This window comes from Pygocentrus nattereri, chromosome 17 (genome assembly GCF_015220715.1).
Source record: "Pygocentrus nattereri isolate fPygNat1 chromosome 17, fPygNat1.pri, whole genome shotgun sequence".
In the NCBI taxonomy this organism is placed as follows: domain Eukaryota; kingdom Metazoa; phylum Chordata; class Actinopteri; order Characiformes; family Serrasalmidae; genus Pygocentrus; species Pygocentrus nattereri.
In genome coordinates this window covers 18,666,345-18,786,426 of record NC_051227.1, presented here as the reverse complement: position 1 = coordinate 18,786,426, position 120,082 = coordinate 18,666,345, and the positions used below count along the sequence as shown (strand labels likewise).

The 120,082-nt window shown below is 38.8% G+C and overlaps 3 protein-coding genes and 1 long non-coding RNA gene across 27 annotated transcripts; 1 reads left to right on the top strand and 3 right to left on the bottom strand.

Moving 5' to 3' along the window:
• Nucleotides 1-11,710: 11,710 nt before the first annotated feature.
• Nucleotides 11,711-13,376, bottom strand: LOC108441371. The gene is made up of 3 exons (XR_001858931.2): nt 13,289-13,376; nt 12,284-12,634; nt 11,711-12,148 (listed from the first exon to the last, which is right to left on the bottom strand). It is a non-coding gene; the product is annotated as an uncharacterized LOC108441371 (long non-coding RNA).
• Nucleotides 13,377-22,966: 9,590 nt separating this feature from the next.
• On the bottom strand, nt 22,967-52,163 carry LOC108441370 (probable serine/threonine-protein kinase tsuA). 13 transcript variants are annotated; one of them, XM_037546484.1, is made up of 22 exons: nt 52,073-52,163; nt 51,688-51,792; nt 51,353-51,481; nt 50,240-50,389; nt 48,201-48,272; nt 47,290-47,322; nt 46,155-46,187; nt 44,956-44,988; nt 44,174-44,206; nt 43,343-43,375; nt 41,752-41,784; nt 40,649-40,681; nt 39,973-40,005; nt 38,582-38,614; nt 37,164-37,196; nt 36,064-36,096; nt 34,646-34,678; nt 34,002-34,087; nt 28,251-28,289; nt 25,912-25,950; nt 25,673-25,699; nt 22,967-24,551 (listed from the first exon to the last, which is right to left on the bottom strand). In XM_037546484.1, exons 1-21 carry the CDS (start codon nt 52,131-52,133, stop codon nt 25,691-25,693), a joined length of 1,086 nt encoding a protein of 361 aa, XP_037402381.1. In that variant the 5' UTR covers nt 52,134-52,163; the 3' UTR covers nt 22,967-24,551; nt 25,673-25,690. The 13 variants fall into 13 exon arrangements, with proteins under 13 accessions (XP_037402381.1, XP_037402380.1, XP_037402383.1 ...); XM_037546483.1 differs by lacking the exon at nt 25,673-25,699; XM_037546486.1 differs by lacking the exon at nt 25,912-25,950.
• An 18,569-nt stretch (nt 52,164-70,732) lies between these two features.
• On the bottom strand, nt 70,733-99,860 carry LOC108442581. Of its 2 annotated transcripts, none has more exons than XM_017722698.1 (11): nt 99,795-99,860; nt 81,861-81,915; nt 79,935-80,030; nt 79,470-79,595; nt 78,452-78,571; nt 78,304-78,360; nt 77,676-77,723; nt 75,597-75,647; nt 72,597-72,632; nt 72,171-72,205; nt 70,733-70,812 (listed from the first exon to the last, which is right to left on the bottom strand). In XM_017722698.1, the coding sequence occupies exons 1-11, from the start codon at nt 99,822-99,824 to the stop codon at nt 70,777-70,779; spliced, it is 690 nt and encodes a 229-aa protein (XP_017578187.1). In that variant the 5' UTR covers nt 99,825-99,860; the 3' UTR covers nt 70,733-70,776. The 2 variants fall into 2 exon arrangements, 1 of the variants encoding a protein (XP_017578187.1); XR_001859057.1 differs by having other exon boundaries at nt 70,796-70,812; nt 72,597-72,654.
• LOC108442580 lies at nt 88,412-94,498 on the top strand. Of its 11 annotated transcripts, XR_005131711.1 has the most exons (6): nt 88,413-88,439; nt 91,134-91,197; nt 91,290-91,345; nt 92,206-92,556; nt 93,451-93,792; nt 93,887-94,498. XR_005131711.1 is itself a non-coding variant. In XM_017722690.2 (5 exons), the coding sequence occupies exons 3-5, from the start codon at nt 91,382-91,384 to the stop codon at nt 94,014-94,016; spliced, it is 954 nt and encodes a 317-aa protein (XP_017578179.2). In that variant the 5' UTR covers nt 88,413-88,439; nt 91,134-91,197; nt 91,290-91,381; the 3' UTR covers nt 94,017-94,498. The 11 variants fall into 11 exon arrangements, 9 of the variants coding, with proteins under 9 accessions (XP_017578183.2, XP_017578179.2, XP_017578182.2 ...); XR_001859055.2 differs by lacking the exon at nt 91,134-91,197; XM_017722690.2 differs by having other exon boundaries at nt 91,290-91,418; nt 93,451-94,498.
• Nucleotides 99,861-120,082: the final 20,222 nt, after the last annotated feature.

The following is a 120,082-nucleotide window of genomic DNA, read 5'->3' as shown; positions in this document are numbered from 1 at the left end:
AACACTCTCTGTTCACTCACTAGTACATTTCCCTCTCTATCCTTTATCAGCCTAACCTGCTGTACATCCTTTCCAGCTCTCTCTCTGTTTAGCCAAATGATACAAGTCCTTTACTCCTTCTTTACTGTCCAGCCTCTCATACAGCTCATCATAGGCCTGAGCCTTTGCCTTTGTCACCATTCTATTTGCTATGTGACTAGCCTCACAGTACTCCTGCCTACATCCTTCATCTCTGGTTATCCCACTTTTTCTTAGCTGCCTTCTTCTGAATACTCTCCTGGACTTCCTCATTCCACCACCAACTTTCCTTGTCTTCTTTCCTCTGACCAGACGAAACACCCAACATATTCTTGCCAGTTTCTCTCACCACCTTACCTGTGGTTTCCCAGTCCTCAGGTAGCTCCTCACTGCCCCCAAGGGCCTGTTGCAATTTTACCCTGAACTGCCTGCAACCATCCTCCTCCTTCAGCTTCCACCATCTAATCTTTGGTTCTGTCTTCACTCTTTTCCTCTTCTTTGTTTCTAATCTCATTCTACAGACAACCACCCTATGCTGCCTTGCTACACTTTCCCCTGGTACCACTTTACAATCTCCAATCTCCTTTAGGTGGCATGTCCTGCTAAGGATATAATCCACCTGTGTGCACCTCCCTCCACTCTTGTATGTCACCCTGTGTTCTTCCCTCTTCTGAAAATACTTGTTCACCACAGCCATTTCCATTCTCTTTGCAAAATCTACAACCATCTGACCTGCATTTCTGTCTTTCACACCATACATACCCAGCACCGCTTCATCCCCTCTGTTCCCTTCACCAACATGTCCATTGAAGTCTGCACCAATCACTAATCTCTCCTCTCTAGGGACACCATCTACCACTTCATCCATCTTACTCCAAAATTCCTCTTTCTCCTCTAACTGACAACCAACCTGTGGTGCATATGAACTGACCACATTCAAAATGACACCATCAACCTCCAACTTTCATGATCCTGGCTGACACTCTCTTTACATCCAGAACACTTTTCACAAGCTGTTCCTTTAGGATTATCCCTACTCCATTTCTCTTCCTCTCTACACCATGATAGAACAGTTTGAATCCACCTCCAATGTTCCTGGCCTTGCTTCCTTTGCATCTGGTCTCCTGGACACACAGAATATCTACCTTCCTTCTCTCCATCATGTCTGCAAGCTCTCTGCCTTTACCAGTCATTGTCCCTATGTTCAGAGTCCCTACTCTAACCTCCACACTCCTGCCTTTCCTTCTCTCTCGCTGCCGTCTAACCCACCTTCCTCCTCTCCTCTTTGATGGTCTTCGACCTACAGTAGTTCAATTTCCACCGGGCACCCTGCTGGTCAACAGCACCGGAGGCGGTCGTTGTTAACCCGGGCCTCGACCGATCCGGTATGGCAATCATATTTGTGATCCGCATGATAGTTTTGGCACAAGTTTTACGCCGGATGCCCTTCCTGACGCAACCTTCACCATTTATCTGGGCTTGGGACCGGCACCAGAAGTACACAAAGTACACCCCTAATGGCTGGTATAGTTTACTACTTTTTCCTAAGTTTTCAAAATACTTTATTGCCAGAATACAAGAACATACACTTATCAGTACAACACGGACAACAGTATTGAGACACCTACACATTATAACAACAGGACCTTTTATCACATCCCATTATTTCCCTAGACATTAATAGGGAGTTGATCCTCCCTTTGCAGCTACACCATCTTCCACTCTTCTGGAAGGTTTCTACAAGATTTGGGAGTGTGGAGGGATTTTTTCCCATTCATCCAGAAGAGCATTTGTGAGGTCAGATACTTATGTGGGATGAATCGGGACAGAATCGCAGACAGACAGGCCAGTCTAGCACCTGTACTCTCTGATCATGGAGCGATGGTGTTGTAGTCATGTGGGATTAAGTGTGGATGTCCCTGAAAAAGCAGCATATGTTGCTCCAAAATGTGGTTAGCCCATGTGGTAATATCCATCAAAGAATCATGCCGGGTTTTAATGCAGTACTGTCTGAGGGATCAAAGGTCACAGGCATTCAGTTGTGGTTTTTGGCCTTGACTTTTACACACTGGAGATTCCTCCAGATTCTGTGGATCTTTCAATGACATTATGTGCTGTAGAGGGTGAAATACCTAAAATCATTGCAACTGCTCACTGAGGAATCTTTTTTCACACTGCTGGATTTTTTGCTGATGCATGTTTGGAAAAACTTGGCCTTTCCTGGAAGCTCCTTTTATATCTAAGCATTATGGCGTCATCTTTGTAAGAAGTGTTTCTAGTCTAATAGAGTCTAATTCTAGTCTAAGTTGCTAAAATACAACATTAAAGGCTTTTGTGCTAATTTTGTTTAAATAGAGGCATCACATCTAAGCACATATTTTGGGTTTTTTGTTTGTGTGCCTCCCCAGTCTCTCCCTTCACAGGTGTACCTGCTCTACAGTTATGAGGAGGACTTCTAACCAATCCGAGGCCTGGCTGGTTCAGTTGGGGGAGGAGCCTACATTTTAAAAGAGGCCTTCAAGATGGCTGAAGGGAGAGAAGACTGGTTGTCCATGCTGGGTTTTTGTTTATGCTTTTAGTCTCTTGTGTTTTTTGTCTCATGCTTTTGTTTTAGCTATTGCACCAGCACTTCTTTCAACTTAGTTTATGAGAGTTTCTCTCCTGTGTTAGGAAATGTGCTTTAGTACATGTGGAGGACACCTGCATTATTTATTTGTTTGCTGTGTGTTTACTCTTTACATGCCTAAGCTTTTTATTTTCCATGAATATACTGATGGGAGCATTTAGATGTTTTCTGACTACCACCACTGTTCACTGAACTGTTCTGCAAAAATTTCTAAGAACATTTGAAGCACTCAAGTTACTCAGAAGGCAAATAGCAGACCGAAAATATAAAGTGAACTCAGTTTGAATTTCTAAAACTGATCATGCTCACACATAACTAGATTCCTGCTAGGGTAGAGGGGTGATCTTAATAATGACCTGGGTGACCTGGGAGAGTGAGAGGGAGTGTAAGAGGTCAGCAGTTCTCTGAGGTAGGGGGGAGCAAGGTTACGCAAGGCTTTGAAAGTAAAATTTGAATCTTTATACGGGACCGGTAGCCAGTGTAGCTGAGAGATAATGGGGATGATGTGAGCTGAACGCTTGGTGTGGGTGAGACCTCTAGCTACAGAGTTCTGGATGTGCTGTAGCTTTTGTATAGACTTCACAGGGAGACCAACAAAGAGGGAGTTACAGTAGTGAATACAGGACATAATGAAGGCATGTACCAAAGTTTTTACATCATTATCAGTCAGGAACGGGTGAAGACGAGCAATGGTACAAAAGTGGAGGAATGCTGTCTCAGTGAGGAACTTGATATGAAGATCAAAATGAAGTGATGGGTTGAGAAAAACACCAAGATTTCTAACAACAGGTGCAAAAAAGGACTGAATTGGTATGAAATGAAGTGAATACTGTATATCAGGGGTAGTTACTGCATTCTGCTTATCAGATGCATATGAAGGAGGTTTCGCTTCATACTGTTAATATACCATGCCTCATGAATATTAATCAAACTCAGTCATTATCAGTCTTGTATCAGTCATTATATTGCATTATCATCTATAATCAGTCATTATTATGACAGTCTCTTATTTGTAACCAAAAAAAGCAATATCAGTGATTTGACTTCTAAGGTTTGTGCTTAAATGATTTGAGTGTCCTTTACTAACTGTCACTGAGGCCTGTACGATCTTAGTTAGTCTTGCGCTTGAGTTAGTTTTACTTTTACCGATGCGGTTTACTTCGTGGTTGTAGTGAGTTATTTGTTTGTATCTTCTCAGTGCTTAGCTGCCAGCAATGGGGTTTGTAGCACTGCTTCATGGTGTAAAATGCTGAGTGGATGATGTTACTGTGGCGCAGGTTGGCTCACTGTTCATTTTGCACCTGCAGACTTTTTGACTGACTGATTTGTTCCCTCATATTGATGCTGCAGCCTTTATCATTACAAATGAAGAATGTTCAGTCATCTGCCTTGAGAGTGACCCAAATCTATAATATAATAACACAGAAGCATCTATAACATTTATTTATTCATTAAGTAATATTTATTTAATTCATAAAAAGGTACTGTATACATTCACTTTGTTCGCCAAGGTGGAAAAGGTAGCTACAGTAGTGGTCTTAAGGCCCAGTTGTATACCTTTTTAAATAGTTTTGAAGGTTAACTACATTTACTTTACCTGGGGAAAGATATGAGGCAGAAGTATATACTTTGTCATTGTTGGTATTCAATGAAGTTTTGTTTGATGATTCTAAGAGGCTAGCAGCAAAAGAAAACAATAAAAAAAAATCAAACAATGTAAGTAAGCAAAATAGATAAATATATAAGATAAATATGATGAGGTAGCTTCCTCTATCTATATCATAAATAAAGGCACTTAGATGAGGCAGATACACAGTGATGCTGCAAATAGTGCAGTGTAAAGAGATATTGCCCAAAAAAAATATTTAAAAAAAAAGATTAGTTAAAAAACAATACCCTAGCCATCATGTCCTCACCGGTCCCACATCGGTTAACAATGTGCTGCCATTTGGACCCTGCTTGGGCAGCCCAGTTGGGGTCTATAACCTAATTGTGGCCCACATACAGCCCATCAAAAAGCCTATTAACAACCCATGCCAAAGTAAAACCCATGCAACTCTAGTAAAACCAACATGGGACCCCATGGATAGGTTAGCTGGCACAGTCTTCAGTTCTTAGTCCTCAACACCTATTGGAGGACGTGGAGTAATGGAGGCTGGAGCTCTGGGGAAGAAGCTGTTGTTTAGTCAATTAATTCAAGCTTTGATGGTTCTACATTTGTTTGTCTACTGCAAGGGGATGAAAAGACTGAGAAATGGGAGAGTTGGGCCTTTACTGAAATGACTCTCATGCTTACAGCAGCTCTCGTGCTGCTATTCTGGCTGAACTCATCAGAGAGAGCAGCATCATGGCTGGAATGTGAGGTGCTTCTCTTGTAGTCTGTTATGGTTTTAATGTCTCTTCACATGCTGTGAGGGTTGTTGTTTTAAAAATGGTCAACAATGTGCAGCTTGTATCTGAGCTTAGCTTCTCAAATGTTCTTCAATTCTTTCTGGGCATTCCTGTAGGCCAGCCTGCCACCTCTCTTGAAGGAAGTATCTCGTACTCTGAGGAAAGACCATACACTTCTGTCCAACCATGCTCTTTGGTTTGGAAACACTTTGATGGTTTTGGTAGTTAGTATTGTCTCAGTACAGAAGCCTATGTAGGCCAAAGTAGGAAAAAGTCTGCCTCCTGTGTGAACAAATCTCAGTATCTGTTTTCAAAACTGTCCTGCAGTAGTGAGGTAGCTTCCTCACTCCAGACTTGGACAATTTTAACTGCTGGTCTTGTTCTACAGCTTAAAGGTTTGTAACCTTTTAAGAGTCCAGTGGTGGCGCTTTACACCACTACATTCCATGCTTTGTGTTGTGTTTAGTGACATAAGACTTATATTCAGCTGTTCGGCCATGGAAACCCATTCCATGAAGTCTACGCTGTTCTTGTGCTAATCTCAAGGCCACATGAAGTTTGGAGGTCTGTAACGATGGACTCTGCAGAAAGTTGGCAACCTCTGCTCAGCATCCACTGACTCTGTCATTTTACATGGCCTACCACTTCATGGCTGAGCTGCTGTCGCTCCCAATCAGTTCCCCTTTGTTCCAGTACCCCTGATGGTTGACTGTGGAATATTTAGTAACAAGGAAATTTTATGACTGGGCTTGTTCCACAGGTGGCATCCTATCATGGTACCACGCTGGAATTCACTGAACTCAGTTCTTCACTGACCTGCTCTAAAATGAAATTAAATAATTAAATTTACAAAAAAACCTTGACCTCAACCAAAAACCTAACCAAATGTTTTTGACATGTTACTGAGAGTCTGAGTGTTTGTTTCATGTAAAAATGATCACTTGAAAAAAGTGTCATCAAAGCTTTGACTTCTCTAGTTATGGTACAACGAGGGAAGTTCTTTAAAACATCACTGCCATCTAGTGGTTCATCACATGGAAGTACAGCTCTGCACATCAACCAGGGTTATTAAACAGATGAAGTGAAAATGTAAGCAGCTTTATACAACAACAATTTCCCAGGATTTATTTTTACTCAAAATGTTGTAGGTATAATGTTTAACTCATGTGTAATGTTTATTTTATGCTCAGTGTCTGGGAGATCTCTTGCTATACATATGAGGATGTCCATAGGTTTCTGTTAGAAAAATCAGTATTATACTCTATGTTAATAATCAGTATTATATCAATGTTGTAAACCAGCCATTAGGGGTGTACTTTGTGTACTTCTGATGCCGGTCCCAAGCCCAGATAAATGGTGAGGGTTGCGTCAGGAAGGGCATCCGGCGTAAAACTTGTGCCAAAACTATCATGCGGATCACAAATATGATTGCCATACCGGATCGGTCGAGGCCCGGGTTAACAACGACCGCCTCCGGTGCTGTTGACCAGCAGGGTGCCTGGTGGAAATTGGACTACTGTAGGTTGAAGACCATCAAAGAGGAGAGGAGTACTTTGAAGAACTAATGAATGAGGAAAACGAGAGAGAGAGAGAGGAGGACAACGGTGGGAGAGATAGTGGATCAGGAAGTGCAGAGAATTAGTAAGGTGGAAGTGAGGGCAGCTTTAAAAAAGATGAAGAATGGAAAGGCAGTTGGTCAAGATGACATACCCGTGGAGGTATGGAGATGTTTAGGAGAGAAGGCAGTGGACTTTTTAACCAGGTTGTTTAACAAAATCCTGGAGAGTGAGAGGATGCCTGATGAGTGGAGAAGCAGTGTACTGGTCCCCATTTTTAAGAACAAGGGTGATGTGCAGAGCTGCAGTAACTACAGAGGTATAAAGTTGATGAGCCACACCATGAAGGTATGGGAAAGAGTTGTTGAAGCAAGGCTAAGGTGAGAGGTTCAGATCAGTGAGCAGCAGTTTGGTTTCATGCCCAGAAAGAGTACCACAGATGCAATTTTTGCATTGAGAGTGTTGATAGAGAAGAACAGAGAAGGTCAGAAGGAGCTACATTGTGTCTTTGTGGATCTAGAGAAGGCATATAATAGGGTGCCAAGGGAGGAACTGTGGTACTGTATGAGGAAGTCAGTTGTAACTGAAAAGTATGTTAGGGTGGTGCAGGACATGTATGAGGATAGTGAGACAGTGGTGAGGTGTGCAGTTGGAGTGACAAATGGTTTCAAGTTGAAGGTAGGGTTACAGCAGGGATCAGCTTTAAGCCCCTTCTAGTTTGCAATGGTGATGGAAAGGTTGACAGATGAGGTCAGGCAGGAGGCTCCATGGACCATGATGTTTGCAGATGACATTGTAATCTGTGGTAATAGTAGAGAGCAGGTGGAAGAGAATCTGGGGAGGTGGAGGTTTGCACTGGACAGGAGAGGAATGAAGGTCAGTAGAGACAAGACGGAATACATGTGTGTGAATGAGAGGGAGGCAGGTGGAAAGGTGAAGATGCAAGGAGTAGAGGTCGTAAAGGTGGATGACTTCAAATATCTTGGGTCAACCATCCAGAGCAATGGACAGTGCAAAAAAGAGGTGAGGAAGAGGGTGCAGGCAGGATGGAGTGGGTGGAGACGGGTGTCAGGGCTGATGTGTGACAGAAGGATAGCAGCAAGAGTGAAAGGGAAGGTTTACAAGACAGTTGTGCGTCTTGCTATGATGTATGGTTTGGAGACTGTGGCTCTGTCTAAAAGACAGGAGGCTGAGGTGGAGGTGGTGGAGATGAAGATGCTGAGATTTTCGTTGGGAGTGACAAGGATGGACAAGATAAGAAATGAGCAGATCAGAGGGACAGTGAAGGTAGAGCAGTTTGGAGATAAAGCCAGAGAGGCCAGGTTGAGATGGTTTGAACATGTGTTGAGGAGGAATAGTGGATATATTGGTCAAAGAATGTTGGAGATGGAGCTGCCAGGTAGAAGGAGAAGAGGTAGACCTCAGAGAAGGTTTATGGATGTAGTGAAGGTGGACATGGAGATGGTTGGTGTAAAAGTAGAGGAGGCAGTGGATAGGGCAAGATGGAGGCAGATGATCTGCTGTGGCAACAACTAAAGGGAGCAGCCGAAAGAAGAAGAATTATATAAATGTTGTAACCACTTACTAACAATAGTATAATGCTCTTTGTATGCCCCTATCCTTGTCATACATTGTGTCCCACCCCTGGCCTACCAGTGCACTTCTCCTTCTCTGCCGTATTAAGACAAGATTACCAAAGAGACACTGCGCTGTTCTTATCAACAGGAAGAGGGAGAACTGAGAGGGGCCCTAAGGGAAGCAGGATAAATGCACTGGCTTATCACAAGATAATGCGAGGTGTCGGCTCTTCTGGCTACTGGAAGGGGGTGTAAATCTAAAGGCGTGTAAATTTAAGGTACATAAGCAAGATGCGCCAAGTATACGTTGAGCACTTGCATCTAGACTATGTTCTGTGTGTAAGTGCTCCCCTGCTGCAAGAATGAAGACTTCAAAGACATCAGTGATCTCAGGCTGATTATTTAAAAAGAATTTTCCTGTCAGTTTCTGTTGATTTTTGTGTCACTGATGTGTCACCTAAGCCTAACCTTAACCTCAGTAACCAAAAGGCAATTGTTCTGCAATTTTAGTTTTAAAAAAATAAATAAAAAAAAAATTGTCGTGAAAACAACACGTGCTTAAGAGAAGACCAGCAAAATGCCCTCACTTGAGAAAAAAGGAGGGAGAGGGAGAGGGAGAGAGAGAGAGAGAGAGAGAGAGAGAGAGAGAGAGAGAGAGAGAGAGAGAGAGAGAGAGAGAGAGAGAGAGAGAGAGAGAGAGAGAGAGAGAGAGAGAGAGAGAGAGAGAGAGAGAGAGAGAGAGAGAGAGAGAGAGAGAGAGTGAGAGAGAGAGAGAGAGAGAGAGAGAGAGAGAGAGAGAGAGAGAGAGAGAGAGAGAGAGAGAGAGAGAGAGAGAGAGAGAGAGAGAGAGAGAGAGAGAGAGAGAGAGAGAGAGAGAGAGAGAGAGAGAGAGAGAGAGAGAGAGAGAGAGAGAGAGAGAGAGAGAGAGAGAGAGAGAGAGAGAGAGAGAGAGAGAGAGAGAGAGAGAGAGAGAGAATAAACTGAAACTAAAAAGAACTTAGGAACTAAATGTGAAGAACTAAAGTTGAACAACATTTGAACTTTTACAGTTGTATGCATTTTGAGCACGTCCATTCAATTTCCATATTTTGTTCATGTTCAAAGTGAAAAGTTACAAAAATAAAAGGACATATTGAAAAACTAATGGTTTTTTCACCCAATATATTGGGTGATTTAGAAGAGCAGAGAAAATTGTATAAATGTACGAAAATACCCATCAACACCCATACATAATTTCTTTACATACAATATACTGCCAAAACTGAAAACGAGGCTACACATTGAATTTCAAAAGCAAAATAGATTATAAAATTTAATAAGATGTTAATAAAATGTTTTTTTTTCAGAATTGTAGGAACATGAAAAAGGAAATATTATGAATGATATGCATTCAAATATAGAAACATAATCTTAGTAGGTCATTACTTTCACATCAACATACAGAACCTCATACAAAAAAGCTTAACCAAGACAAAAGCTTAAAGACAATCAGCAGGCTAAAACTTAAATATCATCAAACAGGCATTTAGCTATTAGAGTCCTCAGAAATGGGTGATTCTAGTCTTTTATAAGCCAATTATTTGTTACTGTATAAAAACAGATCATTTAAGATGATGCCGTTTAATTGATGTCAATACTTGCACAGGGAAGAATATTCAATAATCATTCAGAATAATGATTCACATTAACCTAACTAACTCAAGCGTGGGCAGGACTTAAAAAGTAGAGTATAGCCAGCTGTATGTCTGACTGAAGTGGGGCATAAATGAGCCCTTATATCATATCAAAGCATTCTTCTCAAGGAACATGTTACAAGCCTCACAGACAGGCCAAAAGCCAAAGCGCTGTATTTTTACATTCAAGAAATATTTATTCAAGATAAGCAGTCTATATTAAACAGATTCAAGATTTGGTTATGGGAGATAATGTATATCCTTTCAAATATGGGGAGTAGGGTCAGAACACAGAGACAAGAATGTGGGTCATTTAAATTTTTACATGAAGTCATAGCGCAGATATAGCAAAATCAATTATATAAAGAAATTCACATGTTTCTATATGAATGTATAAAGTTCTCAATAATCAAGCAGAATAATATTATTTAGCTCATTTCAAGTTACATTCAAGTGTTACCACCCCTGGTCGCATGTAACATCAAGTTTTACTGAACAAGTAAGTGGTAAGTGATAGACAGGAAAAGGTCAATTTAGGCTATTTGGCTAACTTAAAAAAAAAAAAAAAACCCTGTCAATTTATTTGAATGAAAATTCCTATTGTTTTGACTTACTACAACCCCAATTCCAATGAAGTTGGGACGTTGTGTAAAATATAAATAAAAACAGAATACGATGATTTGCAAATCCTTTTCAACCTATATTCAATTGAATACACTACAAAGACAAGATATTTAATGTTCAAACAGATAAACTTTATTGTTTTTTGCAAATATTCACTCATTTTGAACGTTCCAAAGAAGTTGGGACAGGGGCAATAAAAGACTGGGAAAGTTGAGGAATGCTCAAAAAGACCTGTTTTGAACATTCCACAGGTGAACAGGTTAATTGGAAACAGGTGAGTGTCAAGATTGGGTATAAAGGGAGCATCCCTGAAAGGCTCGGTCATTCACAAGCAAAGGATGACGTGAGGTTCATCACTTTGTGAACAACTGCATGAGCAAATAGTCCAACAGATTAAGAACAATGTTTCTCAATGTGCAATTGCAAGGAATTTAGGGATTTCATCATCTACAGTCCAGCTCATCTGAGATGGACTGACGCAAAGTGTAAAAGTGTCCTGTGGTCTGATGAGTCCACATTTCAAATTGTTTTAGGAAATCATGGACGTCGTGTCCTCTGGGCCAAAGAGGAAAAGCACTGTCCTGATTGTTATCAGCACAAAGTTCAAAAGCCAGCATCTCTGATGGTGTGGGGGTGTGTCAGTGCCCATGGCATGAGTAACTTGCACATCTGTGAAGGCACCATTAATGCTGAAAGGTACATACAGGTTTTGGAGCAACATATGCTGCCATCCAAGCAGCGTCTTTTTCAGAGACATCCTGCTTATTTCAGCAAGACGATGCCAAGCCACATTCTGCACGTGTTACAACAACGTGGCTTCGTAGTAAAAGAGTGCGGGTACTAGACTGGCCTGCCTGCAGTCCAGACCTGTCTCCCATTGAAAATGTGTGGCGCATTATGAAGCACAAAATACAACAACGAAGCCCCCGGACTGTTGAGCAACTGAAGTTGTACATCAAGCAAGAATGTGAAAGAATTCCACCTACAAAGCTTCAACAATGGGTGTCCTCAGTTCCCAAACGCTTATTGAGTGTTGTTAAAAGGAAAGGTGATGTAACACTGAGGTAAACATGCCCCTGTCCCAACTTCTTTGGAACATGTTGCAGGCATCAAATTCAAAATGAGTGAATATTTGCAAAAAACAAAGTTCATCCGTTTGAACATTAAATATCTTGTCTTTGTAGGGTATTCAATTGAATATAGGTTGTAAAGGATTTGCAAATCATCGTTTTCTGTTTTTATTTATGTTTTACACAACGTCTGAACTTCATTGGAATTGGGGTTGTATAATGAGTCAGAGTTCACTTCAGTAGTTGATGGAATTCATAAGATGTGCAGGAGTTATGACAATTACCCATCTATTAAAACAATAACAATCTTTTAAAGAAGAGAAGCAATTACACCAGTTTTCCAGGATTTTACTGCACCAGTCATTGTCATTACTAATGATATTACAATATTACAGTAATGTTTTCTCCTCAGCAATATGAATTCATAATTATAGTACTGAAGGTTGTAAAAAGCAGAGAATAATGCACAAGGTAGAAAGTAGGTTGTTTTGGTCTCATTGTTTCCTCTTTCGAATTATTAATGCACAGATTAAAGTGGCTATTAAAAGGACTAGCAGATTAACAGAGAAGAGAAGATATTTCAGCCATGGATGTGCAGGCTCTGGTTTTCGTTCTGAAATGAGAAACATTTTAGACCAAATCTGTATTACACAGCTACACTTTAGCTGAAGTGTTAGGGTCTTGTTAATTATATATGCAAACATGTGTAACCAGTAATTTACCAGAACTACACAATGAAGTAACCCACCCGTTATAATCAGCGTAGTCCCATTGCCAGTAAGCTTTCTCAGTGTTCCATCAATGACGCAGGATGCCGTGCAGAGCAACTCTTCTGTGTCCTTTACTGAAATGTTGTGGAGAGTAATTTCACTAAAAGTAGCTTTTGAATGAATTTTGGTTCTGTTTTGAAATTTCTCTGTCCTTAAAATGTCTATTATCCTATTTTTGTTGCTCTGGTTGTGAATGGCCCAGGATATTTTGCATGCACGAAGTGTTTCTTGATGAGAACTGATGTTGCACTGAAGGACTGCCAAATCTCCAACTTCATATTTCTCTCTGGTCGACCACTGCACGATCCAAACACTGCTAAACGCAACAACTTGGAAAAAAGAAGTATTCACATTAAGAACAGAACATGTTTTGACTGTAATCATGCTGTGATTACAATTTCAGAATCAGAATTAAGCTTTAGTGGCCAGGTATGCTACACTTGCAAGGAATTTGGTTTTGGTTACAGGAACTCACAGAGAAAGTATCAGACAGACATTCACATGTAGGGTAATAAGATAGGAAAAAAAATACAATATAACAAGCATTAGTACCATCACTCACTCAAACATACACACACACACAGTCATACCTGTAAACCCTACATCGTGCAAAGTATGGTTAACTAAAGTTAAAGTGCTCAGCGCAGCAGCAGTTAAAGGGGGTATAGTGGCAGAGAAAGGGATCAATGAGGTAACGGTCAAATAAGTGGGGTAATATGGCAGGTAAGTAAGATACTAGAACAAACACTGGTTTGCGATGGCAGTTCCAGAGGATGGAGATGAACTTGATACTATATACCAGTACATGTAGAAGTGCAGTTTGAAGCTGGAATATTGTTGTTGTGTAATATTTAATTGAATATTTTAATATTAATTTCATAATTTAAGTTAAAGCTCAAAAAAATTTGGCTGTTAGAACCACTTTCAACAAGTTACAACAATTAAATAAAAGTGATAATTATACAGAATAAGAGCATTCTTACCCCACAGAGACACAAAAAATAAAGACATCAGAAGCCTCATCCTGTTGCTCTCCAAGTTCTTTTAGTTCTCCTTCTTGGCAGTGGTGATCTTGTATAGCCAGTTAAAAAAAGGAACACAAACTGCTGACTAAGGAAGCAACGCCAAAATGATACATGGTCAAGTGTAATCAAGCACGTGGTTGGTTAGTGTAGTGGGTAACACCTCTGCCTTCTATGCTGTAGACTGGGGTTCATTCCCCACCTGGGTAAGCTCCCTACACTATACCAATAAGAATCCTTGGGCAAGACTCCTAAAACCACCTCCGCCTGTGTATAAATGATCAAACTAAGTCGCTCTGGATAAGAGCGTCTGCCAAATGCCATAAATGTAAATGTTTGGGTCAAACATGTTTATTTCTATCAAGCTTTCCTTCTGTGCTAAGTATTTGGACAAATTATAAAAGTTATCATTTCTAATAAGGGTTACCAGAACTAGTCACTGGTGGTTGAGGTCTTACAAAGATATAGTTTCACTTTGTAACCAATATAGTCTTGTCAAATTGACTTAGTCTTATTATTTGAACTAGCCTGACAACGTTTACACAGCAAAATCAGTGGTGTGAATTCACGTTAATTGTCCAGTAAAAATGAATTTGTGTAGATGGGTGTTGATTTGGGTTTCTAATTGAACACCTGAATTGCTGTGCTCTTTAAGCAAAATAAATATGCACACTCCTGTTAGTTAACTCTGCATCTGATTTTAATGCATATAAACTCAAGGTGAAGGTTGAGAATATACCAGATATGGTAAGAACCTGATACATTTACTTACACAGGCCAGTAATCGTTATATAAAACTACCCTTATTGCAGTGACAGAGAAGCTCCAGGCAACAAGATCAGCCAAACTGTCATCTGTTCTGGTTCTTCTTGACCTCTCAGCTGGTTTTGACACAGTCAACCATACAATCTTGCTTGATGTCCTCATCAACCTTGGACTCACTGGATCTGTGTGGAAGAGGTTCAAGTCTTATCAGGAGGGTTGCTCTTATCAGGTAACGTGCAGAGGGTCCATATCCACCCCATGCAGGCTCTCCACTGGTGTGCCACAAGGCTCAGTGCTGGGTCCTCTTCTTTTTTCAGTTTACACTTGTTCTCTTGGTGATGTAATTTCCCCTCATGGTTTCTCTTACCACTGCTATGCTGATGACATTCAACTAATGCTTTCCTTTCCACCTTCTGACACCCAGGTTTCCAGTCACATCTCAGCATGTCTGAGTGACATCTGTTCATGGACGGCAGCTCACCACCTGAAGCTCAATCCTAGCAAGAGAACTATGTAATCATTCTGTCTGTAGATGCAAGAAGTTGGGGTATTCTGGATGGCCAGTTATCGGTCTAGGCTCATATTACAAACCTGACTCAGTCATGCAGATTTTTCCTGTACAACATCCAGAGGATTCAACCCTTTCTCACTTGATTGGCCACCCAGGTGCTGGTTCAGTCTCTTGTCATCACAAGACTTGACTAGTACAACTTGCTCTTGGCTGGTCTTCCTATGCAGTCCACCTAGGCCCTGCAACTCATCCAGGATGCAGCAGTACAGCTCATCTTCAATCTTCAGTCATGTCACTCCACTGCTACTCTCCCTTCACTGGCTTCCTGTAGCTGCATGCATCAGATTTAAACCCCTAATGCTTGCCTACAAAGCCAAAAATAGACAAGCCCACTACCTACCCAATGGCAATGGTCAAAACCTGAACTGTACCAGGAGTACTTTGAGCTTCAAGTACAGCTTGGTTTGACCCGCCATCCTTCAAAATGCGTGGAAGACAAGCATCACGGCTTTTCTCTGCCCTGGATGGACTCCCACTAGCTGTCCAAACAGCAGATTGTCTTGCAATTTTCAAATGCACATTGAAGACACATCTCTTTTTAGAGCTTTTAAGTGAGCACTGAGTTAAGTATATATTTTTTGTGTAGGCTGGTGTGCATTGGCGTCAACAGTGACCTAACTGGTGCTGGTTCAACGCTGCCTACATATTTATTAGGTATGTGTTAATTTCCGTTGCCTTTCATTAGTGTATGTTTATTCTGCGTTTTTAATGGGTTTTGTGCACATCCTAGCTGGTGCCTAATGATAACTTTAGGTGTGGTTACAGCTATGGAGCAAGTATGAGGAGCAAGTAATTGTATTGACGTCAGCAGTGTCTGTTACCTGGGTAGGTCATTTAATGTAGGGATACCACTATGACATATGGGTTAATGTGCATGAGTGTGCATATGTATGTGGTGCTCATTATTATTATTATTATTATTATTATTATTATTATTATTATTATTATTATTATTATTATTATGGATTATATAGGATATGAATAGTGATATTATGTATTATATTTTAGGATTTATTATAATTGAGCACAGTCACATTAAGCACTTTATGTATGTGTAGACCGTATGCTTAAGGCAACCTATTGACACCCTGTTTTGGCTATACTTGTGACTTTATATGTATGTGATTATACCGAATTCTATTTTAATGTGATTTTGGTTCATTTCTTTTTAGAGTGGGGTCACAGCTGGTGTACTTGCGGGTCACTGTTTTTCCCCTCCACTGTTCTAATTTTATTGTGTGCCATTGTGAATGGTATAGCTTGAGTCACCTGTGAATGAATTTTTAACCGATGAATAAGTTGTTCTATTAAGGATGCTGTGTTGGGGTTTAGGTTTTACATATTACAGTTGTTATCGGTAAGACATTGTAATAGCATATCCCAGGTCGTTTATGTTCAGTTGCACCCTAGAAGGTGCTTTTGATATTTGTATTTCTTTCTTTGTTTTGTGGTAAAGGAGTGAGCTGCCCGGGTGCTCTGGTTGTGCTATTTTGGAGTGTCTTAGTTTTGGTTGTGTAGTCTTGCTGTGGGTGATTTTAGTTGGTGAGGTTGGTTTTGGGTGGCTATTGGCATTGTTGATTTAGTAGTAAAGTTTTTTGTGTGTGTGGAAGGGCTCTGTGGGTTTGGGCACTTCCTTGGCCACACTTTTTTTTTTGGGCCTGTGCTATGTTAATTAGCCTCTGTATAATTAGCCTGAATCCCACACAGTTATTAATAGTATTTATAAAGGTTCCTTGTTCTTAATGCTATTTTTTTAAATGATAATGACATGAAATAAGATGTGTATTGTGAATTAATATTCTGATTGATAAACGTGCATTATTGGCTGGCTCTTACACTCTTTAAGTTGAGTGACCTGTGAAGGGGCCTCCCCATAACATAGGGGTGGCGTAGTCAATGCTCTATATACTTTGGGTGTATACATAGGCGCAGACCTTGGGCACTTCATTGTACAAATATTACACCGAATACCAGTGAACATCACCACATTTGGCGTAGTCGGCAGGATAAGTTTAGTTGAGCCATATTCCAATTATACTGTGTATCTAATTGGATGTAATTTGTAGTTTTATTGTGGTGGCTCAGTGCTTATGGTATAGGAGTGGAGCGAAGACATAGGCACAAACCTTGGGTACTATATTATACAAATATTACACCTAGTACCAGTGAACTTCCCAACAAGCTGTTCAACATTAGAAAATTATTTTAACTCTGAACAAAAAGTTGCTAGAGGAATAAAAGCCAGGGAAGACTGTTAGTTGGTTTTTCAAATTAGTCATTAGTATGTTTCTTTGTCTTTTGTGTGGCGTAACTTAACATTTTTATATGTTTACCTGTTCATTAGTCTATCTTTAGATAGCTTTGTCTGGTCACTTTTTTTCTGCTGGCAGAATGAGGCCAGATCTAGCATTGGGTCTAGCATTACCATTTCACCTATTTGGAATTCATCAATGAAGGTGAGTAGCACAAACTTTTATGTGGCCTAGTTATTTCAAAATAGTTTTATTCTGTGCTGTACATAGTTTATTGGAAAGTTATAAATATCATAAGGCATTAATATTTTTTTACTAGTAGGGCTTTCCTTCGCATGGCAGTTAATATGGGCATTACCAGCTTTATTCACTAGAGGACAGTATGCTTCTTGCTGCAGACCTATTTGGTTTTAGATTAGATTAGTTTAGATTAGATTCAACTTTATTGTATCTTTTATTATAAAAGATAAGTATGCAGAGGGAATCAGCAGGTTTAGGTTGGTGGCTGGTGTGGGTTTAGCCTTAGCTTAGCATGCAAACCTCTATGCTTACCATGCCTTTGTTTATGGTCTCAATGCTGGTGCATTTGGATGTTTAAAATACAGTGAAGCACTGAAAATGAATATTTGTATACTGCCTCTCGCTGTTCCTGTGTGAAAGTTTCCAAATTCCTCCATCTGGACTCTCTTGCTCTCCTCGGATGCTTGGATTGAAATTAAAATGTTTCCACACTTCAATTTCCAAGTTCAATTTCATTTGAAACCAGTGTGCCTGCCATTGCAGCAAGAGACATAAGCAGTTAAATTGACGACCGGATTGTCTTGTATACTCTAATGCTGGGAATGGCCAACATGTAATATAACAATACTTCTCTTAACAAGTGACAGCAAAGTGCATTTAAAGCTCATTTTTCAGAGAAAAATTGGTTGATCAAATTGTATTTGAACTCATCATATCACATCTCTATTCGTGGTTTTGCCGCCCCTGAATAACCCTAGTACTAGATATATTTTCAGAATTATATTTTTCTTCTTTTTAAAGATTTTTCTTTTCATGTCACTTTCTTCAAGTGACCAGGAATTCTCCATTCGAAGAAAATGGGGAATCCCCACCAGGAGAAATGTATCCAGCTCAAGTCATGAATTGAGTTTTCCGAGTAGAGGACTACAAAAGAGGAACATGATCATCAATAAAGTTTTAAACTATAGTGAGATTTAGAATGGTAAACGCCAGATTGAGTAAGTAAGGAAACTTTATTTAGTGGGGAAGTACAGATGAACCCATGATTTGGCTGTTGTGTTGCTCTGTATTGTGTAACTTTTCTTTCCATACACATTTATTATTTCATTCACATATATCGAATTGTCACTTCTCTTCTGCAAGGCCAGTAGTGTAAATGTTTGACAGGTGGTCAATAGTTGTCTGCTTTACTTGACCTTTTTCTTTTGCAGTAGACCTTTTTCTTCTGCTGTTTTTGACCTTCCTCTGATGCAGTGAATTTTATTTAAATTTGACGTACTTCATTGATATCGCTGTGAAAATATTACTTTTACCATTACTTTTAAGTTTTAGTACAGTGGGGTTCAGATGATTTTATCCTGGTAAACTGAACTGTACACTGATTTATTTATTGATTTATTACTCTTTTTTTTTCTCATGTGAGTAGATAGTAGAAAATGCCTTGCTTAGGAAACGTGGAGTTGACGATGCCCTTAAAGAGTACAAATCAGAAAATTCGCTGGAGCACTACACCCGGAGACAGTTTGTCAACATACTGGCTAGCCATATGACTGAGATGCGTGGAAATGTGTTTCTTAAACCAACCGTTTAAACCATTTTCAACCATTTCAGACTGAAAAGGTTTATATTAAGAAGAGAATTACTTAAGGGGAAATACTTCTCCTAAGCAGAAGGAGAAGTATGCCCTGGGAATTATTTACACTCTTTTTTCAGAATCCTTTTCTTTGCAGGGCTATGTAAGTTTTAAAAAGGCTTACTTCTAGAAATCAAGCCAGTTTTACAGACTAAAGCTTTGGGATTTTTTAGTTTACGTGACTGACTGCACCACAGTTACGTATAAATGTGGCAACATTTCAGTGTTCTTACGTATGGTTTTCTTTTTTTTTTTGATACTGACCTAACAAACGACATGCTGTAGTACCACTGAAGAACTGAAACTGTTCGAATGGGCCATAAAGACTGTCATGAAGATGAAAAATAACAACCATTAAATCAACCATCACATTAATGCAAAAGCTCCCCAGAGACAATCCCAAAGAATTTGGTTAATGGGATTTTACACATAAATTAAAAAAATTACGAACCTAAAGTCACTGTCCTTTCACACTGCTGCTGTAGCTGCTCTTCCTGTAAGATCAATGCGTGATGGACCTCTGTAATGATTTTTTTTAAACACTTCTATGATGGAAAGGAAAAAGCACATGATACTAAGCATGGTGCCTCAAGACTATGGCTGTGTTCAGACTGCAGGCAAACTGGATTTGTTTTTCAAATCAGATCTTTTGGATCCAATTTGCACTTTTATTGGAAGTGATCAGATAGGTTGGTGATGTCTGGATACATAAATCCTATCTGCATGGGTTGCTGCGGTAACGACGTAGAGATCAGTAACTATGTAGCTATGCTGGAGATGCATATTTCTAAATGCTTATGCAGGGCAGATGGAGATAATGAGTATTCTGAGTATTTCAGAAACTGCTGATCTACTGGGATTTTCACACAGAACCATCTCTAAGGTTTACAGAGAACGGTCCAAAAAAGAGAAAATATCCGGTGTGGACGAAAATGCCTTTTTGATGTGAGAGATAGACAATACATGTAATGCTAAAAGTAAAAAATAAAGTTTTAGAATGTGTTTTAATTTTTATTGGCAGTGTTTTCCTGAAGATATCTGAGGTCAAGTATTTAACCTGGTTTACCAATTCACCTGGTTCTATAGCATCAAACTGAGCGCCATCTGGTATCCTGCTGAAGGCCAGAAAACTGCCTAACAGCTGGGGGGCCTCTGGATTCTATAGGTGAGGCCTGTAAAGTTGCCCAACACTTTCAGCAATGACACTACTTCTTTCACCTTGTTTCCTTGACTTGGGCCCAGCCACCAGACCTTGCCTCACCTTTGACTCTGGGAGCTGCGTTCTAAGGGAAGGGAAATGTGGCGGTGAAGAGACGGAGCCACCACCTAGCCCTGATCCTTCTGGGAACGTAAATCTAAAAATGCAACAGCTTAAAAATGAAATGTTTTGCACCCATGCAACAGAATAAAATTAAACTCAAAAAAGGAACTAGAAACTAAAGGAAGGACTGAAGTGGAACTGAGTAAAATGTAGATCCCTTTCCTTACAAATAAGTAAGTGACAGGTTTATCACCTCAAAACATCGAGTAAATGTAAATGGCTAACTATCACGGTTGTGTTTCTAATTATTGTAATGTTGAAAGCTTTCACTTCTTTAGTTATATTATGGCGAGGGAAGTTCTTTAGAGCATCACAGCCATCTAGAAGCACAGCTCTACGCTTCACCCAGGGTTTGATTTAACCTGGCATGTAAAGTGTAAAAGTCTTCAAAAAAACAATAATAACAATAATAAACACAGGGCATTGCACATGCAACACCCTACATGTCTGACATGTGAACTGAAATAAATAAAACCGCCAATGATTTTTTTTTCTCTCCAGTTAGTTACTTTGGTATATATATATATATATATATATAAACATCTTGTCTATTTATTAATGTTTTATTTCAATGTGAGTTTTAAAAAATTAAAAAAGTTCACAATAGATTGTAACGTTTTAATATAAAATAATGACACCGAATAAATTGTGATCCAGTTTGATTTTTCTTATTATTGTTCATTTTTTAATTTCCTCAATAAAAGTCAGTGGAAAACTAGGAAACATGTCCAAAGTTTGACTGATTCAGAAATCTTACTTGGTTTCCATTTGATGTTTCCATTTGTGGTTTGGTTTAAATTCAAAGCTCTGTTTTTTCTTTGTTAGTATTTCTGTATTTTTTTTATTTATTGTTTGAAATCACAGCCTTTTAACATTGGGCCAACCATCCCGATAACACATGCCAATCAACCCCATAATGTGTGGTACCCCATAATGGGGTAAAAGTCAGAGTAAAAAATGTTGCAACCAACCGCGCCATGTCCTACTCTAGTTTACTATATGACACTACGCTACAAGTCATACATGAATGTTACACAGAGGAAAATCTAATCGATTAAGTAAAACTCATGGACCGTCACAGAGCAGGTACTATTTGGGTGGTGGATCATTCTCAGCACTGCAGTGACACTGACGTGGTGGTAGTGTGTTAGCGTGTGTTGCGCTGGTACAAGTGGATGAGACAGCAGTGCTTACACACCACCATACAGTGTCACTGCAGCACTGAGAATGAGCCACCACCCAAATAGAACCTGCTCTGTGGGGAAATGTGGTAGAAGGGGGCTAACAGAGTATGCAGAGAAACAGATCGACTGCAGTCTGGAATCACAGAAACATAAAATGGCTTAGTATTCTGAAAACTGTAAAATGGCCAGTGATGGACCTGAATTGCAAGCTATAGGCTTTTTGTGCAACTTTATGACAAGAAAACAAATAAAATACCGCAGAAAATCAGAATAACTTACAATGGAAGATGACTTCACAGCTTGCTGCACCATTTCTGCCCACCATCTTCAAGCATCGCATCGTTGCATCGCAGGATTGCCTTACTGGCTGAGGAAACAATTGCTGCTCTCTTGATATTCGATAAAAATAAGATTCCTCAGTAGGTAGCATATGTGAGGTATCTAAATATTGAGAAAGCCTGCTTGTTTGGAGCGTTCATGTTATGATATTATGCATATTATGATATTTAATGAAATTTTATTATTAAAATGCTGTTTTAGACACACCCAACATTTCAGTATGAAGTAGGGATGAGTAAAAAGTAGTGTTTTCTTCACACATATAAGCTACTTAAGTAATTGTAAATTAATTTACTCAAAGAACTGCAAACCCTTTCTTTTTTAGTTACATGCAGCAAAATAGATATAAATAACACCTATAGATAACCAGCTAAACTATGAACAGCTAACTAAATCAGAAAGCTAGAAGCATAGGTAGAGAGAGAAAATTCTAATTCAGACTGACTGACATTCATAAATTGGCAGTTTTAGAAGCAGCACTTGCAAAACAAATCACAGGGCCTCAAGTTTAAAGTTTTATCAACATTAAAAAATATGTGGATTAGACAGTCAGTACAGAGTTACATTAAGCTGTACTTCATTTAAAAAATTTCCTGAGCCCAGTGTGTTTTTTTATTGTGTTATACATACTATTTAATTAGTATTAATTATTAATTGAGTCAACACAAATGCACTGAAATTCCTTAGCAATACAGAAATGATTATTGTGATGAGCTGAATCTGGTGTGTTGGTAGCAGAGAGAACACTATAATGTGTAGGGCAGGGGGTTCTCCAGGGCCAGAATTGGGAACCACTGAGTTAATCCAATCCTGTTATTAAAATAGGCATTAACATGCATCTAATGTGCACTGTATTACAGTGTATGCTACATTGATATGCTAAACATATTTGGATACATTGTGCAGTATTTGTAAATATACTAATTATATACTCAAGCTATATACATTGATATACTAATGATGTGCTTAAAGAGCACATGGGTTCAGAAATATTTTAGAGCATGATGTATTTTTACAATTCAGTTTGGCAGCACAGACATAAATTATACCTTATATATCATATTTCATAATATATATCAAGTACACAATATTAGTGATTTAGTACAAAATACTGGCTGCAGAATAGGTTTAGTTGTAATTTGATAATTCTTCAGGTAGTGTAAAAATCTATTACCTTGAACAACACATTACAGAGGAATTCTTTTTCATGGAAGTACCCTGACATCCTTTTTTCCCACGGTTAGATCTACATTTGATATCAAAATTCTATCATACAATTCACATCAAATTAATACAAGGAAGATCATCTGTTTTGAAGAAAACTTGTACTTTTATTTACTTATTCAGCATGGCCAGACATCACATTTAACACTAATAATTACAACACTGCCAATAAGATCATGATAATACAGAACATTTCATTGGGAGTATCGTTTCAATCACACTTCATCGAGGTTCAGGTTTAACACTTACAGTATATTAAGTATAGTTTTAATATAAACTAAGCAAAGTTCACTAAAGGCTCATTTTCAACACAAAATGAATCGTTTTGAAGTATATTCACTTCAGGGGTGGCACCACACCTCCAAAAGTGGTGGTGCAAAATTGATTGTTTCAAAAGTAATTACAACTGCCTTAATCACCCCACAATACCAGGGACTTACTTAAGCTGCACAGAACTCTGCATTTTCTTCAGGAAATTCACTTTTCCAGTAACTTTACAATTAAATCTGTCACTAAGATAAATACAAATAATGAAGCTAATGGCTATGTACAAAATTATTTACAAAATGACATTTTAACTCTGAATTAAAAAAATGTAAAACATAGAATTTTGTTAAAATACCCCCACAGGTGGTTTTCAGCAACAGAATTTCTCCTCTTTATCTTTATTTATTTTTTGTTTTTACCTCTGTATTTATTCTGTATTTTCTTTAGTTGGCAACAAAGCCACTTGAAGCAGCTTCAGAGAAAGAGCGAGTGGGCATCAAGGCAAAAGGGGGCTAAATTCTGAAATAAACTAAAACAGAATATATTTTGTTAATATATTCTGTTAATTTTGTTATTTCATAGTTTTGTTGTCTTCACTGTGATTCCAAAATGTGGAAAATAGTAAAAAAGAAGAAAAGTCATCTATGTGCAGCTCTGCTCCAAACTTGTGCTGTGAGTTTATTTTAAAAGAGAACCAGAAAAATGGCTTTAATATTGGAGCATATCCTGGACTACAGGAAGTCCTACAGCCTACAGTCCCCTAAATTTTTTCAGAGTCCTCAACACATATTTGGTCTCCGCAGATGTTCAAAATTCATTGTAAATCAAAATCTGAGATTACTGAACCTGTAAAGTACTTACAGCCCCAAATCTGAAAAAGTTGGGACGTTATGAAAAAGACAGAAGCAGTGATTTTAGAAATTTTACTCTGACTTGTATTTCAGTATAAACAAGATAAGTTCTGTTTTGTCTGGCCGGGTTCATTTCATTTGTAAATATACATCCATTTCTGCCATTCAGGCCTGCAACACATTTTAAAAAACAGAGGAACTTAGGGCTAATTATGAGGTAAAATAGTTAAGTAATGGTGTGATTTAAAACAGGTGATGCCACCAGGTGAAAAATAAGTAAGTAAAATAATATAATTAAACGAAGAACAGGTAAAGATTTTATTAGGACCTATTAATGAAACAAATAATACTTGGATTCTGTCAGTTTAAAAAAAAAAATGCAGCATTCCAATGTTGTGGGATCTGCTTCACAGAAGTGAGGTTTATTGCTGTAGCTTGCTTTTTTGGTAGCACATGGGATCCTTGAAGACTGTAACTATTGGCACATCTATTTTTAATGCTGTGATATTGCTGACATTGGGATGGCCCCAGTTGTATTCCACATCTTGATGTGATGATTTAGTCACATGGCCCTGGTCTGGAAGAACAATTTTGTAATGTTATTACTCCAAAATGTCATGGTCTGATTCATTACCCTCTTCTGACGCTGTCCTAGGGGGCTTCACAATCCATATAGCACGTGAGATTTGAAGGCAAACATTATTATTACCCCGTGACCCTGAGGGAGAAGCGACTTAGAAAATGTGTGTGTGTGTGTGTGTGTGTGTGTGTGTGTGTGTGTGTGTGTGTGTGTGTGTGTGTGTATACTAAATAATTATTACTGCTGTAACTATTAATTGTGTTCTTTTAAAAAATGTTATGCAAAAGTAAAGTACCTCCTATTTAATGGAGAAAATTATTATAGATCATTTTATAAATTAAAATAGATTTTCATGGCATGCGGTAACCCACTCAGAGGTGGATTCCAAGTCAGACCCTTGTGTGAAAAGGTCAGCATTTATCTGAGTGAGCTATGGCTAAAAGCCTAAACACAGATTGGATTCAAGTGCAGGGAAACTTAAGAAATAAAAAAAAAATAAAGACGGTGACAAGCATGCAAGCATGCTAACCCACAACCTGCAAATACAGGGGCAGGTGCTTAACCACTGCGTTGCTGCCACAGCGATGATCAAGGCAGCATCAGAGAGAGAGAGAAAGAGAGAGACTGCATAGGTATGGCCTATATGTTTATTTAAGTGCCCCAAAGCAAACTGTATATTTTGAAAGGACTAATTTGCCACTAATGTTCTAATTATTAGTCTGGAGTGTCTGTGAGATGGCGTTGCAATAATGTTGATGGAAATTCATTCTGTTGGTTATTATGAGTAAAAATAAACAATTAGAATAAGTCAGACATGTTTTTTTAATTTTTTTAATTGATTTTCTGTCCTCTTGGATTCAGACTCAGTGCTAAAACTCTGGTACACAGCAAGACCGGCTTTATTTTGAATTACAAATCGAGTTGCATATTTAATGTCATATAATCTTAGATACTCAAAATCAGTGTAAATTGAAGCCCTTTGTTCATAATATGAAGGCTAAAAATAGAGATTTCATGTCTTTTGTTGCTGTCTTTTTAGGGATACAGCACCGTGCTTTATTACAGATTGCTTAGTATTTTAAACATGTACTAGTATTGTATTAGTTTCCCGTTCTTACCTTCGTGTCAGTCTTTTGTTATGAGGTCTATGAGGTAAAAGAAAACAGATGTCAGTTTAGAGGTTAGTACTTGAAAGCATTTAGAGTATTATCTGAAAGAAATGTGAAAACAATTTTGTAAATTTAGAATTGATATTGCATTGCACAAAATTTTAGATGGAATCATGAGCACTCACAAGAGAAGCAAAAGTATTAGATTTAACTGGTTTATGAGGAAAGTCACAAAACTGAGTACTTACCTTTCTGTAGTGTTTGTAGACGCACCATATCACTATACTCTGTAAAATGAATAACAGCACGTCATTCAGGACAGAGGCAGAGCTTGCCTTCCAGTGAGCACAAGCTGCACAAACTGGATAAAGCCTACAGCATTGAAGCAGTTATCACTAGGAAAGAAAAGGCACACAGCTTATATTATTACAGAATGTATTGTGCTTTTGTTAACAGCTATGCGGGAACTAGAGTGCCATGGCGAGTAGGTTCTGAGGCCTGCAAGCATCGGCATCACACTGGCTCTCCCTCTCTCTCTGCCATCTTTCTTACTTTTTACACAAACAGAGCGCTCCATGCCTCCTTCTCAGAGACCGGTAGCTCAGCATAGCGACTAGCGGCCAAACAGTCTGAATCTCTTCCATCAAGGTGGAAACATTTTTTCTTCTGACACCAAATGTAGCATTTACAGCTAGAAAAGAAAGACACGCAGCTTATGCACAATGAATTGTGTGCTTATTAACAGCTGTATCAGTTTTGCCATACGCAAAAAAGACATTAGGCTAACAGCTAGCTCAAGCATTAGCTCAGGCCAAGGCCCCCAAAAGGTTATGGGATCTCTGGCTGTGTCTACAATAGAACTTTTTCACAAGAAATGGAAGTGTATAATCACTGGGTATAACAAGTTCTGTTATTGTCTTACGTACAGTTTTTATCCTCAGAATTAAAGGCGTTTGTGTCACTTTAGTTCACCACAGAATGGTGTGTCATCACTTGTCGTCATTGCCAAGACTGGAATGGTTGGAGAACACCAAACACACAACGATGTGGGAGTCCAAACTAAAGAAAGGATTTAAACGCTTCATGGAAAAATTCAAAGCTATTTTAGTACATTAAAATCAGCTAACATCTACAAGTGATAAATCGATGCATAGGGTAGAAGGGCATGCTGGCTCATCATAGTCCGTAGTGCCACTATACATCCATCCATGCATCCAGCTGAGCCAGCCACTATAGATGTTTTCCACAAACACCGGCTCCAGTGCATGAACATCTACTTCCTGCTGAGCACTTGCCGACATTTGATGGAGGAAAAGCACAAACTGCACATAAGCATTGGTCAGCAGCCGTGAAAAGCTGTTTTCCGTTTATTCCTTTGTTAATTTGTTAACTGCACAAACTCATTTTTCTTCTGCTCATCGTCAGCTGAAAACGGAAACTGAGAAATGGCTTCATACTGCTTCCTCACAGCAAACCCCAATGAACAAGTCCTAGCAAGATGGCCAGCTACACATAGAGCAGTTACACTATAACAGATTGAAGGAGCCTGGGCTAGAAACGCTGTTCAAAATCCCCCCAGAGTGCCTTGACCAATGCAGTGTAAACAGATCTCTCACTAGGGTCTAGCTATAGCAAGCAAGGTAACATATCATTGGTCAGAGTGTCCTGCAGGGCTTTTTGTTAGTCAGACCATTTATAAATTAAAATAGATTTTCATGGCATGCGGTAACCCACTCAGGGGTGGATTCCAAGTCAGACCCTTGTGTGAAAAGGTCAGCATTTATTTGAGTGAGCTATGGCTAAAAGCCTAAAAACAGATTGGATTCAAGTGCAGGGAAACTTAAGAAATAAAAAAAAATAAAGACGGTGACAAGCATGCAAGCATGCTAACCCACAACCTGCAAATACAGGGGCAGGTGCTTAACCACTTTGCCACTAATGTTCTAATTATTAGTCTGGAGTGTCTGTGAGATGGCGTTGCAATAATGTTGATGGAAATTCATTCTGTTGGTTATTATGAGTAAAAATAAACAATTAGAATAAGTCAGACATGTTTTTTTTAATTTTTTTTATTGATTTTCTGTCCTCTTGGATTCAGACTCAGTGCTAAAACTCTGGTACACAGCAAGACCGGCTTTATTTTGAATTACAAATCGAGTTGCATATTTAATGTCATATAATCTTAGATACTCAAAATCAGTGTAAATTGAAGCCCTTTGTTCATAATATGAAGGCTAAAAATAGAGATTTCATGTCTTTTGTTGCTGTCTTTTTAGGGATACAGCACCGTGCTTTATTACAGATTGCTTAGTATTTTAAACATGTACTAGTATTGTATTAGTTTCCCGTTCTTAACTTTGTGTCAGTCTTTTGTACTATGAGGTAAAAGAAAACAGATGTCAGTTTAGAGGTTAGTACTTGAAAGCATTTAGAGTATTATCTGAAAGAAATGTGAAAACAATTTTGTAAATTTAGAATTGATATTGCATTGCACAAAATTTTAGATGGAATCATGAGCACTCACAAGAGAAGCAAAAGTATTAGATTTAACTGGTTTATGAGGAAAGTCACAAAACTGAGTACTTACCTTTCTGTAGTGTTTGTAGACGCACCATATCACTATACTCTGTAAAATGAATAACAGCACGTCATTCAGGACAGAGGCAGAGCTTGCCTTCCAGTGAGCACAAGCTGCACAAACTGGATAAAGCCTACAGCATTGAAGCAGTTATCACTAGGAAAGAAAAGGCACACAGCTTATATTATTACAGAATGTATTGTGCTTTTGTTAACAGCTATGCGGGAACTAGAGTGCCATGGCGAGTAGGTTCTGAGGCCTGCAAGCATCGGCATCACACTGGCTCTCCCTCTCTCTCTGCCATCTTTCTTACTTTTTACACAAACAGAGCGCTCCATGCCTCCTTCTCAGAGACCGGTAGCTCAGCATAGCGACTAGCGGCCAAACAGTCTGAATCTCTTCCATCAAGGTGGAAACATTTTTTCTTCTGACACCAAATGTAGCATTTACAGCTAGAAAAGAAAGACACGCAGCTTATGCACAATGAATTGTGTGCTTATTAACAGCTGTATCAGTTTTGCCATACGCAAAAAAGACATTAGGCTAACAGCTAGCTCAAGCATTAGCTCAGGCCAAGGCCCCCAAAAGGTTATGGGATCTCTGGCTGTGTCTACAATAGAACTTTTTCACAAGAAATGGAAGTGTATAATCACTGGGTATAACAAGTTCTGTTATTGTCTTACGTACAGTTTTTATCCTCAGAATTAAAGGCGTTTGTGTCACTTTAGTTCACCACAGAATGGTGTGTCATCACTTGTCGTCATTGCCAAGACTGGAATGGTTGGAGAACACCAAACACACAACGATGTGGGAGTCCAAACTAAAGAAAGGATTTAAACGCTTCATGGAAAAATTCAAAGCTATTTTAGTACATTAAAATCAGCTAACATCTACAAGTGATAAATCGATGCATAGGGTAGAAGGGCATGCTGGCTCATCATAGTCCGTAGTGCCACTATACATCCATCCATGCATCCAGCTGAGCCAGCCACTATAGATGTTTTCCACAAACACCGGCTCCAGTGCATGAACATCTACTTCCTGCTGAGCACTTGCCGACATTTGATGGAGGAAAAGCACAAACTGCACATAAGCATTGGTCAGCAGCCGTGAAAAGCTGTTTTCCGTTTATTCCTTTGTTAATTTGTTAACTGCACAAACTCATTTTTCTTCTGCTCATCGTCAGCTGAAAACGGAAACTGAGAAATGGCTTCATACTGCTTCCTCACAGCAAACCCCAATGAACAAGTCCTAGCAAGATGGCCAGCTACACATAGAGCAGTTACACTATAACAGATTGAAGGAGCCTGGGCTAGAAACGCTGTTCAAAATCCCCCCAGAGTGCCTTAATAATAATAATAATAATAATAATAATACATTTTATTTAGTAATGGCGCCTTTCAAAGCACTCAAGGACACCTTACAACGGTTAAAAGAAGAATGGTAGAGTATAAAAGAGGATAAAAAACAAAAAACAAATAAACAGATAAACAAATCAACATACATTCAAATACTTTCAACCAGATGAGAAACAAGACAAACAGAGAAAAGTGAAGATGAGGAATCAGGAGTATGCAAGTGTGAATAGATGGGTTTTAAGCCGAGATTTGAAGGTAGTTAGACAATCAATATTGCGAATTTGGGTAGGAAGGGTGTTCCAGAGAGACGGGGCAGAGTGGCTGAAAGCTCTAGCTCCCACGGTGGACAAGCGGACTGGAGGGAGAGTGAGCTGGCCAGCTGACGAGGATCGGAGGGTGCGAGCAGGACTGTATGTCTTAAGGAGATCAGAGATATAAGAGGGAGCAAGTCCATGTAGAGCTTTGAATGTAGTTAGTAAGATTTTATACTGGATCCGGTAGTTGACAGGGAGCCAGTGGAGCTCTTTAAGGACAGGGGTGATATGTTCGGTTACAGGCGACCTGGAGATGATCCTTGCTGCTGAATTTTGAACTAACTGGAGTTTATGTAAGTGTTTCTGAGGTAAGCCGAAAAGAATAGAATTACAGTAGTCTAGTCTCGATGTTACTAATGCATGGACCAGAATAGCTGTGCAGGATTGGCTGAGGAATGGACGCAGTCTGTTAATGTTCCTAAGATGGAAGTAGGCTGAGCGTGTGATATTGGAAATGTGTGTTTTGAAGGAGAGATGGCTATCAAGAACAACTCCCAGACTTGTAACCTGGGAGGACGGAGAGACAGTGGAATGATCAAGATTCAGAGTGAAAGACTGACATTTTGCAAGGATGTTCTTAGTTCCTACTAGGAGAATTTCAGTTTTATTGGTGTTTAGCTGTAGAAAGTTTTCGGAGAACCATTTTTTTGCCTGATCTAAACATTTTAACAGAGAGGAGGGTGGAAAAGTATCGTTGGGTTTAGTGGAGAGGTAAAGCTGGGTGTCGTCAGCATAACAATGAAAATGTATTTTAAATTTCCTAAATATTTGGCCAATTGGGAGAAGATAAATTATGAATAGGAGAGGTCCAAGAACAGAGCCCTGCGGAATGCCACAAATGACTTTGGACATAGATGACTGGCAGTTCTTGAGGCGGATGAACTGGGAGCGATCATTGATATAGGAGGAGAACCACTTAAGCACAGTATCGGTGAGCCCAATAGATTTTAGACGATCAAGTAGTATTGGGTGGGAGATAGATCTAAAAGCTGCGTTCGACACTAAGAGGATGAGAATCGTAAGCCGGCCTGAATCAGCTGCCACTAGAAGATCGTTGGTCACTTTCAGGAGAGCGGTTTCTGTGCTGTGGAGAGGACGAAAGCCAGATTGAAAGGTTTCATATAGGTTATTGTTACTAAGGTAAGTATGAATCTGAGTGTAGACAGTGTTCTCTAAAATTTTTGAAATAAATGGTAGACTTGAAATTGGCCGGAAGTTATTAAAATCAGTCTGATCTAATCCAGGTTTCTTAAGTATGGGAGTAATCATGGCCAGTTTGAGAGAGGCAGGGACAAGACCAGTTGAAAGATCAGACTGAATGATAGCAGTAATAGGCACACTTAGAGAGGAAGAGCAAGCTTTGACAAGATTTGTTGGAAGAAGGTCTAGAATACAGGTTGTAGACTTAGCTTTCTTAATAAGATGAGCTATTTCAATAGTTGTAGGGAGTGTAAAAGTAGATAAAGAAGAAGAAGAGCATAGCTGTAGATCGGGAGTACACTTAGGGGTAGCATTAGCTGTGTGGGAAGAGGTTATCTGTTGATGGATGTTTTGGATTTTTGAGTCAAAAAATGACAAACATATTGCATAGATCAACAGAGTGCATTTGAGTAGATGATGTGGCCGGTGATTGCAGCATATTGTTTACAGAACAGAAAAGGGCACGGGTGTTGCCCTCAGAAGCCATGAACAATGTCCGGTAGTAAGCAGATTTTGCAGCAAAGATAGCTTCCTTGTAGTGCGTTAAGTGGCTGTTGTACATTTCCCTGTGTACTGTAAGTCCACTTTTCTTGAACAAGCGCTCGAGCTGTCGTCCCCTGGATTTTAGGTGGCGCAATTCGGCGGTGTACCATGGCGCACTACGAGCAAATGAAACTGTCCTTGTTTTTAGTGGGGCGAGTTTATCCAATAGGTCGTGTAGCTCCGTGTTATACTGGGATAAGAGAGTCTCTGGGGAAACAGATCCTGAGTTCCATTGTAGAGAACTCACTTCAGATGATAATAGAGTCTGATCAATGTTCTTTATATTACGGAATGAAATGACTCGGGAACTAGTTTCCACAGCAGGTAGTGTTGCAGTGAATGAAATCAGATGGTGGTCAGAGATGGGAAGTTCCGTGGCTGTACAGTTCGAAGCAGTGATCCCAGAACAGCAGATGAGATCAAGAGTATGCCCTTTGCAGTGGGTTGGAAAATCCACAAGCTGTTGCAGGCCAAATGTGTCGATGCATGACAAAAAGTCCTTGGTAGTTGTATTATCTTTATTATCCATGTGGATATTAAAGTCTCCCAGGACTATTAGGTTCTGAGACATAGAGCAGATAGATGTTAAAAACGTAGAGAAATCATTTAAAAAGGCAGCATTGAACTTTGGTGGACGATAGATTGTGGTTAGGATGGTAGGAGTAGGTCCATTGATTTGGATTGTAGCAGATTCGAAGGAAGGCTGATGAGTTACAGACCAATGCAGTGTAAACAGATCTCTCACTAGGGTCTAGCTATAGCAAGCAAGGTAACATATCATTGGTCAGAGTGTCCTGCAGGGCTTTTTGTTAGTCAGACCACTGACATAACTTGGCTACTAGTTCAAATGCTGTATGAAAAGCCTTCCAGTTCTAAAGCTTATTGCTAAATGTGGCTACTGGGTGCTGCCATCTCTGTTTTCATATGCCCCCGGAATTCCAGCTGAGTTAACAGAAGTTGGGGACGGTGCACAGTGCCTAGCCTCCAAGCAAGCTGTTGCCTCCAAACCTGGGCAACACACTGGCTCAAACTTCACCACCACCGCTATCTCATAGTAACTCTGAGCACTATGACTCAAAGCCAGTGAGTGCTCCCCTGTACTTTTGCCGACGCAGATTTGCCGTCATCATCCTCTCTTCATATCTGCTGAATGCTAAATAGCTAAGCTAAGCAGCTTGTGGTCAAATCATCAGAATGCCCCCAATTAGCAAAACTTTTAGCTCCGAAACACTGCTTTCATACAAGCTTTCTTTGCCAGCTGTTGTTGGCCATAGGTACTCCGTATATAAACCAAGTCTTCTCTTTACTAGTATCAGCTTGCTCGCTACTTGACTCTACCTAGGACCAATCATTGTCTTTATCCAGTAAGCAATTCTCACATTCAGGACACAAGCAGAAGGTCAAATGTCATAACAGGACAAAAGGGCAAGACTTGAATTGCTGACAGGTGGACACATGTTGAAGTGAGGGGTTCTGGGAAATGTAGTCCTGAGCTGCAGAGTGGGCTGTTGGCTCATCCAAGTCTGAAGATGGTGTGAGAAACAGTTTAAAAAAAGTTCTGGATAAGAAAATGGGAAGGCACTGAAACAGAAATAGGAATCTAGGCAGCACATGTATTTGATTAAATTCACCTTTCCAGCTGAAGGCATAAGTAAGATGTCCCATTAATGAAGGTCAGATTTAAGCTTTGCTGAAAGTGGAGCAAAGTTTTTTTTTTTTTTCTTTCCATAGAGGCCTTTAAAAGTGTGTGTGTGTGTGTGTGTGTGTGTGTGTGTGTGTGTGTGTGTGTGTGTGTGATATTACAGCCTAAGTATTTAAAACCAGATTGTGTTAGGTGAAATGGAAGAGCATTATCTGAAACTGTACCAATCTACCAAAAATATGCAATTGTTGAACAATGTCAGTCATACATGATATGGGATCAGAGATATAGAATGAAAGGTCATCCGCAAATAAACAAACCTTGTGGTCTATACAACATCAAGATATACCCAGGAATGTAGGGGTTGCTTTGAGCATTAAAGATAGAGATTCTATTGCAAGAGTGAAAAGGAGAGGACAGCCTTGCCTTGTGCTCATTGATAGGTTGAAGCTCTATGACTGCATCTTATCAGTGATAACTGATGCTTTAGGGGAGGTGTATAGGAGTCGTACCCATGCAATAAAATTGTCACTAAGACCAAATTTCCTCATAGCAAAAAAAAAAAAAAATCCCATTAGATGTGGTCAAAAGTGTTTAATCTGTGTATTCAGCTATTGTAAAATTTAGCATAATGTTTCATTTTTCCATTAGATAGGTGAATGTATATGAAACAATTTGTAGTCTATTAAATTGATCTACTTACAAGAATGAATATCATGATTATTCCAATGACAAGGAGTACACCGCATGGAATAGGAATGGGTTTCTGAAGGAAGGCCCATACTTCGTCTGAAAGAAAAGAAAACATAGATGATAATTAATTTTGATTGATGTATTAGTTGATGTACTAGTTTAACAATCATATATTTATTAAAATAGCATATTCCAACAGAAAAACAGAAATGCACAATATCTTGTGGTGCATATGACCATGATTTCTAATTTATAATAATAATAATAATAATAATAATAATAATAATAATGATAATATTATCAATCATGAGCCATCATTATTTTAATTGGGAATGCATCTATAATGATTAGCAAGAATAAGAACAAATGAGCCTCCTCTGACCTGCTCTCAAGTTTGTTAACCAGTGTTTATATTTTGCTCACCTTGTGTCTTGTTAATATGTTGGCAAGTAAAAATTTGTAAAAGCTGATGAATGACTATGAACATAATGTCACTGCTGAAACAAAACTTTACAATTTTAATGATGAGTTGATCAACAGATATGGTCCGGATTGACTTTGAATGAAATATCAATGAAAAAATAAATGTATAAAAAAACTGACCAGTGAAAAGCAACATCTGCACTTGCATAATAATAATAATAATAATCATACTTCCAGTCTCTGTCCCATTGTTAGAGGAATTATCTGAAAAAATAAAACAACAAATACATAAACACACCAAACGTGATAAACGTTATAAAGTTAGTAGAAGTTTAAGGTCACAGTTCAGGAAAGTAAACTGAAGTTCTGCTCTGAATCAGAGCTCAGAAGAAACTCATCTCAGAAATTCTACAATAATATTAATTCATTGTTTCAATCACAGGGTGTTGTTTATTGTGTGTAAGCGTTATTGGTGTAGAAGTTGGTCTTAGAAGCTGATCTTAAACCAGATCACTAGTTTCCCAGTTAATAAATAAGCTAAAGACTGGAGCAGAAGGAGCCGGTGATGCATCATCATAACCCTGAACTTTTCTTTAATGCACTGATAAACAACATTAATTCCACACTTTGTAGTCAAATAATTAGTGGGACTCATTTGTCTGGATCTGACCTGTGCCTGTTTTCTGACCCTGATTCTGGATCACGACTCAAACACAAAATCCTCTGATTCTCAGTTTATCCGTGAGCGTCTGATTCATTCTGTCGCGTTACAGTAAGACAGGTGAGGAGTGGTCATGGAAGACTATAAAAATGTCTGCATGACCTCTCAATGTGGTCAACAGCAGCACAATTATACTAACTGGTTTGGTCAAAATGTCACAGCTTCTAGATCAAAGTTCAAAGTTGGGAAAATGGGAATTTTGTGATTTGACTCTCAGCAGCGCATTCAGGAACATGTTCATTGATTGATTTTAAAGCTTCAATTAAAATGAATCAACAGTTTGGTTCTCAGGTGGAGCTCCTGCAAGTACAAACACAAATCTATAGGATTTACTTGAATCCTTATCACAGCTGTTTGCATCTGTATAAGCAGGGGTGCTAATTTGGTCTGACTAGTGAGAGCGACCAACATCAGGAGAGCAGAGCCTACATGCAGTAATTCAACTGTAAAAACTACAGCGGCAGTTCAATTGATCATAATATTATAGTCATGATATTTGATGGATTATAAATGAGTATTAAAACAATATTTCTATTACCAGGAACAACGTCATGTGATATATATTCAGAACATTTCTTGCTGTTTACAGTGGCAGGTTTTCTTCCATTGATTGTTCCAGGTTTGATATTGAAATTAAGTCTAATCTGCTTATTGAAATAAATATTTAAACAGTGTAACAACATAAAAACATAATGTAATAAAACACAATGATTTATGATTAATAATAATACATGTGACCATAACTAAGAGGAAAAGGGAAGGACTATGAATGAACGCAATGTCATATTAGTGATTATATTGCAGTAAATAAGTGTTGTTAGTGTTGTTGACTTAAATTAAAGTAACGCTACAACAATAAATAGATGAAAAGGAAACCAGTGACCAGTGAAAAGCAACATCTGCACTTACATAATAATAATAATCATACCTCCAATCTCTGTCTCATTGTTAGAGGAATTATCTGAAAAAATAAAAGAATAAATAAATAAACATCCCAAACGTGATAAACGTTATAAAGTTAGTAGAAGTTTAAGGTCACAGTTCAGGAAAGTAAACTGAAGTTCTGCTCTGAATCAGAGCTCAGAAGAAACTCATCTCAGAAATTCTACAATAATATTAATCCATTGTTTCAATCACAGGGTGTTGTTTATTGTGTGTAAGCGTTATTGGTGTAGAAGTTGGTCTTAGAAGCTGATCTTAAACCAGATCACTAGTTTCCCAGTTAATAAATAAGCTAAAGACTGGAGCAGAAGGAGCCGGTGATGCATCATCATAACCCTGAACTTTTCTTTAATGCACTGAATAACAACATTAATTCCACACTTTGTAGTCAAATAATTATTGGGACTCATTTGTCTGGATCTGACCTGTGCCTGTTTTCTGACCCTGATTCTGGATCACGACTCAAACACTAAATCCTCTGATTCTCAGTTTATCCGCGAGCGTCTGATTCATTCTGTAGCTTTACAGTAAGACAGGTGAGGAGTGGTCATGGAAGAGTATAAAAATGTCTGCATGACCTCTCAATGTGGTCAACAGCAGCACAATTATACTAACTGGTTTGGTCAAAACGTCACAGCTTCTAGATCAAAGTTCAAAGTTGGGAAAATGGGAATTTTGTGATTTGACTCTCAGCAGCGCATTCAGGAACATGTTCACTAAATGATTTTAAAGCTTCATTTAAAATGAATCAACAGTTTGGTTCTCAGGTGGAGCTCCTGCAAGTACAAACACAAATCTATAGGATTTACTTGAATCCTAATCACAGCTGTTTGCATCTGCAATAATGTAATAAAACACAATGATTTATGATTAATAATAATACATATGACCATAACTAAGAGGAAAAGGGAAGCACTATGAATGAATGCAATGTCATATTTCGTATGTGATTATATTGCAGTAAATGTGTTGTTAGTGTTGTTGACTTAAATTAAAGTAACGCTACAACAATAAATAGATGAAAAGGAAACCAGTGACCAGTGAAAAGCAACATCTGCACTTACATAATAATAATAATAATCATACCTCCAATCTCTGTCCCATTGTTAGAGGAATTATCTGAAAAAATAAAAGAATAAATAAATAAACATCCCAAACGTGATAAACGTTATAAAGTTAGTAGAAGTTTAAGGTCACAGTTCAGGAAAGTAAACTGAAGTTCTGCTCTGAATCAGAGCTCAGAAGAAACTCATCTCAGAAATTCTACAATAATATTAATCCATTGTTTCAATCACAGGGTGTTGTTTATTGTGTGTAAGCGTTATTGGTGTAGAAGTTGGTCTTAGAAGCTGATCTTAAACCAGATCACTAGTTTCCCAGTTAATAAATAAGCTAAAGACTGGAGCAGAAGGAGCCGGTGATGCATCATCATAACCCTGAACTTTTCTTTAATGCACTGATAAACAACATTAATTCCACACTTTGTAGTCAAATAATTAGTGGGACTCATTTGTCTGGATCTGACCTGTGCCTGTTTTCTGACCCTGATTCTGGATCACGACTCAAACACAAAATCCTCTGATTCTCAGTTTATCCGTGAGCGTCTGATTCATTCTGTAGCGTTACAGTAAGACAGGTGAGGAGTGGTCATGGAAGACTATAAAAATGTCTGCATGACCTCTCAATGTGGTCAACAGCAGCACAATTATACTAACTGGTTTGGTCAAAATGTCACAGCTTCTAGATCAAAGTTCAAAGTTGGGAAAATGGGAATTTTGTGATTTGACTCTCAGCAGCGCATTCAGGAACATGTTCATTGATTGATTTTAAAGCTTCAATTAAAATGAATCAACAGTTTGGTTCTCAGGTGGAGCTCCTGCAAGTACAAACACAAATCTATAGGATTTACTTGAATCCTAATCACAGCTGTTTGCATCTGTATAAGCAGGGGTGCTAATTTGGTCTGACTAGTGAGAGCGACCAACATCAGGAGAGCAGAGCCTACATGCAGTAATTCAACTGTAAAAACTACAGCGGCAGTTAAATTGATCATAATATTATAGTCATGATATTTGATGGATTATAAATGAGTATTAAAACAATATTTCTATTACCAGGAACAACGTCATGTGATATATATTCAGAACATTTCTTGCTGTTTACAGTGGCAGGTTTTCTTCCATTGATTGTTCCAGGTTTGATATTGAAATTAAGTCTAATCTGCTTATTGAAATAAATATTTAAAGAGTGTAACAACATAAAAACATAATGTAATAAAACACAATGATTTATGATTAATAATAATACATGTGACCATAACTAAGAGGAAAAGGGAAGGACTATGAATGAACGCAATGTCATATTAGTGATTATATTGCAGTAAATAAGTGTTGTTAGTGTTGTTGACTTAAATTAAAGTAACGCTACAACAATAAATAGATGAAAAGGAAACCAGTGACCAGTGAAAAGCAACATCTGCACTTACATAATAATAATAATCATACCTCCAATCTCTGTCTCATTGTTAGAGGAATTATCTGAAAAAATAAAAGAATAAATAAATAAACATCCCAAACGTGATAAACGTTATAAAGTTAGTAGAAGTTTAAGGTCACAGTTCAGGAAAGTAAACTGAAGTTCTGCTCCGAATCAGAGCTCAGAAGAAACTCATCTCAGAAATTCTACAATAATATTAATCCATTGTTTCAATCACAGGGTGTTGTTTATTGTGTGTAAGCGTTATTGGTGTAGAAGTTGCTCTTAGAAGCTGATCTTAAACCAGATCACTAGTTTCTCAGTTAATAAATAAGCTAAAGACTGGAGCAGAAGGAGCCGGTGATGCATCATCATAACCCTGAACTTTTCTTTAATGCACTGAATAACAACATTAATTCCACACTTTGTAGTCAAATAATTATTGGGACTCATTTTTGTGTGTTTTATGTCCAATTTGCCAAATGTCTGTCACACATCCCTCTGGCTCTGAAGCCTGCTTGGACTTCATTTCCCAGAACTCTCTGGGGGATCACATGACTCCTAACTGTTCCTCATGCTCCAATCATTGCTCTCAGTCTCCAGAGCACTGATTTGTTCTAGCTGATGTCTCTAGTTAGTGTTAGTATAAAGCCCAGGCTTTTAGCTTTAGTCTCTGTGAGGTACTGCTTCCTTCCACAGACCTACTGAGTCTTTCATTTCACTGCTGTGTTTTTCAGGTTCTGACCACTTTCCTGTTTGTTGACTTTCCCGTTCTGCCTGACCCTTTTTGGACTGTTTTTGGACAGTGCTTTGTTTGTGTTTTTGTACTTTGTGTCTGATCTGGATCTGGATCTCATTTGGGTAATGACCGAAAGAGTAAGATCGCGAATACAAGCGGCCGAAATGAGTTTCCTCCGCAGGGTGTCTGGACTCTCCCTTAGAGATAGTGTGAGAAGTTCGGTCATCCGGGAGGGACTCAGAGTAGAGCCGCTGCTTCTTCACGTCGAGAGGAGCCAGTTGAGGTGGTTCGGGCATCTTGTTAGGATGCCTCCTGGACGCCTCCCTTGGGAGGTGTCACAGGCAAGTCCATCCGGGAGGAGACCCCGGGGAAGACCCAGGACACGTTGGCGTGACTATATCGTCCAGCTTGCCTGGGAGTGCCTCGGAATCCCCCCCATGGAGCTAGTGGAAGTGGCTGGGGAAAGGGAGGTCTGGGCCTGTTTGCGTAGGATGCTGCCCCCGCTACCCGAACCCCGGAGAAGTGGAAGATGATGGATGGATGGATGGATGGATGGATGGATGGATGGATGGATTGTTGTTGACTTAAATTAAAGTAACACTGCAACAATAAATAGATGAAAAGGAAACCAGTGACCAGTGAAAAGCAACATCTGCACTTACATAATAATAATAATCATACCTCCAATCTCTGTCCCATTGTTAGAGGAATTATCTGAAAAAATAAAAGAATAAATAAATAAATAAATAAATAAATAAATAAATAAATAAATAAATAAATGCATCTGTATAAGCAGGGGTGCTAATTTGGTCTTACTAGTGAGAGGGACCAACATCAGGAGAGCAGAGCCTATATGTAGTAATTCAACTGTAAAAGCTACAGCAGCAGTTAAATTGATCATATGGTATTATAGTCATGATATTTGATGGATTATAAATCAGTATTAAAACAATATTTCTATTACCAGGAACAACGTCATGTGATATATATTCAGTAGATTTCTTGCTGTTTACAGTGGCAGGTTTTCTTACATTGATTGTTCCAGGTTTGATATTGAAATTAAGTCTGATATGCTTATTGCAATAAATATTTAAAGAGTGTAACAACATAAAAACATAATGTTATAAAACACAATGATTTATGATTAATAATAATACATGTGACCATAACTAAGAGGAAAGGGGAAGCACTATGAATGAACACAATGTCATATTTCGTATGTGATTATAATGCAGTAAATGTGTTGTTAGTGTTGTTGACTTCAATTAAAGTAATGCTACAACAATAAATAGATGAAAAGGAAACCAGTGACCAGTGAAAAGCAACATCTGCACTTACATAATAATAATAATCATACCTCCAATCTCTGTCCCATTGTTAGAGGAATTATCTGAAAAAATAAAACAACAAATACATAAACACACCAAACGTGATAAATGTTATAAAGTTAGTAGAAGTTTAAGGTCACAGTTCAGGAAAGTAAACTGAAGTTCTGCTCTGAATCAGAGCTCAGAAGAAACTCATCTCAGAAATTCTACAATAATATTAATTCATTGTTTCAATCACAGGGTGTTGTTTATTGTGTGTAAGCGTTATTGGTGTAGAAGTTGCTCTTAGAAGCTGATCTTAAACCAGATCACTAGTTTCCCAGTTAATAAATAAGCTAAAGACTGGAGCAGAAGGAGCCGGTGATGCATCATCATAACCCTGAACTTTTCTTTAATGCACTGAAAAACAACATTAATTCCACACTTTGTAGTCAAATAATTATTGGGACTCATTTGTCTGGATCCGACCTGTGCCTGTTTTCTGACCCTGATTCTGGATCACGACTCAAACACTAAATCCTCTGATTCTCAGTTTATCCGCGAGCGTCTGATTCATTCTGTAGCTTTACAGTAAGACAGGTGAGGAGTGGTCATGGAAGAGTATAAAAATGTCTGCATGACCTCTCAATGTGGTCAACAGCAGCACAATTATACTAACTGGTTTGGTCAAAACGTCACAGCTTCTAGATCAAAGTTCAAAGTTGGGAAAATGGGAATTTTGTGATTTGACTCTCAGCAGCGCATTCAGGAACATGTTCACTAAATGATTTTAAAGCTTCATTTAAAATGAATCAACAGTTTGGTTCTCAGGTGGAGCTCCTGCAAGTACAAACACAAATCTATAGGATTTACTTGAATCCTAATCACAGCTGTTTGCATCTGCAATAATGTAATAAAACACAATGATTTATGATTAATAATAATACATATGACCATAACTAAGAGGAAAAGGGAAGCACTATGAATGAATGCAATGTCATATTTCGTATGTGATTATATTGCAGTAAATGTGTTGTTAGTGTTGTTGACTTAAATTAAAGTAACGCTACAACAATAAATAGATGAAAAGGAAACCAGTGACCAGTGAAAAGCAACATCTGCACTTACATGATAATAATAATAATAATCATACCTCCAATCTCTGTCCCATTGTTAGAGGAATTATCTGAAAAAATAAAAGAATAAATAAATAAACATCCCAAACGTGATAAACGTTATAAAGTTAGTAGAAGTTTAAGGTCACAGTTCAGGAAAGTAAACTGAAGTTCTGCTCCAAATCAGAGCTCAGAAGAAACTCATCTCAGAAATTCTACAATAATATTAATCCATTGTTTCAATCACAGGGTGTTGTTTATTGTGTGTAAGCGTTATTGGTGTAGAAGTTGCTCTTAGAAGCTGATCTTAAACCAGATCACTAGTTTCTCAGTTAATAAATAAGCTAAAGACTGGAGCAGAAGGAGCCGGTGATGCATCATCATAACCCTAAACTTTTCTTTAATGCACTGAATAACAACATTAATTCCACACTTTGTAGTCAAATAATTATTGGGACTCATTTGTGTGTGTTTTATGTCTAATTTGCCAAATGTCTGTCACACATCCCTCTGGCTCTGAAGCCTCCTTCGACTTCATTTCCCAGAACTCTCTGGGGGATCACATGACTCCTAACTGTTCCTCATGCTCCAGTCATTGCTCTCAGTCTCCAGAGCACTGATTTGTTCTAGCTGATGTCTCTAGTTAGTGTTAGTATAAAGCCCAGGCTTTTAGCTTTAGTCTCTGTGAGGTACTGCTTCCTTCCACAGACCTACTGAGTCTTTCATTCCACTGCTGTGTTTTTCTGGTTCTGACCACTTTCCTCAGTTTACTCAGTTTATCCGCGAGTGTCTGATTCACTCTGTAGCGTTACAGTAAGACAGGTGAGGAGTGGTCATGGAAGACTATAAAAATGTCTGCATGACCTCTCAATGTGGTCAACAGTAGCACAATTATACTAACTGGTTTGGTCAAAACGTCACAGCTTCTAGATCAAAGTTCAAAGTTGGGAAAATGGGAATTTTGTGATTTGACTCTCAGCAGCGCATTCAGGAACATGTTCACTAAATGATTTTAAAGCTTCATTTAAAATGAATCAACAGTTTGGTTCTCAGGTGGAGCTCCTGCAAGTACAAACACAAATCTATAGGATTTACTTGAATCCTAATCACAGATGTTTGCATCTGTATAAGCAGGGGTGCTAATTTGGTCTGACTAGTGAGAGCGACCAACTTCAGTAGAGCAGAGCCTACATGCAGTAATTCAACTGTAAAAACTACAGCGGCAGTTAAATTGATCATAATATTATAGTCATGATATTTGATGGATTATAAATCAGTATTAAAACAATATTTCTATTACCAGGAACAACGTCATGTGATATATATTCAGTAGATTTCTTGCTGTTTACAGTGGCAGGTTTTCTTCCATTGATTGTTCCAGGTTTGATATTGAAATTAAGTCTGATCTGCTTATTGAAATAAATATTTAAAGAGTGTAACTAAGAGGAAAAGGGAAGCACTATGAATGAACGCAATGTCATATTTCATATGTGATTATAATGCAGTAAATAAGTGCTGTTAGTGTTGTTGACTTAAATTAAAGTAATGCTACAACAATAAATAGATGAAAAGGAAACCAGTGACCAGTGAAAAGCAACATCTGCACTTACATAATAATAATAATCATACCTCCAATCTCTGTCCCATTGTTAGAGGAATTATCTGAAAAAATGAAACAACAAATATATAAACACACCAAAAGTGATAAATGCCCGAACCACCTCAACTGGCTCCTCTCGATGCGAAGAAGCAGCGGCTCTACTCCGAGTCCCTACCGGATGACCGAACTTCTCACCCTATCTCTAAGTTAGAGTCCAGACACCCTGCGGAGGAAACTCATTTTGGCCACTTGTATTCGTGATCTTACTCTTTCGGTCATTACCCAAAGCTTATGACCATAGGTGAGGGTGGGAACGTAGATCGACCGGTAAATCGAGAGCCTTGCCTTATGGCTCAGCTCTTTCTTTACCACAACAGACCGGTAAAGAGCCCGCATCACTGCTGACCCAGCACCAATCCGCCTGTCAATCTCCCGCTCCCTTGTACCATCACTCGTGAACAAGACCCCGAGATACTTGAACTCCTTCACTTGTGTTCAAACCCCATGCTTTGTAGTCAAATAATTATCGCGTCTCATTTGTGTGTGTATTATGTGGAATTTGCCAAATGTCTGTCACGCATCACTCTGACACTGAAGCCTCCCTGGACTCTATTTCCCTGAACCCTCTGAGGATCACAAGACTCCTAACCATTCGGGTTTTATAAAATAATGTAATAAAACACAATGTTTTATGACTGATAATAATAAATGTGACTATAACTAAGAGGAAAAGGGAAGGAATATGAATGAACGCAATGTCATATTTCATATGTGATTATATTGCAGTAAATAAGTGTTGTTTATTGTTGTTGACTTAAATTAAAGTAACGCTTTAATTTAATTTATAATAATAATCATACCTCCAGTCTCTGTCCCATTTTTAGAAGAATTATCTGAAAAAATAAAAGAACAAATAAATAAACATCCCAAACGTGATAAACATTATAAAGTTAGTAGAAGTTTAACTTCAGAGTTCAGGAAAGTCAACTGAAGTTCTGCTCGAATCAGAGCTCAGAAGAAACTCATCTCATTTATAGGATTTACTTGAATCCTGATCACAGATGTTTGCATCTGTATAAGCAGGGGTGCTAATTTGGTCTGACTAGTGAGAGCGACCAACTTCAGTAGAGCAGAGCCTACATGCAGTAATTCAACTGTAAAAACTACAGCGGCAGTTAAATTGATCATAAAATTATAGTCATGATATTTGATGGATTATAAATGAGTATTAAAACAATATTTCTATTACCAGGAACAACGTCATGTGATATATATTCAGTACATTTCTTGCTGTTTACAGTGGCAGGTTTTCTTCCATTGATTGTTCCAGGTTTGATATTGAAATTAAGTCTGATCTGCTTATTGCAATAAATATTTAAACAGTGTAACAACATAAAAACATAATGTAATAAAACACAATGATTTATGATTGATAATAATACATGTGACCATAACTAAGAGGAAAAGGGAAGCACTATGAATGAATGCAATGTCATATTTCGTATGTGATTATATTGCAGTAAATGTGTTGTTAGTGTTGTTGACTTAAATTAAAGTAACGCTACAACAATAAAAAGATGAAAAGGAAACCAGTGACCAGTGAAAAGCAACATCTGCACTTACATAATAATAATAATCATACCTCCAATCTCTGTCCCATTGTTAGAGGAATTATCTGAAAAAATAAAACAACAAATACATAAACATCCCAAAAGTGATAAACGTTATAAAGTTAGTAGAAGTTTAAGGTCACAGTTCAGGAAAGTAAACTGAAGTTCTGCTCTGAATCAGAGCTCAGAAGAAACTCATCTCAGAAATTCTACAATAATATTAATCCATTGTTTCAATCACAGGGTGTTGTTTATTGTGTGTAAGCGTTATTGGTGTAGAAGTTGGTCTTAGAAGCTGATCTTAAACCAGATCACTAGTTTCTCAATTAATAAATAAGCTAAAGACTGGAGCAGAAGGAGCCGGTGATGCATCATCATAACCCTGAACTTTTCTTTAATGCACTGAATAACAACATTAATTCCACACTTTGTAGTCAAATAATTATTGGGACTCATTTGTGTGTGTTTTATGTCCAATTTGCCAAATGTCTGTCACACATCCCTCTGGCTCTGAAGCCTCCTTGGACTTCATTTCCCAGAACTCTCTGGGGGATCACATGACTCCTAACTGTTCCTCATGCTCCAGTCATTGCTCTCAGTCTCCAGAGCACTGATTTGTTCTAGCTGATGTCTCTAGTTAGTGTTAGTATAAAGCCCAGGCTTTTAGCTTTAGTCTCTGTGAGGTACTGCTTCCTTCCACAGACCTACTGAGTCTTTCATTCCACTGCTGTGTTTTTCTGGTTCTGACCACTTTCCTCAGTTTACTCAGTTTATCCGCGAGTGTCTGATTCACTCTGTAGCGTTACAGTAAGACAGGTGAGGAGTGGTCATGGAAGACTATAAAAATGTCTGCATGACCTCTCAATGTGGTCAACAGCAGCACAATTATACTAACTGGTTTGGTCAAAACGTCACAGCTTCTAGATTGAAGTTCAAAGTTGGGAAAATGGGAATTTTGTGATTTGACTCTCAGCAGCGCTTTCAGGAACATGTTCACTGATTGATTTTAAAGCTTCATTTATAATTATAATAATAAATGTGACCATAACTAAGAGGAAAAGGGAAGGACTATGAATGAACGCAATGTCATATTTCATATGTGATTATATTGCAGTAAATAAGTGTTGTTAGTGTTGTTGACTTAAATTAAAGTAATGCTACAACAATAAATAGATGAAAAGGAAACCAGTGAAAAGCAACATCTGCACTTACATAATAATAATAATCATACCTCCAATCTCTGTCCCATTGGTAGAAGAAATATCTGAAAAAATAAAAGAATAAATAAATAAATAAATAAACATCCCAAACATCCTAAATAAGCTAAAGACTGGAGCAGAAGGAGCCGGTGATGCATCATCATAACCCTGAACTTTTCTTTAATGCACTGATAAACAACATTAATTCCACACTTTGTAGTCAAATAATTATTGGGACTCATTTTTGTGTGTTTTATGTCCAATTTGCCAAATGTCTGTCACACATCCCTCTGGCTCTGAAGCCCGCTTGGACTTCATTTCCCAGAACTCTCTGGGGGATCACATGACTCCTAACTGTTCCTCATGCTCCAGTCATTGCTCTCAGTCTCCAGAGCACTGATTTGTTCTAGCTGATGTCTCTAGTTAGTGTTAGTATAAAGCCCAGGCTTTTAGCTTTAGTCTCTGTGAGGTACTGCTTCCTTCCACAGACCTACTGAGTCTTTCATTCCACTGCTGTGTTTTTCTGGTTCTGACCACTTTCCTGTTTGTTGACTTTCCCGTTCTGCCTGACCCCTTTTTGGACAGTTCATCCAGTGTTATGTTTGTGTTTTTGTAATTTGTGTGTGATCTGGATCTGACCTGTGCCTTTTTTCTGACCCTGATTCTGGATCACGACTCAAACACTAAATCCTCTGATTCTCAGTTTATCCGCGAGTGTCTGATTCATTCTGTCACGTTACAGTAAGACAGGTGAGGAGTGGTCATGGAGGACTATAAAAATGTCTGCATGACCTCTCAATGTGGTCAACAGCAGCACAATTATACTAACTGGTTTGGTCAAAACGTCACAGCTTCTAGATCAAAGTTCAAAGTTGGGAAAATGGGAATTTTGTGATTTGACTCTCAGCAGCGCATTCAGGAACATGTTCATTGATTGATTTTAAAGCTTCATTTATAATTATAATAATAAATGTGACCATAACTAAGAGGAAAAGGGAAGGACTATGAATGAACGCAATGTCATATTAGTGATTATAATGCAGTAAATAAGTGTTGTTAGTGTTGTTGACTTAAATTAAAGTAACGCTACAACAATAAATAGATGAAAAGGAAACCAGTGACCAGTGAAAAGCAACATCTGCACTTACATAATAATAATAATCATACCTCCAATCTCTGTCCTGTTGCTAGAGAAATTATCTAAAAAAATAAAAGAATAAATAAATAAACATCCCAAACGTGATGAACGTTATAAAGTTAACAGAAGTTTAACTTCATGATACAGGAAAATAAACTGAAGTTCTGCTCCGAATCAGAGCTCAGAAGAAGAAAGTGCCTGACCCCTTTTCGACTGTTCATCTAGTGTTATGTTTGATAATGATAAATGTGATAATGACTAAGAGGACAAGGGAAGGACTATGAAATAATGCAATGCCATATTTCATATGTGATTGTAGTACAGTAAATAAGTGTTGTAAACAACTGAGTTTATAAAGTTTATAAAGGCAAGGCATGCCAATGCTTCATTTTTGGATGCCATTGTACTGAGTGAATTCTACTGTACTTAAAAAAAATCATTGTATTAGCAGTCATACTAGCCTCTTGGCTAAGTGCTGGTGCACAATGACAGATCTGTGATTTCTGATATGTGTGTCCAGACTTCAGCTTCCTATCTGCATGGGTGCCTGTGGTAACAACGTAGATATCAGTAACTATGTAGGTATGCAGGTGACATGAATTTGAAATGCAGCCGCAGGGCATATGGAGGTGCATCATCTTGCCCTCCAAACTCTTCTAAATTCTCTGAATAAAGCAAGAATCCCAGCAATTCGGTCACTCTGGATTTGACATCATTGTTGTTTTTACAACTGACACAAAAGACACTATGAAATTAAATTTGAGCAGCCAGACTGTGCAGCCAGATAATGATGACCTTTAGGGGCATTCGGATATCACAGGCAGGTGCGGTGGATCTGAACTCTTCAGGGAGTTAGACTGGGTGTGCTTCCATGTACTTCTTACACTATGAAATATCACTTCTCAGAAAATGGGTCGAAAAACATGAATGATCAACATACTTGCAGGCGTTATTGTGCAGTTTAGGTGTTCTTTCAAGTTCAATTCTGGACTTGCTCTGATGCAGTGACTTACTGAAGGAAAAGGGATGAGAACCAATGTTAATATCAAGAAAGCTGCTGTTGTGGTCCAGACATAAAAAAAAATTGTGACTTTTCCAAAATGAATAAATGTAAAAATGTTTCATCAGTTTTATCTTGTACAATTAAACTCACATCTGGTCAGAGTGGCCCATATTTATAAAATTTGCATAAGTTTGACTTTGTGCATACATTTCTATAATATGTTATAACAACTGTTGAGTTGTTAACACAAACAACATATGAGATACCAAATGAATAATACCTAGCTAATATCAACTAAACATTTAACAATGACATTAATTCATATGTTTTCCCTTTTTTTCATAAACTATATATATATACCACAAGGATCTCAGCCTCAAATACTGGTTTTTGGCCTTGTCCCTTGCATAGAGAGATTTCTCCAGATTCTCTGAATATTTTAATGTTATTTTATACTGTAGATTATGAAAACCAAAAGTTCTTTGCTATTTTATGTTGAGATGTTCTTCTTGAGTTGTTGCACTATTTGATTGTACAGTCTTTCACAGAGTGGTAAACCCCTCCTCATCTTTACTTCTAAAAGACTCCGCCTCTCTGGAATGCTTTTTCATACCCAATCGTGTTACTGACCTGTTGCCAATCAACCAGCAGGTGTTTTTTTTAGCATTACACAACTTTATCAACCTTTTGTTGTCTCTGTCCCAACTTTTTGAAAGGTGTCATTGCTGTCAAAATAGGCAAATGTTTTTCAAAAAACAATAAAATTATTCAGTTTCAACATTTGATTTGTTGCCTTTGTATTATTTTCAATAAAATAGAGGTTTTAAATGATTTACGCATCATTAACATTTTGCACAGTGTTCCCAACCTTTTTGTTAATGGGGTATGATAAATGGCCTGATAATGATAAAATGGCAGATACATCAGTTTGCTGTTGTTAATATGTAGCCTGTTTTGTAGTGGAATGTATATTCTAAAAACCTGTATTAGCTCTGTCGTTCCTCAGTTAAGTAGTAAATGTATAAACAGACAGACTTTTGAGGATCAGGCACATAATCATAGCAATTTCTTTAGTCCTGCAAGACCTCAGTGGTGTGCTTAGATGTGACTGGGTGGACTGTTTAATGAAGGGTAATGGCAGAGCTTGAGTTTTGCACTGGAGTGGTATGTTATGTTTACTTACATATTAAAGCTCACCCTATACACTGAGATAAACAAATGCTGAGACTAATTGTTGCATTTTAAGACACTGTACTTAAAAACCTAGGAACACAGTGTAAAATATAAAAAAATAAAAAATCCAATCTAAGGTTAAGTGTCATATTAAACAACCAACAAAGTCTGAATAAGAAATATAATCTTTAAACACTGCTTAAAAGTCATCTAAATGCACTACATATCTATCTGAAAAAGGTCTAGGCATTGTTTAATATTATAATAAGCACAGATGATTAACATCCTTCTGTCCAAGACCCCCAGGATGCTACATCACACAAAGTGAACTAAACACAATAGTGAGAAAAAAGACTTTAATACTCAAGAGACCCTGATTTCTCTGTTCTTATTCTCCAATGAATACTGAGGTCTAATGACTTTAAATAGAAATGAGGCTTTAGATTTTAATGGTAAAATAGGAGGCTATGAGGACAATCGTTGGTTCATGTACCTGCTGGATGTTTGGGTTTCGCAACATCTCATGAATTACAGCATGTTTCATGTAAGTTACTTATAGCCTGTAAAAGGACAAACTGTGGTCCGGCGTTTGTAAATAATGAGACTTACGGACTTTGTGCTTGAGCAGTTCTTTCTATAAACAGATTCATCACCACACGTTTCGATGTTGTGTGACAGTTTAATGAATCAGACGTGGGCTAGCAGCAAATTCTCTCATTAACTACAATTTTTGTTTTCCAACAGACTAATATGCTGGTAATTCTACTAATACACTAATATTTGCTTATAGAAACAACACCTACCATTATGCATGACAACACATCTTGCATCATTGACATCCTTAAAGCGTAGATTGGGATTCCAGTGGCATTCTTCCTGAGTAGTGCAGATAGTCTTTTTATAGTCCTCAGTAAGCTGACATTTAATTTTGTGTTTGTTATCAGCTGGGGAAGCTTTTTAAAAGAAGAAGAAGAAAAAAACAAGTGCAAAAATGTATAACATTCAACAGTGTACTACTCATAGCTGCTGAAACAGTAAGTAAATGACAGACAAGACAAAAGGATCAAACTAGTATCGCTCAAGCACCCAAATACAGTGCTGCTTGAACGTTTGTGCGCCCTTTAGCATTATGTGAATTTCTGCATGATTTTGACTTCAAATCTCTGTCAAAAAAATATTTTTTTATAGTACCTCAGAAAAACAGTTGGCAATGCTCATTGCTAAAAATGCTAAAAGAGGTGGCAAAACAATTTCTGAAAAGCTCAGACATTACTGGTCCACTGTCAGGCAGATAGTGTACAAATTGAGAACATTCAACACCATTGTTACCCTTCCCAGGAGAGGTCGTCAAACAAAAATGAAGACTACTGAAATACTGTTATGTGAATGAATAAAGCAAAAATAGATCTTTATGGTTTGAATGAAAGATGTTTGGCAAAATTGGGCTGTTTTGCTAGTATGGGACGAGGACAGCTTGCTATCATTTGGTGGAGCTATGAATTCTATATTATCTCAAGAAATTCTACAGGAGTATGTTAGGGCATCCAATGAACACTAATTGTAACATTAGTGACAAAGAATGGCTGAAGCAGAAGAAGTGTTGCATTTTGGAATGGCTCAGTCAAAGTCCTGACCTTATTCCAGCAGAAATGTTGTAGCAAGACCTAAGATGTGGCATTCATACAAGAAAGCACTAGTTACACATTAGTTACTGAAGGCAAAGTTCACATAATTTTAAAATTGGACCACTAAGAGTTCTCTTTATATATTGTTGTGCTTTAAAAGAAGGTCACATTTATGTAGAATCTCACAAAATGCTAAGGGTGCTAAACTTTCAAGCGCTGTGTGTGTGTGTGTGTGTGTGTGTGTGTGTGTAGTGCAGTGACTAGAGAAATTTGACAAACATTTAAACATACCTTTTGTGATATCGCAGTCTAGAGTACCATTTAGTTTGTATGGAAAATGTGAGAACCCACATTCTCTACTTGAGTTACAGAAGCTCACAGCTTTTGTAGCACCCAGATCAATGCAGTTAATCTCTAAAGCTGAAGAATCAGAAATGTGACAAGCACAGGCATCAAGCATCAACTTACTGTGTTGATAAGAACAAACACTGGGCATAATAGAAATTTGTACTGCTGTTGGCATGCTAATGCATGAAGAGCTAGAATTGCTACAAGATTTGAAAGGTCATGCCAGCTAATACAAAAAAAAGAAAAGAAAAAAGAAAAGAAATGCGACTGAGACTTACTGTGACATAACGCTAATTCAACTTTCCAGTTGCAGGAATCATTATGAAGACATGCTGCTGTTTCATTGCTTGCATGATCACAATGTATATTTACCTGTTTAAAAACTAAAATTTAAGAAATAGGATTATGTGGGAAAACCACTCTATGCATTATAAAGCTTTAATAACATATATTGTCCAGACCCTCTTCAGAGGTGATGTGGCCAACAGGCTTCCGCAATGAATAAAACAACACAATTGATACAGTTCATGCTGTTCATCATGGCCTCACAATATACGTCTCTGCCTTCTGACACTTAACTTATAAAAATATGAGAATCATTGAAGACGGAATGCGTGACTAAACAGAAAATTATACATGCTTAAACTGTAAAAAACAGCTTACCAGACTGTACAAGTAAAGAGTGAGCCAGGAGCATCAGTGATAACAAGCACAGCACTTGCATGATCTACAGAAAGTGAAAGAAAAGATAAAAAAATTAAAGTACTAAAATGGGCATTGATGTGATTTTGCACTGTTACATCTTTGTTGTGAAACTCGGAATGTCGTTAATTCGTGTTTTTTTATTTATATTTTTATAATTTTTGTTTGTTTATTTGTTTTATTTATTTATTTTAATATTAAGTAAATCTACTGCTCAGTTGTGGCGATAGTAGAACTTTTGAACTGTTTCGAGCCAAAATGATCATTTATATTGAGTTGCCACTTGGGGCTATTGGGGTTTTTACAGTCTGCTAACTGAAAATATCCAGGCATCAATGGTCACACAGGTCAGAAACTAACAGAGGAGCTACAGCCTCTATCTGTACACCAGCAAGGTGGAGCTAAAAGTGATATAGGACACTTCTTGTAAGTCACTCTGGATAAGAGCGTCTGCTGAAGGCTGTATATGTAAATGGAAATGGAAATATAGGAACCAGTACGTGTAGACAGTTTCTCAGAACTCCAGCACCGCAGCTGCACCTGATACCCTTTGTTACTTTCCACAACTCAACTTCAGCTAATCCTAGCTAGACGAGTACTGTGTTTACTATTTTCTGTATTATCCCTTTACTCTATTATCACTTTAAATTTAAAATCTGTTGCATTTTTTATATTTCTATACAGGAAACAGTGAATTTATACAGCTTGAAGGATGTAAATATAAGGTTTACTCTCTATAGAGGCTGAGGCTATTAGAGTAAGCTAACATTCAAGGAGCTGATCCGCAGCAGTACTGTCTTCATTTTGACTCTTAATCAAGTAAAACATTTATTTAATGAAGGCTTAATTAAATGGTGAAAAACTACAAATCATTTCAGGGATTGTAAACTACTTTGTTGGAAACAGAAAAACTACAAAGCTTTATGTAATCATTATGAAATGCATGTAGTTTACTGTAAACCCTGTTCCTTCCACAGCTCACAGAAATACTTGTGAATGTAAACTAGTGGAGCACACTGAACTCAGTCTCAGGACGGTACAGATTATTTCCAGTCATGTAGCCGAGTCAACTTAGAACTGTTTTCAGGTTGTGACTGCGAATATATGAAAAAGTAGCTTGACTATTTCGTATAAACTGCTTATACAGCCTTACATGAGTAATTTGATTTACTAGAACATGTACTTGAGTAAATTATCACTACAGTAACAGCTGTTTGGGATTGTTTGGATTTGCCGTAAACGCAGGTTTGCTGATATACAGCCACGTGAAATGGGAAATCTGCTTTTTCTATAAACTAAGAACAATAAACCTGTCATGCTCAGATTTTTACTATTATTATTATTTTTTACTTTCAGATGTTTTTAAAATGTAAACAGTGATCTGACTAAATGCCAGGTGGTGGACTATGAATTTCTTTTGTTGTAGAAACTTTACAAAGCAAAACAGAGATTACCTCACAAAAAGGGGCCAACAGGGACACCAGAGCATCGCTCGAGTTGAGTTTACAGTGTTGTGTAATAATGTTCAGATCAACATTCGTTCTGACTGTAGAAAAACTGTAAAGTTGCCGCATCTGGACTGTCACTTACTTAAATTCCTCTATTCAGAGGAATAGATCACAGTAAAGAAAACCAACACTGGGCAAATTCTTTTTGATGATGTTATGGTAGAAATGTTCTACACAGGTATCAGTATAAAATATACACTTACAGTTTGAAGGCTGTGAATGTCATGCTTACTGTCTGTAGATGTTGACATTTATTATAATAAGCTAATGTTCAGGGAGCTAATGGGCACTAAGGCTGTCACTAAAAATGATGTTATTAATTGAGTAATCTACCGTTTATTTTGGCTCTTAATGAAATGACCTGTTTGTTTTTGTTTGTTGGTTTGTTTGTTTTAAGGTCAAGGCAAAACTTTATTAATTAACTCTTATTTTCTGTTTCCCTGAGAGCCCAGAGCCTCTTCAGCAGCTCATAAACTATTCTTATCCTTTTTAATCAGCTTTATACCTCATGACCTCTACTCTTTTAATGGAAACTGTGAATAAACAACATTGTTATACTGATATTGTGCTCCAAACACCCCCTAGAGCCTTTCTGGGATTCAGTTACTTTATTGAAAACTAGGAAGGCTTATATAATCATCTAACCATGAAATGCATGTAGTTTAATGTAAACATTGGTCCTCACACAGTTCACAGTTCAGAGGTGCATATGCGCAAGAATTAAATATGAAGGACTAAAAATGAACTAAATATGATCTTACAGTCACAACACTTACAATAATTAAGCATAAAATATGGCAATATTTCTGCAAATTTTAGTGCACAATTTCTACTTATTTGCTGAGATTAACAATTGGAAAAAATACATACACACACACTCACACACACATATATATATATATATATATATATATATATATATATATATATATATATATACATACAAAATGTAACTTTTATGAGGGGTCCTCAAACTTGTGCACAGACTCTGTGTAATATTCAGTAAAATATACCATTATATATATATGTATATATATATATATATATATATATATATATATATATATATATGGGAGTTTGCATGTTCTCCCTGTGTCTGCGTGAGTTTCCTCCGGGTTCTCCGGTTTCCTCCCACAGTCCAAAGACATGCAGTCAGGCCAATTGGATGTGCTAAATTGCCCCTAGATGTGAGTGACTGTCTGTGTCTGTCTGTCTGCCCTGCGATGGACTGACGACCTGTCCAGGGTGTATCCTGCCTTCCGCCCGAAGACTGCTGGGATAGGCTCCAGCACCCCCCCGTGACCCTGACGGAGAAGCGGCTTAGAAAAATGGATGGATGGATGGATGGATATATATATATATATCAGAAAAAAATAGCATATTTCCTGATGAGTCACAGAAATCTAACTAAATTAGGCTTGATTTGAGGTTTATATATGCATGTATTATTACTATTAAAGTAAATGTCCATAGTCTAAAGCCCCTCCGGACAACCTCAGAACCTTCTACATAACATTTTGATACAAAGACCAGGATTTCCACACTAGTAATATTTTAGATAATTATAGAATATAACAGGCCATATTCAATGTCTTACATATGGAGCATAATTAAGAAAGTAAATTCAAATGACAATTTTGTTTTTCACATCTGCTTCAGTTTTTTATTTGGTCCAAGTCAATTTGTTTAAATAAACTTAGATAAAACACAGACTTACCTTTACGATTTCACAGTGAAGTCTACGGAGGTTTCCTACGTTCTCTGAGAAAGAACACTGAAAAGACTGTTGCTAGCAGTGGAGGTCTGCAGTAGTTTTCAATTTGAATTTGTATCCTCTTTGACACCTACGTTTCTTTCTCAGATGTGTAGCTGTGAGATGTAGGTGTGACAGGAAATGTAAAAAATAAGTTGCTGGGGTTGATGTCTGGAAATAGAAGTCTGTTTTCCATTTGAATCTGCAGCCTCTTTCTGCAGACACTGTAGTGGCCATTTAACATTGTTACCAGATTCACTAGGACACTGCAGACTTTCTGTCTGTGAATTTTTGGTCTGTTGAATTCACGTGGTGTCAGAGAACACACTGGCTGGTGATGTGTTACACTAGTAAACTCGGGTTATGTGAAACTTGCTGTTATGAGTAACAAAACTTACTATGGGGCATGTTTACCACTTCTAGAGCTTTGAGTGCCACATGCTTGTGCTAGGAAATGTGTGTTTGTGACACAGTTAAACTGGTGGCCCAACTGAAGAGCCAGGATGAAATCAGGGCAGATCCAGGCCAGAAAGGAGCAGGACAATTCCTACACGTTTTTGTTGCATCTGTATTTTTGCTATGTCAGCATGCATCTGATTCATTTAAAGGAAAGGGATCTGTGTTAGACTGTTAATACATGCATTCACATTTCAAGAGGGGCAGAAAAAGGGGCAGAAGGTCTGGAGCGCAACCAAAAGCATGCTTGTTATTTTCATCAACATTTGCATGGTTGCGTATAGTGAATTTGCCCCCCAGGGCAAGACGGTCAATGTCAAGTCCTTCTGCACCATTCTGCATTTGAACATTTGGCACAAACAACCTGAGCCGTGGCACGATGGCAATGGGTTGCACCATCATGACAATGTGCCCCTCACAGTTTGCTGAAAACACGCAGGTTTTTGGCTGCACAATCGTCACTACTCACCTCCGTACTCGCTGGAATGGCTGCCTGCTACTTCTTCATCTTCCCCAAAATTAAATTCAAGGTCAAGTTTGAGGTCAATCAAAACCTGATTCAAGGTTGCCGTTTTGACACAGTGGACTTCCAGGGAGCATTCCAAGCATGGCAGGAGTGTTGAGGGCAGTGTATTTCTCCACTAGTTTGAAGGGGATGGTGGCCAAATTTAAATCAGATATGTTTTTGTTTGTTATAGGCACAGTAGCAGAACTTTTTGATCACACCTTATAGTACATTGGGGTATCAGAATAAATGGTAAACAATATGGGGAGTAGGGTCAGAATACAGAGACAATAAACTTGGTCATTTTCAAGTTCTAATTGAAAGTTTAGTGCAGATACAGCAGGCATAATAATATAAAAGGAGTTCACAAGTCAAGTGTCTTGCAGCTTTTACATTTATATAAAAAGTTTTCTATATGAAACTTACTGCAAAATTATGTCATTTGGTTCATTACAGGGAGGTGACACATTTCATTCAGCATATAAGTGAGGGGAAAATGATTATAGGTCATGGTTAGTGCTGTGCTCTAAGCATGTTCTGATGTCTGGTGACATTGCGTTATCAGTAGATCAACAAGATGTGGTGGCACTTCACATGACTTGAAGAAAGCATGAGTTTGCCTTTTCCTAGCACTGATCACATCATGTGATTGGGGTAGTCCGAACTAGTGGTAGGCATTGGATATAACTAAATTGGGGAGAAAATTGGAAAATGCTTGGTTGTCAATGCAATTGAATGAAGACTGAAGAAACTGATCTGGCCTGGGCTTTTTTTTTTTTAGCCCTGTACTTCATAACATTAAGATTTCACATGTTTCATCCTCATTTGCACATCATTCTCATCACACAGAAATTCACATTCACTCACTCCTCAAAAAAAAGGTTATTTGAGATCATTTCAATTATTTTAAATCCAGCCCAATGCTGTAATTTGGAGGACTAGATCTTTAGTAGTATTTAAGAAGAAATAAGGTTACCCAGATATAATAAAGAGCCACACAGTTTAAACAGAAACTCTTAGTTCAATATGAGCCGAATATCACAGTCTCTGAACTGAATGAAATACTTCCTACATTACTGGCCGAATACACAACAGTGAAGTGGATCATTATTCATGTAGGCAAGAATAATACAAGTAAACAGGAGTCTGAAGCATTTAAAAGCGACTCTGCTACACACTTGGTAAGCTCAATGTGCAGTCAGTTTATCAGTGGTCCTCAGCCTGCAGGGAAATCATAAATGTTCTTACAGTTACATAGGACCAAAATGGCAAAACGGTACGTCACTTCTAGCCTTCATAACTTCCGAATGGTGTAAGATGCAAACATGATCCACATATCAGGACATTCAGCAGACCTGCCTCTAACTAGCAAGCATGTCATCAAGCTGTGACATCAGCATCACTGAGTAATTCGGCTCAGAAAATCATCTAAAATCCTAATATTATAGCTTAGCTATTTGGCCTCCATGTTCCAACAAAGGGTTAAAATAGTGACAAGATTCACACATCAGATCACTCATCAGAATCTGCCCTCACCACCCAGAATGATTACATCCACCTGTAACCACAACCCACTCGCTACTGTAATATTACATCTCTGCTTTTAGCCTTCAAGAATGGCAATGAAAGGTGATAAAAGGCGATAAAACTGCAGTGTCCCATTCAACACAATGAGGGCACTTTCCCTCTTTCCCTCAAAATCACACAAACAGGTGATTTTGACATTTCAACAGATTAACAATAAATATGCCAAATAGTATATAATTCAACAACTGGTTATATGAAAACTACAGGACAAATGAACTGAACTTTATCAGCAACTTTAGCCTGTTTTTTGGTGGAGAGAGATTTCTTAGGTGAGATGAACTGCACACCAACAAGACAGCTGTCAAATTATTGACATAGAACTTTTTTTTTTCTTCATGTGCAATATCTAACCCCCTCACTCCACCCGAACCCCATAGCAGTCATGGAGATGCTGGTATTAGATTAGATGAGCCTGTAGCTTTCCCTGTGAGCGAGGCCTCCTCCACCCTCTGCTACTGCTTCAGCAACCCAACAATACACACACACACACTCACCAGCCACTTTATTAGGTACACCTGTTCAATTGCTTGTTAACACCAATAGCTAATCGGTCAATCACATGGCCGCCACTCAATGGCGATCCAGGTCTGGGAGGAGATCCCCCCGGACACCATTTGCCCTCTCTTCAGGAGCATGCCCAGACATTGTCTTGGCATGTAGGGACCAAACGCACTACTGAGTTGCTGTGATGAAATTCATGCAAATTGTATTTTCAACTGAAATTTTTCATTCATCAAGATCCAATGTGTGATTTAAGTGTTCCCTTATTTTTTATGGAGCAGTGTACTAAACAGAGCTCCACCAACGCCTGTATCACCTCAAAGAAAGATACAAGCTCCTCAACCAATAGAAAGGCAGCTTCACTTTCAACCTCATGTTCAGCAAGAGCTCCACCCACCCTCTACACTTTGTTATCGCTGCAGATTTTACCATACATAGTGACAATCTCAAGGACAAAAAGACTAAGGAACTCCAAAATGGCCAAGTGGACTCTGCTGGACTCTTGTAACCAGGGGCACACACTATCATGCTCACACTGGTTATTTCACATATCGGTCACTGTTAAGGATGTTGCTTCAAATCATTACTGTGTTTTCTTTGATCTGTGGACCTAAGTAGACACCAAGACAGGACACATTTGCTTTAAGAAAAGGTTCATAAATGACAGCACCGTTACACGTTTCATGAGTAAGATGTGCACAGCACTATGCAAACAGTCTGACTCTGTTGATGCTTTGATGGATAGCTTCAAAAACTGTCAGTGTTATGAATGATATTGCACCAGTTAAAACCATGTCATTCCAACAAAAAGCACCTTCGAGGAATGCTACTGGAGTTCAACTCCAAAAGAGAGAATGTAGAAAGGCTGAATACAGAAGGCATTAAACCAAGCCTCAGATCTACATAGAAATCTTCAAAGATAGTCTGCATGATTACACAATAATGTGCAAAGCTAGACAATCCATTTTCTCCCGCAATATCCAAAAGAGTCTTACGACAGCAAAATAGTCTTCGCTATGGTTGACAACTAACAGAAATACATCAATAATGAAATTTGAATCCATACAGCGAGTCATTTCCAGTCATGCACAATTTCTCTCATGTAATGTCACTTTATTAACCTCATTTAATTTTTCATTTTAAATTGAATTGCATCATTTGTAAAGCATTTTGAATGACCACATTGCATGAATGGTGCTATATGAATAAACAGGCCCTGGCTTGCCTTGTAGCTATATTGTAGCTGCATTTTAAGTGAAGTGAAAAGAACTGTTGTTTACTGTTACACGGTGATCATGTTTTCCAGGAAACATGATGGTGTAATATGACAGAATGATGAACCAGTTGCTTTCAGAAAAAAACTAAGTTTTGAACCTTTAATGAAAAAAGGTCTAAAATTCAAAGACACAGTAAAAAAAAGCTCAAAGGTCAAAACCAGAATAAAAGGGTTACCAAAAATCAGGGACATGAAAAGAGAAGTTTAAGGGCAAAGCAAGATCAAAAACCAGAAAGCATAAAAACTGCAACCAAAGCCAAAAAGTCAAAGACGCAAGCCAGGTCAAAACACAGAGTGAACAACACGAGAAAAACCGCTTTGTATGCTCAGGTGAAACTGTGGCAATGCTTTGCAAAGACAGAGTGAATACAAATAGTGTTTATAGAGCAAGTTACAGGTTAACAGATTAGAACTGAGGTGAAGATGATCTGGGAATTGTGGGAGCTGGAGTTTGTGGCAGGACCAGTGAGGACAATATTAGGAACTACAGAGCTGATGGGAGATGTGACAGATAGCAATGCAGGCAAATATTTTTAAGGACAAATATTTGTGCTTTTATTTTTAAGTTAGATATCTGAAAATGTGAAATAAGTAATGAAAATAATGTAGTTTTAAACTACCAGTTATTATCAGAGATAATCTCTGCTGCCTGAGATCTGCTTTAGCATTTCATCAAGGAAGCAGGATGTTGTGCAAAAGAGCTCTTCTGTGTCATTTGCTGAAAGGCTTTAAGACTAATATCACTAAAGGTACCATTTGGTTTCATTTGGACTAACCTGTGTTGATGTGTCTCTATTCATACAATATTTTTTGCCCTTTTTTGTTGCTTTAACTTATAATGCCTTAAAATATTTTTACATCGACTAAGAGTTTATTGATGAGATCTGATGCAGTCCATAAGAGCACTCTTAGTCCACAGAGGCACTAAAAAAAGGACATCATCCTGTCACAAACCGTTCTCAGTTCTACAGTTCTACTTCTTGGCACTGGTGACAATTCACAGGCAAAGCAAAGGAAGTTTATTTATACAGCAATGTATGTACACTGCAGTCATTCAAAGTGCTTTACAAATAAGAAAAATATATTCAAATAAAAATGTAAAAAGATGTAGATATTAAAAATGTGATTAAGAATTATCATAAAGCATAGATGTAAAAGAGATACAATTTTTAAAAAATCAGTAGAGTTAACAGTGTTTAAACTGTTTTTTCGAATTAAATTGAGATCACGTTAATGCGTTATTATCATGTTAACTTCGACAGCCCTAATATATATATATATATATATATATATATATATATATATAATATACGTGTGTGTGTGTGTGTGTGTGTGAATTCGTTAGTATGTCAACCAACAGCAAAGAGTATTTTGCTGTTGTTAACATTCTTATTGATAATGCTGGAGAAGAAAGACTGTTTTGCACATTTTCCTCATAGATTGGCCGTTTTCAACCTTCCTACATTGTCTCATTTGGAAGTTTTTGAACTACAGTAGCATTCCTCCATGGTGCCTTTTGTTGGCATGGCATGGTTTTAACTTTAACTGGTGCAATTTTATCAATAATGTGAAAAGAGTTGATTGAAAATACCAAGCAACAAAGAAAGAAACAAGTGAAAACTGGCAATGTTGCGAATTAGCTTGCAATTAACAAAGGTCACAATAGTTATGTTGCATAGGAGCAGGAACAAGCTATGAGCCTTAAAGATGGAGCAGTTTTTGAAGCCAATGACCAAATAGAAGTTAACAGGGAACATTGAGGAACAGTGGAAAAAGTTTAAGCAGTGGTTCACCCTACACTGTTAGAAATAAAGGTACCATACATACCATACATGAGTTTTTCCTAGTGGAAAAGTAGATGGTTGTACCTTTTCATCACCAAATGTTTTAAATCAGAGCATTACAATAAAAAGCCTGGAGGTGAGACGTGGTGTGTGGAATCAATACAACTTAGAAAATATCATTTCAATGGATGGTACAGTTATGTTCCTGACTAAAGGTACTGAGATGGACCCTTGAGGGTAACACCACAGTGACAAGAGGGGCACTGCCCCAGTGACAGTGTCATACCTTTTTTTCTGATGTATAAATATATATATATATATATATATATATATATATATATATATATATATATATATATATATATATATATATATATGTATATATGCATATTTGACTGCAACAGGGGCAGACGAAAAAGAATACAGTTAAAAAATTTCTAATGGTGGTGGGAACTGATGCCCTGGATATCTTCAATAGTGTAAGAATTATGTTTGGCATGTTTGTTAATCATGTACAGAACCTCACTAAAATCCTCGGGGTGGAGATAGACAAGGATGTGTTTAGATTTTTATTCCAACCCAAATATCTCTGGCCAGTATGGCTAGAATGCCACTCCTAGACACAGTCCATGGGCTGCTTTCTCATTTTCTCTCTCAGTACCCCAAAGTCACTGGGCCCTCTGGAAAATCCATACATAGGAACTAAAATCCATCCATCCATCCATCCATTTTCTATGCCGCTTCTCCGTCAGGGTCGCGGGGGGGTGCTGGAGCCTATCCCAGGAGTCTTCGGGCGGAAGGCAGGATACACCCTGGACAGGTCGCCTGTCCATCGCAGGGCAGACAGACAGACACAGACAGTCACTCACACATTTCACACCTAGGGGCAATTTAGCATGTCCAATTGGCCTGACTTGCATGTCTTTGGACTGTGGGAGGAAACCGGAGAACCCGGAGGAAACCCACGCAGACACAGGGAGAACATGCAAACTCCACACAGAGAGGACCCCGGTCACCCAGCCAGGGAATCGAACCCAGGCCCTCCTTGCTGTGAGGTGACAGCGCTACCCACCATGCCACCACGCCACCGTGCCGCCCCCCGAATTAACAGAATAAATGTGTAAAATAACACATGAATAAATAAAGTTGTTAAATTATTATGTTATTTAGATCTTACAATAGCATGCAGACAACAGTGAAGCAATAGAAGGACTAGATGGAGAGATTTCAATTCATTTGTACTCAAAAAATGGGACATATAAAAGACACTTGTGCAACATTGGATCAGGGACAGAATAGTGACGAGTGTTGTGACTAGGGCTGAGAGAAAAGCTCAGCAAACCAAGCGTTTGGCAAGGTATGCTAAAAGTGTGACTCAGAGGTGTGCAGACAGTACAGTATAAACAGCAGAAAAAGGTCTGCTGTGTCAAAGAGGAAGACAGAAGAAGTAAAGCCTCTTTGCAGGAATGGTCTCAGGTGCAGGACAGATGAGGAATGCACAGTAAACAGAACAGACATTGTCTTCAAACTAGACACCGGAGCACAAGCCAACATTCAGAAACTGTGCTGACCAAGTTAGATACTGAACTAAGATGAAAACAGACAGTGTGAAAGTGACGTCGTCCAGTGGGGAAGCTATTATTAGGCAATGATATGGACATCATGGTTGTGAAACTGAAGTACTGTAGAAACAAACGTGTGATTCTGGTACTAAGCCTCCTATCACTGGACGATAAACTTGTAAAATAGGTCTGGTGAACCGTGCAAAAGAGGTGAAAACTGAAAGTGATGCACAGAACGAGACAAATGTAGAAGATGTTTTTACAGAAGTTTTTCAACATATTGGAAAAGTCAAAACCGCACACAGAATTGAGCTAGAAAAGCCAAATAAACCATCCATTCATGCTGCCAAAAAGGGGCCACTAGCCATAAGAGACAAGCTAAAGGCTGACACATAAAGGCAAGAGGCACTAGGCATACAAGACAAAGTGGAAGAGCTTATTGAGTTGGTAGATAATGAGAGTTTATTAAAATTGTGTTTATTTTTTCTTTGTACTTTTTTGTTAGCTTGGTTAATAATGATGCAGTGGTGGGCAGTAACAAAGTAAATGTAATCAGTTGCTCTACTGAAGTAGTTTTTTGTGTATCTGTACTGAAGTTTTTCCATTTTGGGTGACTTTTTATTTTCACTGCACTACATCTCAAAGTCAAATATCTCACTTTTTCCTCCACTATATTTTGTGAAATTTGTTGTTCCTTTGGGTTTCTGTGTGCATAAAAACATAACATGTCATAACGAAAGAAACACGAAGCAAGAGCGCCAATCAGGGCACCGTGGTCACTTTGTTTAGAGCTGGTTTTGACCTGTTGGTCATACTGACCCAGTGCAAGCATACAGTTCTACAGCAGTGTAACAGCATAAAATTTTGGGAGAGTCTATATTCAACATAAATGATGAACTAACTTAACTTATGTTTATGAACAGAGGCCTACAGATCAACATAGTAAAGGAACTCATTGTGATCCTGAGTTTAAAGCCAGTTTTTATTAAACTTAAACTTGGAACTAAGTTGTAAATAAATCTTAAACTGAAACTTTGCTTGTTTGTAAAAAGTGATTTCAGAGCCACTCGGTTCTCCTTGATGGAAACTGTTTACCTTCAGTGTTTTGTGCTTATGATCATTTTAATAGATGTCAGCGTCACTAATTAATGACGTTCTATTAAAAGACTGGTTTACCAAGAGAGACGCTGGAGGATTTTCACCTAAAATGAGTTGATTTAAGGAAGAGTCTTGTTACAAAAGCAGTAATAGGACATTAGAGCCATAATTAATCTTTTAGTACTTTTACTTTCGATACTTACAAATGTACTTAAGTACATTTGAAGTCAAATACTTTTGTACTTTTACTCAAGTACATGATTGTGTACTTCGTCCACCACTATATTTTTCATCCACTAATAATTTCTTCTTTAGAACTGATGTTGCATTGAGGTACTGCTGAATCTCCACCTTCATATTGTAGTGTGGCAGCCAGAGGGAGAGAGGAAGATCGCTTATATTTCCAGAGGAAAGACTCTCTAGCACAGCTATAGCCTGCTTCACAAGCCTGCCAGGGGTCATGAATCAGGACCCAAACCTTGATCACTGTATCTTACACTCACAAACACACTACCCACCCAAACTGCTCCAGAGATTACACAACTTCTAAACATTAAATGAAGGTGATAATCATACAGAATAATTGTGTTCTTACTCCACAGAGACACAAACAATAAAGACATCAGAAGCCTCATCCTGTTGCAGGTCTTTTAGATCTAGATCTAGATATAGATAGCAAAAGAGGCACAACTGCAGTGCAAAGAGGCAACACTGACAAAAAAGATACATGGATAATTCTAAATAAACTGCAAGCACTTTGGGGTCAAACATTAAAGGCTCTTTCTTTATTTCCTTTCTTCTAATTGATCCTATGACAGCCCTCAATATCAGTCCCTCTATTTATATGAAAGTAGCTGGTGATCCTCATACAGACTATACAGCCAGACTGTTTCCCATATGCTCAACACGCTAATATACACAGTACACTGATTGTGTTTATTAAAGTAACAGCATTACACAGCATAAAATACACTATATTTTCAAAAGTATTTGCCCATCTGCCTTCACACGCATGTGAAATTGAGTGAGATCCCATTCTTAATCCACAGGGTTTAATATGATGTCAGCCCACCCTTTGCAGCTATAACAGCTTCAACTCTTCTTGGAAGGTTTAGGAGCAGGTGTATATGGGAATTTTAAATGAGGGAACACTGTACAAATATCATCCCTTTGAGCCCCATACCTGTTTTTCCTTTGCGAGGAACCACATACAGACTGCTGGTACATGAGAAATGTTTTTTGACTTCCAACTACATTAACAACATGATTCAATTATGTAAGTCAAATAACAGGCAGGACAGCAAAAATGACAAGAGTGTAATTCAATTTATCAGAACTAATACATGAAAGTAAAGTATCATACATGCCTGAAGAATAGGGTAGCGGAGATATGATGCACTGAATGATAAGATATGTAAAGTGTGCAATTTGACTACCACTGCTTCTCACAGATGCTGCTCTACCCTGCTTGACCCTCTGCTTCAATTCAGCATTTGGTTATAATCATTCTACGTTTAGATCTAAATTATCTTGCTCATGTAACCAGAAAATGCATTTCAGCATAGCAACTGAAGTTTTGACTCTGTCCTTCTCTTCAGGGGATTCCTTCTAGGGTCTAGAAATGCAAAAGCAATAGTTTAAAATTTAGAGTCAACAGAACATAATAAAAATAGGCCTAAAAATTGAACTAGAACTAAATGAGAAGGTCTGAAGGGGACCTGAGTAGAATTTGGATCTTATACCAGCAACACGTTTGTCAGTGTCAAAAAAACTCAGTAAACGTAGATAGTTACCTCTATGAATGTATTTGTGTACATTGCTTTTTAAATCCATTCTAATGTAAAAAAGCTTTGGTAACTCTTTATATGTAGATGGTCCTTTGTAGATGATTAATAAACTCTTAGCAGGTTATTAGTAACAAATTAACAACATATCAGTGGAGTAGCAGTAATGAAGCATCTGAATACAGTGAAGTAAATATCTTGTAGATGTTCTGTTGATACATTACTTACATTAAGTAGATGTGTTGTTAATCTGTTACTTCCATTACGCAAAATCTATCCCTAACCCTGGCCCTAATCCTAACCCTATTCTTAACCTCAACCCAAAATCGAACCCTAACCCTGGCCCTAATCCTAATCTTAACCTCAACCCTGGCCCTAATCCCAATCCTAATCTTAACCTCAACCCTGGCCCTAATCCCAATCCTAATCTTAACCTCAACCCAGAACCTAATCCTAACCCTCATGTTTTTCTCATGTTACTGAGAGTCTGTTGAGCGTCTAAAAATGGCCACTAAAAATAGTGTCACAAAAGCTTTGACTTCTCTAGTTAGTTCTTTAGAACATCACTGCCATCTAGTGGTTCATCATATCAACCAGAGTTGTGATTAAACAGGTGAAGCAAAAATTTAAGCATATTCATACAACAGCAACAATAGCAACAATACTATTATTACTACTACTACTATTTCAGTATGAAGAAGTTTGAAGAAGTTTCTTTCTCCAGCTAGTTATTTGGTTGTGACAGAAAATGGCACAATAACTGTGAGCAAGATAAATGTTCATATCTGCAATCCTTAAACACTCAATGGCTGTTTACAACTTGCAATTGTGCAGAAAACCAAATGCCTTTTTTGTGCTCTGGACTGGTGAAAGCATCCAATCTAAGCTTATTAATCCATATGGTAATGAAGAAAAAAGGAAGCAGGTGTTAAATGTAAATAATGTACAGTACTGTCCACATTATGTCTGTGCAGTAAGTTTGTTTTTGCTTGTAAAATCATCAGATATCGTTAGAATGAGTGCAAATAAACTACAAAAAACTAAACTACAGGCAAACAAAAAGTCTGAACACAGTTCTTGGCTTTGTTAATTTTTTAAGCGATTCACAGAGTAGCATAGAGAAAATACTGACATGATTCTGTGGGATGTAAACATTAATGGCCAGTTGGAAATCTATTATTTTAACTAGGAGTTAATCATTTCAGGTGAAATCTCATTCCCAAAGGACCATGAAACAAGTTATTTCATGTTTTAGAAATGTCTGTTGACACAGAAAATAAAAGGTTATCAAAACCAAATGAATACCTAGACATACAGTAAGTAGAACTTGGAGAATCGTGACACAATTTTAATGCGTGCAATTACATATAATTTTGGGATAAAACAGAGCCCACTTTGCAGTCTAGAAGACAATGTTAGCTGGACTGCCATCATCACAATGAAAGCTCACCATGAAAGCATGAGTGAGTTGATGACAGTGACACGAATCCAGGCTGAAGTGTAAGTAGACAGATGAGACACTAAAACCACTTTGTATCCTCAAATGAATCAGCTAAACTCCAAACAAGCATTAAACATTTACATTTCCCGGTACAGCTGCTCTCTTCATGTGCATGCAGTCATCAGACCCCTGCAGATGAGCCCTTTCTTGTAGAAGATCTGTCGCTTCAGTTTCTTGTAGAAGAGCATTTGCCCCTTTAATTTCTGGTAGAAAAGGATCTACCTCCTCTGATTTCAGGCCCAGACCTCATACATGAAAGTCCTAGTAGCAGCAGAGACTGTAGATCTGAGTCAGATAATAACTTACAACAACTTGTCAGACAACACCCTCAAAGACAAAGACAACAACTAGTAGTACTCAGATCTGGTCCACAGGAGTTATGAGGCCTGTCACCACTGGGGTTTTGGAGACCATAGAAGGTTGTTAAAGCACATTAATTCATTTGTGAAAGATGTTTCAAAAAGGTCATATGACCCTCAATTCTGTGTGGGAGAATGTGTATATTGGTTAAATGCCACACTGTGAAACAGTAGTTAAAAACAAACACCCTCATGAAAAAAAAGAATATCATTTTCATTAGATTGTCTATCCACCCTAATGTGCATTTACAGTAGTCTGCTACATTTCAACTCAGCCAGCAGGTGGTGCTAGCTGTGCTGTGTACTGTGGTATGATATAGGTTTGATATAAGCATGTAAAGAAGAGTCAGTAGCTGACAGCAGTCATATCAGAGCACAGCACAGCGAATTTTACTTAAACCTGCATTCTTTAATATACAGGAACTGTAAAACTCACGCTGTGTACAATAAAAGCCAAAGCTGCCTGTACTTCCTGAGGAGGCTGAGGTCTGTTTATGTGTGTGCAAAAAGGCTCTATAGACATTCTACCAGTCTGTTGCTGTGAGTGCTTTATTCTACGCTGTTGTGTTCTGGGGCAGCAGCATTAACAAAAGTGCTCTGAACAAAATAAACCAACTTATTAGGAAGGCTGGCTCTGTTGTAGGAGTCAAGCTGGACTCTCTGGTGGTTGTGGCAGAACAAAGGACACTCAACAAGCTGTTAGCCATCCTGAACAACACCTCACACCCCCTGCATGTTACATGGAAAAATAGAGAAGCACATTCAGTGGCTGACATTTACCGCTGCGCTGTGTTAAAGAGTGCCGTGTAAGAGCTTTCTTACTGCTATAAGGCTCTATAATGAGTCTCCTTTACTGCAGAGACGGTACTGATCCTCTGCTGTCTGCACTGTGCTGAACCACATCACAGCACTACACAACTTTCTTGTTAATACATGCTGTGCAGTATATCATAAACTGCTACTGTGATGACACTTATCAACAGACTCTTAGACTGCAAATACTGCAGCTGCTCTATGCTCTATGTTCATACTGTTTTAAGCCACCTCATACTATTTATTGCAATAACTGCTCACATGTTAATGCAACAATCTGTTTTATTAGTTGATGTTCCCATTCTCTCATATTTTACTCTAAATTATGTCAATTTTTTAAAGTTCTGCCTTATTTATTTATTTTTCTGCCTAATATATGTAAGCTCTCTCTCTCTCTCTCTCTCTCTCTCTCTCTGAAACTCCACAACACAAACATGTGTTAAATCTGACTTTTGATAATGCAAACATGCAATATTTGTGGGTTTATGCTCAGAGCATTGTACCTCTGGTCTTTAAGATGGTGCTCCTTTGCTACTGTCACTAGCCAACTAGGCTAATGTAGCTCATGGAAGGCAAATATAGATGCCTTCACTTTGGTTATGTTTATAATTCTTGGTGTTTATTGAGAAATGACATGGGTCAGAAGGTATAGAAACAGGTCTGTTGTCTCTCACTAATGCGGTAAAAACAATGGGTTGAACCAGTGCAGCGCAGTCAGTAGCAGAAAGCATTCTTGTGTGAGCAATAAAACCTGCATTCTTTCATATAATTTTAGACCATCCCCTCCTAATAAATATGTCACAAATGACTGAACCTGATGTCTGATTTTATGCCCGTAACACAGAGATGATTATCCTTTTTTCTGTGTCAGCAAAGTATTTTTGCCTAGTTTTACTGTAAAGCTGGTGATTTTGTATTTTTGGTTTTGTATTCTTATGGGCAGTCGTGGGCTGGAGGTTAGGGATCCAGCCTCATGACCGGAAGGTCGCCGCTTTGATCCCCAGAGCCGACAGCACATGACTGAGGTGTCCTTGAGCAAGACGCTTAACCCCCAACTGCTCCCCGGGCGCTGCGGATTGGGCTGCCCACCGCTCCGGGCAAGTGTGCTCACTGCCCCCTAGTGTGTGTGTGCTCACTAGAGTGTATGTGGTATATCACTTTACGGATGGGTTAAATGCGGAGTTGAAATTTCCCCATTGTGGGACTAATAAGGGTCTCTTAATCTTATTATTATTATTATTATTATTATTATTATTATTATTATACTATTACGAGTTAAAACTCTGCCATGCAAAGTGAAAGCCATATATCAACAACAGCCAGAAATGCCGCCGGCTTCTCTGGGCCCGAGCTCGTCTGAGATGGACTGACGCAAAGTGGAAAGTCCACATTTCAAATTGTTTCAGGAAATCATGGACGTCGTGTCCTCCGGGCCAAAGAGGAAAAGTACTGTCCGGATTATTATCAGCGAAAAGTTCAAAAGCCAGCATCTCTGATGGCATGGGTGTGTGTTAGTGCCCATGGCAGGGGTAACCTACACATCTGTGAAGGCACCATTAATGCTGAAAGCTACATACAGGTTTTGGAGCAACATATGCTGCCATATATTCCATATATATCAACGTTCATTCCATATATATCAGTGTTCATTCCATATATATCAGTGTTCATTCTATATATATCAGTGTTCATTCCATAAATATCAACGTTCATTCCATAAATATCAATGATATATCAGTGTTCATTAAATATTTCCTGTTTGGCTTGCCATTATATATATATATATATATATATATATATATATATATATATATATATATATATATATATATATATATATGTGTATATATATATATATATATATATATATATATATAAACAACAAATTATGTGCAAATCATTTAAACCCTATATTTAATTGAAAATAGTACAAAGACAACAAATCAAATGTTTAAACTGAGAAATTTTGTTGTTTTTTGAAAAATATATGTGCCCACTTTGAACTTGATGCCAACAACATGTCTTTCATTACCTCTTCTTTTAACAACACTGTGTAAGTGTTTGGGAACTGAGGAGACACTGCTGTAGTTTTGAATGTGAAATTTTATTCTTGAATTGGTCCCCTATTTGCTTGGTTCAGAAGTCTTTTGCTACGTATTAGTGTTCCTTGTAGTGGTGCTACTTGTGGAGGTAAACGCTGTAACTCATGATTGTCTGAAAATAAATAAATCATAGAAGAAAGTTACTCATTAAAATCCAATACAAATGTGTTCTCTCTCACACAAAAAATATGAAACAATGACAAAAACAAAAAACAGTAATATATAAATGAACCAATGCATCTTTATCCATTTTGCCTGTAATCATCTGTGAATAGAATTTGTGCTGACATGCTGAAGTTTATTCATCATTTGAGAATGGAGAGCTTAAAGGCCCGTCTACTCAACTCATGATTTTCTTCTAAATGTTATTTATAGTTTTGTGGTGTTTTATAGTGTATTGGCTGAGAAAGAACACTGTTGTTTTTTTATGTAGAGATTTTTAAAATTAGTTTTATTCCATTTTCTTTTGCTTGATTTGAGTTGGGGAGGACCTAATTTCGTCATAGGTGATGTCAGATCTGCCAGAATACCAATTGGTATTTGATTAGCAGTATGTTTACAATATGTAGCAATACTATGTATACATTGGTCACTCACATTCCTTTCTCTCACATAAAGTGAATGCTCTCCCATGGCCAAAACTCACAGCATGTAGGTTATGTTAGCTTTTCTAAATGTGTTAACAGTATTTGTCGTGAAAGTTTATTACACTGTTGTCTAACGTAGCTAGACACTGCTTCACCTACAACTACCAAACAAGCTACAACAATGTTTTGCTCTATTATTGTGAATGAAACAGCATTATCATATTTTGATGCTATTACCTTGACCATCTGTAAATTTCAAATTCAGATTTACTCAATTTGTGAAGGTATTTAAATATATTAAAATTTAAATCAACATTTTGTAACTCACTACAGGAACTAAGTATTCATAACCCATTAATGAGCAATACACACAATGTAAAAAATGAGGCAGCTCAATTTCAAATTATACATCAACTTATTACACTGCATCTTTTGAATTTAACCTCACAGCACTAAAGTTCACCCAACTCAAATCCTTAGTTTAGATCTTTTTTTTTACAACTCGTGCTTTTTACTGCAGCTCAGTTAAGTAAACCATATAGAATAGACATATACGTTGTCACTCAATTTCCCCACCGGTGGGACTTTTTCCATCACACAATGCCACCAGTCATATTCTGGCCCAGCTCAGGACGATAGTTAGATGGTTATGTCACTGAAACAGGTTAACTTAGATTGCAGAAGGGCTAAAATGAAGACATTCAGATATGAAACGCTCTCTAGAAGAACAGACTGTTCTGATGAAGGCAATATGTACCAGCTGCTAAATGATAGGCAGTTTGGGAAATCATGCATAACGTGGAACAGTCATCACTAAACAGAATGGCTGAATTTATTAAAAAGATAAAAAATAAAAAATAAATAAAAAATGAGATCTACTTACCAGTACTACGTTCAACACAATGCTTATGACCAATCCTGAAAGAAAACAGAATGCATTTAATTAAAGAGGGACTGATCTTACATGTACCAATGACATCTCTTTAGGTAATGACTTATTTCTATTATGTTCTTCAATAAAATGTTAATAATAATAATAATGTGGTGGGTATGACTATATGAGGATATGGGGGGTGTTGGCATGGAGCCTCAAGTTTTACACACAATCCTAAAAGAGACACTCTGAAAAGTACAGTATTCTGCAGCACTGCACAGTCTTGTGTGCAAAAAAAAAAGATTGATTAAGTTCCTGTTGGTGAGACTTACATTTGATATGTCTTTTTAGTCTTGCATTTTTAAGAAGAACCTTATGGGTGTCACTCAGCAGGAAAAGCAAAGTCGTGGTTACTTTTAGCTTATTTTTACTCACCTATGGTTAGTCCAATACATATTCCATCACAGGAGGCTGCAAAAGTAAAGGGCACAAACTTACAGAGACAGATGAAACACAACATGTAACATATATACACAAACAAAAACATTTTTAGAAAGTAACCAGTTAAAAAGCAAAATACACTGCTTAAAAAAAATAAAGGGAACACTTAAACAACACAATATAACTCCATGTAAATCAAACTTCTGTGAAATCAAACTGTCCACTGATTGACAATCAATTTCACAGCTGTTGTGCAAATGGAAAAGACAACAGGTGGAAATTATTGGCAATTAGCAAGACACACTCAATAAAGGAGTGGTTCTGCAGGTGGGCACCACAGACCACTTCTCAGCACCTTTCTGCTTTCTGGCTGATGTTTTGGTCACTTTTGAATGTTGGTGGTGCTTTCACACTCGTGGTAGCAGGAGACGGGCTCTACAACCCACACAAGTGGCTCAGGTAGTGCAGCTCATCCAGGATGGCACGTCAATGCGAGCTGTGGCAAGAAGGTTTGCTGCGTCTGTCAGCCTAGTGTCCAGAGGCTGGAGGCGCTACCAGGAGACAGGCCAGTACACCAGGAGACGTGGAAGAGGCCGTAGGAGGGCAACAACCCAGCAGCAGGACCACTACCTCCGCCTTTGTGCAAGGAGGAACAGGAGGAGCACTCCCAGAGCCCTGCAAAATGACCTACAGCAGGCCACAAAGGTGCATGTGTCTGCACAAACGGTTAGAAACTGACTCCATGAGGATGGTATGAGGGCCCGACATCCACAGATGGGGGCTGTACTCACAGCCCAACACCGTGCAGGACGCTTGGCATTTGCCAGAGAACACCAGGATTGGCAAATTCGCCACTGGCGCTATGTGCTCTTCACAGATGAAAGCAGGTTCACACTTAGCACATGTGACAGACGTGACAGAGTCTGGAGATGCCGTGGAGAGCGATCTGCTGCCTGCAACATCCTTCAGCATGACCAGTTTGGCAGTGGGTCAGTAATGGTGTGGGGTGGCATTTCTTTGGAGGGCCGCACAGCCTTCCATGTGCTCGCCAGAGGTAGCCTGACTGCGATTAGGTACCGAGATGAGATCCTCAGACCCCTTGTGAGACCATATGCTGGTGCGGTTGGCCCTGGGTTCCTCCTAATGCAGGACAATGCAAGACCTCATGTGGCTGCAGTGTGTCAGCAGTTCCTGCAAGATGAAGGCATTGAAGCTATGGACTGGCCCGCCTGTTCCCCAGACCTGAATCCGATTGAGCACATCTGGGACATCATGTCTCGCTCCATCCACCAACGCCACGTTGTACCACAGACTGTCCAGGAGTTGGCGGATGCTTTAGTCCAGGTCTGGGAGGAGATCCCTCATGAGACCATCCACCACCTCATCAGGAGCATGCCCAGGCATTGTAGGGAGGTCATACAGGCACGTGGAGGCCGCACACAATACTGAGCCTCATTTTGACTTGTTTTAATTACATTACATCAAAGTTGGATCAGCCTGTAGTGTGTTTTTCCACTCCAGGCCTCCATTGGTTAATAAATTTGATTTCCATTGATGATTTTTGTGTGATTTTGTTGTCAGCATATTAAACTTTGTACAGAACAAAGTATTCAATGAGAATATTTCATTCATTCAGATCTAGGATGTGTTATTTGAGTGTTCCTTTTATTTTTTTGAGCAGTGTATATGCATATACCGTAGATATAAAAAATACAAGCCGGAGTCAATGATGCCAGAGGACCATTCTTAGTCATTTGTATGTGTAATTAGCTAACATCCAGTAAGCCATTTAAAAAGCTCCTTGAAATGTTGCAGAGAGGTCAGGAATTTTGCAGCCCATTCGGTAACACCCTACAAACAGTTCGTAATTAATGAACTAATCATGAACTAATATAGTAAATATCAGTAACAAATGAAAAAAAATTACTAGGAAAAAAGTTTATCGAACATTAGTTAAAGTAAAACGACAGAAATAACATGTAGATTAACTACTATAGAAGCATCCAGGAACAAATGTTATGTTAACTAACAAGCCAAGCCCCTGGGTGTTGAGGCTTTAAGGCCCTCCTAACCTCCTACTTCCACTTGCTAGAATCATCCCAACCAGACCTGAACTCATTTTAAAATTCCCTTTCACTTAGTTTGTCCTAATGAACCAGATATTCACATAAATCAATGCATCTTTAAAAAAAAAAAAGTCATTGCAGAGAAAACAAATAGTAAAGCAAAAAGTCACTCCAGACAAAACAATAGCAAAACTATGTACACTTCACCACAATGCAGGCATCATTAACAGCGCCCCTTCCTATAAGGTGTGCATCTACTTACGAAAGGCACAAAAAATATTGTTATAAAAAATAGATTTAAATAAATATCATTCTAAATTTGTTTGGGTAGGTTTCTGATCAATCTGGGCATCACTATGGCTACATGGCTGGAAGTCGGCTGCACTAATTAACAAGTATTTCTCAATAAAACACACACTTTTTTCTCAATCAGTATGTTTTCTTGTCTCCCAGGCCCCAGGGCTTCACCCAAGTCACCCTGATGGTAGATCTGGCCTTGCTCAGTGTATAAATATGATACTGTGAACATTAGGAAATGTGTTCTGCTGTTACATGAATAATTAATAAACATAAATCTATCAGTTACTGTTGAATAAGTATAAGAGACCTAAATGGCAGATTAACTAAAATAGCATTATTATATAGAATAAAATACAATTGGAGTTGGAAATGGGGTGCAAGTAATGTGTTATCTGAGCATCTGGTTCTTGCAGAATGGAACAAACTCACACACCTCAAAGGCGGGAAATGCAGATGTAAATTGCATAAATTGCAGAAAATCAGTTGAAAAAGAGGATGTGTGAGCTCAACTTGAGGCCAGCAGCTAGAACTTTCTGAGCACACATTCATGTAAGCATGGCTTAAGTAGCAGTAAAGCAGAAAAGCAAACTTGTCCAACAGTGATTACACTTGCTCTATGTTTACTCACCTGGTTTATTTTGTGAAGCAGTAGATCCATATTCTTCAGCAGCGTGATTACCTGCAGAAGTCAAGGGCGCAAATGTATAGTTACTAAAATATGTACACAAACACAAAAACAGAAAAAAAGGTCACAGGTGAAAAAGCTAAAGGTACGGCTGCTGTTGGAACAAAACATCGTATCTCCAGAATAGTAACTTCATAGGAGAAGGAAAAAAAACACTTTACTTTTAATGTAAGTCAGTGGAACCAGATTTTTTAAAAGTCATTTTGGGTCATTTCTTTTAATCCATCATGTAATTTACATACAATGTACAGGACACCAGATATTTTCAAATGATGTCGAAAACAAAAAAAGCGATGCAAGGTTTTCTTCTGACAACGGCTGCACTTTTAACAGTTGGCCTATATATGTATAGTAAGCTAACATCAGCTGAGCCGTTTGAAAAGCCCCACCAAAATGTAAAATTTTGCAGTGAGTTAGAGCTTTTTGTAGTTTTGTAGTACGTGCAGGGCTCATAGAAGTATTGTCTAATGTTTGCTAGATAGCATGCTGTTGCAGTAGTGTTCTATTTGGAGTAGAATTCCATTAATTACACCATTTACCATCTGCCTTCCTCACTGAATTGCTGATGTGCTCAGGGGGGTGAGGTGTGAGGGGTCTGTGTCCCTCTGAAATCTACAACCATCTCTTTAGTCTTGGTGACATTCAAAGAGAGACTGTTATCCTTGCACCAGAATTCACGCTGCCTCAATACCTCTCTGTAGCTCCGCTAAACTATATGATGCGGTTATGAGAGAGCAGATATTCAACAGCGAGTAAGGTACACGGCCCTGGGGGGCTCCGGTGTTCAGAGTGTTGGGGTGAGATGTTTTCAAACATGTTGGGACAACAGCCTGCAGCTAGCTAGTGGGCACTCCTTAAGCACACCTCCAGGAATGTTATCAGGGCCTGCAGCTTTATGTGGTTCACCAGGGTTCTCTTCACACTGGCTGCTTTCACAGACAGTGCCTGGTCAGTGAGGGGGACGTGAGATCATTACTGCTGCTTCAGTGTTGGATGCTTCAAAGCAGGCATGGATGTTTATAGCATTTGGGAGGACTGTGTCATTGGTGCATTGGTGTTTTTTCTTCTTGCAGTCAGTGGCAGTTTAAATGCCCTGCCGCATATGTTGTGTTATGTTATATGGTGATGGTGGTGGTGTGTTAGTGTGTGCTGTGCTGGTGCAAGTGGATCAGACACAGTAGCGCCACTGGAGTTTTTAAACACTGTGTCCACTCACTGTCCACTCTATTAGACACTCCCACCTTGCCAGTCTACAGTGTAGATGTAAGTCCACAGGATGCTGTTGTCTGGATATTTTTGGTTGGTGGACTATTCTCAGTCCAGCAGTGACACAGAGGTGTTTAAAAACTCCAGCAGCACTGCTGTGTCTGATCCACTCAGACCAGCACAACACACACTAATACACCACCACCACATCAGTGTTACTGCAGTGCTGAGAATGATCAACCACCCAAATAGAACCTGCTCTGTGAGGGTCCATGGGGGTCCCGACCACTGAAGAACAGGGTAAAAGGGGGCTAACAAAGTATCAGAGAAACAGATGGACTACAGTCTGTAACTGTAGAACTACAAAGTGCTCCTATACAGTAGCTGCTATCTATCGTTATCTGTCGGAAGAAAATCCCATATTTCCATTTTTGTAATTTTTCAGTTTTGGAGATAATTTCAAACGACCTGTTGCCCTTTACATTGTGTGTAAATTTCATGATGAATGGAGCAAAAGAAATGGCCCCAAATGACTGGGAAAGATGTCTGGTTCCGTTGACTTGCATTAAAACTACAGTATGTTTTTTCTTTCTCTTGTAAAGTTCTAATTTTGGAGATACAAGGTTTTCTTCTGACAACAGCAATATATATATATATATATATATATATATATATATATTTCAAGAAATTGAGACATTCCATCCTTAAGTTTTAAAAACTTAATCCTGATGTCAGTTGAATGATGGTTTAGCCAATCAAAATTTAGTTTCGTTAAACATTCTAATAACTCTAAAGCAGTGGGGGTTAAAAACATACCCGATTCCTTTTTAAGCTTCAAATGGAGCTGAAAAAGCTGTGTGGAACCTGTAACAGAGAGAAAATACAGGGTTTTCTCAGTGTACACAATTTGTTTGAGATGACACCAGAGATAAAAGTCAATAATAAAATAAAAAATAAAATAAAACAGTGTCCTGTGACTTTTGACTCACCCAGCACACGGAATTGACAAATTGGGTTTTTTTGGAAAAGCAGTGATAATTATGGTAAATGTAATAAAATAAAAGCAACAGTTCATGTTAAACACTCTGAGTACTCATATGGCTCTGGCACCTGTAGTTTTTTATTGTGGCTGTTTATGTGGTTGTTATGGTGATTGATTTACTTGGAAATCATCTTTGTTTATAGAATTAAACAAGCACACAGATTATAGTTTATTATGTGAACTGTCACATGCATTTAAGTGGCTTGACCATTCTTGTCATCAACCCATATATAGATTTTAGTGTTACACATGTATTTCAGAGTTTTGTTTTTGTTAGTCATGTTAATTGTTTCTAGGTTCACCCTGAATAATCATTTGTGGATTTTCTATAGGATTTATACCCCCTGTTGAAAAATGTGTTTTATGAGATTTAATATGCCTTGATTTAAAGAATGTTTTTACCTTGCACACTTAGGACAACATCTGTAGCTTTTGTCCAAGTGAAGCTGAGATCTGTGTCTTTGGAGTGAAAAGATAAAGAAAAATGCCTTAGAATTAATATATTACTCATATTATCAGGAAATCAACGTGACGGCAAACAGAGACTTACCATAGAAATACGCTCGACATTTGGCTTTTCTCACATCTTTAAAGTTTTCATTCTCTTTCCAGCCACAATCCATGCCTGTGCACTTGTAGTCTCCTAGTTCACACTCTACTAAAGACGTCTCTATAATTTTACAGAACAAAAGGGCACATTTAATGAATGCATATATTTCGCAAAATCAATGACACACACATTGTTTTTGTTCATATTGGTGCTCAAATGAATGGATTTACATTACTTTAAAATATTAGATGTTACATTTATTATGACTATAGAGCTATTATTAAAATGTCTATGAATTTTATAAGACACAAAAATTAATAGAATGTATTTGTATATTCATCTACAAAAGTGGTGATATTCTACCCTGAAAATCTCCAAAACATTGAGGGGAGATCATTTATTGATAATGTATTCATATATTCATCAGTCTGGTTAGAGGTCCCACCACCAAACGTGAAAATACCAAAAATATCTTCATTTTCAGAAAAAAAAGGTAGTAAACTGTCACAGGGGCAGGACCCCTATTGTCACTGGGGTGGTACCCTCAAGGGTACATCTCAGTACCTTTAGTCAGGGAATATAATTGTACTATAATCCATTGAAATTATACTTAAGATGTACTCCACACCCCCCGTCTTGTCTCCAGGCTTTTATTTCACTGTTCTATTTTAAAACATTCAGTTATGAAAAGGTACAAATATGCACTTTTAAACTTAGAAAAAACATATTTAAGGTACAAAATTAGAACTTAAAACCACTGTTGAACCTTTGAAGGTACATTTACATTGTTTGTGCCTTGATGAACCAAAAAAAGGACCTGCATAGAACCTTTATTTCAAACCGTGCATCATACTCACATACAACTGCACCATGATTTTGAGCCTTATTTTTGCAGTTGTGCTATGAATATGTAAACTCCCCACTTCACCTTAAAAACAGTTGGTCTAAATCTCAATAAAATGTTGCCTACACAATTCCAGGAAAAGAGGTGATGAGAAAATCTGTTCTATTCCTTTACCTTTGTTTATGTTGCAGGCTGTAAATGTTGAGTTTAGATGGTGACTGAAGCCACATTCTTCATAAGAGTTACAGAATGGCTCATTATCCCCTTTTTGGTTGAATGATGTGCAAGACATTTCCCACACTGTAAGCAGAACCACATACTATCATCAAACAGCCGTTAGAGTTTGAGATTACAGATAAAATAAAACATCCAATCCACTTTTTATTTCCAAAGTTTTTTTATATACATGCAGATATTAGAAACATGTAGAATGTAATAATTTAATTGTCATGTAAATAAAGGTTTCTCACATCTCACAACATTGGCTTAAGGTTTATGCTTTCTTCTGAATGTTTCAGTCTTTATTTGTGTTGAGAAGATCATTACCTGGGTCATTAATGTTCTCATGGCACAGTGTGGGTGGAAATGCAGAAATATAAAGAATTGAACCAGTAAAACTAAATGAGAGGGGAAACTTACCCTTTGTCTTTTCCACAGTGTATAGGATTTCAGGCTGGGAAGGATCAATGAATCTTAAATGAAGATCTGGATACTTTGAATCAGATTTATTAAGTCCTTAAGGAGAATAACAATTGGCTGGTTAACCGTCATTGATATTGAGTTATAACATCAGTTGATAATATCTTGGAACATCAAATTTAATAGAATTCAGATAAAAATCTATTAAATTCCTTAATGATGTATCACAAAGAAAATATATTTATAATGTTAAAAGAACAGATCAGTGTTTTTTTTTATTATTATTTTATATATTTTCCAGGTTATGCATGCATGCAGTAGTGTATGCTCAATGGCCCTTATTCATCAAAGCAGAAATGACCAAAGATCTGATCATCCTGAATTATGTATTAACTACTCCTCATCTGTTTCAGGAAAGTGTTGCACTATGATGAAACAAGCAGTGGTCTGAACACAACCAGCTTCAGTGCATGAATATTGCTGCTGTGGGAATGGTATGAAATGTCCAAAACGGTAACTTTACAGGAGACGGAAAAAACATACATTCCTTTCAATGTAAATCAATGGAACCACTGGCCATTTATTTTGGTCCATCCTTTATGAAATGTACACACAATATAAAGGCCAGCATGCATTTTCAAACGGTCAAAAAATGATAATCAACAAAAATGGAGATACAAGGTTTGTATCTGACAACAGCAATATGTTATTTACATATAGATTTCAGGTTGAGAATTCAGATTCATTTTTACTCTTCCATTTGGGAAATGTGTCTTGCAGCATGGCTCCAATAAAGTAAAGGTTAAGAATAACAACCAGTAAATTAGTACACAGAAAACACCAAGACAAAAATCACAAGGCGAAATACACTCAACTAAGTGAACAGTAAAAGCAAAGACATACAATAAATAAATAAATAAAATAAACTGATATATTTTCAGTTTCAAGTTGCCTAGTCAGGGTTTGCATTCTGCTCAGAATATGGACCCTGCTCTCTGTAGGCTACTGCATTCTTCCAGGTCGTTTAAATTTAAACATTTCTACAGGATTTAAGTTTGATTGTCCATACACACCAAAGACAGCTGTAGGCAACATTAGCCACATTTACATGCAGCCTAATAATCCATTAATAATTTGACTAATAGCTCAATTGGAATAGAATACGTCCAGGTACACACCTCAATCGGAATAGATTAATCCGATTGAGGCAATTTGGAATACAATATCTATCCAAATGAAAATAAATAATCTGTGAAATAGAAGAATAATAGCCATGTAAATGCCTGTATCCATTTACATTCCCAGTGGGAAAGTGTAAGTATGTTTTGCGCATGTGCATCGCGTCATAGTGAAAGTTTATAATGTTCAACATGACAGAGCAGAAACTGGTCTGCAGAAGTTTACGCTAAGATCTTTAAAAGACAGCACTAACTGTAAACCCATCTCACTCTGACTGAACTCACGTGACGCTCGCTGTCACAGTAACATCTCCACTAAGTGGTTCTCTGTCCATGCATGTAATTTTGGATCTGATTACTTGTAGTGTGCATGAAAACGGAGACTTTCCACAGATTGCTGCGTAGAGTGAGCAGATAAACACCTCAGTCTTAATCTATAATCAGAATGAATTCAATTGGATCGGCATAAATCTCTGCATGTAAACACAGCCAATAATGAATAAAGTGTTAACAGTTCTACAGTAATTGTTTGCTGAAGTGGCTTGTATAGTATAGTGGGTAACACCTCTGCCTTCTCCCGCCGTAGACTGGGGTTCAAATCCCCGCCTGGGTAACCACCCTATACTAATAAGAGTCCTTGCACAAGACTCCTAACACCACCTTCACCTACCTATATAAACTGATCAAACTTGTAAGTCACTCTATATAAAATCGGCAGCTAAATACTGCAAATGTTTTATGAACTTACCATAGCACAGAATTGGTAGGATTAGAACAATCAAGGAGAATATATTCATGTTTGTCTGTGAAAGAAAGAATAAATGTTAGTCAGTGATAATGGGGCCTTTCTATTAAACTAACATGATCAATAAGCAAATTGTGATGTTAACCTGTTAATTGCAAACTAAGTGCAAATAAACCATAAAACTAGTATATTTCCGTATTGTGTAAAATGACTCAATGAAGAAATATAGTCCTTTTTTCAGCTATGGCTATAGCATAATATAAGCTTAATCACAATTAGTTCTGATAGACCTCATCTAAAGTAATATTATGGAATTCAAATATATATTGAGTGGGAGTTTAATGTAGGATTTGTGAAGAAGATTGTATCAATCAATATTTCACCAAGTTAACCAATTTACTTTTTGTTCTTTTTTTTCCTCAAATTTGTGGGGGAAAGATTGTTCAAGAATGTCGTATGCTACTAATAAATAAAAGGGAAGCATTTATTCATTCATCTTCGAGGCCACTTATTCTCCTGGGTCACCAGGGTTGAGCCTATCCCAACACTCACTAGGCGGAAGGCAGGAAACATCCTGTACAGGTTGCCAGTCCATCCCAAGGCAGGCAGACACACACACACACAAGGAACAATTTAGCGTGTCCAATTAGCCTGACTGCATGCCTTTGGACTGTGGGAGGAAACCCAGAGAAAACACACACAAGGAGAACATGCAAACTCAGCACAAAAAAGGACCCTGGTCAAAGGATAATCTAGAAAATGAATGGTGTAGAAATTGTTTCACTCAAAAAAGTGCATTGTGAGTCTAAATTCCTCTTTCTTTTTATTTTTTTTACCTGAATAACAGGAAAAAAAACACAAAAAAGAACAAAATTTTCCCAAACCCCCCCCCAAAAATCCAAAATTTCTTTTTATTGACTGAAATATAAGAGTTGTCATCAGGGGTATGTATGGATTATTGAAAAAGCCAAGGGGTTCAAAAAAGAAGTTAACATGTGTTTCAATGACTCTAGCAAACCGCTCAACTCTATAAATCATGGAAAAGTATGAAATGTCCTCAGGAAAATGGGAATACCAGAGCATCTTATTGTCCTAATAAGTAATCTCTACACCAGTCAACAAGCCATGGTTGGGACAGAACAGACTGGCTCAACATTGGCAAAGGAGTTCGACAAGACTGCCCACCATCACCATACCTGTCCAGCTTGTGTGCAGAACAGATAATGAGAGAATCAGGACTGGAGGAAGGATTCAGGATTGGTTAAAGAAACATCAACAACTTGCAGATGATACAACGCTAATGGCAGAAAAGAGTGAAAAGATGGGACTTCAGCTCAATATGAAGAAGACAAAGGTTATGACAACAGGAAAGACTGCTAACTTCAGCATTGGTGGAGAAGGTGTGCAAATGACGGACAGCTTTTATCTACTCTGATCAATAATTAGCAGTAGAGGATCTAACATTTAAGAAATACAATACAGATTGGCACTCAGCAGAACATGAATGAAGAAGGTTGAAAAGGTCTTTAAATGTAATGATTTGTATCTACAAACAAATATGAGAATATTGTCCATGCTGTGGTCTGTTCTTTATTAATGTGAAAGCTGGACAATAAACGAGTGAGGCAGGAAAACATAAATGCCTTTACTTTTGCCTGAACTTATGTGCTGGTGAAGATTTTTGAGAGTTTCTTAGACAATCAAAAAAGGGAAAAAAGCAAACAAATCCTTGAATGAATCAAGCTTCATCTCTCCGTCAACCAATCTGATAACCAACATGAGAAGATGAATAGATACAGTCAGAGGAATCATGAACCAGTCATTCAGACGTCTGAAGATTCAAACTGAAGACAGGATATTCTGAAGAAGCACTATCCATATAGTCAGCAAGAGAACAATATTATTATTAATAATAATAATAATAATAATAATGAGTAAAAATGAACAGTTTGCATAAGGTGGGCACATTTTTATTGAGTTTCTGTCCTCTTGGATTCTTGCTCAGTGTCATGATTGGCTCCTTCCAGTCCTGTCCGTGTGCTTTTGTTTTGGTTTTGGTCTGGTCCATGTGCTTTTGTTTTGCTGCTTTCCTGGTCCTTCCCCCTTGTTTCCAGACCCTGCCCTTGATTTTCACCTGTTACCCTCTTGTTAACCACCTGTGTCTCGTTACCTGTCCCTGTATTTAAGCCCTGTGTTTTGTCTCTGGCTGGTCTTTGTTTGAAGTGTTTGGTATTTGTTATTATGGCCTCTGTTGTTTGTTGTTCCTGTGCTCCTTTGCATAATGTCTGTCCCTCCTTTTCTCCATGTTGGCTCTGTGACCCTGGATTGTTCTGACCCTGAGTTTGAATTTACCCATAATAAATCTCGCTTCTCTTCACACATGCGCGTGCCTCATCATCGCTCCACAACGTTACACTGAACGAAGTGTAAATTGAGTTGCATATTTAATATCAGATATTTTCCATCCATCCATCCATCCATTATCTTCCGCTTGTCCGGGGTTCGGGTTGCGGGGGCAGCATCCTAAGCAATGAAGCCCAGACCTCCCTTTCCCCAGCCACTTCCACCAGCTCTCCAAGGGGGATTCCGAGGCGCTCCCAGGCCAGCTGGGCGATATAGTCGCGCCAGCGTGTCCTGGGTCTTCCCCGGGGTCTCCTCCCAGGTGGACTCGCCTGTGACACCTCCCGAGGGAGGCGTCCAGGAGGCATCCTAACCAGATGCCCGAACCACCTCAGCTGGCTCCTCTCGACGTGAAGAAGCAGCGGCTCTACTCCGAGTCCCTCCCGGATGACTGAACTTCTCACCCTATCTCTAAGGGAGAGTCCAGACACCCTGCGGAGGAAACTCATTTCGGCCGCTTGTATTCGCGATCTTATTCTTTCGGTCATTACCCAAAGCTCATGACCATAGGTGAGGGTGGGAACGTAGATCGACCGGTAAATCGAGAGCCTTGCCTTATAGCTCAGCTCTTTCTTTACCACAACAGACCGGTAAAGAGCCCGCATCACTGCTGACCCAGCACCAATCCACCTGTCAATCTCCCGCTCCCTTGTACCATCACTCGTGAACAAGACCCCGAGATACTTGAACTCCTCCACTTGAGGCAAGAGCCTATCCCTGACCCAGAGAGGGCTCTCCACCCTTTTCCGCCTGAGAACCATGGTCTCGGATTTAGAGGTACTGATTCTCATCCCAGCCGCTTCACACTCGGCTGCAAACCGATCCAGCGAAAGCTGAAGTTCGCGGCCTGATGTCCCCAATAGGACCACATCATCTGCAAACAGCAGTGATGTGACCCTGAGGTCACCAAACCGGACACCCTCCATCCCTTGACTGCGCCTAGAAATTCTATCCATTAAAATTATGAATAGAATCGGTGACAAAGGGCAGCCCTGACGGAGTCCAACTCTCACTGGGAACGAGTCTGACTTACTGCCGGCTATGCGAACCAAACTCCAGCTTTGTTTGTACAGGGCCTGAATGGCTCGTAGCAAAGAGCCATGTACCCCGTACTCCCGAAGCACCTCCCACAGAATACCCCCGGGAACACAGTCGAATGCCTTCTCCAGATCCACAAAGCACATGTGGACTGGTTGGGCAAACTCCCATGAACCCTCCAGAATCCTGGAGAGGGTGAAGAGTTGGTCCAGTGTTCCACGACCAGGGCGGAACCCGCACTTTTCCTCCTGGATCCGAGGTTCGACTATAAGCCGGACTCTCTTCTCCAGTACCCCTGCATAGACCTTGCCAGGGAGGCTGAGGAGTGTGATTCCCCTGTAGTTGGAACACACCCTCCGGTCCCCTTTTTTAAAAAGAGGCACCACCACCCCAGTCTGCCAATCCAGTGGCACCGCCCCCGATGTCCACGCAATGTTGAAAAGGCGTGTCAGCCAAGACAGCCCCACAACATCCAGAGCCTTGAGGAACTCAGGGCGGATCTCATCCACCCCTGGAGCCTTGCCACCAAGGAGCTTCTTAACTACCTTAGCGACTTCGGCCTCAGTAATGGACAAGCCTATTCCCATGTCCCCAGACTCAGCCTCCTCACTGGAGAACGTGTCGGTTTGATTGAGAAGGTCCTCAAAGTATTCCTTCCACCGCCCAATGACGTCTTCAGTCGAAGTCAGCAGCACACCATCTCCACTATATACAGTGCTAGTGGCACACTGCTTTCCCCTTCTGAGTCGCCTGACGGTTTGCCAGAATCTTTTCGGAGCCGACTTAAAGTCAGTTTCCAAGGCCTCACCAAACTCCTCCCATACACGGGTTTTTGCCTTGGCAACAACTGAAGCCGCAGATCGCTTGGCCTGTCGATACCTGCCAGCTGCCTCTGGTGTCCCACAGGCCAACCATGCCCGGTAGGACTCCTTCTTCAGCTTGACGGCATCTCTCACCTGGGGTGTCCACCACCGGGTTCGAGGATTACCGCCCCGACAGGCACCAACTACCTTACGGCCACAGCTACAGTCAGCCGCTTCAGCAATGGAGGAACGGAACATGGCCCATTCTGAGTCAATGTCCCCCACCTCCCCCGATATCTGGTCAAAGTTCTGACGGAGGTGTGAGTTGAAGATCAATCTGACAGGTTCTTCTGCTAGACGTTCCCAGCAAACCCTCACTATGCGTTTGGGCTTGCCTGGTCTGACCGGCATCTTCCCCCACCACCTGATCCAACTCACCACCAGGTGGTGATCAGTTGACAGCTCAGCTCCTCTCTTTACCCGAGTGTCCAAAACACATGGCCGCAAGTCCGATAACACGACTACAAAGTCAATCATTGAACTGCGGCCTAGGGTGTCCTGGTGCCATGTGCACTTATGGACATCCTTGTGTTCAAACATGGTGTTCGTGATGGACAAACTGTGGTTTGCGCAGAAGTCCAAAAACTGAACACCACTCGGGTTCAGATCAGAGAGGCCATTCCTCCCAATCACACCCCCCCAGGTCTCACTGTCATTGCCCACGTGAGCGTTGAAGTCCCCCAGTAGGACAATAGAGTCTCCAGGAGGAGCACTTTCAAGCACCCTTCCCAAGGACTCTAAGAAGGCTGGGTACTCTGAACTGCTGTTCGGTGCATAAGCACAGACAACAGTCAGGACCCGTTCCCCAACCCGAAGGCGTAGGGAAGCTGCCCTCTCGTCCACCGGAGAAAACCCCAACATACAGGCACCGAGTCGAGGGGCTATGAGAAAGCCCACACCTGCCTGCCGCCTCTCACCATGGGCAACTCCAGAAAAGAATAAAGTCCAGCCCCTCTCAAGGAGATTGGTCTCAGAGCCCAAGCTGTGTGTTGAGGTGAGCCCGACTATATCTAGCCGGTATCTCTCAACCTCACGCACCAACTCAGGCTCCTTCCCCGCCAGTGAGGTAACGTTCCAAGTTCCAAAAGCCAGTTTCAGCAACCGAGGATCAGAACGCCAAGGCCCACGCCTTCGGACACTGCCCGATCCACAACGCACCAAACCCCTACTACTGCCCCTCCCATTGGTGGTGGATCGATGGGAGGGGGGACTCATGTAACTCCTTCGGGCTGGGCCCGGCTGGGCACCATGAGTAAATGCCCGGCCACCAGACGCTCGCTGGCGAGCCCCTCCCCCAGGCCTGGCTCCAGGGTGGGGCCCCGGTAACCCTGTTCCGGGCAGGGTACACAAGTCCTGTTTTTGTGTCTTCATAGGGGTTATTATGGATCACACTTTGTCTGACCTGTCACCTAGGACCAGTTTGCCATGGGAGACCCTACCAGGAGCTTTTGCTCCAGACAACATAGCTCCTAAGATCATTCAAGCACGCAAACCCCTCCACCACGATAAGGTGGTGATCCAAGGAGAGGTATCAGATATTTTAAATACTCAAAATCAATGTTAGCCAGATATTATTACTCCATCTCAGGAATGTGCATAGTGATTAGCTTAAACTTTATAGCTGTGGCTGCATTTTTCATTTTTTCATGTATTTAGCTGTAAATGTCTGCAAAGTCGCTCTGGACACTGTGTAAATCCTGATGGTCAACATGATGTGTGAATTGCGTTGCTGTATTTAACCCTTTTGTTGCCAGATGAAAGCTAAAGCAGGGAGCTAATAGCGGGTTTTACAGTGATCTGGTTGTGTGTTTGTGTTGTATTTCTGGGTTGTGAGATGTTAGAGCTGGTTTCTCTCACTCTAGTGATGGCCGGTGCCTCTGAATGTTCTGGTGTGTGAATCATGTCACAATTTTAACCCTTTGTTTATAATATGAAAACTAAAAGCAGAGATGTAAAATAACAGTAGTGAGTTGGTTGTGGGTGATTTTGGAGCTGGACTGCTAGCTGATGGATAATCACAGATGGAATAAATCACTCTGAATGACGAGTGCAGAGTCTGAAGAGTGATCAGATGTGAATCATGTTGCTATTTGAATCTTTTGTTTACAATATGAAGGTTAAAAGCAGAGCAAAAATTGAGGGATGATTTTCCAGTATTTCGTCAATATTCACCACCAGAGGGAGCAGATCAATAGGCACACTATTTAGTTTCCAGTCTTAAGTGTATGCTGTCATGTTCTGATGCCACTTGCTAAGCTGATAAATCACTGGCACATTGCTGGTAAGTCCTCTTGAGATTGGTTCTTGCTGTACCCTTTAACTATTTTATCTGTTCTTAAGCTACTTATTCAGTGCTTCCTATTCTTTGAGTAAATATTATAGTTTCTTTCCTTTGAGGTCCCTGCAGCCTAATGTGTTCTGTGTTTCATTTATTTTCTAGTTTTCTCTAAAGCCTCTAGTTAGCTCTGGTCTTGGATCCATCCTTAGCCTCGGTCATGGTGCAGTTGATAGCATGCTTGATTTTGCTGTGTCACAACCAGGATTCGAATCCTCTTCTGGCCCAACGCCTGGATACAATGATAGACCCGGTTTTTGATACTGTGGCTATATAAGAATAAGCGTTTTAACATTACTTTCCATGCATTTTATACTTTCAAGCCTGTTAATGACACAGTTCCATTGCATTTGCATAAGCTTGACTCTTGTTCTTATATGACTTTTTTTGCTGCACAAGCATTAACCCTTTAAATGCCAGGCTTATTTCATACTAAAGCTTATTATTCGATAACAGCACGGACCTCATGGCTTCAGAGCTATTTGTAGGTCATAGAAGTGTGTAATAAAATGTTGGGCCATTAAGTTATAGATATTTGTGTAATAAAACAGTTTAAGTGAATTAATGAAATTGTACTTTAACCTAACATCAATTAAATCATTGTGATATAACTGAGCTGCAGTGTTTCTGGAAGGTGTTATTAGGATTTGGTTTTGCATTCCTTCAAACTATGTTGGTTCAGTGGTGTCATTGTTTGGGAAATGCACCCAAGATTGGTATCATCAGCAAACTTAGAGGTTTAACTCTAAAAGTATAGTTGCCACTGTAAAATAAGCAAAACAGGGGCATACAGCCCTGTGGAGCAACAGTACTGAAGAAGAGGGTATCTGAAATGTAGCCATCTCGCCTTACAGACTGTTCCATATTAGTTAGGATGTTGTGGGTTTAGTCATTTTACCAGCAGTTGCAGTTTGTACTGTCACTGAATGAGTGCACAATGGACAGTAATAGCATGATGACTGATAATTTCTCAAAGTTGATCTATAAATCTGTAGAAAATATCCAGCAAATTGTGTTTCATTACCTTAGTTTAACATGGAAATAAGTACATAGATTTTTCATTAATCAAGGTACAATGTAAATGTACCATGAAAGGTACAACAGTGGTTTTAACGTCCAGTTGTGGACCTGGAAAAACTTATTTAAGGTTCACAACTGGACGTCTTTTTTTTTCTTCTAAAAAAAAAGTTGGCACACTGAGCAGAATGGAAATAAAATGTTAATGCAATGATATACAAATGAACTGAGAACTGTTATTGTTTTTGAAAAATATATGCCCATTTTCAATTTGATACCCACAGCATGTTCTAAAAAAGTTGGGACGGGGGCCTGTTTACCACCGTGTTTCATCACCTCTTCTTTTAACAATACTATGTAAGTGTTTTGGAACTGAGGAGACTCTGCTGTAGTTTTGAGAGTGAAATATTTTCCCATTCTTGTTTAATATAGGATTTCAGCTGCTTAACCATTTGAGGCCTCCTTTGTCATATTTTTCATTACATACAGTATCAAATTTTATCAATGGGTGACGGGTCTGGACTGCAGGCAGGTCAGTTTAGCATCTGTACTCTTTTAATATGGAGCAATACTGTTGTAATACAAGCAGAATGTGGTTTGCAATGGGGTACCTTGCAAAGGGGTAATTTGGATGGCAGCATATGTTGCCAAAACATGTATATATCGTTCAGCATTAATGGTGCCTTCACAGATGTGAACGTCACCCATGCCATGTGCACTAATGCTGGCTTTTGAACTGTGCACTTAGAACAATCGGTAACACTTTATTTGAAGGCTACCTACATAAGGACTTCATAACACATTCATAAGCACTGAATAATGTGTTTATGAAGCACTACTTGAACATTTATTAAGTGCTTATGTCGGTTCTCGCAACCTGACATAAGATGTTTTATGAAATAAATGACGTTGTACTGACATAATATGAATAAACGTTGAACATATTTACAGCACTAAACATTTAAAACCCTGTACATAATTACATCAATCATCTTATCCATGCCATGGAGGGAAGAGGGGGTGGTTTCCAGGCATATTTCACCTGATATTAATACAACGTCATCTTAAGAATGCTGACATAAATAGTTATGTATAGTGTTTTAAATGTTTAGTGCTGTAAATATGTTCAACCTTTATTCTTATTATGTCAGTACAATGTCATTTATTTCATAAAACATCTTATGTCAGGTTGCGAGAACCGACATAAACGCTTAATAAATGTCCATGTAGTGCTTCATAAACACATTATTCAGCGCTTATGAATGCGTCATGAAGTCCTTATGTAGGTAGCCTTCAAATAAAGTGTTACCGAACAATCTGAGTGGTCTTTAGTCTGGGAGACACAGTGTCCATAATTTCCAAAAAGAATTCCAAATGTGGATTCATCAGACCAGAAAAACACTTTTCCACTTTACCTCAGGGCATTTTAAATGAGCTCAGGCCCAGAGAAGGTGGCAGCTTGGGGTAAAAATCTTCTTCTACTTCAAGGAGGAAAAGAAATTAATATGATTACATGGTGACAGATGAGGGAGCTTGAGCTTGTCCTCAGACTATTTTGTGGCCATGAACTTTCAGATTTTTACCAGACATCCTAACACCTGGTGATTCCTCTTTGTAACTTAGGTCAACTTTGTTTGGAGAGCTCAGTTTATGAATAAAAACAGCCAAATCTGCTACAGAACATATGGTAATTATGGATATTTTACAACACAATGAAATAACTTGCTAATAAAGTTAACATCACTACAAATGTATTTGACACCACTTTTTTTCTCACAGGATATCAACTTTTGACTTCTTGTGTTGTCGCTTTGTCTGCACAGGAAGGAGGGCAGGTGTGTAAGAGCGGTGAAAGCTTTTGAGGTTCAGCGATGCATGCTTTTGTGGTCCTGTTTTTTATTGCACTGGGTACGACAGTCTACATAATCACATAAATATCTTATCTTTGCACTTTTACAATAAACATCCTCCCCGAGGCAGTCGCACGCACACTGATACGGACAGATCACTTAACCATCCCTAGACACCTGCACTTTAAATACTTTAAAATCTCAGTCTTTGAATGTTGCTCTGGAACCCCAATTCATGTATATGGTTTTGCTATAAAGTGTAGTTAGTGTAGTGTATTTGTCATGTATAATTATGGTTCTTTTTATCTGGTGTTTTTATTTTAGATTCTTCACTCATTTTACATTGTCATGTATCTGCACTCTGTGTAGTTCTATGTAATGTGCTAATGCTGTGTGTTTCACTTTCGGGCCCTAAGAATAATATTTAAATCCACTGTATACACGTTATATTAAGGAGTGACAAAGACCACTTGGCTTGGCTTGAAATATATATACTTTTCAAAGTCATGTCACACTCCAGGTCACTGAGTTTGGTATATTGTTCCAGTATTGAAGTAAAATATGTTATAGAATATCTACATTATCTATAGGTTCATTAAACATCACAAAAAAGATCTACTTGAGAAAAATGATTCTTTAAAGAACCACTGATCTAAATGTTCTTTAGGGAATATTGTCTTGAGGGAAATGCTCTAAAAACCCATTTGGCCTTTTTTCTTGCAACATGGAATGTCTTTCAAAGTCTAGTGCCTTCTGAATTTACTTGCATGGGTTATTTGTCGGCAAACAATCATTTAACTACATTCAAATCACTCACCAGTTCATGTTTATGATTTTAATCTAAGGTCTTGGCTCAGCTGAAGTAAGAGTGAACCAGAGAGCAAACAAAGATGAGTATACTGAGGAAGACTCAGCGACATTTCAGTGCAACATCACATTTGACATGGAGAATGTTCAAAATTGTGAATTGGAATGGGTAATTGAGGATCCAGATAATAAAGATGAAATAATAGAGATGCATGAATTGCTGAAGTTTAAAGGACGAGTTCAAATCAACTCAAACAGCACCCACAGCTCCATGATCTTGAAAAGCCTGACAACAAATGACATGGATGTTTTCCTCTGTTCTGCAACATGTACCATAGATCAGCGATTAAAAGTAATGCTTGGGAAGAAAACCAAACTGAAAGTTAAAGGTTTGTGCATTTATTAGCTTATTTTATATCATGTTTTATCCATTGTGGAAAATGATTATAGGGAATCCAACTTGTTTTTCCCCTTTTACATCTGCTTAATTCTCTTTACAGCACAAATCCAAGGTACATTGGATTTGTGCTGTAATGAAAGAGAGAGCAAACACAAATAATAATAAAACTTTGTTATAGAACCTTTACATTATATTTAGGTTCATTAAACTGAAAAGATCCTAAAAACCCAAAAAGATCTAATTTAAAAAACTTTCTTTAAAGGAGCAATATGTAAGATGGCACTACCTGTCATACTCTACACATCAGGGGGTAACATATCACTATAAAGTTTAGGTGTCCACTCCTATTGTGAGAAACAAGGGAACGCACAGTCCTGACACCTCCCTCTAATGGTAGCTTTAACAGCTGTTCATTTACCAGTCTAGAAGAAATGTTGCAAGTTCAACACAATTGACAACAGGCTAGAATACACCCATGAGGCAGTGCTATGTCCTCATCCTCTCATGTTGGACTGAAGGCAGATGGCAAGACAGGATGGGTGGGGGCTAGCTGGTTAGCATGATAACTTCAGTAGATATCTCTGCAACACAATACATAGATGCCTTTGAACCATCAGAACAGCTATTTCAACAATTTATGGCAGTTTTTGGTGTTTGAAAGTAAAAATCTTACTAATTGCACTTTTAAAGAACAATCGATTGAAATGGTCTTTGATGAACCAAAACTAGTTTATTTACGGAATTACTCAAAAAATCCAGATGCAGAATGTCTTTAAAATTTCAGTGTCTTCTGAATTTACCTGCACAGTTTATTGTTCGGCAAACAGTCATTTCACTGTGTTCAAAGCATTCATCACTTCATGTTTATCATTTTTACCCCAAGGTTTTGGCTCAGTAAGCATGAACCAGAGCACAAATAAGGACCAGTATACAGAAGGAGACTCAGCGCTGTTTCAGTGCAACATCACATTTGATGCGGAGAATATTCAAAGGTGTTCACTGAAATGGGTAACTGAGCATCCCGATAACAACAAAATAATAGCGATGCAAGAACTGCAGAAGTTTGAACACCGAGTTCAAATCGACTCAAACAGCACCCACAGCTCCATGATATTGAAAAGCCTGACAACAAATGACATGGATGTTTTCCTCTGTTCTGCAACATGTGCCATAGATCAGCAATTAAAAGTAATCCTTGGGAAGAAAATCAAACTTAAAGTAAAAGGTTTGTGTTTTTACAAGTTTATTGTATTTATGTATAATGTTTCATGCATTGTGAGAAACGACTACAGGGAATCTAATTTTTTTTTCTCTCTCAGCACAAATCCAAACAGATGCTTGGCTGCACTACCTAATCTTTGGCATAAATCTGCTGTTTTTCATAGTTGCAACAATTATTTGTGTGTACATTCATCGAAGTCATACAAGAAGAAGGAACGACACAGATGAATAATGTTTCCCTTTTCTTACAAAACAAGGAGAGAACAAGGAGAGCGGCAAGTTCTCGTTCCCTCTCAGCTCTGGTGCTCAAGCTGCCCTTAATGAGAGCCAGCTGATTCTCATCTGGTCGGCGTGAGCGCCTTTAAAAAGAGCTGAGAGGGACCAGAGCGAGAGAGGGACAAGCTGCGGCAACGAGAGACTGAAAAAACAGCTTGAGCCACTGAAAAGTGGCCGTCTTTGTGTTTGGTTTATGTTGTGTGGAAATAAAGAAATGGCTGCTGCCACCGTGAATCCTACTTCCAGCATGCTGCTTGAACCCAGGGTAGCATATGCTGTGCTACACCTAAATATTAAAATGCATGTCATTTTGTAAAATAAGTATAATTTACAGTAAATATGTTTGGGCTATTTTATGTTTACCTGTGTGTTTAAAGAAAGCTTTTATTAAACTTAAACCTGGAATTAAGTTGTAAATAAATCTGAAACTGAAACTTTGCTTGTTTGTAAAAGTGATTTCAGAGCCACTGGGTTCTCCCTGATGGAAACTGTTTACCTTCAGTGTTTTGTGCTTATGATCATTTTAATTAATGGCCTTCTATTAAAAGACTGGTTTACCAAGAGAGAAGCTGGAGGACTTTCACCTAAAATCAGTTCATGAAGCGAGTCTTGTTATAAAAATGATAACAGGACATCAGAGCCAGAATTAATCTTTTAGTACTTTTACTTTTGATACTTAAGTACATTTGAAGGCAAATACTTTAGTACTTTTACTCAAGTGGAGGTCTAAAGGGAGGAACTTCTTTTACTGGAGTAAAATTTTACCTTGGGTGTCTCGACTTTAACTCAAGTACATGATTTTTGTATTTATTGCAAAATATTGCAATCAACAGTCCTAGCCTTCCTCATTTTCAGACAGCTTGTGTGTGTATTTTCAAAAAAGAACTTTTTTTGAATCCAGTAATTGTTAGACTTTAATTTTTTTTTGTTTCAGTGTGAAATCAGGAGATGCACCCCACCCCTCCATACACACACACACACACACACACACATATATGCATACATCATACGACTGTAACCAGAGGCAACACTTCAAGGCTCAGAATCTGTTTTTAAAAGGCGAGTAGTGGAAAAATAACACTAAATAACCTCACTAACTAGTTGGATTCCAACATTTTCTAGATTTCTGGGGCAATCTAACAAGTGAAGTAACTTGTGGCTGCGTCAACTGTCACTGAACATCTGCTCCCAGCAGCATGAGTACAACTCTTCACCACTGTATAGCATTGTATCATGTTATTTGCTGAGATTAACATTAGTGAGAGAGTAAGCAGTGAACGACAAAGAGAAGGAAACAGTAAGCACAGTCTCCTTGTCTGAAAGAGACATCTGAGCTTAGAGAAAAGAGACCAGCTACAGCTTGGAGCGGAAAAGCTTTCCAGCTAAAAAGTCCTTCCCAAGACCCCTGCAACACCACAAAATATTTAGAGCTTTAAAGATACAAAGCTTTTTATGATCTAATGTGTCTTGACCTAAAACTGTAAAAAAAACAACTACAGTAAAAATACCCAAAAAAATAATAATGTAAGTAAATGTGCTAATATTAAACAGACTGCAGCAGAGGAAACTGCTGTCACGTGGCTGAGATAGCAGGCAAGTCGATTCTAGCCATACACTTTGCCCTGATGGTCGACACAAACACTGCAATAACTGCCCCACAGCTCAGCACAGAATAGCACAAATAACACATCAATGCACATCAATAAGCCAACTACAATTTATTTAAAGTAGAAGTCTCTCCTACCACAAACATGCCACCTCCAATGAGATTCCCTGCACAGCCACTCTGCGTATGCCTCCCACACTCCAACAGCAGAGCGAGACAGTTACGAGACGCTATCATACTTTGTACAGCCTGTCACTAAAACGTTGCTGAATTTAAATGATTCAGATCTGTACATCAGTTCTTAACTTAAATTCAGCAGTGAAGAACTTGGGATAGTCGTGGGCTGGAGGTTAGGGAACTGGCCCTGTGACCAGAAGGTTGCTGGTTCGATCCCCAGTGCTGACTGTCCATGACTGAGGTGCAAGACACCTAACCCCGAATTGCTCCCCATGTGCTGTGGATAGGGCAAGTGCGCTCACTAGTGTGTACGTGGTGTTTCACTTCATGGATGGGTTAAATGTGGAGGTGAAATCTCCCTGTTTCTGGGATTAAAAAGTGTCAATTATTTTTTGTTTTTAATTTATTTTCTGTTGATATAACATATTTCATTCTTGTTGAGCCAGTGTTTAAGTTTGAATCATGTACTTGTACATTTCAAGCAAAATCTTAGCAACCTTTCGTGTAGACTTCACAGCACTTAATTTATCACTCGGTTACATTCCCATTTCACAGTATGCCTATTATAATGAGACAAAGTTGAGATTTCACTGCTGTCGGAAGAAAACCTTATTAAACCTTACTTCTTATTAAAACCTTAAACCTTATCTCTATTTTTGATGTTTTTCAGTTTTTGACATAATTTGACATAATTTGAAAACAGCAAAATACTGTACAAACATTATACTGATAAACACAGTTTAACAGTAATATTGCAGCAGAAATGTCAATAAGATTTGCAGTGTAGCTTTTCTTTTATTAATTATTATATGAAAAAACCTGACAAAAGCATGACTTTTTAGTTATTACCTGCTGAGTTTTAGATGTTAGTGTTTTCTGTACTGTTCACAGGCACGTATGTCCCCTCATTTGAATGTATCTCTATTTTCTTGTGCTGCATGTGAATGAAATTAGAAAATGTCACTTCCTGGCAGTAATTTAATGCCTAAAAAAACCTAATCCAATACACTTTTCCCCCTTGGAATCCATTAAGATTATATAACTTAATTAGATTAACTTAACTGACTATATTCAAAATACATTGTATTTACATCAACATTTTTCATCATAGGTACACTTCAACTATGAGAGACAATATGAGAAAAAAAATCCAGGAAATCACATTGTAGGATTTTTAAAGAATTTATTTGTAAATTATGGTGGAAAATAATTATTTGATCACCCACAAACAAGCAAGATTTCTGGCTCTCACAGACCTGTAACTTCTTCTTTAAGAAGCTCTTCTGTCTTCCACTCGTTACCTGTATTAATGGCACCAGTTTGACCTCGTTATCTGTATAAAAGACACCTGTCCACAGCCTCAAACTGTCAGACTCCAAACTCAACCATGGCCAAGACCAAAGAGCTGTCGAAGGACACCAGGAAGAAAATTGTAGCCCTGCACCAGGCTGGGAAGAGTCAATCTACAATAGGCAAGCAGGTTGGTGTAAATAAATCAACTGTGGGAGCAATTGTAAGAAGATGGAAGCCAAACAAGACCATTGATAATCTCCCTCGATCTGGGGTCCACGCAAGATCTCATCCCGTGGGGTCAAAATGATCATGAGAACGGTGAGCAAACGGTGACCTGCAGAGAGCTGGGACCAAAGTAACAAAGGCTACTATCAGTAACACACTACGCCGAGAGGGACTCAAATCCTGCAGTGCCAGGAGTGTCCCCCAGCTTAAGCCAGTACATGTCCAGGCCCGTCTGAAGTTTGCCAGAGAGCATATGAATGATCTAGAAGAGGATTGGGAGAGTATCATGTGGTCAGATGAAACCAAAATAGAACTCTTTGGTAAAAACTCAACTCGTCGTGTTTGGAGGAAGAAGAATGCTGTGTTGCATCCCAAGAACACCACACTGTGAAGCATGGGGGTGCAAACATCATGCTTTGGGGCTGTTTTTCTGCAAAGGGGACAGGACGACTGATCCGTGTTAAGGGAAGAATGAACGGGGCCATGTATCATGAGATTTTAAGCCAAAACCTCCTTCCATCAGTGAGAGCACTGAAGATGGAATGTGGCTGGGTCTTCTAGCATGACAATGATCCTAAACACACCGCTCGGGCATTCGAAGGAGTGGCTCCGTAAAAAGCATTTCAAGGTCCTTGAGTGGCCTAGCCAGTCTCCAGACCTCAACCCCATAGAAAATTTGTGGAGGGAGTTGGAAGTCCGTGTTGCTCAGCGACAGCCCCAAAACATCACTGCTCTAGAGATCTGCAGGAGGAATGGGCCAAAATACCAGCTACAGTGTGTGCAAACCTGGTGAAGACTTACAGGAAACGTTTGACCTCTGTCATTGCCAACAAAGGTTATGTTACAAAGTATTGAGTTGAACTTTTGTTATTGACCAAATACTTATTTTCCACCATAATTTACAAATAAATTATTTAAAAATCCTACAATGTGATTTTTCTCATTTTGTCTCTCATAGTTGAAGTGTACCTATGATGAAAATTACAGACCTCTCTCGTCTTTCTAAGTAGGAGAACTTGCACAATCAGTGGCTGACTAAATACCTTTTTGCCTATCTAACATCTATCTCATATATATATATATATATATATATAAGTACACATATACAGTACTGTGCGAAAGTTTAAGGCACCCAAGACACATCTTCAAAATGTATTTATTTTTGTAGTTTGGGTTTATTTGCTGAGAAAAGTGTTAGTATTTGAATAAACAAAATTTATAGAAAACTTGTACATATAAAATATTGATTTTCTGGATGTGAGTTTGTTCACCGTTTTCAAATCTTTCCTTGAGGAAGCCCAGTATTACAGTATTATATGTAATTAAACAGCAACTCCTGGTTTGACCAGTCAGTGCTTCAGTAAATTGTGTTAATGATGTAACTGATGATATTAACAAGACGCTGTGGTGGCTGTGAAGGTGTCAAGGAAAAATCTGAACCCAAGAAATTCTTGTTACTTTTTATTGTGTTTTATGTTTATTTGAATTATGAATGTGACTTTATTCTAATGTATATTATGATAAACTCACTGCTGAGGTCAATTGTTTAAAAATTTGCTAAGATGCCTAAAACGTTTGCACAGTACTGTATATATGTAACATATATACTGTTGTGTACTGTATTTCAGCATCAGCAATAATGGACACATTCCTGAAATGCAGGAGAGACATGATGAGGAAGAGTAACAGGTTTCAACGCTACTGAGTTCTCTGCACGTATGTATTAAACAGTCTTTTACAATGTATGTACACCATCTGTTTCATTGTAATCACTAAATCTTCAGTGGCTTAATGCAGAAAAGAAAATTCCATGTGAATACAATGCATGAAAATAAAACCCCTTTTTTTCCCAATTACATTAAATATCTATTCTGCTTCCGATAATCTAGTTTCTTCATTTTCTCTATCTTATGCCCACCAGCAGGCCCTGCCACATGTGAGTGAAATGTAGAATGCTTGTCTACCTTGTTTTTTGACACTTCCTGGCATAACAAAGAGAACGATTTCCTGAACTGCCCCATCAGCACCCACACGTTACCATTTATCAGACAGACATGCCAATTGTGGAAGCATCGGAAGAAGCTTAACACTGTACTGCAAAGACTGCTCTGAACTAACTCCAACTGTAGTACAAACGTAACATTAAGCATGTGTACCATTAATGAAACACCAATTTTAAAGCAAAGCCGTAAAACAAGAAGAAACACACCGTGGTCTGTGGGAGAAACATGTGGCGAGCAATAGCATTAGCTTTATTACAAAAGACGTGGTGCCGCCATTGACAATGCTTAGCTTCCTCATTTCAAATGGAAGACGACGAAATGAGCAGTCTATTGAAAATTATTCAATACAGATATTTGGCAAGCAACACAAAGATGTTCGTAAAGTATTGTTTAATACCACTAACTATTGTTTAAAAAACCACTAACCTGAAATACAGGCGATAACTGATGTGGCATGGAGACAGCTTTCAGCACTCTGCAAGAACACGCGGTTTCACGTGTTGCGCACTAGCAAAAAGCTTCCGTGCGCAACACGGTTCGCAATTAGTTCCTTCTCATATAATGGAACTCAAATAAGTACATTCAAGATAGAAATAAATATTTTAACACAAAGTATCAAATTAAATGACAAAAATATTTATGGCAGTTAAACTCCCACCAAATCACTCATTTGTGATTTCCTTCTTCAAGTAAACATCAACTCACACTTAATTAAAATTTCACATAATTAACTATATATGTATTTATAATCATCCATGACACTTACTATGCTTCAAGCAGTAAAACAGTCTTTTGTACAGGCCTGTCAAGATAGAGTGACTTAGAAGTGCGCTTTCCCTGACTGTCTAAGGTAGAGTCACTAATTAACAGTTTAACATTTCTGACTCTTTTGTCAGGACTCAGGTACACTTCTGCCACTCTTGCCAATTTCCATTGGTTTCATGGAGAACCGTCCTCTTGAAGGATCACAATGTCGTTAACCTTCATATTTCTCCTGTCCTTCTGCCATATTTGTCTTTGCTGAAGATTAAGGAGATACTCCTTCTTCCACCTTGTCCAGAACTCATTCGATAAAAATTGCACTTGGCGCCATCTCTTGCGAAGGTATAGATCCTGGCTTACAAATTGACCAGGAGGGGGCGCTATGATGTCAGACTTCATCATGAGAATGTGATTTGGCGTAAGAGGTCCAAGACTTGTTGGATCATTTAAGTGCTCTACGGTCAGAGGTCTGCTGTTTATAATGGCCATCACTTCATACAGAAAAGTTCTCAGTGAAGCACTGTCAAGTCTCTTAGCGGACTGATCAAGGATTCCTGTTAGAACATTCCTTATTGTTCTAATTTGTCTCTCCCATACACCTCCCATATGGCTTGATGATGGGACATTCATTTTGACATCCATGTTTCTTTAACTGTTCATGGTTCAAGTCCTTCATTGCATTCATGAACTCTCTTTTAGCTCCAACAAAGTTGGTCCTTTGATTACATCTCAACTGTGTGACATTTCCGCGGATTGCAATAAATGTGCGCAATGCATTTATGAATGCATCTGTGGTGAGGTCATCAAGCATTTCAATGTGTATGGCTCTGGAACACATACAAGTAAAGAGCAGGCCATATTTCTTACACTCCTTTCTTGCTTCCTTCACATAGAATGGTCCGAAGCAGTCTATGCCACAGTATGTGAAAGGATGTGTCATTTTTATCCTTTCTTCTGGTAAATCTGCCATCTTAGGATCCTGTGTGTTCCTTCTTTTGGCATGTTAAGCACTTGTAAACGTGTGAGGCAACCGCAGTGCTGCATCCAATGACCCATATTCCATTGGATCTCAATTCATTGATAGTTATTCCTCTCCCTTGATGGCGCACCTTCTCGTGATAGTGCTTGATAAGTAAAGAGGACACATGACTTGTTTTTGGCATTATGGCAGGATGCTTGATGCATGGATGAAAGCTTGATCTTGTCAACCGCCCTCCAACTCTGAGCATACCATTCTCGTCTAAAAATGGACTTTTGTCCATGTGTGTAGAGCTTGTTTACTTTGTCTTTTGTGGGTTTACTTCCTTGCATTGCTTTATACCTTTGATTCAGCACTGAATGCTTCCTTTTGGACCAACTTGATAATGAATTGTTCCGCTTCCTGTATTTCCTCAACACTTGTAGTCTCAGTTAGTTTAGGATTGAGACCTTTGACCTGTTTAGCAAGGCGCTAAACAGCTTTAACAGCTCTATTCCAGTCAGAAAACCTTGTCAGGTGGTCTAACAATGTCCTTTGTTCCTCTGTCTTTGTGTTTAGCATTTGCTGTTGAGTCTTTCGAAGTTCTGGATCATTGTCATTGACCTCTGCCACCTTTTCCATCTCCCAACGGTAGCTCTCTTTTCCATAGAAAGGTTGGCCCAGTGAACCAGTTTGAGGTAACAAGCTGATCTGCTGTTAGGCCTCTAGAAGCTGTTAATGCAGCTGCTTCTTGTCCTGCAACTATCAGCTTATCCTCAGCTTCAAGTTGTTGCAATTTCTCTTGGTGACATTCTTGCTCAGCCATAATTTTCAATACAGCGCATGTAGCTGCATACTCAGCAGCAGCTTCTTGTCTTTTGACTGAGGACACATTAGAGTGAATGGAGTTAGCTTCAGAGCAACTAGAGGCAGGAGGTGAAACACTGGCAGAGGAAGATGCAAATACAGATGTAGCATCAGGCCAAGTCAGCTCCTCCTCTGTTCCTTGAATTTGAGAACGAGCATTATGGACTACAATCTGGGTGATTGAGGTACATTTGTCCAATTTGCAATGCATGTCATGAGAAGGGCTGTCAATCCTTCTGTGCTCATCATAAACAGTATTCAGCTCAGATAATTCCCTTTGCATACTGCTGATATGTTCTTGTAGGATATAACTGGGGTCCTGATTTATTACAGATTTTTTGGCTACCTTAGTTAGAGCCTTCCAGCGTTCATAAATGCTGTCAAAGTGAAGTTGTAGCCCTTTCAACTTTCCTTTGTGCAAATCCTTTCCCCTTTCTGTTAATGTGCGATCTCTTTCACCCCTGCGATGCTCTTTAGACTGTTCTACACTAGCTAATACACCGGAAGCTTTTTGCTAGTGCGCAACACGTGAAACCGCGTGTTCTTGCAAGTTCACTCTGCAAGAACACAGTAGTGCTGAAAGCTGTCTCCATTAGTTCCTTCTCATATAATGCAACTCAAATAAGTACATTCAAGATAGATATAAATATTTTAACACAAACTATCAAATTAAATGACAAAAATATTTATGGCAGTTAAATCTGGGTTTGCCCAGTCGAGCAACCTACTTTCTGGTTTCAATAGTGGTTCAACCAACCACTATCTGACCAAGTTCAAGATGCTGACATTAAAAGAAAACCATACAAAGTGTTGGCATATGAACATAAAGCTTACTTCGGTCTGCTTTGACACGTGAACACTCAGGTCCACAACAAAGGAATGACCATGTGGCCACTTCTACATAAATCCAGCTTCGGCTCACTGCTTGGGCAAGTACATTTTTTGAAGGTCCACACCAAACAAGGGAACTTTCCTCAGAGCACATCAGTTCTGTACTGCCTGTTTGAACATTTTATTCTTTACATCCAAGCTTTACATCACCAAGCGCAATGCAAAGTGTCGAACACAGTGGTGTAACGCGCCACCATTGGACTCTAGAGCAGTAGAGACGTGTTCTCTGGAGTGATGAATCACGTGTAACCCAGTTAAAATAAATACATGGTTTAAAAGTGTATATCCAGACCGGAGAATCCAGTAAATAACCACGGCCAGCATCAGTGTTGCCTCAGTCTTTTCTTTTCTCCCCCCTCCCTTGCCTCACTACCAACCAGGGACCACAGAACACAACGCAGAGACCATGTTAACGGTCGTGTGTCACCCAAGTGAACTGAATAGACTGGCCAGTCACATCCGGTACACACGCTTCTCCTGATCTGCCAGTCCAATGGACGAGTCTGGGTTTGGCGGTTGCCAGGAGAACGGTTCTTGTCTGACTGCATTGTGACAAGCGTAAAGTTTGGTGGAGGGGCCCCTTAGTTCCAGTGAAAGGAACTCCTAATACAGTTTCATGCTTCCCACTTTGTGGGAACAGTTTGAGGACGGCCCCTTCCTGTTCCAACATTACTGTGCACCAGTGCACAAAGCAAGGTCCACAAAGACATGGATGAGCAAGTTTGGTGTGGAAGAACTTGACTGTCCTGAACTCAACCTAATAGAACACCATTGGGATGAATTAGAGTGGAGACTGTGAGCCAGGCCTTCTCGTCCAACATCAGTGTCAGACCCCACAATTGTGCTTCTGGAAGAATGGTCAAAAAATCCCATAAACGCACTCCTAAACCTTGTGGAAAGCCTTCTGAGAAGAGTTGAAGCTGTTATAGGTGCAAAGGGTGTGCCGACATCATCTTAAACCCTGTGGATTAAGAATGGGAAGTGATTAAGTTCATTTGCGTGTGAAGGCAGACGAGCAAATGCTTTTGGCCATATCGTGTAAAGTGGAGTGTGTCAGCACTGAAGTGTGAACCCAATCGAATAAAAATAAATAAATAAAAATAAGTAGCCTAAATAAATAAGCAGAATAAAATTCACACTGGGCTTCGTAAACCTAGTTTTGTCCGTTCAGGCTGTCTCACCCTCTGTAGACCTACACTACTTGCCCGTGTGCAAATCTAGACAGTCTTTACAGGGCAATAACATCACAGTGCATAATAATGTAAACATACAACCAATTTGCAAATGGCAACATCATTATGTCATCCTACCAAAGGGTTGTCTGGCCCCAAGCATGGTTAGTAAACTGTGTTAAGAAAGCTGTGATGAGCACGATTTTTCAGCATTCCTTATTGTTCTATCCATGTGGAAATGCTACTGGAACGGTTACTGTCCAGACTTTGTACTAATCTAGTCATCTTATAACCAGTTAGTACTCAGGTGATGGAGAACGGTGATTGGAGCAAGATGGAAGATATAGAATCATGTGATCCCCTGAGACTTCTGGGAAATGGAGTCCCTAGAGACCTCTGAGCCTTTGAGATCTATGACACTTTTATTTCAACACCTACATATGGAGAAGGGAGCCATATGGGATTCTGTCTAAAATATGCAGGGCAGAAGATGTTTTATTTCGCTTGTCATATTAATAAGGTGAGACAAAGAGGAGAATGCCATTCATTTGTTTTGGAGCATTTCAAGCAGGCACAAGAAAGGAGGGTTGGAGAATGACATGGACAATTAAAATGACAATGAAAGCAATTAAAACAATGGGAAATAATTATAATTATATAATTATTAGTGTTAACAGCTTTTACAAATAGTTTAGTCGATTGCATTCATTCTTTAGTTACATTCCATCCTGTTAAAAAGACACTGCACATGATTGCTGTAACAATATTTTCATTGATTTAGTAGACATTAGAGCACACCTGAACTCAGACTACTCAAATGAAGTAGTATATACACCAATCAAGCATAACATTATGACCAACTCTTGTTTCTACGCTCATTGTCCATTTTATCAGCTCCACTTACTGTATAGGTGCACTTTGTAGTTCTACAGTTACAGACTGTAGTCCATCTGTTTCTCTGATACTTTGTTAGCCCCCTTTTACCCTGTTCTTCAGTGGTCAGGACCCCCATGGACCCTCACAAAGCAGGTATTATTTGGGTGGTGGATCGGTGTATACAGTCCCCAGTTCACAATATCTTTCAAACAACGTACTCGGACAAACCAAAACCAGCGAGGTCAAGGTGGAAGTGGGGGACAAATAGAAACCCCCATATATTATCTCACATACAGTGGGTTGCAAAAGTATTCGGCCCCCTTGAACTTTTCAACCTTTTGCCACATTTCAGGCTTCAAACATAAAGATATGAAATTGTAATTTTTTGTGAAGAATCAACAACAAGTGGGACACAATTGTGAAGTGGAACGAAATTTATTGGATATTTTAAACTTTTTTTAGAAATAAAAAACTGAAAAGTGGGGCGTGCAATATTATTCGGCCCCTTTACTTTCAGTGCAGCAAACTCACTCCAGAAGTTCAGTGAGGATCTCTGAATGATCCAATGTTGACCTAAATGACTGATGATGATAAATAGAATCCACCTGTGTGTAATCAAGTCTCCGTATAAATGCACCTGCTCTGTGATAGTCTCAGAGTTCTGTTTAAAGCGCAGAGAGCATCATGAAGACCAAGGAACACACCAGGCAGGTCCGAGATACTGTTGTGGAGAGGTTTAAAGCCGGATTTGGATAGAAAAAGATTTCCCAAGCTTTAAACATCTCAAGGAGCACTGTGCAAGCGATCATATTGAAATGGAAGGAGCATCAGACCACTGCAAATCTACCAAGACCCGGCCGTCCCTCTAAACTTTCAGCTCAAACAAGGAGAAGACTGATCATAGATGCAGCCAAGAGGCCCATGATCACTCTGGATGAACTGCAGAGATCTACAGCTGAGGTGGGAGACTTTGTCCATAGGACAACGATCAGTGGTACACTGCACAAATCTGGGCTTTATGGAAGAGTGGCAAGAAAAAGCCATTTCTCAAAGATATCCATAAAAAGTCTCATTTAATGTTTGCCACAAGCCACCTGGGAGACACACCAAACATGTGGAAGAAGGTGCTCTGGTCAGATGAAACCAAAATCGAACTTATGTTTGGCGTAAAAGCAATACAGCTCATCACCCTGAACACACCATCCCCACTGTCAAACATGGTGGTGGCAGCATCATGGTTTGGGCCTGCTTTTCTTCAGCAGGGACAGGGAAGATGGTTAATATTGATGGGAAGATGGATGGAGCCAAATACAGGACCATTCTGGAAGAAAACCTGTTGGAGTCTGCAAAAGACCTGAGACTGGGACGGAGATTTATCTTCCAACAAGACAATGATCCAAAACATAAAGCAACATCTACAATGGAATGGTTCACAAATAAACGTATCCAGGTGTTAGAATGGCCAAGTCAAAGTCCAGACCTGAATCCAATCGAGAATCTGTGGAAAGAGCTGAAAACTGCTGTTCACAAATGCTCTCCATCCAACTTCACTGAGCTCGAGCTGTTTTGCAAGGAAGAATGGGCAAAAATTTCAGTCTCTCGATGTGCAAGACTGACAGAGACGTACCCCAAGCCACTTGCAGCTGTAATCACAGCAAAAGGTGGCGCTACAAAGTATTAAAGCAAGGGGGCTGAATAATATTGCACGCCCCACTTTTCAGTTTTTTATTTCTAAAAAAAGTTTAAAATATCCAACAAATTTCGTTCCACTTCACGATTGTGTCCCACTTGTTGTTGACTCTTCACAAAAAATGTCAATTTCATATCTTTATGTTTGAAGCCTGAAATGTGGCAAAAGGTTGAAAAGTTCAAGGGGGCTGAATACTTTTGCAACCCACTGTATATTGCTATCACAATTGGCCCTTCCTAGTCCTCCTTGTGCTTTGTTTTTTTTATTTTTGCCTGTCCTGCCCCCTTGTTTCTTGACTCCGCCCTTGATTGTTCTCACCTGTGTTATCCACCTGTGTTTTGTTAACCCTCATTGTTTCCTTGTATTTAAATCCTTTTTTCCCCTGTTAGTTTGTTTGGTCTGTGTATTGTATGGTGTTGTTTCTTCCAGCCTCCTTTGTGTTTCTAATCTAGTATTCCTTATCGTTATGTCTGTCCCTCAATCTCTCCATGTTAGCTCTTTGACCCTGGACTGTCTTGACCCTGATTATGGATTTGTACCTAATAAATCTCACTTATCTCAGCATATGCATCCGCCTCATCATCGCTCCCTGTAACGCAGAGCGAGGAAGCTGACGCATGTGCGGAGGTAAGCGACTTTTATTGAGGGTAAATCCAAAATCAGGGTCATCACGATCCAGGGTCATAGAGCCAATACGGAGAGGACGGGGTGCAGACATGACATAAATCAGAATACAATCAACAACACAGAGATTCAAACGAAGCTAACAACCAGACCAATACATCAAACAAAGACCAGCAAACACAAGGGGCAAACACAGGGCTTAAGTACACACCAGGAAGACGAGGGACAGGTGAAAACAATCAGGGGCGGAGTTACAAAACAAGGGGCTGGACTAAACCAAAAACAAATGCACATGGACAGGACCGGGAGGGGCCAATCGTGACACTCCTACACGTTACAATTGCAGTAGTGTTTGAGTAGTAAGCATTTCTATTTATTTAATCAGGAATTTATGTTCAAATGACATGGTGGAGATATCAACCATACTGAAACATCATATCATATTTACATGGTTTAGACATTATAATGATGCGTATGTGCCATTTACCTGTTGAAAAGCTGATAGAAAATGTGCTGCAAGGTCAAATTAGAGGGAGCTATCCAGTTAGCCTGTGTACATTGACTTATTATTAGAGCTTTAGAAAGTAATGTTAAATAATGTGAACGACTGAAATGAAAATACCAAAAAAAATGTGAGAGAAAATGAAAATAATGAAAAAGAAAAATAAATGATTAGGCCGCTGCATTTAATAAGCTTTTTTTCTTGGCTTGCCTAATATTACTGTATTTAGATCTACAGTCAATATTAAAGCTTTAATATGTGCAATATTTCCCAGAATGCATTTCAAATCTAAAGTAACTTAGTGTACAAACATTAAAACATGGCTTTTAGTTATCACATGCTGTCTTTTTGGTATGACAATGTTACCAATGCTATTCAGAAGCATTTCCACCTTTTGTTTCACCTCAGTCTGCATGATTTCCTGTCTGCCGTTTCCTTTTTGATGTTTTGTTCTATCAATATGCAGTTTGTGCTTATGATGCAAGAGAATTAACATCAAAACCTACTGGTGTTAATAAGATTAGGATGTGTCTGTATTTGGTCACTATGCCTTTAGTTTTCTCTTGTTTACATATAATGAAAGAGAGGAAGACTGTAGTCACTGAATGCATATCAGGAAGCCACAACATTGAACTTACTTGTAACTGAATAAATGGTACTAGTTTCTGCTGTAGGTGTGTTTATAGTCATGACCTTTCACTTCCCTTGTGTTCTGAGCAAGTTCTTTAGAACAGCACTGCCCTCTAGTGGTGCAAGATGTGCATATCAACCAGGGTTGTGGTGGAATAGACCTAAAGGTCTCTGGGAAAATTGAGACACTAGGCATTTTGCATGCACTACAGCGTCCTCTACGCCTGACATCTGACCTCAGATGAAAAACAGATATTTGTTACTAACATATGCAGCTGATGTTTTTTTGCTTGGTGAAACAGTTTCTCAGAATGATGGAGAATGTGTTGCACATGGTTCTACGTGGAACCTTTTTTTAAATGGCTCTATTTACACCAAAATGAGTTCTGCTAATGTTATAAGCTGGACATAACACTGTTGGAGCCCTTTTTTAGTGCTAGAAAGAACAATTTTCAAAAAAAAAAGTTTTATGTAGAACCATACAGAGCACATTCTCAATCAATCTGAAGAACCATTTCACCATGCAGAGAAACATTTAAGCACACAAATGGTTCTTTGAGTGCTCACAGTTCCTTAAAGAACCACTGTCTTTCCTAAAGAACACTTGAAGAACCATCTTTTTGAAGAGTGTACACATCACACATACACAAACATGTAGAATATACACAGTAATACACAAGCCCATTTTCATAAATGTTGGGACGCTGTACAAAATGTAAATGAAAACTAAATGCAATGATGTGCAAATCATTTCAATCCTGTATTTCACTGACAACAGTACAAAGACAGCAAATCAAATGTTGAAACTGAGAAATGTTGTTGTTTTTTGAAAAATATTTTGATTTTGATGGCAGCAACATATTCTAGAAAAGTTAGGACGGGGCAACAAAAGGCTGGTAAAGTTGTGTAATGCAAAAAAAACCCAAAAAACACCTGAAGGTAAATTAGCAACAGGTCAGCAACATCACTGGGTAATAAAAAAGCACCCAAGAGAGGCTGAGTCTTTCAGAAGTAAAGAGGAGGAGGGGTTTACCAAGTAAATACAACATAAAATAGCAAAAAACTTGGGATTTCATCATTTCTAGTACATAATATAATTAAAAGATTTATACAACCTGGAGAAATATCTGTATGCAAGAAACAAGGCAGAAAAACAGTATACTGCGTATAGTAACAGTAACACTGCGTGGGCTGAGAAACACTTCTGAAAACAACTGTCTGTGAAAACAGTTCACCACTGCATCCACAAATGCAACTGAAAACTCTACTATGCAAAGAGGAAATCATATATAAACCAGACCCAGAAATGCTGTCGCTTTCTCTAATCCTGATCTCACTTGAGATGGACTGAGGCAAAGTAGAAAAGTGTTCTGTGGTCTGACAAATCAAAACTTGAAATTCTTTTTGGAAATCATGGACCCTGCGCTGTCTGTGCTTAAGACCTTCAGATTAGTTATCAGTACACAGTTTAAAAGCCAGCATTCTTAATGGTACAGGGGTGCAATAGTGCACAACATGGGTGACTGGCACATGTGTGAAGGCACCGTGAGTGCTAAACAATACATACAGGTTTTAGCAACATATGCTGCCATCCAGATGACGTCTTTTTCAGGAAAGGCTCTGCTTATTTCAGTCAGACATCCACTTTCTGTGTGTATTACAACAGCATGTCTCTTAAAAAGTTAGGGTGCTAAACTGGTCTGCATGCAGCCCGGACCGGTCACCACTGAAATCATATGGTACTTTATGAAATGAGAAATACAACAAAATAAACTCGAAATGTGGGAGCAGCTGAAACCCTATATCATGTAAGAATCACTTTCAGAATAACATGTTGTGACGTGTGAATGTGGACTCACAATTTGACTACCAACAGATCACCATTTCCATTTTTTCTTATAGGCGTTATAACCGCTTATTAATGATTTATTATTATTATTATTATTATTAATATTAAGAGTTTAAGACCTAAGAAGTAACCATTAATAAACTAATTTAAACAATTCACAAACACTTTATAAAGACAGTCTTAAGCCCTATTGAAGCTGGATTAGTTTAATTTGGGAGATGCTGGATTAGTTTAATTTGGTAAAATCAGTGCATGGGTTCAGGAAACCCACTGTCTGTGGAAACAGTTCATCACTGCATTTACAAATGCAGGTTAAAACTCCACTGTAGTCAAGACTAAGAGCCCAAATGAAACTTCATTTGACTCAGTTCCTTAATCCTCAAGTTCATTTTTGGTGATGACTGAATTACAAGGAGAAGGAAAATGAAATATGTCAAAGTACCTCTCACAGGGCAGTTTTCTGTCTTGTTGGGCAACATTTGCTAAACTGAATGAACCCACTAGCCTGTGGTTAGTCCTGCATTAACTAAAACTTTGAGTTTACTGAATTTTCAATAGGAAGTGAATGGAATGAAAGAAGAATCTGCATTTTATGCTCTATCAATTTATTATTTGAAGCTCAAATAACTTTTATCTGACTTAAATTTTAAGGTATCAGAGACACTTTTTTGTATTAAAATCCCATTTTTTTAAGTGTCATTCCACAGATTGTAAGTGAATGACTTATTGAAATATAGTTATTGTATTACTATATGTCATTTGTTAATGTTAATGTTCACCATGTCCTGTAGGTCCATGTCAGTCCTAGTCATGATTTTTGCCAGGACATTTTAACATTGTCTTGGAGTAAACAATATAAGACAAACTGCTACATCATATGCAAAACTGTCATTGCCTGGTTATATAATCAGAATATGAGCTAGGTTATGCTATTGCCACAAGCCTCACAGTTCTGTTGTGATATTTCAAGATTTGTGATGTGACACACTGTAATATATTGATATTGATTTCAAATATTCCCAATATAATATAAAAACAACTTTTTCAATAATGAAAGTTTCTCACTCAAATCTTTTTATTGAAACAAACCTAAAATGGCCTACATTTATATCTCTACTAGATAATGTCAGTTATAAAGTAGACCAGACATTCAAAACAGACTTTGTCACTATATATTTAACAAATAATTTTTTTGTGATTTAGGTGAACACAATGTTTTAATTCTCACCAAATGAATCTTATTTGTATATTAGATTTTGGAGGAGTTTCTGATGCTCGGCTGAGCCGTGTTCTCACTGGAAAGAAACAGTGTCATCTGGTGGATGAAGGCAGAAATGCATTTTTGTATTTCTTTTAGTCAAACAAAAGGCTTAATAGATATTAAACATTATATGTATATAATTTATAATATTTATATAAAAAAAATCATTACTTTGGCCTCCATATATTGACAGCATGGTTTAAAAAGCCCAAATATAATGATACTTCAGTAACTTTGCTTTGTTAGTGAAAATGCATTATTTTGAAAGATTTATAATTTAAATACGTTTGAGTGAAATTGAAACTTGTACTTGCACTTAATAAAATTTTCTAAAGGTAAAAAAATCATCTCCTCAGATCAACTCCTTAGATTTTCATTTAGACCTGCAGTGACTTATGACACACTTTAAAAGTCAGATTTTCTTTTCTGCTAATTCATCTTTCTGCAATGACCGGTGCTGTCCATGAGCTGCCACACCACTTGATGGCAAGGCTTAAGACAATCCAGACTGGGCTACATACACCAATCAGGCATAACATTACTTGTTTCTATGCTCATTGTCCAGTTTATCAGCTCCACTTACTGTATAGCTGCACATTGTAGTTCTACAGTTACAGACTGTAGTCCATCTGTTTCTCTGATACTTTGTTACCCCCTTTTACCCTGTTCTTCAGTGGTCAGGACCCCACAGAGCAGGTACTATGTGGTTGGTGGATCATTCTCAGCGCTGCAGTAACGCTGACGTGGTGGCATGTGTTAATGTGTGTTGTGCTGGTCTGAGTGGATCAGACACAGCAGTGCTGCTGGAGTTTTTAAACACACTGTCCACGCACTGTCCACTCTATTAGACACTCCTACCTTGTCGGTCCACCCTGTAGATGTAAAGTCAGAGACAATAGCTCATCTGATGCTGCACAGTTTGTGTTAGTCATCCTCTAGTCCTTCATCAGTGGTCACAGGATGCTGCCCACAGGACGCTGTTGACTGGATATTTTTGGTTGGTGGACTATTCTCAGTCCAGCAGTGACACGGAGGTGTTTAAATACTCCAGCAGCACTGCTGTGTCTGATCCACTCAGACCAGCACAACACACACACAAAAATATTTGACATTTCACTGCTAATTTTTGTATATAATTTATATTTATTTATTGAGTTTAGTATTTTTGAACAATAAATAAATAAATAAACTCATAATCAGTCTGAACTTTTGCACAGGCCAATTTTTTCCTACAGATGATCCAATAGATGATCTGTCGGAGTCACCTCATATGAACTGTAACCAGATTGTGTTGTTTGCAAACTCATCACTAGTTTGAACAGACATGACTAAACACATCTGTTGTCAAAGTTTAAAGAACTCTTCTGAAACGCATTCTTCGCACCTGTTCATGAGGACACGGTCTTTTTTTTCTGTTCTCCAGCTTCATCGTCACACAAAACAGGTAATCATGGTTGTCTGAATTAATCAGTTACCTGTCTGGACACATGACAAAATAGACTGAGTAAATTACTTCTGCTTTTCATATTTTCCTCCTGGCACTAGGCTGCAGAAAAAAAGAGCTGCTAATCCAGTTTGCTGTGACAGGTCCATCAAGAAAGATGAAACCAGCCCTTCCAGTAAGATCCATCACGGGGTTTGAAGATGCAAATCCCACAGAGGCCAGAGGTGGCAGTAGAGCACTAGCTGGAGAGATTACAATCGTTCCGATTGAGCAACTGGCCAATATTTGTGTAGGAACATGTAAAGGCCAGTCAAGCTCAGTAATACACTACGATCGACATAGAGAGGCAGGCTCTTTCAAAGCTCATCCACCTATAAAATAGGATTCAATCTTTTTTTGTTGTTTGTTTGCACCATTCAATTTAAAATATCGAGACGCAGGACCTTTGATTTCCTTTAAAATGCTATTCCATAGAACTGACTTTTTTAAAGGTCAAGATTTTTCCAAAGGCCTTATAAAGGCTGGTGAAATTCAGCTCAAGCAGGCAAAAGCTGTGATTAATGCTGCTCTCAGACGTAACTGCCAGACTGAGCCGTTTAGTTTCATAATTGATTGTCCTGTGTTTGTGAAGGGCTCAATAGACAGGAGGTGCATGGTGTCAAAACACCTCCTCCTTTCCCTCAGGTCAGCTAAAAGGCACATGAGCTATGTTCTGAGCTTTGACATGGCGAGACCATTCAAGTTTATATACAATAAGTTAATTCATTTCCAAGACGAATGTAGGAAAATCCGCTTGCATAAGGAAGGAGTCAACGGAAAATAAGTAGGAAAAAAAACAGAGCTTCTAAAACTCAGGTTCAGAAGATAATTAAAAGAAACTGAGGAAATGGCACTCCAAACAACCACCTGGAAGACCTGGTAGACACCAAAACTGCCCCCATCAGATAAACAGCACTTAAAGCTATTATCTTTGAGAGAGAGGAGAAAATGAGGTTCCACTCTTGATTCAGATCTGAAAACAATCCACAGGTGTTTCTGTCCATCCTTCAAATGTGATGCAGTGTTGGGCTCAGGTTCTTTGAAAGGCGGGGCAAAAAAATAAAAAGGGCACCAACTGCACGACATGGAGCTCCACCTGTGCACAAAAAGCTATGATGCGATGTGTAGGATCAAATAGACTTTATATTTGATTAAGATTAACACTTATTTTCTGTCTATCCCAGCAGTCATTGAGCAGAAGGCAGGATACACCCTGGACAGGTCACCAGTCCATCGCAGAACAGACAGACAGACAGACATACACATTCACTCACACCTATGCTGTTAGAAATGAAGGTAATATGCAGGTGTATTTTTTGTTCATCGAGGTAAAAATGATGTAAATGTTCTCTCAAAGGTACAGCAGTAGTTTTAAGGTCCAATCAAGCACCCTAAACAAGTTTTTTTTCAGGTCTGGTGTCCACTCACTGTCCACTCTATTAGACACTCCTACCTTGGCAGGCCACCTTGTAGATGTAAAGTCAGAGACGACAGCTCATCTGCTGCTGCACAGTCTGTGTGGGTCATCTACTGGCTCTAGTCCCTCATCAGTGGTCACAGGATGCTGACAACAGAATATTTTTGGTTGGTGGACTATTCTCGGTCCAGCAGCGACACTGAGGCATTTAAAAACTCCACTCAGACCAGCACAATACACACAAAATTAAATAAATTTGACATTTCACTGCTAGTTCTTGTATATAATTTATATTTATTTATTGAGTTTGAACAATAAATAAATAAAAGTACGTATTTGTATGTTTTTATAAACATACTTAATGTATTAAAACAGAACAATAAAATAAAAGCCTGGAGGCGAGTCGGGGGTGTGGAGTCAGTACAGCTTAGCAAATATCATTTCTGTGGATTATGGTTCAGTTATGTTCCCTGACTAAAGGTTCTGAGATGTACCCTTGAGGGTCCCACCCCAGTGACAAGAGGGGCACTGCCCCAGTGACATTTCACTACTTTTATTTCTGACAGTACAGGGTGGTTTATCATGTCCAGTTGGCCTCACTGCATGTCTTTGGACTGTGGGAGGAAACCAACGCAGACACGGGGAGAACATGAACTCCACACAGAGAGGACCCTGGAAATCAAACCCAGGCCTTTCTAGCTGTGAGGCAAAAGCACTACCCAGAAGGTTCATAATCAGGTGTGGTCAGTCTTAACTTACTTGAAATCACAATTCACACTGAACTTTAAAACCCTAAGGACTTATTATGCAAATTACCCTAAAATAATTCCCTTATGGAAGAATCTTTATATTTTGAGTCCACAGTTTAGCATAAAATCAGCTAAGCAAGGTAGCTGTTTAGTCATCTAGCTCATTATATGCATCTAGACTAAAAAATGTGATACCTATAAAAACACTTGTAATAAACATACAACAGTATTCAGTAATGCATCAGTCTTTTCAACATCAAAGTTGATCTTGCTGTATTATCTACCTCTCACACTGCAGCAGGATGTAGGGGTTAGACTGTACCGAGCCCCCTCTGACATCTGAACACTGTAAAGGCGGTGTGGCTAAAACTGAAATCTTAAATGAAAAGTAAGCTGTGTTTGTGTGCATATAGTCAAGTCAAAGTTTATTTATATAGCTCTTTTTACAACAGACGTTGTCACAAAGCAGCTTTACAGAAAAATCCAGGTCTGAACACTCATGAGCGTCGCTAATGGCGACAGTGGCAAGGAAAAACTCCCTAAGGACAGGAGGAAGAAACCTTGAGAGGAACCAAGACTCAAAATGGGACCCCATCCTCTTCTGGTTGACATTTAATAGCAAACAATAACAAAAGAGCAATGAGGTTTCAACATTAATGTAAAATATTAAAATATAGAAAAGAGGAAACGCAGGTGAAGCAATTACTGTGATTAAATAGTGTGAGTCAGTGTGCGGAAGCAACAGTATCATCAGAAATAGACCGCTCCCCTTCCCCACTACACTCTAGCCAGTTGTACCTGTAGTTTTTGGTGAATTATGCTAAAAAAAGAAGGGAATTATATAATCATTGTACAATACAACTGAAATATATGAGTATACAAGACGAGATCTTGCTCTTTACCATTACAACTTGCATCATTGTGATGAAAGAGTGCTCATTTTTAAGAATCTTATGACTTAGAATATGTTATATCTGATTTTCATACAGCACTTCTTTACCCCTCTGTGATGCCATCAAATGCATCACATTTGTAGGTGTCACTCAGGTAATCACTAACACATTTCACAAAGAATGATATCATTACAGTTCGAATGTTCTAATTAACAGAACATTTGCTATTGGCTTTATAAATCGTATTCTTCAAATATGGGAAAGCAATGTTCTGTCTCTGTAAGACACAGTGGAACAGCCAGCCAAACACTAAGAAAATCTCAGCTAGAGATCTTCATTTTTCAGCTGTGTAGCCTTCAGTGGTGCCTCTTACACACAAATTCACAAGGTTTGTCTTTCAGTTACATTTTTAGTTTTGGCATAGGATGCATGAGTCACGATGCATGAACATATTTTTACTGATGAGAACAATAGGATTTTACTGTGATGGGTTCCAGGTTCCTGCAACCCAGAAGGATAAGCGGCTTAGAAAGTGTGTGTGTGTGTGTGTGTGTGTGTGTGTTTTCCAGGTATTGTCATCCCTGTGTTTGGAATGCATTTGTCCCAGGAAGTGTTTTAATCACTAAAAAGCTTTTCTCCAGCCAACCATCCTATGGCACTGGAGGGCAGAGCACAGGGAGAGTGATTGACTGAGCAAGGCTGCCTGTGAAGGCCACTGTGCTGAGTGCTGAGATGTGGGCCCATTCAGCAAGTTTGCTTATATTCCACAGTGCTATAATTCACTGTACTTTGTCAGTAATCCATGATATAAGTGTTTTTATAAGCATTTGTTTTGTAACACAATTTATGAATAAATTTATGCACATTGCATCAGTTACATTCAGGGCAAAATTGCAGTGCAAGTGCAGGTGCTACATGCTTGGATGATGCTAGGGTGCTGGACATTCACTTGGTTCAAGTAATTAGGCTGTCAGTCTCACTGAGTACCTCATTGGCCTTTCTATACCAATGTACACAGTATTGCCAAAAGTATTCACTCACCCATGCAAATCATTGAATTCAGCTGTTCCAATCTCTTCCATGGCCACAGGTGTAGAAAATCAAGCACCTAGGCCTGCAGACTGCTTCTACAAACATTAGTGAAAGAACGGGTAGCTCAGTGAATCCCAGCATGATACCGTGATCGGACGCCACCTGTGCAACAAATCCAGTCATGAAATTTCCTCATTACTAAATATTCCACAGTCAACTGTCAGTGGGATTATAACAAAGTGGAAGCCGTTGGGAATGACAGCAACTCAGCCAAGAAGTGGTCGGCCACGTAAAATGACAGAGCGGGGTCAGAGGATGCTGAGGCGCATAGGTCACCAACTTTCTGCAGAGTCAATAACAGACCTCCAAACTTCATGTGGCCTTCAGATCAGCTCAAGAACAGTGTTGAAAGCTTCATGGAATGAGTTTCCATGGCTGAGCAGCTGCTTTTGATGATATTATGGACTGTAGATGATGAAATCCCTAAATTCCTTGCAATTGCATGTTGAGAAACATTGTTCTTAAACTGTTGGACTATTTGCTCACGCAGTTCTTCACAAAGTGGTGAACCTCGCCCCGTCCTTGCTTGTGAATGACTGAGCCTTTCAGGGATGCTCCCTTTATACCCAATCATGACACTCACCTGTTTCCAATTAACCTGTTCACCTGTGGAATGTTCCAAACAGGTGTTTTTTGAGCATTCCTCAACTTTCCCAGTCTTTTGTTGCCCCTGTCCCAACTTCTTTGGAACGTGTTGCAGGCATCAAATTCTAAATGAGTGAATATTTGCAAAAAACAATAAAGTTTATCCTTTGAACATTAAATATTTTGTCTTTGTAGTGTATTCAATTGAATATAGGTTGAAAAGGATTTGCAAATCATCTTATTCAGTTTTTATTTATGTTTTACACACCGTCCCAACTTCATTGGAATTGGGGTTGTATGTAGAACTATTCCATTCTTAATTATTCCTTTGCATGGTGAAAATCCTCTTCAGAATGATGAGGAATGAGTTGTATATGGTTCTACATGGGACCACCTTACTATTATTTTTGAAGACATTACGGCTGAAAATACAGTGTCAGTAATTATTATGATGGCGATGCATAACTTCACTACATGTCACAATATGTTTATGAGCATATTGCTTTTCTGAGCATGTTGTGATATTGTACTTTCAAAACACTTCTGAACTGCCTGATTAATTACAAAGAGATCAGAATTAGCTCTGTTTAAATGGAATTACTGCAGCACAGTTAAAGAAATATTGAGTATAAATAATTGGATTGATGTTTATTGCTCAGGGACGGCATGGTGGTGTGGTGGGTAGCGCTGTTGCCTCACAGCGAGGAGGGCCTGGGTTTGATTCCCCTGCTGGGTGACTGAATCCTCTCTGTGTGGAGTTTGCATGTTCTCCCCGTGTCTGTGTCGGTTTCCTCCCACAGTCCAAAGACATGCAGTCAGGCCAATTGGACATGCTAAACTGCCCCTGGGTGTGAGTGTCTGCCTGGGTGCCCTGCGATGGACTGGCGACCTGTCCAGGGTGTGTCCTGCCTTCCGCCCGACGGCTCCAGCGCCCCCCCCCGCGACCCTGATGGAGAAGCGGCTTAGAAAATGGATGGATGTTTATTGTTAGTATTTTTATATGTCATCGTCATCATCATCATCATCATCATCATCATCATCATCATCATCATCATGATCCTTGTCGTTAACTGCTTAATCCAGATAGGGTTGCGATAGCAGTTGGGACAGCAGAGAATCCCAGACGACCCTGTCCCCTGCAACTTCCTCCAGCTCATTCCCGGGGACCACAAGACGCTCCCAGGCCAACATGGAGATGTAATCCCTCCAGTGGGTCCTACGACGACCCCAGGGTCTCATCCTCGTAGGCCGTGCCTGGTACACCTGCACCGGGAGGCATCTAGGGGGCATCTGGATCAGATGCCCGAACCAACTCAGCTGGCTCCTCTCAATGTGGAGGAGTAGCAGCTCTACTCTGAGCTCCTCCCGGATGGCCGAGCTCCTCAATCTATCAAATAGAGTGTAGCCCATCACCCTACGAAGAAAGCTCATTTCCGCTGCTTGTATTCGCGTTCTCATTCTTTCGGTCATTACCCACAGCTCATGACCATAGGTGAGGGTCAGGATGTAGACTGACCGGTAAATAGAGAGCTTTGCCTTATGGCTCAGCTCCGTCTTCACCGTTACAGTCCAGTACAGCGACGGCATTACTGCGGTATTTTTGTGGCACTACTTTATCTGTTCCAACTTATCAGACATCAGACAAAAATGGATATAGTGATTTATCATGCACTGTGAAAACTTTGTGAAGTATTTTTCACAAATAATATTTCATTTTTTCGCAATATCGCCCAACTCTAGATTTTTGATACCCTTATATACCTTTGCTTAAAGTGGAAATCACAAAGCCCTTTATGTAACCCAACCCAACCCAACTGTCACTGGGGTAGTGCCCCTCTTGTCACTGGGGTGGTACTCTCAGGGGTACATCTCAGTAGCTTTAATCAGGGGACATAATTGTAGCATATTCTCTTGAAATTATATTTTCTAAGCTGTACTGACTCCACACACCCTGTCTTGCCTCCAGGCTTTTATTTTATTGCTCTATTTTAAAACATTTGGTTATGAAAAAGGTACAAATCTGTACTTTTCAATTGGAAAAGCATATTTAAGGTTCACAGTTGGACATTAAAATCACTGTACCTTTAACGGTACATTTATATTTGTGTTTGTACCTTAACTAGTAATGAAAAATGAACCTGTACAGAACCTTTATTTCTAACATTAAAGGAATTCCTCATGGATCATCAAAGACTTTTACAAACACTACAATCCTTAAAGGTATATTACATCACATACCAGCCAAAATGTTAAAAGTCTGAAATATAAATGGCAGGCATGTTTTCAATCTTTTCCAATTGACCGTATTCATCAAAGTTGTTTATGGTTAAATCAATCATAAAGTCATAAAGTGAGCAGCCGCTAATTTCATGAGCAGCTCTGTTATTCGTCTTTGGCATATCTGTATCACAAC

What these genes read in the sequence shown, in the direction of transcription:
- LOC108441370 (XM_037546474.1), bottom strand. Translation starts at nt 52,133, where the DNA reads ATGCAAGTGCTGTGCTTGTTATCACTGATGCTCCTGGCTCACTCTTTA. An exon ending in AGACTGCGATATCACAAAAG is followed by an intron (nt 50,390 to 51,352) that starts GTATGTTTAAAT and finishes TCTTTTAAAAAG; the next exon opens with CTTCCCCAGCTGATAACAAA. An exon ending in CAATGAGACAGAGATTGGAG is followed by an intron (nt 37,197 to 38,581) that starts GTATGATTATTA and finishes TTATTTTTTCAG; the next exon opens with ATAATTCCTCTAACAATGGG.
- LOC108442580 (XM_017722689.2), top strand. Translation starts at nt 91,161, where the DNA reads ATGAATAAAAACAGCCAAATCTGCTACAGAACATATG. An exon ending in AACCAAACTGAAAGTTAAAG is followed by an intron (nt 92,557 to 93,450) that starts GTTTGTGCATTT and finishes TTTTACCCCAAG; the next exon opens with GTTTTGGCTCAGTAAGCATG.
- LOC108442581 (XM_017722698.1), bottom strand. Translation starts at nt 99,824, where the DNA reads ATGCCACATCAGTTATCGCCTGTATTTCAG. An exon ending in CCTACCAATTCTGTGCTATG is followed by an intron (nt 80,031 to 81,860) that starts GTAAGTTCATAA and finishes ATTCTCCTTAAG; the next exon opens with GACTTAATAAATCTGATTCA. An exon ending in TGCTTCACAAAATAAACCAG is followed by an intron (nt 72,633 to 75,596) that starts GTGAGTAAACAT and finishes TTACTTTTGCAG; the next exon opens with CCTCCTGTGATGGAATATGT.